The sequence below is a fragment of the Pipistrellus hanaki genome (assembly GCF_964339955.1).
Source record: "Pipistrellus hanaki genome assembly, chromosome: 2".
NCBI lineage: Eukaryota > Metazoa > Chordata > Mammalia > Chiroptera > Vespertilionidae > Pipistrellus > Pipistrellus hanaki.
Window position 1 is genome coordinate 72207205 of NC_140504.1, and position 121896 is coordinate 72329100.

Below are 121896 nucleotides of genomic sequence, written 5' to 3' on the forward strand. Positions count from 1 at the left end.
CTGATCATTATCCCATCTTCCTTTCCCCACCTACAAATCTACCTCTTCTTTAGCCCACAGTCTGTGACTCAACTCTGCAACAGACTCCAAAAACTTAGAATCTTCACACTGTTGTTTCAAAACATGACTTACCTATATGTGAACCCTGAGGTTTTTATCCTCTTCCAAGTTTGCCTTTGTATCTGCTGTATATTTTTATGCAATATGAAAAAGAAAGTATGAGGAGCTATAAGTTGGGTCTTCTCTTCCACTGGCTACTTTTCAGAGCACCTGATATGCCTCTCTTGATAGAAAGATCACCCTTTGGAGAATATTAATAGATGAGTGCTTAATGATATAGTTTATGGCATTTCATTAGCTTCTTCCAAAATGATAGGAAGTTCACCACAAAGATTTTATGATACTGATTTTGACTACCTTCTGCCAAACTTCTGTGAGTAATCATCAGATGCCATTCTGATAACTATCACTATCGTTTAAAAAGAAAACAGTAGGATATAATAACCTTTCAAAAGAAGACTTTTCTATAATAAAGGAATATGCATGGCTCTGGTTCCCTGCTAGAAACTAACCTACAGCCCCCATCTCAACATCAAAAAATACTGTTTTAGCACAAAATTGTGTATGGAGTAAAAAAAAAGTTATGTACAGTATAATTTAAATTATATGATATGTATATATGTATATATGCATGTTTGAGAAGCTATACTAAAATGTTAACCTGATTATATCAGAATCATGGAATTGAGAGTGCATGCTAATTTCTATTCACTTATTTGCATTTTCATAATTTTATTTAATGGGCATGTAATTTTTTCCACAAAAAATCCAAATAATACGTTTTTAAAAGCTGTTTTGTCAGGTGTTGTGTTCTTCTAGGTACTGAAGTAAGTTATAAGCATGAAAAGTATATAACAAGATCTGGCATATAGTCTGTTTTTAAAAAAAAATGTTTGCTAAATAGAAAATGCAGTTCATGTTTTTCATAAATTACAAATTTTAAATATTTATATTTAAAGGCATGAGTCTTAAAGAATATATGGCTCTTCAAAGGCAGCAAATAATTTATTAAGAATGCCTGCCTCCTTTTTAAAATAAATTTCTTTATCCTCATCTGAGGATATGTTTTATTGATGTTTTTAAAAAGATGGGGAAGGAAAGAGAGAGGGAGAGAGAGAGAGAGGAGAGACAGAAACATTGACCAATTGTCTCCTGTACCCACTCTGACCAGGGATGGAACCCTAAACCTTTCAGTGTATGAGGTGATGCTTCAACTAACTGAACCACACCAGCCAGGGAAAGCTACTGCAACTTAACATAATAAATTATTGTTATGATTTGACCTTAACTGAAGGATGGTTTTCAAGAGTTACTGAGTAATTATTTTCCTGTCTTTCCTCCACACCCTGTCCCTGACTCTCCTAAAACTACTTTAAAAAAAAATCCTTATTGTTGAGAGTATTACAGATGTTCCCCTTTTTTCCCCTCATTGCATCTCTCCACCCAGTTCCTGCCCTGCCCCAAGCTTTATCACCCTAGTGTGTGTGTGTGTGTGTGTGTGTGTGTGTGTGTGTTCATAGGTAATGCATATCCTATATAATAAAGAGGGAATATGCTAATTGACCATCACTCCATCACAAAGATGGCTTCAACTGTGGGTGCTGAAGTTCCCATAAGGAGCCTTAATGAGCAATCAGTGGGAACCTGAGGCTATGCCTCCCCCGCCACATAGGGCTTTAAAGGGGACCTCAGGCTGTGACCCACCCAGCAGGGCTTGAGAGAGGACCTCAGGCCACATCTCCACCCAGCAGGGCTTGACTGGGGTCCTCAGGCCACACCCTTCATCCTGGCATCAGGCTGGGGGACCTCAGGCCACGCCCTCACCCCCAGTGCCAGGCTAGGGGACCTGAGGCTATGTCCCCTGCCCGGAGGGGCTTGACAAGGTGGGACTGGCCAGGTCTGGATCTAGCCCAATAGGATGGGGGCCGGTTGGGACTGGGTCTCACGAGATTTTGATGTGCATGTGGGTGGGTGGGGACTTGATTCTGGATCCCATGGTGCGTCCCAGACTCTGACAGGAAGAAGGTTTTCATATACATTTTACTAATTTTCTTTCATCTCTGATACTTCTATTATAGATAAAGGGCAAATAGCAATATTAAATTATTTCCTCTAATTAATCCCCTTTTAATGTGCTTGAATTTAGTGCACCAAGTGACTAGTCCTATATAATAAAAGGCTAATACGCAAATAGACCAAAGGGCAGAACAACCAAAAAACTGGTTGCTATGATGTGTGCTGACCACCAGGGGGGTGCATGCAGACCATGGCAGGCATCAGCTGTGGCAGGATGGTGGAGTAGGTGAGTGGGGGTGCCAGACCAAGGTGGGGCACCGGTCACTGTCATCAGGGCAAGCCTCTGGTGGTTACTGAAAATTCTTTGCTCCTGCGTGCCATGGTCCTGCCCAGCACTCGCACCTGCCACCAATGCTGTTCCCATTCACACCTGCTGTCGGTGCCAGAACCGCTAATTGCACCTACTGCCAGTGTCCAGCACCCAGTGTCAGCCCAATCACCTCTCAGCACTTTTCCACCTCCCCCCTGCTCCTGAGGGGTGATTGGGGTCATTGGCTGCCTCTTGCACCCACTACAGGCAATGGCTCTGCTCACACCTGCTGCCAGCACCGTCCCTAATCACTCCGCAGTGAAATCAGCATGTGGGAGTGGTGGTAGTGGGAGTAGGGCTGCAGGCAGACAGGGGACTGCCCCTGAGTTCCTGCTCCAATGCACACAGTGCAGTTCCTCCTCATAGGTCCCTGGATTCCCCCAGAGCCACCACCTGGAGCTGGAGCTCAGCGGAAGTAAGACTGTATAAGTCCATGTGTGGAAGTTGTAAGAGGAACTCCTGGGTCTCCAGCAGCCTCCATGTCACCTGCCACATCCAGCCTGTATCATAGGACTAAGCCTGTCAATAAAGAAGAGGTGGTATGGGGTTTGTAGCCAACACACACCCTTCTGCATGTTGGTCTGTGCCTTCCAAATGTTTCTTTCTTGCAAAGGTTTTCTCTAACCTGCCTACATACTTAATATTTTACCATGAGCACTTGTTCCACAGTAATAGTCTTTGAAATTTTTATTCACAGTACTCCATGAAAAAAAATACCCCAAAACACATCATAATTTACTTAACTTTAATAAGCAGCATTCCTTTCATTTGTGGACTACCTGCTGAGAATTACACTATAACCAGATGCTTTGCACAGGTGTCTGTAAACCTTTAAACAATGCTGCAAGGTAGCTATTGTTATTCTGATTTTACACACGAGGTTAAAACTTACCCTATATTCCTGCTGGTAAATTGCAGAGCAGGATATTTGAGCCCAGGCCCACCTGATTCCCAAACCAGCAAACATAGTATTTACTCAAAATTGTTCTGGGTGGAGGGCAGGATTTAAACACAAATGAATGAGCCCATTTATGAATGTAAATGAGCCAAGTTTATTAATGAGCAAAATCAACCAACTAAAACAATGCAAAACCTCGAATTCATGCAGATAGCCACCAAATGACCGCAAAGCTAAAATGGACATTCAGCTTTATTTATGTGGAATAGAAGCGACAATTCATCATCTTTCTTTGTACTAAACTTTCGGCTGTTACTCAATTTGCCTCAGTAGTGACACTAAGCTTACTCTGACATCCTAGTTTTCATCATTCTTGATCATAATTCTTGGTGTAGGTGGTTCCATTACTCTGACACTTTGTTCTTCATAATCTTTTTTTTTCTTTAAACATATTTTATTGATTTTTTTACAGAGAGGAAGATAGAGGGATAGAGAGTGATAAACATCTATCAGTTGCCTCCTGCACACCCTCTACCGGGGATGTGCCAGCAACCAATGTACATGCCCTTGACCGGAATCGAACCTGGGATCTTTCAGTCAGCAGACCGATGCTCTGTCCACTGAGCCAAACTGGTTTCAGCTGTTCTTCATAATTCTTTATCAGTATTGCCTACAGTTGCCCTTGACCGTGGATCTAGTATATATCAATACAATGAGTCACAGTCTTCAACATGTAAGGTTAGAATAACTTCAGTTTCTCATAGCCCCAATAATTAAAAGCTCCTGATTTATATAGCAAAATAAAAATCCATAGCCAATAGAATCTTCTTTTCTACAATAGTCTGTTTCATATCCTCAAACAAATGACAATCAGTCTTTTTGCTCTGAAGATATTAGGAAGGTCATATGCTAGTTATGGGTGCCAGGAGTTAAATGTAATACACAAATAAAAGAAGAAAAATAAGAGGGAGAAGTGTAACCACAGAACCATCTCAAAATAGTCTTATTCTGTTTAAGGAGCTACTGAGCTGCTTTTTGGAGACAACAGACCAAAATCGCAAGTCATGCAGCTGAAGCGTGGTCAGAGGAGAGAACTTTGACCTCCAGCTGCAACCAGAACCAAAGTTTTGAGCTCACACAGATCAGAATCAAAGGACAGGGCATAACCAGAACTAAAACACTACAACCCTTTCAGAAGCAAAGAATCTATTCTCCAGGAAGATCCTGTGCGGACACCCCTGACCATAACTGACCAAGCTCCAAGGTCCTCCAATTAAAACTTAACCCACCAGCACTTCTGCATACCTGTACCCTTCACCTTGAAAACTTGCCCCAAACCTGGATCAGGGAGTTTGGGCTTGTGAGCAATAGTTTTGCATTCTCCTGGATGGTGTCATTCATAATAAAACACCCAGTCTTTCTCCACCACAAGATGGCCAGCAGGGGAGGACAGTTGGGAGGGACCAAGCCTGCAAGGAAGGGCAGTTGGGAGCTATGAAATCTGCAGGGGAGGGAAGTTAGGGGTGACCAGGCTGGCAGAGGAGGGAAGTTGAAGACAAACAGGCTGGCAGGGGAGTGATTAGGGGGTAATCAAGCTGGCAGGCAGAAGTGGTTAGGGGCAATCAGGTGAGCAGATGGGAGCCAGCAGTCCAGAATTGTGAGAGAGATTCCCAGATTGGAGAGGGTGCAGGCTGGGCTGAGGGACATTCCCTCCATGCACGAGTTTCATGCACTGGGCCCCTACTATGTATGTATGTGTATATACTGGTATATCAAGGAAAGAGAAACATGAACGGAGTTGTAATTGTCAATTCTGCTGTGAAGTATAAGTTCTAGAGCAAACAGGAAAGCAGTGCAGGGCAAATGTATCTGGCCAGCCAATAGGACTAGTAGAGACTGTGCCAAAGCCAAGTGCTGAAGCTGATTTTTATCACCATAGTTTACCTTCTCTGTGACATACCCTCCTTCTTCTCTCCTCCAGGGGGCTTGGGCTCTTGATTACAACAAACTGTCCTTCCAGTTTCACGCACTTTGGCCTAGTCTATCTTATATTCCTACCCCCCTTCAAGAGCTTTCCAAAATACCACCTTCTTTCCATGTCTAGTCCTCAGCTCTCTCTTCCCCTCCACCCATGCTATTCTTGCCTGTACTTTGGGTGGTTCCAGAGAAAGGTGACATAATCGGGTTTCCTCTGGACTCATATGGCAAAGCCAAAGAGGAAATGGTACGGCTAAACACTCATTGAAAAGTGCTGACAATCTGGCAGAATTGAAATGAGTCCCTTGGAGAGCAGGGGACACCCACACCACCTCCCAGTCATGCTGCTTTGCCCTCTGGCCTAGTTACCAGGGCGGCTCTATGGTCAGTGAACCAGAAAGTCTGCCTCAGTCTGTTGGGCCAGGCTAAGGTAATTTGACAGATTTGGCTTTGTGGTCCAACCTGATAAAGGCCTCTGGGAGGGAGAAAGGAATTCATAAATTCCCTTTTGTGACTAACCAAGAAGGGAGTTTTGATAAGTAAAACACATATTCTGGCAACTAGCTGAAATGCTAATCATGCATGTACAAAAAACAAACAATAAGTAAATTGCAGTTGACCTTGCTATTCCTACTACAAGCCCTTGTCAGACACGTTATAAATTATCAAGGATGCCGAAACCGGTTTGGCTCAGCGGTAGAGCGTCGGTCTGCGGACTGAAGGGTCCCAGGTTCGATTCCGGTCAAGGGCATGTACCTTGGTTGCGGGCACATCCCCGGTAGGGGGTGTGCAAGAGGCAGCTGGTCGATGTTTCTCTCTCATCAACATTTCTAGCTCTCTATCTCTCTCCCTTCCTCTCTGTAAAAAATCAATAAAATATATTTAAAAAAAAATTTATCAAGGAGGGAGATCCAAGATGGCTGCTCCCAGGTGAACACCTAGCCGCAGCCACACACAACAATTTCAATAAAATACAACTAAAATATAAAACGGACAATGCCCAGAACTACAGGAAGGTTGACTGACTGGAAATTCTACAGCGAGAAGCAAGGAGAAAACCAGAAGGAGGCGCGGAGGATCTGGAAAAGCCCAAGGTACGGAGACGCAGCGTGCACGGAGAGGACAGAGCCGGAGAGGAGGGAGGCCGAGTGCCTGGCGGGCGTTCCCTAGCGGAAAGGAGATAAAACTCCGACTGTGCTGGGCCCCCAACTGCTCTGAACCCCCGTTCTAGGCCAGACCCCGGGGACCCAGACTCATCCAGAGGGAGCTGGGCTGTAAGGCGGAACCCGGGGAAGTGGAGAAAGGAGGTCCCGGAGGCGCGCACACTGCCCCCAGAGAAGGGACGGTCGGCTGTGCCGCGGGATTGCCCTGGCGGGAAGGAGACTGGGGCTCCAGACTGCTGTGAACGCCACCTCCAACTCCACTTCCAACTGAACTGAACCCCAATACCGGGCTCATTGTGGGAGAGCATAGACTGTTTGGCAGCAGGCAAAAATCGAGGGCACCTTTCTCTCAGAGGCGCCGGCAGCGAGCACTGAAGGACCCGCATAGGGCGGGGCTGACGGAAGCCAAAGCTGTAGGCTCCACCCTGAAACCCCGTCCCATCTATAACTGCGAAATGCGACAACAAAATAGATCACAAACGAAAGAAATGGAGGACAAAAAGCGTCTGGATATAGAGTTCAAATCTACGCTTATAAGGTTTTTCAAGAATTTCCTAGAAAAGATGGATAAGGCCCATGAGGATATGAAAAGAGATCAACTAGAATTAATAAGGAGTCAACAAAAAATGATAAGGGATCAACAAGAAATAAAGAATACATTGTCTGAAATAAAAAATATTTTACAGAGTCCTAAAAACAGAAGGGAAGATCGCAAGAATCAAGTCAAAGATTTGGAACATAAAGAGCCAGAAGACACTCCTCCACAGAAGCTAGAAGGCAAGAGAATCCAGAAAATTGAAGATAATGTAAGAAACCTCTGGGACAACTTCAAGCGAACCAACATCAGAATTATGGGGGTCCCAGAAGATGAGAGAGAGCAAGATATCAAAAACATACTGAAAGAAATAGTGACAGAAAACTTCCCCCACCTGGTGAAAGAATTAGACTTACAAGTCCAGGAAGCGCACAGAACTCCAAACAAAAGGAATCCAAAGAGGACCACACCGAGACACATCATTATTAAAATTCCAAGAGCAAAAAACAAAGAGAGAATATTAAAAGAAGCAAGAGCAAAGAAGGTAGTAACTTATAAAGGAGCACCTATACGACTGTCAGCTGACTTCTCAACAGAAACCATGCAGGCCAGAAGGGAATGGCAAGAAATATTCAAGGTGATGAATAGCAAGAACCTACAGCCAAAAATAATCTACCCAGCAAAGCTATCACTCAGAATCGAAGGCCAGATAAAGAGCTTTACTAATAAAAAAAAGCTAAAGGAGTTCATCACCACCAAACCAGAATTATATGAATTGCTGAAGGGGGTTCTTTCAGAAGAGAAAGTAAACAAAGATAAATATTATGAACAACAAATACATAATTATCAACAAGTGAATCTAAAAACCAAGGAAATTTAAAAAATCTGATGAACAATATTAACTGTTGAATATAATAGAATCAGAGGTATGGAAGGGGAGTGAACTGACGATTCTTGGGGAAAAGGGGAGAGGGGGGCGTGGGAAGAGACTGAACATAAACTGTGCACCTATGGATGAGGACAATGGGGAGAGGGGAAAGGGCAGAGAGTGGGGTGGGAACCTGGTGGAGGAGAGCAATGGTGGGGGGGGGGGGGAAAGGAACATTTGTAATAATATGATAAATAAAAACTTATTAAAAAAATAATAAAAAATAAAAAATAAAAGTTTTAACAACAACAAAAAAAATTATCAAGGATATTATGGAGGCCTGGCTGGGTGGCTCAGTTGTTTGGAGCAACATTCTGTACACTAAAAGGTTTCAGTTTCAATCCCTGGGCACATTCCTAGATCAGGGCACATACCTAGGTTACAGGTTTGATTCCTGGTCGGGGTTCGGGAGGAAGGCAACTGATTGATGTTTCTCTGACATCAATGTTTCTCTCTCTCTCTCTCTCCCTACCCCATCTCCAAAAATCAATAAAAACATATCTTCGGGTAAGGATTAAAGAAAGAATATTATTAAATTATCAAATTATATGCATTATTATGCATGGTTAATATCCAAAATAAAGATTACTATTTTGTATATATTATTTTTATTTTACTGATAGTTTGCAATAGTGTCAACAAATTGTATGGTGCCTATAGGCATGTCCTATGCAATTAGACTTTACAGTTTCTATCAGAGAGAAGTAAAGTCTATTCTACCCCTTGAATCTGGGGTTGAACATGTGGAAAAGGGGTAGTAGAAATGATTGCATAAACAGAGACCTGAGAAGTGGTGGTCCATTGGAACTTGCCCCCTTGCTGCTCTTCGGGACTTGGCAGCACTGCCCTGTAAATGAGCTGAGTTAGCCTGCCGATGGTGCTGTGTGACCAGAACTCACCTGGAAGCCAAATAACTGCCCGATACATGAGTGGGGCCACCGGCTGCCTGCCGGCCAGGGAAGCATAAGACCACCTGAGACCAACAGAAGAGCTTTGCAGCTGAGTTCAGTCAGAATGCCAACCTTCAGCTTCAAGAGCTGTTCAATCAATGATTTTTGTTTTAAGCAACTAAGTTTTGGAGTGCTTGGTTACATGGCAAAAACTAACTGATGTAGAAATTTAGAACCTAGAAGTGCAGTGCTATAGTAACAGACCCCTAAAACATGTGATCTTGGATTTCTGAGTGGGGCAGGGACTGAGAAAGCATTAAGAACCCAGTAGCAAAAAAATAAACACACACACACACACACACACACACACAGAAAAAGGGTGAGCAAACTATTAGTGGTAGCTGGAAAAAAAGGTGAGAAAATTTCTAAAGCAATACAGAAAAGTGGAAACATGTATGATGTAGTAAAAACATTTGGCAAAATGGTTGCCCGAAGTAACTTGAAATATATATATTTCAAGGGAATCTAATAAAGAGGGAATATGCTAATTGGCCATCACATCCTCACAAAAATGGCAGCATCCACAGCCAATAAGGAGGGAATATGCTAATTGACTGCCACACCCTCAAAGATGGCAGCACCCATAGCCACAAGATGGCAGTGCCCAGTCCCCTCAGTCCCTCCAGGGTGGCAAGTGCTTGGCATGGCCAGGCATGCCCCCAGAGTCCCCTAGTCCCCTCAGGCCCCAGCTGCCCAGGGTCAGCCCGAGGCACAGGCAAGCCTCGATGTCAGCTGCCTAGCCGCCCAGGGGCAGCTGCCCAGATGCCTGGGGCCAGACCAGGGTGCAGGCAAGCCTTGGATGGCAGCTGCCCAGCTGCCCAGGGCTGCCCTAGGCTTGTGCTGTCAGCAGTGGCAGCAGCAGAGGTGTGATGGGGGTGTTGCCTTCCCCTGATCACTAGATCTCCTCCTGTCCCTGAAGGTTCCTGGACTGTGAGAGGGGGCAGGCTGGGCTGAGGGACACCCCCTCCAGTGCATGAATTTTCATGCACTGGGCCTCTAAATTTCTAATAAATTTATGGACCTTAAAAGGTTATTTCCTCACAAAATGTTGGAAGTGTTTTACTGCTGAGGAAGGAAAAAAAAAAAAAGAGCCAAAGAAAGAATTTAGAGGGAATATACAGACAGTAAAACCGCTTTGCACCCCTAATCCTGTAGCTGGTGAAAATCCTCCAACTGAAAGAGGCCAAAATCAAGGTGTAACTATTAAAATTTTATTGAGGCATTTGAAATAATTAAGATGATATCTAGTAGACCCTCTCAACTAATAAAAGGAGGATGCTAAGAATTTTAAGGATGCTATTTCACATAAGCTCATAAAATTCTCTCTTAAAATAATTGTGGCTGAAACCAGTTTGGCTCAGTGGATAGAGCACTGGCCTGCAGACTCAAGGGTCCCAGGTTCAATCCTAGTCAAGGGCATGTACCTTGGTTGCAGGCACATCCCCTGTAGAGGGTGTGCAGGAGGCAGCTGATTGATGTTTCTCCCTCCTTGATGTTTCTAACTCTCTACCTCTCTGCCTTCCTCTCTGTAAAAAAAATAAAAAATAAAAATAAAAAAAATAATAATCAATAAAATATATATTTTTTAAAATAATTGTGGCTGTAGCTTGTCTTCTCTTTTCTTTTTTATTTTTCTTTATTTTGGTTTTTCTTAAACAAAATAGAATCAAGTTAGACTCATAAGAAAACCATAAAGTTTTAAGAGAGTTCTGAAATCCCACTCACTTGAGTGAAGAAACTGAGATTGCTTAAATTAAAAAATAGCCCCTGGAACCCTCACTTTTTACTGGTAGGAAGAAATCAGAGAAAGCTCGTTAGCTCTAAATATAGGTCTTTCCTTGTGGAAAAGGAACAACTTCAGAAGATAAAGCTAAGAGCTCAGAAGGTAGATCCTTGGAACTAAGAGCCTTGGAACAGGGAGATTAGACTAGACCTAATCAAGAAACAGTTCCTGCCCCCTGATGGGGAGACATGGCAATAACTAGCCAAATGATGTCAGAATTGTTATAGGTGGGTGGCTGCTGTGTCTCACATTCTCCCACTTTATCGTGACAGTGTCCACTGGACTGATCCTGACTCTGCCTCATCATTGTATATGATGGGTATGTTGAGGAAAGATAATTAGTGTTTTTTTAGTTCATAGGTCTCTAGAACAAGAAGAGCCCATTTAAGGAGACTCAACTGATCTGATTTAGATCACAAGATTCCTCACTAGTCTGATATTATATTAGATGAGATTTTGGGATGTCATACATGTGGAAGGAATGGTAATTATTTTGTCCAAAGGATAGGTTGTAGTAGATTGCAAAAATGGCTATAATGCTTTATAGCTTCTTCCATAAAGAGACCTATATTTCTCCATCCCTGAATTTAGACTGGTCTTGGGACTTATTTCACCATTAGTATGCAACAGAAGAGATGTACCAATTCCAGGCCTAGACCACTTTTACTTTCTGTGAGCATGTTAATCATCATCATGTGAACATACATGGGCTAACTACTACATGATGAGAGGTTTGTGACCCAATCGGAATTGTCACTCGAACCAACAGCCAACCAACACAGAAGCAGATCAGCCTAACTGATTTTTTAGCTGCTCAAAGACACGTGAACGAGCTAAATAAGCCACTTGAGAAAGCACCCAGTTGATCCCAGCCCAAATTATTGACCTAAGAATTGTAAAATCAACAAATAGTTGTTATTTTAAGCACAAAATAGGAGCAAGGAAAGGTTGTCACCTAGCAGTAGCTAAGTTATACCCAATGTCTCAGAACAATTTATCGATATTTCATTCTTTCTCTTCTGCCATAAATCCATATACTGGTGGGTCTTCTTGGGACATAGTAGCCTGTTTCATCCAGTAGACATTTGTCTGTTTGCACCAGTTCAATACTTTGGTATTCAATGTAGCTTGGTAACTGATGGGACAAGTGTCCCTGGATACAACTTTTTTCTTCTTCAGGAGAGTCTTGGCTATTCTTGACCTTTTGTTCAACTCTGTACATTTTTGATGAGTTTATCAAGTACACTAGGGGGGGTGGGAAACTCTCTGTTGGCATTTTTATTGAATTTTTATTAAATCTATAGATACATTTGGAAGAACTGACATATTTTTTATACTGACTCTTCCTATCCATAAACATTTTCCATTATTTAAGTGTTTGTTCTTTTCTAATAACTATTTATAATTTCCTATATAAATATCTTGTATATATTTTTTAGATTTATTCATAAGTACTTTGTTTTTATTGTTAATATAAATTAAAAATTTTAATTTTCCCAACTGACTGTATCAAAGTATACTCTTAAGTATTTTATATTTTTATTAATATAATTAAAAAATTTTAATTTTCCCGCTGAAACCGGTTTGGCTCAGTGGTAGAGCATCAGTCTATGGACTGAAAGGTCCCAGGTTCGATTCCAGTCAAGGGCATGTACCTTGGTTGCGGGCACATCCCCGTTGGGGGGTGTGCAAGAGGCAGCTGGTCGATGTTTCTCTCTCATCGACGTTTCTAGCTCTCCATCTCTCTCCCTTCCTCTCTGTAAAATATCAATAAAATATATTTAAAAAAATAAAATAAATTAAAAATAAAAAATTTTAATTTTTCTGACAACCAACATTAATATATGAAAGTACAAGTGACTATATGAAAGTACAAATGGCAAAAAAAAAAGTCTGTTCATATTTGAATTTTCCTATTTGACAATAATGTAGAGAAAATAGCTCTCTCTCTCCCCCTTATGCTTGACAATGGATGATTCCAACGCAACTGCTAAAATACAAGAAGAAATAAAGAAAATAAAGAGAAAAAAGCTATTATAAGTTTACAAGTTGGAAGCAGACTGAAGGAATGAGGAAAGGAGTAGCTACTTGAATAAGAGTTTCTAGTTTCTATATCACACTTGCAGAAAATGGAGGTAAATTATTATTAGAACAAACCAAATTTTTATTTTCTAAGATCAACTGAAGGGCCTCTGGCATAACAGAACACTTGTTTTCTTAAATTTCACAATCAATAAAAACAATTTAAGCTTTATTTTAAAAAAAGATAAGATATAATTTCATGTTTCTTTGAGATGGCAATGAAACTAAGCTAATAATAAAAGTCAACATCAGGCAAAGTGGAAACCCAAGAGGTAACCAGGAGCCAAAGCCAGCATTTGTCTGAGGGTGTCTCCAGACCCACAGAGGCTTTTGTACCCGGCACCCAGGTTCTGCCATCTGCTGCCTCAAAATCCAAACTCGTGAGACAGATGTATGTAAAAAAAAGGAAAAAGATTTTATTCTTGTCACAAAGCCCATCTCAACATCTCAGTGCAGGCAGAGGATTTTATAAGGAGGAAGAGGCAAAGCAGAACAAAGAAGTCAAGGGGAGGGGCTGAAAGTTCTCTACATGCAGCCAGCACAATCCATTCCCATGAGGACCTTGAGTCTAGCCAAGTGATGGTCTAGTATGTAACATCCTGGTCTTTGACATCCTGGTTCTTTGTCATCTTGATTCTAGGTTGAAGGTTATCAAATCTCCAGGAACTAAAACTGGGATGAATGACAGTCAGAGTCTGTATCTTCTGAAGCTAGTTCCTAGGATTCTTATACAAACATATTGTTTATCTACAAGATAGCCAGAGTCAGCATTTACAGAAACAATGTCAGAATGGTGAAGTGGGTTACAATTTCCCAGAGTTACACTTTGAGTTTCTGTTTTCCTGACTATGAAGGGAGTGGTGCTACTAGACTCCCAACCCACCAGACCCCGAACTTTATCTCTGTCACCAAAATTAGGCAGTACTTCTCAAAGGGTTATTTCTAGATTATTTAAATATAGGATTGTAGAGGGAAATGGCTAAGGAGTTGATATAATAATTTTATAATAAATGTTACGCTAAAGCACAAACTAGTACTTAATCTACTCAGGAGTTCATGAACAAATACATTCTTACTTATTGAATTGGATTTAATCAAATGAGAAGCACCATCGGCCTCTGGGAAAGGCAGGGCAAGTTTCCTTAACAATGACATTTATGAAAAAGGAAGCGCTGAGTCACTATGAACGTGAACATGAAAATGACTTCGGGCATTCTGCAGTATTCAGAATCCCATAAATAGATATAAATGCCCTTGTTTGTAATCAGTTCCTTCCTTGTCTTTCAGATGCTTTGATCCTTTGCCCCATGTGAAAGAAGTGGTTTTAATGATTCTGAATTTATGCATTCAAAATATGAATCACGAGGGAACATTTTATGTGTAGGAAATGCAACAAACCACTTATGTTCACAGAGTAAGAGTCTAGAACTCCTTCTGTCTCTTTTTCTAAAGTGCATACGTGAGAAGTATTTTCATCTTCTTTTCATTTCAAGGGCATTTATTATTACACCAAGGACCTCATAGTTTAATATTTTCCTTTCAGAACTTATGCCTTATGTTTTAGGACACTTTTGCTAAGTAAAAAGATTTTGTGGTGGGTAGTGTAGTGACTTCAAAACATTTGAAGGAAAAGCAAGAGTTGGGCAAATGGTAACTAAGCTTTAAGGGACTCAATGATGGGAGAAATTAACTTAAGATAAGGGTGTAGCCAAGATAAAGTGCTGTGAAATAGCAAATGTATTCCCCTTTGATGACCTTACCCTTGACTTCTGCTTTTTGCCAAGAAATACTCAAGAACTAATACTGAGCACTGGCAGCCTCGTGTCCTCCTCACAGCTGCTCTGAGCAGAATCTTATGTGTTAAATCTTCTCTTCTCTCCATCTTTACATCCCATCAAAACTCAACTGCTATGATTTTTTTCTCGTTCCCATGCTTCCATTTTTAATTATTCTTATTAGGAAGGAGTTTATGCAAATAATCTGATATTACATGCTAATAGTCTGGGATTTTTCTTCCTGCACTGAAATGAATGGTGACCCAGACAGCTTAGTTTCTCTTCTGCAATACACATCCACCCACCCAGAAAGTGTCCTTTCTGTTACTGCCAAGTCAGTTCTCAGAGTTTATGTTGAAAGGTGGAAATAAAGATAGAATCTGAGAGGTGGGAGGAGAAAGGAAAGAGGTTATTTTCAAAATAAAGAGAAATGAGAATTTTGTAAAATCGGGGAAATAAAGAACTGAAGTAGTGTGGGTATAAGATAATTGGAGGAAATGGAAAAATATATAAAAAGGTTGTTAGGATGGTTAAAGAATCAACTTTAACACTTTAACTTTAATTTTTAAAGCACAAAAATTAGAATGTAATTCCATTTTTATTACTAAAAGATATTTGGTCTGTGCTTCTATGAATTAGACTTTATCCACAGACTGGACCATAAGGGTCAGAGGTTAAAAGTGTTACCCACTAAGTTGAGGTGACCAACTCACCCTGGTTTGACCAGGGTTTCCCCAATTTTAGCACTGAAATTTTCACATCCTGGGAACTTCTTTACTCTTTTTCAAAATGAGGTAGTTGGTTACTCTATTTACCATTGACTAAAGATAGTTTTGTTTGCTAAAATTGACATCTACTGGCATCCAGTGAGTAGAGGGCAATATGTCGTTAAACATCCTACAATGTGGGCAGTCCTCCACAACAAAGAATTATCCAGCCCAAAATGTCAATAGGGATGAGATGGAGAAGACCTGACCTGAAGGAATGCATTGTTAATAATGGACTGACATGAACAGAAGGCGAGTGGGGATGCAGCTTTCCCAATTGATCTTAAATCACATCAATATATAGAGTGACACTGGAAAACTAATTTCTCCCTGCTTTGGGAAAATTGGACAGTAAAATACAAAATAATGAAACTGGACCACTGTATAACAGCATACACAAAAATTAACTCCAAGTGAATTAAAGACTTGAATGTATGACATGAAACCAGAAACTCCTAGAAGAAAACAAAGGTGGAAAACTACTTGACATACAAATTAGCAATGATTTTTTTAAAAAAATCTTTGTTGTTGAAAGTATTACGTATGTCCACCTTTTCTCTCCATTGACCTCTTCTGACCTGCCCCCACCACCTTCACCTCAAGCATTTACCACCATATTGTCATTGTCCACAGGTTATGTATATATGAATACAAGTTCTTTAGTTGATCTCTTCCCACCTGCCCATCTTACCCCAATTTCCCTCTGAGATTCCAGTGTGTTCCATGCTTCTATGTCTCTGGATCTATTTTATTCATCAGTTTATTTTGTTCATTAGATTCAACATATGAGTAATACTTGTCCTTTTCTGACTGGCTTATTTCTTTTAGCTTATTCTCTCCAGGTCCCTCCATACTGTCTCAAAGATAAGAGACCCTTCTTTTTTACTGCTGCATAGTATGCCAGGGTATAAATGTACCACTTCTTTTTTGTCCGTTCAACTACTGATGGGCACTTGGGCTGTTTCCAGATCTTAGCTATTATAAATTGTGCTGCTATGAACATAGGGGTGCTTACACTCTTTTGGATTGGTATTTTTGGTCTTTTAGGATATATTCCTAGAAATGGGATCACTGGGTCAAATGGGAGTTTCATTTTTAATTTTTTGAGGAAACTCCATAGTGTTTTCCACAGTGGCTGCTCCAGTCTGCATTCCCACCAGCAAGCAGTTCATAAGGGTTCCTTTTTCTCCACATCCTTGCCAGCACTTGTCATTTGTTGATTTGTTGATGATAGCCATTCTGACAGGTGTGAGGCGATACCTCATTGTTTTAATTTGCATCTCTCTGATGATCAGTGACTTTGAGCACTTTTTTATGTCTCTTGGCCATCTGTATGTCTCCTGTGGATAAGTGTCTGTTTAGGTCCTTTGCCCATTTTTTAATTGGATTATTTGTCTTCCTTTTGTAAAGTTGTATGAGTTCCTGATAAATTTTAAACATTAACTTTATCTGATGAATCATTACCAAATGTGTTCTCCCATACAGTACCTTTTCATTTTGTTGATGGTTTCTTTTTCTGTGCAGAAGCTTTTTATTTTTATGTAGTTCTATTTTTTCATTTTCTCCTTAGTTTCCTTTGCCCTAGAAGATGTATCTGTAAACATATTGCTACAAGAGATGTTTGAAATTTTGCGGCCTATGGTTTTCTAAAATTTTTATAGTTTCATGTCTTACATTTAAGGCTTTTATCCAATTTGAGTTTAGCCTTGTGTATGGTGTAAGTTTGTGGTATAGTTTTATTTTTTTACATGTATCTGTCCAATTTTCCCAACACCACTTATTGAAGAGACTGTCTTGACTCCACTGTATGTTCTTGCCTCCCTCGTCAAATATTAATTGAGTGTAATGCCTTGGGTCAAGTTCTTGGTTCTTAGTTCTGTTCCATTGATCTATATGCCTATCCCTGTGCCAGTACCAGGCTGTTTTGATTACAATGTCTTTGTACTATAACTTGATATCTGGTATTGTGATCCCTCAAGCTTTGTTCTTCTTTCTCAATATTAGTGAAGCTATTTGGGGTCTTTTTTGGTTCCATACAAATTTTGAAGTATTGTATTTGTTCTAAGTCTACGAAATATGCCATTGGTATTTTAATAGGATTGCACTGAATCTGTAAATTGCTTTAGATAATATAGACATTTTAATTATGTTAACTCTACCAGTCCACAAATACAATATTTACTTCCATTTGTTTATATCTTCCTCTACCTCTTTTTCAATATTCTGTAGTTTTCCAAGTACATGTATTTTATGTCATTGGTTAAGTTTATTCCTAAGTATCTTAAAGTTTTTGTTGCAATGGTAAATGGGATTGTTTGTTTAGTTTCTCTTTCTGAGAATTCATTATTGGTGTATGAAAATACCATTAATCTCTAGAGGTTAATTTTGTATCCTGCTATATTGTCGAATTTCTTTATTAAATCTAAGTAGTTTTTTTTATGGGGTCTTTAGGTTTTTCTATGTACAATATCATGTCAATTGCGAATAATGAGAGTTTTACTTCCTAATTTCCAATTTGGATGCCTTTTATTTTTTCTTCTTGTCTGATTGCTAAGATTAGAACTTCCAGTACTAAGTTGAATAAGATTGGTGAAAGCTGATATCTGTTTTGTTCTTGTTCTTAGAGGAAATGGTTTTAGTTTTTGCCCATTGAGTATGATGTTCACTGTAGGTTTGTCATATATGACTTATGTTGAGATATATCATGTATGTGATATATACACCATGATATATATGTTATGTATAATATATGTATGTTATAAATATATCATGTTTGTGTGTTATATATCATGTATATTATACACTAGAGACCCCATGCACGAATATGTGCATGAGTGGGGTCCAGCCAACCCACCCCTATCCAGGCCAATCAGGACAGGGCAGTGCTGACCAGGGGGAGGTGCTGCAGGAAGTTGGCCAGCTGATCCTGTTTCTGGCCAAACTACCCTCCCTGAGGGGACAATTTTCATATTAGCCTTTTATTATTGTATATAGTATTACATTTATACAATAATTGGGTAATATGCAAATTAACCCTCGCACTCTCACAAAATGGCTGCCTATGACCAGGCTGGCAGGGGGGTTAGTGAGGGATGACCAAACAACTGAACAGCAGGCTGCATGGGATTACCAGGCTATCAGGGAGGCCATGAGGGGTAACGAGGCCAGCAGGGGGGGGCAGTTGAAGGTGACCAGGCCAGCAGAGGGGGCAGTTAGAGGTGATCAGGCCAGTATGCAGAGCTAGTGAGTAGCGACCAGGCTGGCAGGTGGGGGGCAGTTAGGGTGGTTCCCTAACTGGCAGCAGTCCAGGATTTTGAGAGGGATGTCTGACTGCCAGTATAGGCCTGAAGTTTAGGCCTGGATTGGAGAGTGTGCAGGCTTAGCTGAGTGAATCTCCCTTCATGCGCAAATTTCATGCATCACGTCACTACTACATACATACATACACACACAAACACACATATATATTCTATCTAATAAAAGAGTAATATGCGCCGAAACCGGTTTGGCTCAGTGGTAGAACGTCGGTCTGCGGACTGAAAGGTCCCAGGTTCGATTCAGGTCAAGGGCATGGACATTGGTTGCAAGCACATCCCCGGTAGGGGGTGTGCAGGAGGCAGCTGATCGATGTTTCTCTCTCATCGACATTTCTAGCTCTCTATCTCTCTCCCTTCCTCTCTGTAAAAAATCAATAAAATATATATATTTTTTAAAGTAATATGCAAATTGACCATACCTCTGGTGCATCCACAAGCCATGCCCACTAGCCAATCAGAAGTGAGTATGCAAATTAACCCAACCAAGATTGCTGTGGCACGGAGAGAGCAGGAGGCTTGGGTTTCCTCAGCAATGAAGGAAGCCAAGCTTTCTGCCTGCCCATAGCCCAAAGACTGTCTGTAACTATCCCCTGGTGAGCAAGGGTAAAAGCTGATTCATGAAACTATTTAAAAATATAGATCAGAGTGAGCCATTTCATTTACACAAACCCTTTAAAGGTACCACATTGTCAAAAACCTCCAAATTCTCTACTTGCTGTTATTCATGCTCTGAAATATTCTGGGAAATCAATAGTCTGCTTGCATCTCCCTTCACAGAGTCTTCCTCCATTCTCATGGGACACACCAGTGGGCTCACCATTTTCTTTAATGATACACCCGTGTTGTCCTTGTCCTCTCTTCTCTCACCCCACTCCCAACCAGTCTTGTCTACCTGGTGAATGATGCTCACCTTAGTGGGCCATGACCCCAGGAACCCATTCCCCTTTTCATGTCAATATTGAGAAACTAATCTGTTACTACCAGAACTATGGAAGGAAGGTAGAGCTTAAAAGAAATCACCTCCCAAAAGGAGTAGCCTATCACACACGTTGGCTGTGTGGTATGGCCTATTGCTCCTAGACTACAAACTTGGACAGCATGTTACTATACAAAATAACGTAAGATTAAGTCAAGCATAAGGGGAAATGATGAAAGGTGGAGACACGGGAGCACCAGATGTATGAGGCTGCCTGCTGTGTAACAGAATACAGTTTCACAGCAAAGCTTTTTTTCATAAGTAGGAAGAGTACACTCTAAAATAATAATAAAATGTAAAGTATAGTAAACACATAACACAGTAACATAGTCATTTATTACCATTATCAAATATTATATTCTATACATCATTGTATATGTTATACATTTTTAAATAAGACTGGCAGCGCGGTAGATTTGTTGATACCAACATCCGCATGAGGGTGCTGCCCTGTGACTTTATGAAAGTGGCTACCATGTCACTCAGTGATGGGAATTTTTAAGCTTCAGTATAATTTTATGGGACCATCCATCCTTGACATTATGTGATACAATACTGCAGTTAAGGGTAGAGAAAGGTGGAGGTGTTGATACCACTGTGTCCCTAGCTTCTCAAGGTTTGTGAAATCAGTTGGAAGGGGGTGAGCTTGCCAATTGCTGGCAGCAATTTCCAGGCGGCATGTGCTGTTGAATTGGCTTAAGTCAACTCATTATTTCCCAGCTCTGACCTCCCTCGGCCAAACTAACTTCTCTAAAAAATAAAAGGGCCTTTCAAAGTGTCAGGCAAACAAGCATTTATTTGAGATCAAAGAATAACTATTCAGAAATCAGTGATTTAGGCAGAAACCCAAATAATGTTCCAATTAGGAGGCAAAAGTGGGTATTTATGGGAATGGGAACAGTTACATCATGAGAAGGACGACATTCTATTGCTGCAGGTAACATAACATAGGGATGTTAGTGCTAAGCAATGTTTTAAATTTTCAGTCCAGTGGCCATCACTCTAGTGGTCATAGTAACTATTTTTCTGCTGGCTTTGCCAACCATTCTTGAGAAATAAGGTTGCTTAGGCCTAGACCACAGGCTATTTTTCTTTGTTGTGAACATTCCAGTTTCTCTGGCATAGCAGCTCCCAGTCCATTATAAAGTGGCTTTGTTATATCATTGTTTATACCTGGATTCTCCTTTTTTTAAAATTATTTTTAAAAAAATTTGTATTTTTTAATTACACTTGACATTCAGTATTACATGGGGTTTTCTTCTTTAAACAAGATGACTTTCTATTCAGCCAAGAATTAGCCTTGGGTCTCGGGGAGGGAATGACAATGGAACAATTCCCATGTGAAAGAAGGAAATGCAAAAGCAGAAAAGAAAAACAATGAAGAAGCAAGCCAGCTGTTTCCTACAAACTTCTGACAACTTCGCAGCTGTTCACTGTCCTTTCTCCTCAGTGGAAACTGGCCTCTGCCCAGCCTGACTGATGCTTTCCCAGTCCCCCGCTCTCGGCCCCACAGCTGTGACCTTGCCACTGTCATTCCCCCTGAGATATGTTAAGTGAGCTCTGGGACACCCAGTCAGTTCTTTACTCAGTTATGATAAAAGTTTTGCTCTTCTTACAGTAGCCATAATAGATGCGACTTTACAAATACTATCTCATTCAGTCCTCAGAGTTACTCACTGAGAACGACTGTACTATTACCCTCATTTGACAGAGAAGGAAAGTAAGACTTAAGCCATTTGTCTGGGGCACCTTTCCAATTCCAAGGACTCTTCTCTAAACCGGAGAATTCCAAAATTTCTTCCCATCAGCAGAGTGCATATTAAACGCATAGATTTCCAGGCAGCCCAGCCCAGCAATCTGAAGGCAGGACTAAAATCTTCACAAGTGCTACTCTGCATTTTATAGACCGTGCTTGACACAGCCCTTGCACAATTCTTCATTCTGATTAATCACCCCTCCCTCTGGGTTCTCAGGACACTGCTCTCAGGCCGGTGCAGCAGGAAACCATTGTGTTACAATTAGCTGGGTTTTGTCAGTCTCCCTGACTAGATGGGGAAACTACTTGATGTCCAGGATCCTGATTCTTTTTGACTTCCGCTTCCTGGTGTTGCTGAGCAAGGACCTGCTGCCCAATACTCAGAGAAGCTGAAACTATGACACTGGCTTTCAAGATAAAGAAAGAGTCTTTATTATATCTGTGGGTCTCCAGTGAGGAAACAGGAGATCCTGCTAAAACCTGTCTCCCCCACCCAAAGTTTGGGATGAATTTAAGGGGTTAGGGGAGTAGGCTGGTGTGTGAAAGTGCTGGCCAGGCAGGTTTCGATTGGAAGCTTTGGGATTTGTACATTTATAAGATATGGTGGGGCTTCAGCACCATCTTCTTGGACAATGGACCCTTCGCTTCGAAAGGGTTCCAGAGTTCATGTTCTGGTCATGTCCTGGTCCTTTGGTTCTACTGGGGGAAGGGGGGGGGGGGGGGCGCGAGTGGTGAGACTTTGGTTCCAGGTGCAGCCAGAGGTCAAGTTCTCTCCTCTGTTCATGTTTCAGCTGCATGTCTTGCACCTGTGGTCTGATTTGTCAGAGAAGTAACTCAGTATCTTGTTAGAAGCAGGATAGAGCCATTTTGAGCTAGTTCTGCAGTTACATAGGATTGCTCCTTTCACTCATCTTTGCATAGCTTGCTTCTTATTATTTGGGCCTTAATTTAAAAGGCCCCTTCTCAGAAAGTCCTTTTCTGGTAACCTAACTAAGAAGCTCCCCACTCATTCATTGCCATGTCACCCTATCGCATCATCCAGCACGAAGCACAGAGCTTTGCATAGTAGGTGCTCAGTTAAAACTGAATTATCCAAAGGCAGATGAAATACATCCTCAGGGCACCAGAAAAAGAGGCAACAAACATTTTCAAACTACGGAAACATCACTATGCAGGGACTGGCCGTTGTAAGTCTGCCTCGGGCCGGGAGGTAGTGTGTAGGTTCTTAACTTCGTGCAGGAAAGACTTGACATCATACAAAGAGTCCAGGAGACTTTGAGAGAATGCTTATTAAGTCTGGGGACAATGAGACAAAGGAAGGACTTAGGGTAGGAGATGCCACAGCAGAGAGCCGAGGTGGTGCCCTGCTTTGGCCCCCTGGAAACGTTATAGGAAAGAGGAGAGCTGGGGCAGGGCTGCGGTTACCTCACTAGGAAGTCAGAGAAAAGGGGCCTTGGAGACGGCTTCAGGGGGTTAGCCCCGGAGGAGCTGCCACTGCCAGTTGTTCCTGTGGTTGCTAGCCTCATGGGGACCCTTACAGTTTAGGAGGAAGTAACATGTTCATGCACGAGAAGAAGCATGGGCATGCTCCAGGACGAGCCAGCGCTGGTATCCTTTGCTTGAGGGTGTTTATCTCTCTTCTTCAGGGAGAAACTTGGGGAGGGTTTCAGTAGAACAATCATCAGCTTCCCAGGTGGGTTTTTAATATCTGGATGCATCAAAATGAGCATGTAGGGGAGTTTGGAATTATTCTTTGGTCAGCATTACTACTTCACTTCTATCTTGCTTTTATCTTACTTTTATCTTGGGTCTGTCTTACTCTAATTGATTTTTGTTATTTGTCCCCTTGATTCATCCATCCTTGGGTTTGGCTGCTCCAAGTCCCCATCATCTACCCAAATACAGCGACCTAACTGGCCTCGTCATTTCCCCCCCTTGTCACTCACATTCCTTTGTTCCTGCCAGACTGTTTTAAGGACAAAGCCACATCTCCAGGCATCCCATCTTCACAGGGTGGTGTTCCCCAGCTGGAAGAGGGAAAGGGAGAGCCCTCATTTACCTCTTGAAGAGATCAGGAAAACATGTCATTGGCAAGAACTGTGTGGCTGTCCACCTCCAACCTAATCAGTGACAAAGGCCGTGCTTACCATGTCGGCTCAAAGCAATCCTGAGTTATAACCCTGGGGCTATGGGAAGCGCAGCCTCCCTTAAAGTGTATGCCCACCGATTCCTGAAAATACTCAGGTTTCCCCTGACAACGGTAAAGGGGAACGTGGATGTGAGACAGACCACCCATGAAGAAGGTGGTGTGTTTTGACAGGCAGTGGTGCACAGAGATGAGCCATATCATCCTAAAAAAAAAAAAAAAAAAAAGGAAATCCTTATTACTCAAAAGTTCATTCAAATATTGAGAGGAATGTCATTTTGTCATTTCCACTTGGGCCTGGATATTTTCCAGGCAGCAGTAAAGTAAGTCTACTGTCCTTTGTTGTTGTCAAATGCCCAAGCACAGTATTCACACACAGCTGTTGTGTAGTTCCTAAGCCTTTTCACCCCCAGCTGAATTCCCCCAGCCTCCTCAGCCACCTGCACCAGGCCTTCTCCTTCACATCCCTCCTCTTTCCTCAACCAACCACAAAAAACTCTGTTTTCAAGACCTCGCTCTGGAAAGCATCATCCCGGGCCATGAGGTCCTGCATGCTCTGTGTGTAGGCCTCCTACTGTCCTCCTCAGCTCAACAGCTATGGTACTCTCCGTGCCAGTCAGCATGCCAAAGGCTTTACCAAGAGTCTCATTTAATCTTCACAAGAACCTAATAGATTCTGCCTTTAAAAATTTTAAATTAAAAAAAAAAAAAAGAGGCCGCCCTGGCTCCCACCTGCAGCTGCCACTGCCCGTGTGCCCACCATGGCCCTGCTGCACCCCAGCCTTGTCCTGTCCGGGCCCCCCGAAGCCTTCCACTCAGGCCTCACAGGGGTGGCTTCTGCCCCAGCCAGCTCCTGGTGGGCCTATGTGGGGAGATGGGTCCCCCAGATCCCATCCTGGGAGTCACCAAAGCCTTTCAAAGAGACACCAACAGTGAAAAGATGAATCTGGGAGTTGGCGCCTTCGGGGATGATAATGGAAAGCCTTACGTGCTCCCTAGTATCCGGAAGGCAGAGGCCAGATTGCTGCAAAAATCCTGGAACATCTGCCATCGGGGGATTGCCAGAGTTTTGCAAGGCGTCTGCAGAGCTGGCCCTGGTGAGAACAGTGAAGTGCTGAAAAGCGGCCGGTGGGTCACCCTGCAGACCATGTCTGGAACCGGGCCTTAAGGTTCAGAGCCAGTTTCCTGCAAAGATTTTCCAAGTTCAGCCAAGATGTCTTTCTGCCCAACCCGATCTGGGGGAGTCACATGCCCATCTCCAGGGACGCTGGCCTGCAGCTGCAGGGCGATGGCTGTTGGGACCCCCAGACGTGCGGCTCTGACTTCACGGGCGCCACGGAGGACATTTCCAAAATGCCACACAGCCCAGCGTTCTCCCCCTGCACGCCTCTGCCCACACCCCGCGGGGTGGACCCTCGCCCCGAGCAGTGGAAGGAGATAGCCTCTGCGGTGAAGAAAAGCAATCTCGTTACGTCCTTTGACGTGGCCTACCCAGGCTTTGCCGGCGGCGATGGAAACAAGGATGGCAGGGCTGTGCGCCACTTCATCTAAAGGGGCATCAATGTCTGCCTCGGCCAGTCCTGTGCCGAGAACAGGGGCCTATGCGGTGAGCGTGTGGGAGCCTTCACTGCGGTCTGCAAAGATGCCCTTGAGGCCAAACAGGTGGAGTCACAGTTGAAGATCTTGATTCGCCCCATATGTGTTCCAACCCTCCTGTCCACGGGCCGGATCGCCTCCACCTTCTGCAAAAGCCCCGATCTGGGTCTGCGAAAGCCGTGGTTGCAGGAAGTGAAGGGCGTGGCAGACCTCAACATTAGCTTGCGGGGCCCAGCTGGTCTCCAACCTCAGAAGGAGGGCTCCTCTCACATCGCCCACCAGATTGGCATGACGGAAGCCCGAGCAGGAGAGCAGGTGCAGCGGCTGACCAAGGAGTTCTCCGTCTACGTGACAAAGGACGGCCGCATCGCCGTGGCAGGGGGAGGTCACCTCCGGCAACGCGGGCTACCGTGCCCTTGCCATTCACCAGGTCACCGGGTAATTTCCCTGATGAGAGGAAGCAGAGGCCACCTCCCTGCCGGCCTCTGCTGCTGTGAGGTGCTCACGGAGGAAGAGGGAGGGGGCATGGTGGCGGGCAGATCATTTCTCTCCACCACAGCAGCTAACCTCAGCGTTTGGGATGGTTTCTCAGCAAAAGGACGTGCAGGGAAGTAGGCAAAGGCATCTGTGGCTGGTGTCGGGAACTTTGTGGCTTTAAACCAAAATCTTCCTCATCTGTGTATCTCCAGCCAAACACCTGTCAATCACACCATGGCAATGTTCCAGAAGCTTTAACCGAAGCATCTAATGGTGTCCATGCTACGCCTTCGAGCCTCTGTGAGAGACCTGGTTCCAGCAATGATGGCCAGCCTTACATTTGTGCTCCCGATTGAGCAGCCTAACCTCATTACAGAAATCGTTGCTTTGTAAAAGCCAGCACAGCTGCTGCCACTGCAACTAGGAACACACCAAGATCCTGTTTCAGGTCTTACTTACCAGTAAGAATAAAAGAAAGAAGGCTCTCCTGCTTGTACTTACTTGTGGGCATGTTAATGTACCCTTCTCTTCTATCAGCGCTGTGCTTTTCCATAGGCACAAAGGTCAATAACCAGCCTGGATTTCACCTTCTTCTACTGCTTGATTGACCGTCAACCCCACCCTGGAACACTTACTCATCTGAAGAAGGAAGAGCATAATTGATTGCTCACCGCACACCCTCACCTTTCTCAACAAAGAATAGCAGAGAATGGTTAACAGGTTATTGCAACATCCTCTTCAGGGATTGCTTGTCTCCCACCAAGATGTTGCCTCTGTCCAGCTGGACCTTGTACCTTAGGGCAGTGTTGTTGTGTAGCCACTCAACCGCTAGCAGGGTCGCCTAAGACCATCGGAAAACACAAATATTTGCATTACAATTCATAACAGTAACAAACTTACAGTTATTAAGTAGCAACAAAAATAATTTTATGGTTGGGGGTCACCACAACATGGGGAACTGTATTAAAGGGTCTCGGCATTAGAAAGTGTAGGAAGAGGTTATAGGGTTCAGCCTCAGACTGACCTGCTGGCAAAATCGCAAACAAGTCCCAGCTTGGAGGGCACAGTTCTCTAAGCATAATTAACCTTGATCTTGTGACTGCTCCCTAGATCTTGGCTGGGTAGCTAGTGGGCTGTGGGAGGGGCAGCAGGTGCTGTCAAAACAAATGAAAGTTATAAGAACATTGCAAACTACCTTGTTTGCCCCTGACTATTAAGTAAACCATCAGCTTGCAGTCTGGATCTGTTCTGTGGCCTCAGCCAGGCACAAAATATCCACCTAGACCCAACTTTTTCTCTTTGTCTATCATTTCTCCATCCTTCGTAGCCCCACTCAGGCTCACCGAACCCTTGACTGTGCTGGCACGGCACAAGAAAGGTTGAGAACCACTGGATTAGGCAATTTGGTAAGGTCACACAGGGACTAAATGATGAGGCCAGGATTCAAAACCAGGTGATTAGACTCCAGAGTCCTGGCTCATAAGCACAACACTCTATAGAGTTCTTATCTGCCCCCCATTCGGAGGTCTCCTTGCCTAGTGCCTGGCACACATGGTGAATGCTTCACAAATGTTTAAGTGAATGAATAATTGGTGCTCATTCTCTTCTCCTCTTCTTCTTTTTCTTCTTCTTCTTTTTCTTTTTCTTTTTCTTCTTCTTCTTCTTCTTCTTCTTCTTCTTCTTCTTCTTCTTCTTCTCCTTCTTCTTCTTCTTCTTCTTCTTCTTCTTCTTCTTCTTCTTCTTCTTCTTCTTTTTAAAGAACACTTTATTGATTTCTAGAGGAGAGGAAGGGAGAGGGAGAGAGAAACATTGATGTGAGAGCAGAACATTGATTGGCTGCCTCCTGCATGCCCCCTATTGGGGATCCAGCCCACAACCCTGGCATGTGTCCTGACTGGGAATAAAACCTGCAACCTTTTGGTATATGGGACAACACTCCAACTGAGTCATAAAATCAGAGTATAAATGAATTTTTAAGGGCAGTAAGAAAAGCATAATTTGTGCTAGAAAAAAAAAAGTCAATATAATAGAAAATTTGAAAATTAGTTTAAAAACTTTAAAAAAGAATTAAAGACATAAACGAATCATTTTATCAAAATTCATAAAATTTTGAATTAAGTGTTATCTGTTCTGTTCAGTTAAATCCCCCCCCCCCTTGTATGTCAGTGTCAACTGAGAGATTTTCTATCAAAAGCATTAGATCCCTCTCCCTGTGTCAAATGAATGTATGGTTAAGGGCTTTGGACCTGCCCAGACCCAAGTTTGAATGTGATTTTGTTATCTCTTTAAATTTCCATATTATCTTAATAATATTTAATTCTCAGGTTTGTTACTATTACAAGTGAGAATAATTACGAATCCCTTCCTTAGTGCTCAGCAAACTTTATTTTTTTTCTGCTACACCTGACCTCCCACGTCTGTCTAGGGCTTTTATTCATCTGGGGCTGCCACACTCTGCCTTGTGTTGTTAGATCCCTGTTAGTAAGCATTTGTCTTAAACCTCTTTATGTTTCCCCATTGGACCCCTGCTGTTAAGTATCAATCCCTCCTTCATCTCAAGATGGAACCCAAGGGGGCTTGCCTGGGGTGGGAGTGGCTGGGGGTGGGGGGAAAGTCAAGCAGGGGGAGGGGAGGAAGGAGACATATGTAAAACTTTAGACAATAAATAAATTAAAAATAAAAATTAAAAAAATATATATTTTTTTATTTTTAAATTTTATTTTATTTTATTTTTTAAAGAAGGAATCAAGCTTTGGTGTTCTGTTGGCTCTTGCCTTTTTCGTCACAGGGGAAAGCACACATAGACTAGATCCTTAGATGAGAACTTAATCTATGTCACTTTAGTTTTCAAAGCCTAGACTGATGAAGGCAGGGAAGGTGGAGTCCGCTACTGTCTTTGTGTTGAGGGGTAGAGTGCAGGGAAGCAGGGTGTTCTAGAGAGAAAGGGAAGGAAGCCTGAGTGGAGTTTGGGAGATTTGCCCAAGAATGTGAAGTGTAAGAGTGAGTCATGCGTCCTCAGCTATTATCACAGAGAGCAGTTCTAGGTCTGGGACGTCTGATGCGGTGGCTCAGGGAGCCTGGGCCTGGGATGGGCTGAGTGAATGCTATGTGGGAGGGAAGCACAGGTGAAATGTAGATGAAAGGCTCAACAGTTGAAGTTTGAGGACTCTTCTGGGACACTTAGTCATTAGAAGATAAGCTCCAGGAGAGCAAGAATTTTTGTCTGCTTTCTCACTGTTACACTTTTCCTAGCACCTACAACAGTGCCTGGCATATAGAAAGTACTTAATACACACATTGAGTGGCCAGATTATTATGATCTCTGAACGCAAACCAGAAATGCTTCTGATACTTAGGATTTAGAACTGGGTTAGGAAACATTTGTTACAGTTGCTAGAGGCTTTCACTATAATTCACTAGATGAGAGGTTTTTGCAGGACAATAGGTAGAAATTGGGTTAAGTTGTAAAATAGCAATTTTGTCATATGGACACTGTTTTTTAAAACCCTAGACTTATTCATCTACTCTTTCAGAAATTCCGACTTATGATGATTGCCAACCTATGGGACAAGTGAAACTCAACCTGAAGCTATTAAGATGGCTTTATCAACTCTTGAAATGTGCCAAGCCAGGTGGCAATTCTGTCTTTCTTCAGAATGGGACACGGTATCTGTCTCTTGCTTGCCTGTTGTACCCTTCACAAGACCTGAATTTAGGAGTTGTCAGAGTGGTTGCAATTCTTCTTTCAGGTAAGGACAGACTATAACAACACTCTTGAGTGATTCATAAACATACTAACAAATGGCATTAGCCCATTTTATTTCCTAGGCATTGTATCTGGATATGTCTCCCAGCTTTCCATGTACCATGAGACAGCTTTCTAAAATGTCTTTGTTCAACTCTGTGTGTCTGAAAAACTGTTCTCTGATGGTTACCTACAATGGCACCTTGTGTGAAAAGTAAACGAATTGCTATTGGAAAAAAAAAAAAAAAAAGACTGAGATTTCAAAAAGTAGTCAGAGCTAGAAATGTAAGATTCCCAAGTCCCTCTATGGAAGTGGTGAGTGGAGAGATCTCAGATATAGTATGTGTGGGGTTGAGGGGGGTCAGGGGGAGGTGAGGGGAGGGAGCTGAACTGTAAGGGGTTTGCACATTTTTTGAAGCAATGTACAAATGAATTTGTGGATCATCTTGGAATTAAGTAAACTTTAGGGACAACTTTCAAATATTTGGTATTGGAGTTTTACTGTTTTCCAGCCTGTTGATTAGAATGTTGTATGAGAAATTAGATTCTCCGTGGCAGGACTCAGTTCTCAGGGCCCAGGAAAATCTATGGTATTAAGCTTTTTAATCTATATTCAATAAACTCTTAAAAGTTACACAAAATTTTGTGAACCCCAAGTCTTGGTTAAATTGATTTGTCATGTGATAGCCACAGAGGCATACAGTTAAGTCCTACCTACCCCTTCCCGCTCTCCAAGCAAAAATAAAATTACACTTGCTTCTTTTTAGTCCTGTAGGCAGGGATTCAGAAGGATCTCAATTTTATGAAATTATACTAACCTGATGATGAAGACAAAGGTTATCAGTATTTACTTTATATAACCTTTGAAGCACTGCAGATAGCTGCTTGGATGGTTAGTATATTGTCATCTATGTGCAAGATTTGGAAAATCTGCTGCCAATATGGCATTCTGACCACAGAATATAAATTAATTAACTAAAAGGTTACAAAATGATATTGCCAAACAAAAACTGTAGTAAAACAGATTACTAGTTTAAACCACTGGGAAACATTAGTGAGCTTTAACTCTTCGTTTTATGTCTACTTCAGCTATTCTTAAGTGCTTCCTGCATCTATAGCACTTCACTGGCTCTCTTGCATTCATGGTGTCCTGTGGTGTAATAAGCTCTTCCTGATGAGAAAGATGAATGAAGACTTGAAGTGCTGAGTTTGCTCTGGGGAGGCTGCTGAAGATGTCTTCTCTGTGATGATCCTGATGCCATTTCACTGCTTCTGAGGCTATTATTTCCCTAAAAATGGCATCTATCCCCCAAGCGAGTCTAGGTGTAAAAGAGAGAGCTGAGACAGGGAGATGAAGTGATGACTGGGGTCCTGAAGAAATGTTTCAGGAACCCACATTCTATATATCCCTAGAGAAAACATTCTGGTTTGGGGGAAAAGAATGGGAACAAAGGGCCTGGAATTGACTGCAATTCCATCCCAGTCACTAGCTTGATAACCATGTACAAAAGGCTAAATTAAGTTTCCAAAGAATTCCCTTTTCATTTATCATGGTTGTGTTTGCCCAAAAAGTCACACCCTAGCAATAATACTCATTGATTTTCTCACATCCTTCATCTCTTGAATGAGATGAAGGCATCATGGCCTGGTGTGAAAACAGGGCTTTATTGTGTATTCTGGGTTCTAATCCCAGCATTGACATATAATAGTTCTAAGCCCTTGGACAAATTATGCAATTTCCCTGAGTCTTTAATTCCTCATCTGGAAAATGGGGATAATGATATTTAGCTCATAGGGGTGCTGTGTCTAATAAATATAACCTATATAAAATCAATTAGCATCTAGCAGGAGTATCCTATATAATAAAAACTTAATATGCAAATTGTCCCCTTGGGTGGTCCTTCAACCAAGAAACGGAATTCAACTGCTCACTATGACAGGAGAGATGGTGGAGCAGGTGAAGGGGCGGCACCAGGCCAAGGCAGGGTGCCAGGTGGCGCTGTGGGGCTGTGAGGCTGGTGGCGCCAGCTGGGGCTTCAAGGTTGGGGCTGTGAGCTGGGGCCCAATTTCTACAGGCCACTCCGAGGGAACCCATCCATGCACAAATTCGTGCACTGAGCCTCTAGTCTATAATAATAAAAGCACAATATGCCAATTAGACTGGATAGCCAATGTCATTCTGGATGTCCTTCTGGATGAAGCCACCACAGTGGGGACCAAGGCAGAGCAGTTAGGGGCAATCAGGCAGGCAGGAAAGAGGTTAGGGGCAATCAGGCAGGCAAGCAGTTAGGAGCCAGCAGTTCCAGAATGCAAGAGGGATGTCTGACTCCTGGTTTAGGCCCAATCCCATAGGGATCCTGTAGGGTGCAGGCTGAGGGACCCCCCACCTTCCCCCACCCTCCCCCTGAGCATGAATTTTGTGCACCAGGCCTCTACTCTTCTACACTAATAAAAGAGAAAGATGTATGCCAAAACCAGTTTGGCTCAGTGGTAGAGCATCAGTCTGCAGACTGAAAGGTCCCAGGTTCGATTCCGGTCAAGGGCATGTACATTGGTTGTGGGCACATCCCCAGTAGGGGGTGTGTAAGAGGCAGCTGGTCGATGTTTCTCTCTCATCGATGTTTCTAGCTCTCTATCTCTCTCCCTTCCTCTCTGTAAAATATCAATAAAATATATTTTTTTTAAAAAAGAGAGAGAGAGAGAAAGATGTAAATTGACCATACCTCCATGACACCCACCAGCCAATGAAGAATAAGTATGCAAATTAACCCAACAAAGATGGCAGGTTAATTTGCATATACAGGCACAAAGTGAAGATTGAAAGCTCTGCTCAAGCGAAGACTGAAGACTGAAGGTTCCACTGTGGCCAGAGCCCAGCCTGAAGGCTGAAGGCTTGGCTCTACTACAGTAGGAGCCAACCCTGAAAGCTGAAGGCTTGGCTCTGCTGTGGCCCGGGAACTGGATGCCATCCATTCCCAGCAGCCAGGGGAAGGAAGGCCTATTGCATGAATCTTCATGCAATGGGCCTCTAGTATAATAATAAGAGCATAATATGCAAATTTATCAAACAATAGAACAACCGTCCTGATGACCTTCCAGCCCACCACACTATGACACACACTGGTGCCAACCCAGCCAAGGCGGGTATGATGCGATTGGTCTGGGTGCCCCGCCATCGCCCCACAACCACCCCACAGAGAGAGGCTCAGGCCACCAACTGGCAGGGCAGTCAACTGAGAGGGAAAGAGAAGGGGTGATGGCGGACTCAGGCAGTGCCAGGCCAGGCTGGGGGAAGTCCAGGTCCCGGGTGCCAGCAGCTGGTGGAAGGAGGTCTACCCTTGCTTGAATTTCATGTATCAGGCCTCTAGTAATTAATATGAGCTCACATTTAAGTGTATCCAGTAGCCTCTACATTACCTTTCTTTCCCCCTTTTCTCTTGGTGCCCCTCTGTTTATCTTCAGGTATAATGGCAAAGGGAAGGGACAGGTTCCTAGGTATGCACCAGCAGTGGATCCTGGTGGACTCTCCAGAACCAAGTTTGTATCTCAATGTCTCTTGGCTCAACAAGTCAATCTCTCATAAATACCTATTGGTGATGTGAAGTTTGGCAGTGGGGAATTTCCTTTCATTCTGAGGTTGAGAACAGTAGAAACCAAAACCACTGTCACTGTATCAAGGCTCGGATGAAGATGGTGCACAACCAGCCCTTTACAACATAGCTTTTGCCACGCCTTCTCAGGAAACCCACGGACCTCCCACTCCCCAACAGGCTCAATTGGGTATATCTCTGAGCAATCCATGTGAAAATCCCTAACACCTAAAATGTTTTAAAAATCCTTTTTGACAGTTACAAATAAGTAGGTGCTTTTTGTGGAAATAAAACATTCAGAAATGTATAATTTTCACTCTCCCCCGAGTGCATCCTCTAGAGGTGGCTCAATTCAACAACTGTGTGTGTTCCTTCAGATACGGTCTGTTTGTGTGCTAACGTAAGCTTCATTATAACTATCATGATTGTTTCTATTATATTTACAGGTAACAGGATTACTAAGCAACCTGTTTTACCATAGCATTCTGTTTAATTTAATATGATAGTATGTTGGACATTATTCCAAGTCATTAGGAATAGAACTAAACAGAATTCTATGGTATATGTGTACTCTATAATCCCAACCCTTTACTGGATTACATTTAGATTTAGTTTACCTTTAGATTATAAGCAATATCTAAATGGTAGTTCTTATATACAATTTTGTATAATTGTGCAAGGAAATTGTTACAGAAGTTTCTTTTGGAGGCGTTTCTGTATCAAAGTATATAAATGTTTAAAGTTGTAATTGCTAAAATATCCTCCAAAAATGCTGCACCAATATATACTCCCATCAACAGCACAGGAAAGTATTTGGATCTCCACAATGAGATTAAAGTTTTCATTTTTTATTTTTAGAGAGATAGGAAGAGAGAGGAACTTTGATACGTTGTTCCATTTTTATGGATTCTTGTATGTTTCCTGACTGGGGATCTAACCCACAACCTTGACATATGGGGATGATGCTCTAACCAACTGAGCTACCCGGCCAGGGCCACAATTCATTTTAATAATCACAATTTTTACCAATAAGTGCAAGTTATAGATAATTTTAAATGTGATTAGTGAAGTAAACACTCTTCAAATACACTAGAATGAAAATTCCATGGAGGCAAGAATCATTATCTGTTTTCTTCCTTTACTGCTGCATATGTACTTAGAACAGTGCCTAAAACAGAGTAGGTATACATATATGTTCAATTAAATAACATTTATATTATTTTTCTCTTCAGAGAGCTGTTGTCCATGTAGTTGGCCTATTTTTCTATTTCCTGTTACATTCTATACTATTTTCCCCAAAGAGCTCTTGGTAATTTTCATAATAATATGAAAATTAAACATTTGCCATGTGTTGCAAATATTTTTTTTCCAGCTAGTCTTTTTATTTTTTGGTGTGTTTTGTCACTTAGAAACTCCAAATTTTTATGAAGTAAAATGTTTTACCTTTTTCTTCAAGCTTCTTTCACATCTAATTTTTTTCCCCCACTGCAAAATAAAAACAAGATTCATGTAGATTTTCTTGTTATTCTTTCAATGTTGCTGTAAGGGTTTGTTTGTTTTGTCTTCACCTGGTACTTCTATTTTGATCTTACTTGACTGGAAAAAAATGCATTATATAGGATGATGAGCATGCAGATAATCACCACGTTAGAGTTCAAAATGTTGCCAAAACACCAGTGCATTTTCATTTTTTTTAGATTCTATTTTCCCAAATACATCTTAAAAACAAAACAAAACAAACTTGCAAAAGTTATTCATGGACACTATAAAAAGCTCAAGTTATTGGAAATACTTAGAGTGAACAGCAAAGGTCTTTCATCACTTCCTCTCTATCCCTAAAATTCCACTTTCTAGAAGAAATATCTGTCAACATTTTGGTGTGTAACTTTCAGAAACTTTTCTTATATTTTCACAAATATATCCACACATATCACTGGTTCTTTATTTTTCTGCTTGATCTACATGAGTCACACAGTAAATACTTCCTAAATGTAGAACTTCTAAAACCAATATATAGTAGTTATCATCCCAATATATGTATATGTACATTTATAATAGCTTTGCAATAGCTGCATTCAATAGTAGGGTATACCATAATCAGTCACTGTATTCCTGTGCACTATTTTCCTGTTTTTTTGTTTTTGTTTTTGTTTTTTAGAATTACAAGTGTGGGGGTCCAGAATGAGTCACCCCAAGATGTGCCTTTGTGGTATGCAGAATGTATTGAGCTAAGGCAGTGTTTCCCAAACTTTTGACATATGTGTATCCTTTTTATAATTTTCGTATCGCTGAGCACCCCTCGTACTCATAAGAACGTAGAATTAGGCGCAGCTAAGCACGGTGTAGTGCATATCCCCACCAAACTCCGGTGCAACCTGTACCCCCACCAAACTCTTCCCGTACCCCTGAGGGTATGCATACCACACTTTGGGAAACACTGAGCTAAGGGCAACTTTTAGCAGAAGGCTCAAGAGAGAATTCAGTCCCCCTACCCCCTACTCCCTAGAAGAATTTGAACTAAAAGCCATAAGAGATTATCAGATATAACTTTTTTTAACCTAGCTATAGGGCAGGGCAAACTTCTATGTACTAAAGTTCTGCTCTTCTTATTTTTTTAAATGTGATTTTACTGGTTTTAGAAAGAGAGGAAAGGAGAAAGAGAGAAATATCAATCAGCTGCCTCCTTCACTGGGGATCTCCACAACCCAGGCATGTGCCCTGACCAGGAATGGAACCAGACACCTTGTGGTGCGTGGGACAACGCCCAACCAACTGAGCCACAGCAGCCAGGACAAGGCCTGCTTTCCAAATTCCCGAGGCACCTTACCCCACCCCTCGCTCAGGATGTCTTACATACCAATGTGCCCTTTGTATCTCTGAACCTTTCCTGCATGTGGGGTCTTTGACTCTCTCGTGTACATGGGCTTCCCATACAGATGTATGTATTAAATTTGTTTATTTTCTTTTGCTAGTCTTTCTCATATCTATTTGGTTATTAGGCCTGGAAGAACCTTGAAGGTAGAGGACAGTTTGTTCCTCCCCACATAAGCAATGCTGCTGTGACCATCCCTATGTCTATCTTTGTGTTTATATGTAATCATTTCTACAGGGTGGAGTCCTAGAAAAGCAAGCTGCTGGTGTGAAAGATACAAGCATTCGTAGCAGACTGGAGTTTGGAAGATATAGAGAAGCTTTTGTACCGCTCACAGCTCACCGTGGTGACTCCGCTTTGCACTCTGCTTCAGGAGCGCGGTGGAAAGAGTGTTCTTTAAAAGTGTGCATTTATGAACATGAAAAATAAATTAGGAAGTTGTTGGAGTGGAGATTCACATAGGCTTTACCCAGAAATTCACTTTTAGAGATCTATCCTCTAAAAACACTCACATGAAGTATACTCCCAACAGTATAGCTCTCTCTGCAAACCACCTAAGGAGACAAAGATGTCAGCTAATGTGGTACTTACAGAGATGGGCTGAATAAAGCTATCTGTAATGCTTTGATGGAATTGTCCATCACAGTCCTGGAGTAGAAATTAGGAGAGCATCTCCAAAAACAGAAGGGGAGAGTGGGACTTCTCTTTTCTCTCCTGGACCCATCAGCTGGGACTGGGGTCCAGGCTTCTAACACCGCTCATGACTGAATGAGAGAATGAGCAAGCTGCTCCAAGACAGGGCAGTTTTATAGACTGACCCCTCCCCAGCTCCCGAGGAACCCCCATCAGTGTGTGTGTGTGTGTGTGTGTGTGTGTGTGTGTGTGTGTGTGTTTTGCAGGGAATTGCTAAGAGATTTCCTGTTTTTCCCTTCCTTGTCCTCTTTCCTACCTTGCTTCTCGGCATGAGGTTAAACTGTCTTCAAAGGAAGCAAGTTAAGGAAACTTAATTGGGGTTCTGAAATTCAAACCCAAAAGTACCTTGTAAATTTGATAGCCATCACCAAGTTGTTCTCTAAAAAGGAAGTACCACTTTACACTTCCTTGAATAGTTTCCTTGACACCTTGGACAAAACTCATTAATCTCGTTAATCTTGTTAGGTTTTGTCAATCTGATTTCTCATTGTTGTTTACATTTTCCTAAATAGTGTTATAAAAAGACACTAAAATCTTTGTGCATATTTGTGGACTATTTGTATTTCTTTTGTGAATTGCCTGCTTTATAGACATCTTATTTTTAAATAGTCATTTTTAAAAAAACTGGTCTATAGGAATCCTTTATATATTCTGGATATTAACCCTCTTAAATAATATGCTGCAATTATTTTCTTTCATTTGTCTTAATTATGGCTTCCACCAAAGAGATATTTTACACAGTCATGGGCTGAGGACTTACTGATCCCTAGTCCCACCCTCCCACCACGCTTCCAGCCCCAGGAAGGAGAGAAAATGCAGCTCCTGAGACTAGGCTGCTAACACCCTTGAAGCCAGGACAGGAGGGATAGAATATGGAGATACTATCATTGACGAAGTTTCAAGTAAGCTTCCTGGGAAACCTGAACTCCTTTTTCATGCACTCATGATTCCTTTCTGGGGAAATCAACAGGATGGTTATTTACATATGCAAATACATAGCTGAGTCCCAGGCCTGGGAGCAGGGAAGGGCGCAGTGCCGCCCAAAAGCCAGGCGCCGCCAGCCCGTGCGCTGCCCTCCCCGCTGGGCTTAGAGACCAAGGGACCTGGCGGAGCCCCTCCGGAGCTGCCGGGAAGTTCCTCCTGCTCCGCTGAGGATACTGAGGAATCCAGGAGAAGCTAAAAGAGCAAAGTAGCCTCAAGAAACAGGCCCAGAAGGACAAATCGCCTGAATGTTTTTCACTGCCCTGATGTCTCCGGAGCCACCTCTAAGATGACAATATCTGTGTGTTACTTCAAAGGCAACTTCAAGAAAGGAAAAGGTCTAGGAGGAATTTTCTGAAAGCTCTGTTTTTTTTTTTGTTTTTTTTTTTGGGGGGGTGTTTATTTGTTTTGTTTTTAACTAAAACGAAGACAATACCAAGTGCTGCCTCCTGGGACCGTTGTTAAAACACAGACGGACTTGGTTTCAGCGCGTGACACGGTGCCCGCTTTGAATCACCCCCAAGCCTGAGCCTCTTCTCCCCAGTGTCATCCCATAGCATGTGATTATGATGCTCAGCGTCCAAAGGCTGGGGTTATTAATTGAATGCTGTTAGACAATGAATTATCTCACACACTGAAATTAAAAAAAAAAAGTATTCAGAGCGATCCAAGGATGAGGACATTATATGTTTTTCTCAAGGGAGAGCTACTTATGAAACTCTTCCCACCTTCGTCGTTCTTCTCCCTAAAATAACATCTCCGAAAGATAAAAAAAAAAAAAAAAAAAAAAAAAAAAAGAAGAAGAAAAAAAAAGCAAAGAAAAGCACTAAGGTTTGCCCTTGAAGAGCGGAGACCGTGAATTCTCAGCTCCCCAACACCCGTCCCTGTGGGCCAGGGGCCGGCCGCCCGGGGTCACAGCAGCCTCAGCGAGCGCCGGGCCCGTGTGTTTACTCCGCCGCTGCCGGCGCGGGAAGGTGGCGGGGGCCCTGCTGCCCCTCTCCGTCTCCCGGGCAGTTTTCCAAACAAACCACCGGGCGGCATGGGAGTGTCTTCTTGGCGGTGGAACTAGATCCTCTCCCCCTGTCCTGAAGCCACCCACCCGGCCTCCTCCCCGCGGTGATTTCGGTGCGGAACGCCCTGCGAGGGCGCGCGGCGGTGGCGCCCGGCCCGAAAGGTAGGGGCTCGGCTGCGCGCCTGCCTCGCCGCCCCGGGACCCGGAGCCCCGCGGCCTCTCCCACCGGGGCGCACCTTCCTCTGCCAACTTGGGGGCGGCCGAGGCCACCGCCCCTCCGGCGCCAACGCGGAGCGGGAGGAGCTTCCCCGCAGTCGCCGGGCAGCTGGACCCGGGCGCGGAGGGCAGCGCACCGGCCTGGGTGCCCGGCCTGCGGGCGGCACTGCGCCCTCCTGCTCCCCGGCCCGGTCCCGGGGGTCCAGTGGTGCCCACTCCGCCCCTCACCCACGCCGCCTTCCCCGGTGTCCGCGGCCCGATCCTGCGGGCGCCGCGGGAGAGGCACAGCCGGCGCGGAGCCAGCGGCGGCGGCCGAGTGAGCGCGGCGGGACCCGGGCCGCGGAGCCCCGCGCGGTGTTGCGGTCTTCGCGCCTGGGACTCGGCGGGTAACTATCCCGGGCTGCTCGCGGTGGGTGTGCATTGCGGGGTGAGGGAGGTTCGGGGTGCTGGTCGGGGTGCCCAGATCCCCAGGTTTTACCGCCTCTGAAGCGGAGGGTCGGGGGTGGGGGCCACGCTGAGCCGACTGCTTCTCTGCGTTGCCTCCAAACCCTAGAGGGTGGCAAGGGTTCTCTCTCCCCCGCCCCCGTCCCCCAATTCTGGGTTTAGGGGGAGGAGAACGGGGAGGGGGGGCACCGGCGGGGCGCTGGGAACCCCGAGCCCTCCCGGGAAGGCGGGAGAGGCGAGGAGCCCGCCGGCAAGCGGAGGTGCGCCCAGAGCAGAGAGGACTCTGCTTGGGACCCAATTTCTAATTTCAGGGGAGCTTGGGCACCTGAGGGGACGGGTTCCTCGCTCACTGTTGTTCTTTTGTGTAAGGTCTGTATAGGAGCAGGGGAGAGTGCAAGGTTCTGGTCTTTTGACCTTAAAAAACAACAACCCCCAAACAAACCCCTTCTTCCCGCCACAATAGAACTAGACCTAACAAAGCGAGCTCCGAGGCGGTGTGGGGGAGAGGGTGGCGGTAAGAAAGCTGCAGTGTTCAGGCAGGGAGCAGTAACTTGGCATTTTTTTTTTTTTTTTTTGAGGCAGAGATCTCAGCCCCCTTCCTTGTGTGCTGTTATTTTGCCTTTAACGATATGTTATATAAACGGATTTCCAGAAACTAAAAACCAAGCCACCCAATGCTCCTTCTTTTATGATCTTCAGTAGAAAGGGGAGAGAGAGTGGTTGGGAGCGGGAGGATGTTGTTTGCGGTTCAAAGGCAATATTTAAAGACGGTGTGGGAGTGCGCATGAGAATACTATCGTGAATGCGGGGGTGTCAGCAGCCACGCACTCTGCAGCTCCTAAAAAAGTCCCCGGTGCTGTGAGAGGAAGGTCCCTGCGCTGTGAGTTGGCAGCCAAGCCGGGTGAGGAGGCTGTGGGCCTGCCAGAAGCTCGGCGCTCTGGAGCTCCAAGGCCTCAGGTCCACGCTGACCTCCAGGTCCCTGATGGACGCAGGCCTGGATAGGTGACCTTCCGGTCACAGCCGCAGACTGCACCGTTGCCTTATAATGGTTCAGCAAAGGGAAACTGCTATCTTGACTGTTTCAGATTCAATTTGTTTCTTATACCCCAAATCAATAAAAACAAACAAACAAGAAACAACCTTTGAGGGTCAGAAAGGGACAGTATTGGCAGAATAATGCCATCGTGAGACATGCCATTAAAAGACATCAGTCTGTCGTTTGTGAATATTGTAATTCTCAAGGTTTCTCATTCCAGCACTTAGTGGCAGCTGTTTTCTTTTGTTGGAGATGTGTAATCCACAGCAGGTGGAACATTGTGGCAGAGAAACGAAATCATGCGGCTTTCCATATCTCTCTAATAAGCATCACTTGCTAACCATACATATTACCACGTGACTTCCACGGAAGTCGATCCCCCCCCAAGGCTGGGACCAGAGATCTGTTTAACGCGGGTTGTAGGCTGTGATTAACCAGGAGGCGAAGAACGCACCAAACCCCCCTGGCACCACTGTGACCCCCAGTGTGTTCACAGGAGCTATTTTATTCAATCTCCCCAACGACACTGTAAGACAGGCATGTTTAGTCCCATTTTATAGTTAAAAACCCAAGACTGCTCCAGGTTAAGCGACTTAGAATGGATCCCATGAAGGTCTGCTGCACCTGTGCCCTGTACCATTCCAGGAGCCTCCATGGGCCACGTGACTCGCAAGTTCTTTCGTTCTGTGTGCGACTCTTTCTCCTTCGCCTTACACATTCAATGTCTCTACCCCCTGGTCAGCATAAACTTCTTCATTACACCTTAGGCAGGGCTTCTTCAGTTGGTGGTCTGCATACTTTGCCTTCCCTTCTGACCGCTTTGGACTTTCATCAGTTAGGTGTCTTCTGTCTTCTCCACGGTTTTGACATGCCACTTAGGTGTCTGTGTCGGGACAAATTCAAGCGTATATGTCATCTCCAATGGGTTGTGTTCCAAAAGTTCTTTTCATTCTGAATATATATATATAGTGCCTATTATACTCTTCTTGCCTGGAAGAAATCTTCCTATGGCTATATCCTCACCCTCGCAGATATATAAGAACATCTGTTTATCCCCAACTACAGTGGATAACAGCACATCTCACAGTTTCCAAGTAAACTCTTATGGATTAAAAATAAAAATGTATTTGATTTAGAGCAAGCTTGATGTATGGAATGGAAAGGATGCATTAGACCATACAGGGTTTTGATAGAAACTGTCCTTTTGGTTTCATATCAGGGTTTCAGAAGCACCATTCTTCATCGTAGGAGTCAGCAGTGTCGTGGCTGCCATGCTACTAGGATAAGAAGGGATGAGATTCTGGAGTGAGGGGATGAGGATAAAAGGAGTAAGGAGAAGTAGGATCTGAGTAGGATCTTTCCCTTGTTCGTATATCTTTTTCTTGGAGAGCTTTTGGTTATCCAGGGGGGATCGCCAGCCTACTGTTTACTGCCACAACCTTCTGGACCTGGCCAGGGGCTGTTCCTCTTCCCGGACCACTGGGAAAGAAGGGAAGGAGAGCAGCCAACCTTTAGGTGATCTTCTTGTCATAAACACTGGAAACCTGAGTGAAAAGGTTCTCTTCTTACCTCATCTCTCTTTTTCCCCCTTACACCTCAGGCTTAGTGTGCAAATGGCATCATTTTATTCAGTAGCATGTAACGGTGGTCTTTGAAGGGTTCTTTAAGCAATGATTTCCCACAGTGGGAAGCTCTGTTGGAGATGAGAAGGATAAGGCCTCCCAATAAGGAGATGGCAAGGAAGCTGGAGAGTCTCCCAAGGGAAGCAGGGTCACTCGCATCTTCCAGGGGTTGCAGAAGCAGGTGCGGAGCTGGTATGGCTGCGGGTCACAGTCACTGTGCCGGGAGGTGGGCCTGCCAAGGGAGCAGAAAGTGGTTCTCCAGTGGATCCTGGGTGACTCTCTGTATGGTGACCCATAAGGTGGCACTTGAGATTCAACCAGTTTACTGAGTATCCACCATGTAACAGATGCTCTAGGTGCTGGTAGTGAGGTTAGGCTGTGCAGTGTTGAACAAAACAAAGCCCCTGATCTTTTTTTCTTTTTTTTTTAAGCCCCTGATCTTATAGAGCTTATGCTTATGTGGTAAACAGAGTCATTAAACAAGATGCAATAAATGAGAAAGTACCTTTCAGAGAGAGTGAGTGTTATGAAGACAATACAGCACAGGATGTACTGGAAAGGGAATGGGATAGGTACTTTAGGGCAATCTGAAAGCTTCTCTGAGGAGGCGATATTTGCTGAGATGTGAATGGTGAGAAGGAGCCAGTCCAGTGAAGAGCAGAAGGAAGAGCATTCTAGCAGAGGGACCAGCAACTGCAAAATGCCGGAGGCGTGAATGCGAGTGAATGAATTCTGAGTGTTTGAAGAACTAAATGAAGAAGAGTGTAATAATGGGAGGGATGCTGAGATGCAGTCAGTGAGGTAGGTAGGAGACAGCTTGTGTGAAGCCTTCAGGTCTTAGAAAGGAGTTTGAATTGTGCTTTAATTAGAAGGGGATGACCCTGGGGATTTTAAATTCGAGATTAACTCAGTCTTTACCTCATGGGCAATGTGTTTTCCTGTTTCTTTTTTTTTCCTCCCTCTCTCCTAGGGCGCTGGCATAGCCACAGAGAGAAGCAGGCAGGGCTCAGAGGACCCTCCACCGTGTTCCTCTTGTCCTCTGAAATAAATCCACATATTCAGGGTCATCTTCATGCACAAAACCCTCTATCACCAGCTTTGGTATCTCAACCGCTCTCCAGACTGATTATCTAGTTGTCTCTAAGAAGTCTCTGGGTTGGTTGGTGACATCTGAAGCTAGATATTTAATATTAAGTTAATTGTTTAGTGAACTATATTATAGTTGATATATTTTGCAAGACAATGATTGTTGCAAGAGGCGATAATACAAAATTCCCAAAGTCTTGCCTTTTCCTGAGCTCCCACCCCCTCTCCCAGGCTGCCCTCTGTGCAGTCGGTTATGGGAGGCTCGTGGCCTTTTTAGAGTGCAGTTTCAGCGGTCATGTGCAGGACTCAAAATATTTCACGTGGTAATGTGCTATGTCTGTGAGATTTCACTTCCATTGGTCTTTGTAGAGGCTCTTGGCAGACTTACAGTACCATATTTTCCGGCGTATAAGACGACTTTTGAAACGAAAAAAAGTCAACCGAAAATTGGGGGCAAAAGACCAAAATTGCACAAAAATTACCTGCAGATCTTGACGGCAAAGTAAGTCTTTTCTTTGAAGTGGGGGGTAGTCTTATACAGCGAATATAGGCCTAAACCTATGTTTTAACTGTAAAATTAGGGGGTCGTCTTATACTCTGGAAAATACGGGATAGCTCTTAAACCATGAAAGTTTATGTCCAAGTCAATAAATCCTAATAGTGCTGGTTTATCAGAAATGAAGAGCAGGCCCCAGCATTTTATCAATTAGCCTTTGATTCCAGGATAGTTCATCATCACTAGTATATTAATTTCTGGGAAGCTTGGTGCACTCTTTAGAGAGAAAATTGTTTTTGAGATTCTAGAGCCAGATGCTCTGTTCCTTTATTAACTTACATACTTACCATCACTACTATACAGGGTGGAGCAAAAGTAGGTTTACAGTTGTTCATATGGGAAATAACACAATACTTAATCAATAATAATACAAGAATAAACTCTTCATTTCGGGAACTCACAAATGCCAATCTATTTTGCCCCACCTGTATATAACAATAACTTTCCTTCAGCTTTTGTATCTGTTTCTTAGTGATTGATGTAGCGGCATAAACTCTGGAAAACATTTCTATTGGATGATAAGAGGAGAGAGTGATTCTGTCTCCTCTTATCATCCATGTGTCCCCTGTATCTGGTGCATTACCAGAACATTATAGATTGAGCAAATATTTGCCAAATGACTCATCCAATGTCCATGGGTTGACTCACAATCTTAATATATTATATATTATCTCAGTTATAAGATCTTTATAAATACTATGATCATCTTTATAACTGTTAAGATGATCAGGTTTTCATCTCGAAAGCTTTACCCACTGGAGAAAACAGGTGAAAGGTGAATTCACCCCTGTGGAATTGTATATATTAATTAAAATGCTTCTGCTTTTGAAAAGTCTTTTCTTTTTGAAAATATTACACTGTATTAATGCTGACGAGTAAGAAACTGGTCTGAAAATGCCATCAGCTGGGTACTCAAATTTGTTTTCATATACAGTAAACTTTCAATTCGTTTTCATAATTTGTAATTTATGATAATTTGAGTTGGGTTAGTCAGGTTTGTGGTTACGTTACTGAGGAAATAAGTTTGCCAAGAATGCGAATAACAACATCATCCCCTCTTTAATAGCACCCAACCATCTTTACACACACAATTTCATGCCCTTGAGTAGGCAGAGATTTGCTTTGCTCCAGTTCCAACACTTATTATTATTTTTGGTTCTAATGGGTATTATTTAACCTAGTTGGAGACACAAACATGCCCTCGGGTACAAAGCTCTCCTCAGCAAGATTAGGAGAGCTGGGCGGAGTGGGGGAGAAGCCCTGGCCCGCCGAGGGAACTGAGAGGGGTGGTGGCACAAGAGAGGGGCCCGCGCAGGCTCTTGCTGAGACTCCTGGTGACAATGTTCCTGAGGAAGAACAGTGTCTCCAGGAGGCATCCTCTTGGTTATCAGAGATATTCCTAAGTATTTAAAGGTTCTGCCTCTTAGATTTGTTTTTTCTTGCCCATCTCCTCTCCCCCAACTCTATCAGATTTTAGTCCTCAGAGAGGTTATCAGCCCACTGTTTCTGTTAGGCTGGTGGACTTTTCTTCTTAGGAAGTATTTTTTTTTTTTTTGAAATATGTAGGCCAGCACCATAGAAGGTGCTGCTTTTATTAAGATAATAAAATAACATAATCAAATAAAATATAAAATAAAATCATATAATATAAAATGTAATACCTTAGCAAGGGTCCTTGGTGCATTAAGGGGTAGGGGTGGCAGAGATAAGGGAATATGTACATTTTCTGTGCTCAGAACCAAATAATAAAAAGAGATTAAAGATTTCTTTTTAAATTTGTGACTCCTTTTCATGTTTAATATAAAATTCATATAAGATTTAGGTAATGTAATCTATAATAATTATAATATAATAGAAACGATATAATGTCACAAAACTGCATTTAAAAATTAGAGAATGGGTTATTCAGTTGCAGTGAGACAAGAGCAATGGAGTAATAACTCAGGGATTCAACTAGAGTTTGAGGGGATTTTTAACTGCTTTTCAGTCACAGCCATTAATTTAACATTTTTTGGTTAATCCTCACCCGTGGATATTTTTCCATTGATTTTTAGGGAGAGTGGAAGAGAGAGAGAGAGATTCGCTGCCTTCTGCGTGAGCCCAGAGTAGGGTCCCAACTGGGGAGGAGCCTGCAACCAAAGTATGTGTCCTTGACGGCAACCAAGGAACCAAACCCAGGAACTTTTGGTATGAAGGCCGACGCTCTATCCACTGAGCCAAACTGGCTAGGACTAATTTACTTTTATTTTGATAGATTCTAAAAGTCAAAGGAATGCTCTTGTAAATTATCTTTGTGAGATAAGGGACATTGCTCTCAAAATGTGGTGGATATTTGGAAATTATTATATTACTAGAGGCCCAGTGCCATAAAATGCGTGCACTTGAGGGGGGGGTCCCTCCGCTCAGCCTGTGCCCTCCAACAGTCCAGGAACCCTTGGGGGATGCCCAACTGACATCTTTAGTGCTGCTGCAGAAGCAGGAGAGGTTCCCGCCACTGCCGCTGCACTCGCTAGCCATGAACCTAGCTTCTGGCTGAGCAGTGCTCCCTCTGTGGGAGTGCACTGACCACCAGGGGGCAGCTCCTGTGTTGAGCGTTTGCCCCCCTGGTGGCCAGTGCTTGTCATAGTGACAGGTCATTTAGAAGTTCAGTCAATTTGCATATTAGCCTTTTATTATATAGGATCATTATTATATATTACATTATCTATATTTGAATGAACTTCATATTAACCATAAAAAGGAGTCAAGGAATTTGAAAATAAATTTCTAATCTCTTTTTATTCTTTGGCTCTACTGAGCATAGAAAATGTGCATATTCCCTTATCTCTGTCTCCTCCATCATTTAATGCACAAAGTACTCTTGCTAAGGGGATGTAAAGGTTTGAACAAAAGTAGTTAATTTAAATTCTTTATTGTTGAAAGTATTACCTATGTCTCCTTTTCCCCTCATTGACCTCTTCCCAGTGGCTTTCCCTCCCCCCTCCACCACTAGCACATGTCCCCATCCCCTATTGTCTGTGTCCTTTGGTTATGCTTACTAGTATATGCATACATACAAGTCCTTTGGTTTATCTCTTACCCCGCTTCCCTTTCCTCCCCCCCCACCCCCCCCACTTCCAACCCTCTCCTGCCTTCCCTCTGAGGTTTGACAGTTTGATGCTTCTATGTCTCTGGATTTATTTTAGTTCATCAATTTAATTTGTTCATTATATTCCACAAATGTGTGAGATCATGTGATACTTATCTTTCTCCAACTGGCTCATTTTACTTAACATAATGCTCTCCACGTCATCCATGCTGTTGCAAATGGTAGAAGTTCCTTCCTTTTTACAGCAGTGTAGTATTCCATTGTGTAGATGTGCCACAGTTTTCTGATCCACTCATCTGCTGATGGTCACTTTGGATATTTCCAAATCTTAGCTATTGTAAGTTGTACTGCTAAGCATATAGGGTTGCATATATTCTTTCTGATTGATGTTTCTGGTTTCTTAGGATATAGCCCTAGAAGTGGGATTACTGGGTCAAATGGAAATTCCATTTTTAAATTTTTTGAGGAAGCTCCATACTGTTTTCCACAATGGCTGCACCAGTCCGCATGCCCACCAGCAGTGCATGAGGGCTCATGTATTATATTATTTTTACTTTATTTGTGTTATTATTTTAATATAAGCAGCATGTTCTGGAAAATTCAAGATCTTGTTCCCTGGCATATCTTGTTAGTTTGATGCAAATAAACTATTAAAAAAATATATATATATTTAGGCCAGCACCTTCTATGATGCTGGCCTAAATATTTCCAATAGAATATTTTAGGCAAATGTCAAAACAAGTTAGCTTATCACTCCTGTTAGATCCCAGCTATGCTACAAATAAGTGAGAAATAATCGGGTTTTTCTTAAGTAGGATGTTAGGCGCTCTGTGTACTTTCTGACCATGAAGTACTTTACAATGTTTTCCAGGCACCGAGTTTCTTGGAGGACAAATCTGGCCCATCTATAGCAAAACACACACACACCTGTTTTTACAGATTTGGCTTCTGCTTTAATCATAAAATAATGTCACTATGTTCTTATAAAAATGTTCTACCTAAGCTCAATATTCCTGCCCATGCACCTCTTATAATAACATCTTTCAAAGTGTGGTTTTAATTAGGGAAATATTTTTTCTGCTAAAAAAATCCAGAGAATTCCCCCCTTCCCTGGTTTTGATTTTTTTTTTTTTTCCTGCCATTTCACGTTGCTGACTTCATTTTACTCTCCCACTTGAGCCTATTAGTCACTGCAAGCCTTTCAATGTTTTAGCTGTGGGTGTTTGTTTTTAATTAATTAATTTATTGATTGATCACTTGATGAGTGAGAGAGAGAGACAGAGAGAGAGATATTTGTTCCACTTATTTGTGCATTCATTGGTTGATTCTTGTATGTTTCCTGACCAGGGCCACAACCATGGGGTATTGGGATGGTGCTCTAAGCAACTGAGCTACCCAGCCAAGGCAGCTGGGGATGTTCTTTTGACACTTAGTACCTTTTCCTTCCACTCCACACTCCCTCATCCAAGCCAGATTATAACCGCTATTCATTTTCTAGTTTTATGGCTTATAATGGCCTGACTCTGAACAAGTTGCCTAACTTCTGGGCATTACTTATCTATATATAAATTTGAGATAGTGTCCTCATTACAGTTATTACAATAATTAAAAAGTAAACACATATTTCCCTGGCTGGTGTGGTTCAGTTGGTTGGGTGTCTCCTGTGCGTTGAAAGATGGCCAGTTTGATTCCGGGTCAGGGCTCATGCTCAGGTTTCGGGCCTGATCCCTGGTAGGGGCTGTGTAGGAGGCCCCCAATTGATGTTTCTCTTTCACATTGATTTTTTTTCCCCTCTGTCTCCCTCTCCCTTCCTCTTTCTCTAAAAACAATAAAATATTTTAAAATGTGGTTTTCCTCTCAGGGGAATTCTAATTTGAACTGTTCTCTTAAAAAAAAATAATAATAATAATCGGGTTTTTTTTAAAGATCCCGGCCAGTATGGCTCAGTGATTGAGCATTGACTCATGAACCAGGCACATGCCTGGGTTTTGGGCTCGATCCCCAGGGTGGATATGCTGGAGTCAGCCTATGGATGACCCTCCCTCATCATTGATGTTTCTCTCTCTCTCTCTCCCTCTCCCTTCCTCTCTCTGAAGTAAATAAAAAAAATAAAAATAGTAAATACATATAAATAGTTCAGCATAGATTTTGCCAAATATCAAACATTTAATCAATGTTACTTGCCATTATTATTATTATTATAACTCTATTATTATAACCATATTCTTCCTCAAAGTTAACTTTCTCCGGAATGCCTTTCTGTTTGACCTTATGTAGCTCTAATTTTTTTTTTTTTTTTTTCAAATCTGTTTCCCTTTAGCACCTAACTTCATTTTGGACTCTATTCATTTGTTCATGTTGTTGTATTTTTAAAAATTATTCTTCAGTGAATAGCAACAAATATGTGAGCACCTATCTTGTGCCAGGCACAAGAATCTATAAGTATGGATGTCTATGTTTATATAGGGATCCGTGGGCACACAGTGGAGGGATGCAGTGAAGAAGCAAAAACTACTCTACTCCGATGTCCATTAAAAACCTTGATGTATTTTAGTTTTTTTTTTTTTTTTTCAAATGTTTAAAAATTATAATTTAGGGTTATCCCTATTCTTGAAACAGCTTTAAGTGTGCTTTTTCCTTAGGTACTCATCTATCCTTATCCAAATGTAAAGTGGAGATAGAAAGTAGTCCTTCTTTAAGAGCTAAATCTCAACAGATGATCCTAATTTTTGGCAGGGAGGGGGAAGGTTGGGAGGCAAGAGGCGGGGAGGGACCCTTTCAGATAGCATGACCAAAGGCACTGAGGCATGAGGGTGTGATTGAGAACTACTAGACGTTTGGTGCTCTTAGAGCCTAACATTCTAAGTCAAGTCTTTTAGGAGGTGATGCAGGAGAGAATGTAGGAGTCTGCTCCGTCAGACTTAGACATCTCTGTTTACGTCTCCCTGAGGCCAAATATGTGCCTTACAGGATGTGGGTCTATACAGACAATTTATAACAAGCAAATTCTGCAAATTGCTTCTGAGGCTGGACTTGGATTTACATGTTGCATGGACACCCAAGTGTCTTCCATTTGCTGTTTTCCTAAGAAAATGATGGTAGTTATGGTAATGCATAATTGATGTTAGAGCTCTCATTTAAAAAAAAATATATATATATTTATTTTTTACTGAGAGGGAGAGGGAAAGAGAATTAGAAACATCAATGAGAGAGAAACATCGATCAGCTGCCTCCTGTACACGCCCCAATGGGGATGTGCTCGCAACCAAGGTACATGCCCTTGACCGGAATTGAACCTGGGTCCCCTCAGTTGGCATTCCGACGCTCTATCCACTGAGCCAAACTGGTCAGGGCAGAGCTCTCATTTTTAATAACCCAAGTGTCTACACCATAGAAATACTAAATATAATTAGAGACTCTGAAGTCTGGGTTTCTCTATGAGAGTTGAGAGTAGAGATGGGCGTCAGCAGGACAGAGACACCCAAGGAGAACAGGCACGGGGACCACTGTGAATTCCTGGCCTTTTCAGAGTCTCCCTAACACATTTTACAGAACGGAAGGCCAAGTGCTTCATTTTCTGTAATTGTGTCCTTGACAATTTATATGTCAACTTTGTATCAATATTTGATTTTTCTTTGTTTGCTCTGATATACAATTCTGACTTCCTTCCCCTCTGCTCTCTCATTTTTAAGGTGTCACTCAGTTTTTAATATGTCATATCAATAGAGTTTATGCAACAGCTCATGTTAAATATCTGAGTTACATTTAATTTTAGGAAATATTATGTGTTTTAACTTCAAAATATGTTTTCTACTATGTCTGAGTGGTGTCCAGTATATTTTAACTCCATTTTTTGAGTTGATTTCTCTTACTAAGAAAGTAAGCAGTGGTATCTAAAACATGCTAACCATGAGAGCTTAAAATTTCCAAAGAAGAATTAGATATGAAAGAAAAACACAAAATACTGAAGCTTACTTGAACTGTAATGAGCCTGAAAATGGAATGTGTGGGCGAGGTCTGCAAGGAGCCAGGAACACAGAGGGCAGAGCAAGAAGTGTCTTAGCGCAGTGGTCGGCAAACTCATTAGTCAAACAGAGCCACGTATCAACAGTACAACGATTGAAATTTTTTTTGAGAGCCAAATTTTTTAAACTTAAACTTCTTCTAACACCACTTCTTCAAAATAGACTCTCGCAGGCCGTGGTATTTTGTGGAAGAGCCACACTCAAGGGACCAAAGAGCCGCATGTGGCTCGAAAGCCGCACTTTGCCGACCAAGATCTTAGCATGTTTTTAGCACCGCTGAGGTGAGGAAGTGCCCTTAATGTGGGTCTGTGGTTATCAAACGGCTTTTTCGTGATCACCCATGAATTTGCCTATAGAGGTTGCCAGACTACCAGTTCAAAGGTATAGACAGACTCCTTGGCACTTACAGCTTTCTCATTGGAAATGAACCATTCTGGCATTTTGTGAACCAGCGGGGCTGAGCAGCTAACTCTTTCGTTGTGGTCCCTCCCAGGTCATGCCCTCTCTGAGAGTCTGCCTAGGCTGCCAAGACCCCTATTTCTTAGGCAGCTCATACTCTCTAGTGTTGTTTTTCTTTAAGTACAGTTTTTATAGGAGTATCAGACATACAGAGGCATCCACAAACCATATGTGTAGTTCGTACATTTCCTCCCAGTGGACATGCCCACATAAGCTGCCTCCAGATGAGGAATTAGAACATTAACTCCCTGCCCCCAGGGAGTCCACCCAGTCACAGCGTCCCTCCTCAGAGGTAGCCACTGTTCGGACCCTTTTCTCTGTGTCTCTTTAACTTGAACCAGAGCCAGGTGTTCTGAGTGGCTCCAGAGCATCAGAGACCTTCTGGCTGAGGGCGCGGACTGGGAGCCCAGGGGGGGTGTTCCAGGTGTTATTTACAACACGCCAAACCATTTGAAAGCAGGTATTTCATTTTTTAAAAAAGAAAATTAGATTGCTGTTCCTATTAACGATGATTCTGATCCAGAGGAAGTGGGGGAAACTACACGGAGGAGTGGCCCCAGCCTGGACGATGCAGCAGACACCCAAACAGGCAACAATGGGAACCCACAGGAAGCAGTTTCAAGGTCTATCCTGGGGCCGCCAGGAAAGGAAACTGGCTGCCTCTGAAAATGAAGGGCAGAGTTAAGAAGCCGTAGAATGGCATAGAAGCCTCTCCCGAGACGTGTTGAAGTCCTAACTCCAAGCACTTCAGAATGAGACCTCATTTGGAAAGAGGGTCATTGCTTGTGGGATGAGTTAAGATGGGTCCTGCTGGAGTAGGGTGGGCCCCTCGTACGATGTAACTGGTGCTCATCTAAGAAGCGTGCCTGGGAAGACAGACACGGGAAGAACACTATGTGAAGACGGAGGATCAGAGTGGGGGATCCATCCATAAGCCAAGGAACACCAGGGAGTGCCCGCGAACCCCCGGAAGCTTGAAGGAGCCAAAGAAGGGCTCTAGCACAGGTTTCAGAGGGAGCATGGCCCTGCCAGCGCCTGGGAGCTTTAAGCCCCAAAGACTGTGTTGCTTGGCAAGTATATTGTGAGACTTTTGTTGTAAGTCACCCCATTTGTGGCCCTTTGTTCTCATAGCCGAAGGGGAGGAACACAGAGGTCTTCCTGGGCCTGGTGCTTTGATCCCTCAGCTTTGCTTCCCCCAGAGCATGCCTGTGCCTTGTTCCTGACGTTTCCCTGGCTGTCCCTGTCCACGCTGTTCCTGTCTGCACTGGCTCACAGCATGCCCTCCGCTGCTCCTGGCCGCTCCACGTGCCCTATCGGAAGACAGAGGCATCATTGCCATGCTACAGCTTCTTCTTTGTTTCTTCACTCTGCCCTTCATTAGCATTTTCAGAGGCAGCCAGTTTGGTTTCTCCAAGGCCCCAGAGTAGACCTTGAAACTCTGCTTCCTGTGGGTTCCCATTGTTGCCTGTTTGGGTGTCTGCTGCATCCTTCTTGCCCTTCCTCCCAGACCCAGACAGGGGCCACTCCTCCATGTGGTTTCCCCCAGTTCCTCTGCATCAGAATCATTGTTAATAGGAAAACAAATCCAACTTTATTTTTTACATGAAATACCTGCTTTCAAATAGCCTTGGCGTGTTGTAGATGAAGGTTTCACTCTGCTGTACTTAGGCATCTCAAAGGCCAGTTCTCAACTGAGATAGTAAGAAAGCCCGGTCAAAAAAGCAGCACAGTTCGGCTTTAGTAATAAGGAGCTCTGGGAAGCGTGGTAGATGGCTGAGTCTTTTCTTTCCTCACCATCCCCCCACCCCCCCACGCCCCCATCTCCCACCGGGGGCTGAGTTGCTGGTGTTAGGATAACCACAAGGACCAGACTGTTGTGATGTCCCCATGGTTACTCCATTGACCCAGGCCACTTCCTATGTCCTTTTGTGTCCTTCCTTCGGGACCTAGGGACTCGCTGGTGGCTTTTGTCCTAAATGCTGTTGGCACAGTTTCTTCCCCTTGCCTCATATACCCAGTGCCGGGCTCAGTTGCAGAGTGAATGGACATGCACTCCTAAGTCATCCCTTCCTTTCACTTCAGAAGCCTTTGCTCAGTGCTAGCAACTAGGGGGAAGTCTTCAAACATTAAAAAACATATATCACCAACGTAGGACATTTCAAAATCTTGAATAATCCTAGTTTTTGTTGTGGGTCTATTTGTAGTTTGTTTTCTTGCTAACCCTCTTTCAACTCCTAGTTTCTGTGGTTTGTGCAATATATTAATATTTATATTTTGCCCTCTGTGGGGGAAATACAAAAAAAACCCCACAAAAACCCTGCATGTTTTCTGTTAATTATGTATTCTGTAAAACAGACTTATTATATGATTGAAAAAGAATAAAACAGTGCACCTTGAGGTTGCAGTTTAGAGGTTAGATTGAGGCAAAAGGTTGCGTTTGTCTGCTTATTTTTTTAACTTTTGTTCTTTAAAGTATTACAGATGACCCCTCTCCTCCCCTCTCTGTTTCCCCCCAGGCCTTTACCCCACTTAATTGTCTGTGCTTAAATATGTGGCTATATAGGTTTGCTTTTTGTACACCTTGCTCTCAGCTCAGACAGTCCTTGCACCCTGAGATCTTGTGCCATGGGAAGAATGAGTAATAAATACCTGTATTAAATAGATAGATGGATGGATGGACAGATGGATAAATGGATGATAGTGTGGCTTCACCTTCTTGGCCAGCAATTTCACTGAATTATTGGTTGGATAAATTTCAGTTGAATTCACGACTGCCTCTTGAAGCAAGATGGGGGGAAGGGAAGAGAAGGAGGTGGGGGGCGGGGGGAGGGAGAGAAGGGAGGGAAGGGAGGGGGGAGGGACCGGGGAGGCATTTCCTAAGCCTAGGAGGATTTTGTGGGCTGGAGGCCAGGGATCTAGAAGCAGTGATATCTCTTTGACTTGCCTATGGAATGTGCTAAAATATTTGGCTAGTGATTTTTTAAAATGGGCCAAACAGAATGCTCTCATTGTGACTCCCAGTATGCTGGAATTATTGCTTTCATTGGAAACCCAGATTAAAAAAAAAAAAAAATTACCCTAGGGGATGCTGTACCTTCTTTGGAAATCTACTAGAAGAGACTTCTCTCTCCCTCCAAAGAGAAATGGCCCTATTTGAATTTCCTTTGGTGTTTTCTAGAGTAGGTTATTTTAAGTATGAAGAGCACAGCTGTTAGTACAGTTGTTCATGTTTTAAAACATCTGCCTTTTGAAGTTTTCTCAGTTTTTTATTTTATTTTATTTTCTAGGAAATAATGTTAAAGAGGTATAAGGAATTCCATATGGGTGTTCACATATTTGTAGACTTGACTTTAGTTTGCACTAGATAATAAGCCTCGCTATGATTTCCTTGAGATAAAAACTTTCAGTAATGCAAAAGAACATTGTATCTAGTCAAATGGTTTAAAAGTGTGACCATTTCAAGATCAAAGGCTAGCATTATATTGCTTTGGTTAATTGTTTGCCTTAGCAAATATGACTCTGGCATATACTACTATAGTAGGCACCTCCCAACCCCTTGATTCTAAAAAAAAGGAATTAGTGATCTTCCTGTGGGGCTGTGGCCTGGGTTATTTTCTGGCCAGAACACAAAACAAAGCATTCCGGAGGAGCCTTTGGTTTATCTACTTGCTCAAACACTGAGTTCTTTGCCCAGTCAATATGGTTATCAGGAAGAGAAAGCGGTTGTAAGAAGACTATTTTCTGCATCGACTTTCTCTTCAGTATATTTTGTTTCAAAATGATTATTAGAGGTTTACTTTAACTAGAAATTTATTTTCCCATTTAAAATACTATTTATTTTCCCTTTTCAGAGATTTACAGTATCTCAAATAGCTAGGCATTTTTATATGACTTCCGTTATTAAAGGTGTTTGTTTTAGGAAAAATCCTCTCTATTTAAAATGAAATTTCTCTTTGAAACTATTTCTAGCAATTTATAAAGCAATTTATAAACTGCCTTTTGTAGATTAGAAAAAAAAGTAATTTGGCTCCAAAAGGACATTCAGATAAGCAGTTCTCTGAATACAAGCTGAATGTCTATCAGTAGGGAGTGGTTAGCTTTGAAATATATTTTGTTAATGGAATGCAGAACTCAAAAAGTATGAACTAGACCTTTACTCATCAATATGGATGGACCTGAACACCGAAAGTGTAGAGCGGGAAACACAAACTTCAGAATATTACATATTTTTTATGTAAATGATAAACATCACAGAAGACAATGTTGTATGCCATATAATGCTTATGAATGTGTGTTTGTACCTGTGTGTAAGTAGAAAGTAGACTGACTATCTACTGAATTCATGATAGTGGCTGCCTCTGAGAGAGGAGTATCAGGAATAGGGAGGGGAACTTAAATGTATATTTGGAAGGAAAAAAAAAATCCCTGAAAAGATACGTTCGTTTTGGTTGGGGGTTCATGGACATTTATTATATTGACATTTGGACTTCTATTAACATTTTCATGATAAAAATGTTCATGTACTATTTCCTCAGGAAATAAGTTCCAACTAGGAGCCATACATTTATCAAGGCTGGGAATGAGACTGAAACTATTCTAATGCATCTATAGTAAATGATGTTATTCTGTGAAAAATGAAAGGTGACACAGTGAATCCGAACACAAGGAAACCTCTCAGCTGAACTGGCTCTTGGGAAGCTGTAACAGCTTGTAGGTGAAGAATAGAGACCCCAGCAGCAGACCCGGGCTTGGCATATTCTAGCTCTGAGGTGTTGGCCAAGTCAACGTATCTAAGCCTCAGCTTCCTTATCCAAAGAATGAGACTAACAGTGCCTGTCTCAGTGCTTTTGTGAGGTTAGATGAGTCTGTGCATGCAGCAGCTATGCAACAAAAATTAGCTGTTACTTTCTGTGGGCAGCCTCAAATTTTTTAGTGTACTATTCAATATTTTCATTTTCACGTCTGAGTCTTTGCTAATGCTGCTCCTTCTGCCTGGATTATCCCTAGTTTCATCTGGCTAAATCTTTCTTGGAGGCATTTCCTGAGAATTCTCTCAAATTCTTCAGAGAAGCTCCCCGGTCTTCCCCTCCTGGGTCAGTTCCTACTCAAACCATAATTGTCCTGTAAAAGTTACTTGTGAACTACCAGCTCATTCATGCCTCTCTCCTGGTTTGTAAACTATTTTTCCTCTTCATTACTGTATCTTCAGTACCTAGAACACTCTTTGGCTTGGAGTAGGCATTGGGAAATTATTTTTTGACTAAATGAACAACATTACTGCAGAAGGTGAAAACTTTCAGAATTAATATTTTCAGGAAATGAATTTGTACTTAATGTACTTTGACTAATGCATTAACCTACTAGTGAGTTAGAAAATAAAATCTAGGATTATATATTTCATAAAAAATATATATCACATGTATTGGTTTATTTGCAATAATAAATTATAAGGTACCCCAAATGAAGAATACATCATCTGTGTAATGTGAGAGGTTTAGAGGCTCATCTAGTGGTTGATAGCAGGATAAGTTAATCATATATTTGCATATGCTGTGGAAAGCAGGAAAATGTCCAGCACTTTAATCTTAAGATTTGATTCGTTTATCCTGTTAACCGAGCGGGACGAATAAATACATCAAATGTAAACAATATCGGGTACGGGTAGGACGTATGAATACGTCCTTGAAATATATGTTTCACCCTGAAATGGGCGGGACGTATATTTCTGAACAACAAAGGTATTAGTCATCCATACATGTCTCCACATGAATTTAAGACACGGAGGGAATCAGTATAATTTCGCTAGTGAGAGTGGTGGAAGTGTTCAACAAGAATTGTTTTGGAGTTAACACATGACTTACATTCAAAAGGGTATAGGATTTACTTAGATAATTTCTATACGTCAATTCATTTGGCTGAACTCTTGTGTCAAAACAATACAGACATTGTTGGAGCAATGAGGATAAACAGAGTCGGAATCCCCAGTGAAATAAAAACAAAAAAATTACAGAAAAATGAAGATATAGTAAGATTCAAAGACAAACTTATGGTTTTAAAATGGAAGGATAAAAAAGACGTATTGATGCTCAGTTCTATTCATAATGACGAAAAGACAATGACTGAAAAGAGAGGAAGAAGGCAAGAAAAACCGAATGTTGTCCTGGATTATAACAAGAATATGGGCAGCGTAGATTTGGGAGACGGAGTTATGGTGGTCAACACGGCTGCCCAATAGGGTAAAAAAATTTTATAAAAAATTTTTTTCTACGATTAATTGCTATGTGCTGCTTCAATGCATATATTATATACAAAAAAGATAAAGGTCATTTGGATTGATTACACTTTTTGATAGAGTGTGTAGAGAAATTAGTAGATAACAACATAGTGAAAACCCACCCAAAGACATCAACAAGCAGCTCTACATCTAAACCATCACGCTTACTTGAAAGGCATTTTCCAGAACAAATGAAGAGCGATATAGGAAAAACTAAATCCAGGAAATGCCGAGTTTGCTACAAAAAAGGTGTTAGGAAAGAATCTACATACTGGTGTCCGGGTTGTAAGGTAGCACTATGTATCAACAATTGTTTTATTTTTATTATTATTTTTTTAAATATATTTTATTGATTTTTCACAGAGAGGAAGGGAGAAAGATAGAGAGTTAGAAATATCGATGAGAGAGATACATCTACCAGCTGCCTCCTGCACACTCCCCATCAGGGATGTGCCCGCAACCAATGTACATGCCCTTAACCGGAATCGAACCTGGGACCTTTTAGTCCGCAGACCGACGCTCTATCCACGGAGCCAAACCGGTTTTGGCTGTATCAACAATTGTTTTAAAATATATCACACGGAAGTTGAGTTTTGAATTTTTATATCTATATTTTAATTTTTTAAACTCAATATTTCTATTTTATTTGTGTGCTTTTGTTTATTGTTCTGTAACTGTTAACTTTTTTATATTTTTTATTGTGTATGGAAATAAAAAATATATATTTTTTGTAATCTTTATAATTGTAAAATTTATAATTTTTTAATTGGATGTTTCCATTTTTTTGTTGGTATTCTTTTCTATTTGTTTGTAATTTTGTATTTTCCTTTCTGCTTTATATATAAATAAATGAAAAAATATATATTTCATAGTCTTTTCATTTATTTTAAGTATAAATAAAAAAAATAATAATATGAAATTACATCCTCTGGGCATGACGTACTGACACGTCCTAGTGAAAGAGTACGCGCCCGTTATATGTTGCGCAATTAAAAAGGGAATTCCCCGGTTAACAGGTTATCTGATATTTTGCACCCCACTTAACTCACGCTTTTTTTTCTTTTTAAAATAGCAAGAGATGCCGAAACCGGTTTAGCTCAATGGATAGAGCGTCAGCTTGGGGACTGACGGGACCCGGGTTCGATTCTGGTCAAGGGCATGTACCTTGGTTGCGGGCATATCCCCAGTAGAGGGTGTGCAAGAGGCAACTGTTCGATGACTCTCTCTCATCGATGTTTCTAACTCTCTATCTCTCTCTCCGTTCCTCTCTGTACAAAATCAATAAAATATATTTAAAAAAAAATAAAAAAATAAAATAGCAAGAGAGGGACTAACAGAAGATGATACTTCCCAGGAATCAGAATAAGCTAGGCTCAATCAGAATGAAGTGAAGTAATCAGGACTTTAAAAAGGGGCTTTTGTAAGTCAAATAGAATGTTACAACTTTAAGAATACATAATTTATTAATTTTTAACTTTAGAGAGGGAGAGGAAGAGGACAATTTATCGCTCCACCCATCCATGCATTCTTTGGCTGATTCTTGTATGTGCCCTGACTGGGACCGACCTCACAACTTTGGCGTATCGGTACAACGCTCTTTACTTTCAAGCAAACGAAAACAGTAAACCCAGTGGAAGGGAGGCCTTCAGAGTTGGAGCAAAGGCAGGAAACTAGTTCCCTTTAGTTGTATGTTTATTTTCTCTGGGAGGGAAATCTTTGTGTTCAGATATTAGCATATTTATCCAGGAAAGAAATTACATGGGATTTTGAACTGATTGCAAGCAGGAATTTATTAACTGAGAGAGGAGAGCCAGCAAGAAATGGGGGTTTTCTGTTCATTGAAGGAATTTGTATGACTCAGAAGGGTGCTAGGGAGGTGAAATTCCAGGGTTAGAAAAGTAATGCAAGGCTCTACATTGATAAAGAACTCTATAAATTATAGCTTTGGGAGACTTTCCCTTCCTCCTCAGATCACTGGGAAAAATTACTTTGTAGCCACATTTTCTTACATCCTATTTCTCATTAACTGTAGTATACTGACATCATAAATAATTGCATTTTTGAATGCATATATTCGTTCATTCATTTATTCATCAGAACATGCTTATTTATATGCCAAGTTTGGAGTAAAAGCATCATTTTTTTAAAAAAAGGAGGCAAAATATCTCTTCCTTAGAATTGTGCAAAATTGGTTATTGCTCAGAAGTATGACCTAGTGCAGGGGTCCTCAAACTTTTTAAAGTGGGGGCCAGATCACGGTCCCTCAGAGAGCTGGAGGGCTGGACTATATGAACTACTAATTCCTACTGTAACACCTCGGCTGCGCTCACTGCCCAAAAAACCTGGTGGGCCAGATCAGACTCCTCTGCGGACCGCATGTGGCCCTTGGGCCGTAGTTTGAAGACCCCTGACCTAGTGTGTACTGCAAGATACCAAGATACCATCTCTTTTTTGGAGATTTGAATGTGTGGACTCATAAAACCCTGCTTATAACCACTTATTTATTAAACACCTGCCCAGACATCAGGGATAATCAGGAGGACTTTTGAAATCATGTGGCCAGAAGGCTTTGTATGCTTTGGGAAACACTGGTTTCAATAACGTTTTAATGCTTGTAATTAAGCTGCATTATTGACTGATCCACAGTCTTGACCCACAGCACTGGCATCGCCTGGGAGCTTGCTAGAAATGCAGGTTCCCAGGCACTTCCCAAACCTACTGAATCAGAATCGGAATTAATTAATTAATTAATTTAGATAGTTAGTTAATCCTCACCCAAGGTTATTTTTCCCCCCATTGATATTTACAGAGAGTGGAAGAGACACACAGAGAGAAACATTGATGTGAAAGAGAAACATCCTTTGGTTGCCTCCTGCATGCACCCAGACCGGGGCTGGGGGTCAAGCCTGAACTGAGGTAGTGCCCTCTACTGGAATCAAATGTGCCACTGTGGGCAGCTGCTTTAACCATTGAACCACCAGGTAGGGCCAGAATCAGAAGTTTAACAAGATGCTCAAGTGATGCCAATGAACATTAAAGTTTAGTAAGCACTGGTAAATCCCCAAGTGTTGTTTTTTTAATTCTTACTTGAGGATATGTTTTACTGATTTTAGAGAGGGGGAAGGAACAAAGAGAAACATTGATGCATGAGAGAAACATTGATTGGTTCCTCCTGTACATACCCCAACTGGGGATTGAATCTGCAACGTTGGTATGTACTCTGACAGGGAATCGAACCAGCAACCTTCCAGTGCACAGGATGACGCTCCAACCACCTGAGCCACACTAGCCAGAGCCCCAGTGGCTTTTAGAACAGCATATCTTTAGTAACAAGTGACTCCTTATCCAGCAATGCAGCATGCAGTATCTTTAGGCAACCTAAATATTAGTGTTGCAGAAGACTAGGGGGGAAAAACAAGCAACGCTTAGAGTTTGGAGTTACACTTTAATATACACCAGTGAACTTAGAGAAAAATGAATTCAAATTTTAGGCAGAGCAACAAGCAGAATTTTTCTTTTTATTAAAGTGCCAGCCCTATGTGTGCTTAGTGGTTATCTCGCTGGAAGCTTGTGGCCTCAAAAACAACACCGTTCTATCCAATTAAAAAATACATCTGGCATGGTTTTGAGAGTATGGGCACATCTAGTCTCTGGCCTAAAAGGTCAGACAACTAAGTTTATCTTCCTTATTATTCAAGCAGGCTAAAGCAGGCTAGAAAGCAAAGTTATTTTTTCCAGAATAGGAGACTTGTCTAAAAAATAGCAGAGTTGACTTGACAGAATAAGGGATATCTAAATAGCAGAGAATTTCAAACAGTAGTTTTACAAAATAGGGGTTAGCCTTCTCATTAGCAGGTTCTTCCGTACCAAACTCAAACCTGACTCTTTGAATGTTACATTCAAGGGACATGGCTTACCCACTGGTAATCTCAGAGCCTGGCCAATGCCTCTTCTTGAGGAACGTCATCTGAACACAAGAATGGGCCCTAACGGGTTTGGCTCCTGAGAGGTCCCAGGTTTGATTCCTGTCAAGGGCATGTACCTTGGTTGCGGGCACATCCCCAGTAGGAGGTGTGCAGGAGGCAGCTGATCGATGTTTCTCTCTCATCGATGTTTCTAACTATCCTTCTCCCTTCTTCTCTGTAAAAAATCAATAAAATATATTTTTTAAAATAGCTTTAAACACAAAAATGGGCTCTCTTATTTCTTCCCTTTATTTAAGCTTTTCCAGGTATAATTAAATTCCCATTTCCCCAGTTGTTCCTGTTATAACATCAAGGTTTCTTTACTCACTTATGTAGACTAGAAAATCTTAAAGGGCCCTTTCAACTTCAGTATTGTGATTGCACCTTTACATCAGCTAGTAATAAGTAGTAGTGGATACGAGATGATAGAAACTCAGGAGCTGTATGTCTATACATTCAGGGAGAATGCTGTTGAGGCACAAACTTATCATTATCCATAATTTCCTTAAATTCACAATTCTGTCTCATGGAGGAGACTTCTATTACAATAATAGCCACTAAAGAGTGCCACTGCCTGCCTTCTAATTTGTAAATGTGCCAATTACTTAGCACTTCAGAAATGAAAGGCATGCAGGAACATATGAAAATAAGCATTTTCTGTCTCTCTACATTTTAAGATTTAAGATTTTAGTCTTAAGAATTGCATTCTATATTAAGATTAAAGAAAACATTTTTAATAAAAAACTTTTAAGAAAAAAATTATCTCTAATCCACAACTCAGCACATCACCTGATTTCATTGTTCTCTAATGGCTTTCAGCAATGTGTTCGCACGCGCATCGAACACGCAGAAATAACCTTAGAGTACTCGGCTTTTAAAATCTTTCTTTCCTTGCTTGGTAGAATCTCATCATTTTTTTTCATATTACTATGTGAATTTCATAATAAAGCATTCCTATGTCTATCTGTAGGACATTAGAGTTCATGGGTGGCTTCTGAAATAAAGTATGTGGCATATTTTTGTAGGTTTGCACATTTTTTTTTTATCAATATATCTTTTAAAAAAAATAACATTTTCTACTAAACAGGAAGTACCGGGCTGCAGCTTTTTTTTGTATCGGGGTTATGTAAGAAAAGCTGAAACAATGTAAGAAAAGCTACAACAGGAGTATTTTAAGATTCTTTTTAAAAATATTTTTTTGAGAAAGTGGCCACAGCACATTCTTAAACTAGCTGCTGTTTTTACCAATTCCCTCTCACTTTCTTTCCCCTCATTTCTTCCTGCTGTTTTTACTCCTCTTACCTCCTCCTCATTCCCCGCTCTCCTTCCCAATCCCTCTTCAGAGGGTTTTCAGAGCCACAGCTCCTTCTCTCACCTTCGCATGGAACAATAAAGCTGTGTGTGTGTGCGGAGAGAAGCTGGAAAATGAGACAGATGGGCCTTTCATTCCCAGGCTGCTTTGGGTTAATTGAGCTGGACATGTTATTTTTTTTTTTTCAAGAAGACGGAGCTGGATCCTGTGGATAACCAGACATGAACGACAGAAATGCCATAGGTGCTGCCGGGTGTGCTGTTGGGTTTATTTACTTTTATTTTTTATTTTTGGCAATTTCATCATCCTGTCAAGTATTCTGGGGACAGGTCAGGAGTGAGCTTGCTAAAATAATCTTCATTAAAAAGTCCTTAATGGATTAAAGATGGTCTCAGGTAACGAGCCATTCTTACACACATGCCACCTTTGTGTTTCATTTCAGGACTCACACCTGAAGGAGCAGTGCAGCCTTTGTCTTGGAAAATTGCTGGTGGTACGGCGATTGGGCAGACAGCCGCCTGAAGCTCCAGCAGCCTTCCCGCATTCTCCACCGGAAGGACCAGAGGGCCTGTGGGAAACGGATTCCTTAAGAGTGCAGGTAAGCAAAGGCAACACTGCCGCTGGCTCGGACTTTTCAGATGGGAGTTTGAACAGTGGAAACGTTCTTGTGCAATGAGACAATGTTTCCATCTCTAGCAGGTGACTTTAAAATAGCCCCTGCTTTGTATAGGTAGGCTTGCCTATTAACTTACCTCTTATGAGTCTAAACGAGGCCAGTGTCTCATGTTAATATAACCAGTGTCTCTTCAGCATACCCCAAAGTTGAGCTAGGGAAGTTTTAAATACTACTTTTATTCTCAATAATGAAGGGGTCTTCCTTGGGGATGTTTTAAACCAATCTGGAAGTAAAAAAGTAAGAAAACTCTGAAGTTGAAACTATAACATTACATGCATCACAACTATTGTAGAAACTGCTGTTAACAAGCTGTGTGGCTTTGGGCCAGATGCTTAACCACTCTGTGCCTTGTTTTCTCAATAGGATGACCTTGAATTATCTCTCTATCTTTAAAGACTACAATTCATAATAAGTTTATTAAAGTCCCTTAATGTGATTTTTGGGCATATTTTCCTTAGTATTCCTGGAACCTCATCTTACAAACATTCTGAGAAGGCTCTGAAGCTCAAATGTCCACCAGGAATTAGCACAGTGTTTTATCCATGAATCCATAGAGTCTTTCTGGTTTGTTAAGATTCATCAGAGAACAGTTAATCTAGTGGCAGATTTGTTTCATTTGAAAATCCTTTTAGGAAGGGTACTTACTGACTGAGAACTTGATGCGTCAGTGGTACTGGCGAATGTGGACATTTATAATGATTTTGGGATTTAGTTCTGGAGATTCTCTTCATCTCTCCGTTTTTCAAACCAAAATTATTCATGAGTGGTTTCTCCTAAGACTGAACCAGGATGGAGGGAGGGCTGGGTCTTCAGCTTTCTCACTGCCAGAAGCATTTTACTGTAGTGAACTGGGGCTGAAATCATCTTGGTGATTTGTGAAACTGCCTTTCCTGCCAGCCATTCCATCTCCTGGCATCAAGAACATGGAAATATTTTTAATCTTTCTAGCATAACTAGTGGCCCGGTGCATGAAATTTGTGCACATTAAAAGGGGATTAATTAGAGGAAGTATTTTAATATTGCTATTTGCCCTTTCTCTATAATAGAAGTGTCAGAGATGAAAGAAAATTAGTAAAAATGTATATGAAAACCTCCTGTCAGAGTCTGGGGTGTACTGCGGGACCCAGAGTCAAGTCCCTGCCCACCCACAGCACCTCAAAACCACGTGAGACACAGACTCAGCTGGCCCTACCCCATTGGTGAGATCAAGACCCAGCCGGCCCCACCCTTGTCAAGCCCTGCTGAGCAGGGGATACAGCCTCAGGTCCTCCATCAAGCCCTGCTGGATGGGGGCATAACCTCAGGGTCCCGGTCAGGCCTTGTAGGGTGGGGAGCACAGCCTCAGGTCTCCGGGCAGGGTGCATGGCCTGAGGTCCCCTGGCCCAGGTTGGGACAGGGGACACACATTGAGATGCCTCTCAAGCCCCACTGGGCAGGGGGTGCACCTTGATGCACTCCGTCAAGCCCCATGGGTAGGGGAGTGGCCTGAGGTTCCCCAGGAAGCCCTGCATGGCAGGGGGCTCAGCCTTCAGTCCCCTGGCTTGGCAATGGGGCAAGGGGCACGGCCTCAAGTCCTCCAGCCTGGTGCTGGGGTTGGGGGCATGGCCTGAGGTCCCTGTCAAGCCCCACCAGGCGGGAGGCACAGCCTCAGGTCCCTGCTGATTGCTCATTAAAGCTCATTATCAGAACTTGGCCTCTGCTGTGGACTCAGCCATCTTGACTGTTATACTGTGATGGTCAATTTGCATATTCTCTTTATTAGATAAGACTAGGGGCCTGGTGCACAAAAATTGTGCACTCAGTCCCTCACCCCGGCCTGTATCTACCTGTGCCCTCTTGCAGTCCAAGAGATGTCTGATGGATGGCTTAGGCCTGCTCAGTTGGACATCCTTAGCACTGCCATGGAGGTGAGAGAGGCTGCCACCACTGCCACTGCGCTTGTTAGTCATGAGCTTCCGGCTTCTGGCTGAGCTGAGCTCCCCTTGTGGGAGCACACTGACCACCAGGGGCAGCTATTGAGCATCTGCACCCTGGTGGTCAGTGCATATCATAGCAACCAGTTGTTCCACTGTTGGGTCTATTTGCATATTAGCCTTTTATTATATAGGATGGTGACAAGCATGGGTTCTGGTGTGTGCTGGATCAAATCCCAGCCGCTTACTTCTTGGGTGTTCTTAGGTTCGTTATAACTTCTCTGGGCTTTAGTGTCTTCATCCGTATGGTAGGGATGACAACTAGTGCCTTTCTTAAAGGGTGGTTTTGAGGATTAAAATAATTACACATTTAAAGCATCTCAAATAGTTCTGTCACATGGTGTTCAGAAAATTTACACTCTTTTCCTTGTCTTGCATGGCAGTAGTTATTCTCCTGCCCCCATTCTCTAGTCCAGGGCCAGTGAACACCCAGCTCTCCTTACCTTGTTAGACATTGGCTCACTCACCCTGGGATTTGCTTCTGAGCCCAGAACATAGTATTTGAATCCTTCTCAACATAATGGATCCAAATAAGAGTGAAAGATAAAACCTCTTCTTCAAGTCAGATTATTTGTAGAGTTCTGGATTTTATTTCTTGCTTCAATTTGATATGCTGATTACAAACCTGGGTTATTTGTTTGTTTGTATGAAGATCCAGAACACTTTTATTATGAAAAGCATAAAAGGGTGTGGCTTCTAGAGCCAGAAATAGTCTAATTCTGAGACGAGTTTTGCGAGTGAATTATTACTAACTTGAGTGCCTTTCATTTTATATTCAGAAGAAAATGAGTAACATTTCCACGTATCCCCTCACAGATACTTTGAAATGTTGAAATGCATGTGCAGAATGAAAGCCCGCACTGTAGTGGCAGCTCAGTGCTTGGAAGCTGTTATTCACACCATGCCATGCATTCTGTAGGGTCTTTCCCACATGTGATGAAGGATGTTTTTTAGTGAGGCTTGGTGTATGGGCAGCTAATACTTCCTTAGTTTTACTTTATTTTATTTTTTTATTTTATGTTTTACTTCCTTTGTTTTAATAGAAGAATTAAAACAAGATCATGAGAGCCCTTACCATGTACCAAACATGGACCTGAGTGCTTTACACGTACTACTTACAACAGCCCTATTAGGTAGCACCATTATTCCTCTTTCACAGGAGAGGCAACTGAGGCATAAAGAGGGGAAGCAACCTCCCAGGGTTGTACCGCGGTAGAGCTGAGACTCAAACCTAGGAGGGCTGATAGCCGGTGGGCAACCTTAACACCTCATCATGCTGCTTCTTACAAAGGAGAAACTGAGCAAAGAAGAGGATGAGCCGAAACCGGTTTGGCTCAGTGGTAGAGCGTCAGTCTGCGGAATCAGTCGTGGGTTCGATTCCAGTCAAGGGCATGTATGTTGGCTGCGGGCACATCCCGGGGATGTGCAAGAGGCGGCTGGTCAATGTTTCTCTCTCATCGACGTTTCTGGCTCTCTATCTCTCTCCCTTCCTCTCTGTAAAAAAAAATAAAATATATTTAAAAAAAAAAAAGAGGATGAGAAGATGAAAGCACTAACTCACAGACGTCTGCAGTGCCAGGCTCAGGGGTTTTAGTTGATGTGGCAGAAAGTGAAAGCCACCGGAGATGACACAGCGAGAGCTGGGCTTTCCGAGCTCCTGCCAGTTGCAGCGTGCGGGCTGGCTTAAAAGGAAGTGAGATTAGAGACGATTGCTGGTAGCTGAGAAGCAGTGAGAACGAGGGTTGAGGAAACAGGGATAAGATGAGAGTTTGAGGACACCTGTGTTTAGGCTGTGCTGAGGGGGAAGAGGAGACCTAGAAGCTCAGGCGGAGAAGCTGGAGGGGTGGGGCCCAGGCCGTGCGGGGCCACGCAAGGGAGGGGCATCCGGAAGGGAAAGCCACTGGGCTCACAGAGGCCCGGAATGAAACACAAATGAGCAGGCTGTTACCGCGCAGCCATGAGGAGGCAGGCGTCGCTCTGGAGGAGGATCCGCGGGAAAATGCTCTCCTGTGCCGCTGACACCGCTGTTCGAAGTGAGGTAACCTTTGGCAAGGTTAAATTCTTCTGAAGCTTGGCTGCCTGTTCTGGACTGTGGTGACTTAAGGAAGACCTTGCTCGGTTTAAATGGCCTGAGCACTTGCAGTCTTTCCAGCTCTGGGGTCTGTTAATTCTGGGGTCCACATAGTGAACAGCAGTCGTTGGAAATGTTGGTGTCAGGGTGTGGCTGGTGACGGGCTGGCACTGCTAGGCAAGTCCGAAGGCGATGCAGAGAGGGAAGGTGTCCTGCAGACACACTCTGAGAGGCGTCCTCTACAGGGGTGGGCCAAAGTAGGTCTACGGTTGAAACACAGAGTTTATTCTTATTTTTAAAATATATATTTTATTGATTTTTTTTACAGAGAGAAAGGCAAAAAGGATAGAGAGTTAGAAACATCGATGAGAGAGAAACATCTATCAGCTGCCTCCTGCACACCCCTACTGGGTATGTGCCCGCAACTAAGGTACATGCCCTCGGCCGGAATTGAACCTTGGACCTTTGAGTCTGCAGGCTGATGCTCTATCCCCTGAGCCAAACCGGTTAGGGCTCGTGTATTCTTACTAATTAGTATTGTTTCCATATGAGCACCTAGAAGCCTAATGTTGCTCACTTCTGTGTTTCCTCTCAAAAATACCAGTATAGTGTCACAGTGATACTGGTCGTAAATGGGAGGATAAGACTGAAAACAAGACAGAAATGAAAATGACTAAGGAATCTACAAAGAAAACTCAGCCCTTAGATGGCGAAAGTGGCTTTTCTGAGAGTCTCACTAGTGTCTTCCAAGAAAATTCTGTTGATTGGAAATCTTAAAAGGTCAAGCCCAAAGGACTTTTAAAAAAGATAGCATGGGATTTAGAACAATCTCCAGTTCTTCTAAAAAACTATTTGTGGTGAAGCCCTGATCCGCTCAGTGGCACATCATTCCTTTCCCCTGGGACCTCCAGCGGAGGTCCTCGGACACACCCATCACCTGGGGATCTCCTTAAAATGCAGGTTTGACTCAGCAGATAAAGGGGTGGAGTGGAGATTCGCACGTCTGTCAAGCTCCCAGGTGATGCCAATGTTACTGTCAATGGACCACACCTGGAGTAGCACGGTTTGCAATATTTAGCTTTTCTTCTCACAAGATAATCATACTCGGTCTGAAACTGTAACTTGGCTCCCTCGCCAGACTGGACTCTGTTCCCCATATCCTGAAGCAGATGAGTACATGTGCATAATGAGGGCTAGATAGCAATAGATATCAACAGATGGATCATTTCTTACCTCTGCCAGGGGTATGTGGTTTTTGATTATGTCAGTAATTTGAATCGTTATAGGTAGGGCTTTTTCCTTTTAACTGAGAGATTGAAGCAAATCTGTTGTTTAGAAATAGGCATCCGAATGCAATATAAAAATTTCATATAAACTTAAATATACATTTACCAAATGACCCATGAAGATATATGCCCACCCAAAGACTGGCCAATGTAGCTTTATTTACAGTAACCAAAAACTGAAAAAACTAACAAATGTCTATTAGCTGGTGAATTGATAAGTTATGGTAAAGCCACACAGTGGACTATTACTTAGCAATAAAAAGGAATGAATTTCTTGTTGAAGCAACAATGGGGACATTTTTTTTCCAATTATACTAATTGAAATAAGCCAGAAAAACATTTATATGAACTTTTAGAAAAAGCAAAAACCACAGTGATAAACAGATCAAGAGACAGGAACTGGGGGGAAAGGAGATGATTACAAAGAGGAACTTTTGGGGTGAGGGAAATGTTAAGTATGATTCTGATCGTTGTTACATGATCGTATGCAATTGTCAAAACTCATCAGGTTGTACACTTAAAAGTGGCTAATTTTATTATAGAAAATTTTTATCTCAGTAAAGTTAATTGAAAAACTGGCCATAATCATTAACCTGTTAAGGATATCTGATACTCCTTAGAGGCTATCTTATTAGTGGGTAATTGAGGAAATATTGCCTCTAGGAGAAAATATGAAGAAACAATAAGAACAGAAGTTCCCTTAAAAACTTCTTTGTGTATTTTCAATGTATTTGAATCTAAAGGGAGATATCTCGAAAACAGGAACTTCACTTTATTTTTAGCATCCAGAATAGTATGCTATTAGTTGAATGATTTGAGTGTGTCCCACTGTGCTACTTAAAGAAAAAATTCTGTTGAAACATTTTTTTTTTTTTTTTTTTTTTTTGTATTCTTTGCTGTGAGCACATCCAGTTTTCAGGGGGAAGATTCAGTCATCTGCTTTGACAGTGACAGCTTAGCTTCAATCAGATGAACATATCTGTCTATGAAAGTCTAGTAAAAGCACTGGCTTTCTTCAAACACTGAAAGAGAAGGTGTATGTGTATGTGTACAGACACTAGCTGCCTATCATTGTATTAGCAGAACTGGGGGAAGAGAAGAGAAAGTAAATTAATTATATATGTTTTTCTGCCTTGCAGAAAGAAAAATAATAATGTATTTAGAAACCAGTCAATGTGTACAGTTGGTCCAATTAGTTGATATTATACAAATAGTTTTTTTGGGTGAGGGAGGGGCACATAAATCAACTTATAATTTTCTATTTACTCAGCAATGTCAGAATCTCCCCCCCCTTAATTTTTATCAAATAGCAGTAGCTCAACACCTCATATTTAAATTTAGCTTTTCCAGTAATATCACATATTAATTTTATATGTGCTATTTTATTCTTTATATATGCCCTATTGAGCATTTTCAGGTTCTTCTAGCAAAATCCCTTTAACTAGAGTACCCATTCACTAAGATTTCTCTCTTTTATTGTGAAATGAACAGTTTTTCATATTATAATATGTCTAAGTAAGTGTATTTTAATAAATGCATCCATTTAACACATATTCTCTTGCTTTACTTCAAAAAGTTATTAAGTGCTGAAACCGGTTTGGCTCAGTGGATAGAACTTCAGCCTGTGGACTGAAAGGTCACAGATTTGATTCCGGTCAAGGACACGTACATTGGTTGTGGGCACATCCCCAGTGGGAGGTGTGCAGGAGTCAGCTGATCGATATTTCTCTCTCATCAGTGTTTCTAGCTTTCTATCACTCTCCCTTCCTCTCTATAAAAAAAATCAATAAAATATATTTTAAAAAGTTATTAAGTGAATATATTAAATTCATTATGTCATAGTTTAAAAATACAGTAATTATCATTTCCTACAGCGTACAATTAAAAAACCCCCACAAAAACCCAGACAGGTCTGAGCTAGAGTTCTGGTCCCTGCTCTGGGAATGGAGCATCTTCAGCCTGAGGCTGTAGTATCCCTGCTGTCATCACTGTGTGCTCAAAGGGCTTATTGTGGTGCTAGGCATTTAGGAAGCACTAAATGGCCCATGCCACTATTCACAGGACCATCAGCACCAGAGGGTGGAGGTCCTAGGAATGGAAAAGAGGTCATGGGCACATTGGATCATCCAATTAGTAATAAGGCCTACACCTAAAGGAGGGGTGGTAAATGAGTGAAGGAGGACCGAGGCCTTTATGTCTGTCATGCTGGGCCCTTTGTGTCTCCCTTAAGGCTTGTCTGTATGAAGATGGCTAGGTCTGGGGGGCTTAGGGCACCCACAGGGCTGGACCAGAATCTAGACATTCATGCACAGCTAGAGCTGGAGAGAATGCTCCCGTGGGCGTGTGATTGCAGAGACCAGTCATAAACCGAGTCATAAATACAAAGAGGAAGGAGGGCAGGATGTAGGCTCTGTTGGCCAAATTCTGACAGTCTTGGGGAGAGGTCATTGTGAGCTGATGGAGACCTGAATGGAGAAGGCCCCCTCCCAGGGCCGGATGGACATAGGCTGTCAGCAGGCCATCTGGTAAGGTGGTGGAGAGGGCAACCTGGCTAAGGGGAAAGCTGTGGCTGAAATCCTGCCCATGCCAAGATGATGTGGCCAAGGGGCCATGTGAAAACGGAGGGCACATCCTTTTCTAGTGTGCACAACTTTTCAAGTTACTGGGTATTGCTGCTGAGCAGCAGTGCATTTGGGTGTGAGAGGAGACAGCATCAGGAGAGCAGGACATCTGTCACTGAGGAAGCAGAGAGCCTATGGGCACAGAGTGGATGAGGACATGGTTTTGGATCTTACTAACAGATTTGAAGTTCGGCTGCAGAGCTGCTGGGAAGCTGAAGGAGAGGAATGCAGACTGAAGAAGGATGCTCTAGGTTAGGGACCTGGACAGCCCGGGTCCAGCAGGTATGTCCACAGTCAGTGTGGAGTCAGCAGGAACCTGACCAACCTGTTGAGTAGCTACTTGAGGGCTCTCAGGCTCCCTTTCTTGGGCCAGGATCAGTCCCAGAGCTGGAAGTGGGGCCGAGATTGCATGTGGGCATCAGGAAGCGCCCGTAACCAGGTCTAGGGGAAACTGGCACAGAGAGGCCAGGTCTGCTGGGTCTGTGTGTACATACATGCTCAGCTTCGTGGAGCGTGAAACTGAGGGGCTTTTCTTCCTTGGTGTTGCATGATATTGAGATGCCCGCAGGGTTTCTATATTTGAATAGAACAATGCTTTCTGATGTATTGCGGAATATACCCTTTTCCTAGTACAGTGGTCAGCAAACTCATTAGTTAACACAGCCAAATATCAACAGTACAATGATTGAAATTTCCTTTGAGGGCCAAATTTTTTAAACTTAAACTACTTCTAACGCCACTTCTTTAAAATAGACTTGCCCAGGCTGTGGTATTTTGTGGAAGAGCCACAGTCAAGGGGCCAAAGAGCTGCAGTTGCCAACCACTGTCCTAGTAGTTGTTGAAAGAAGCATTAGGAGGGCCTAAACATAAGGCCATTTTCAAGTGACATTTTATAGGCTATTTTTTTTTTTGTTTGCTTTTATAAGGAATGCTCTCATGGTTGCCATGGGACTCAGGCGTATGCATGGATTGAACCAGGCACCCTCTAATTTATTCTTATGCATACTATAGTTTGAGAACCACTGGTCTAGGACATTCAACAGAACCGTGGAGAAAACCAATTAATGGATTTGCTAAATTCCAGAGGAATGGGATTGGGAAAAACGTGGGGAGGAGTAATTGGGTTTTATTTTAGCACAGTTTATGACTATAAGCTTTCCATTTCACCAACCCCGAGAATTGATTCTGCTCAGGGAGCTGATGGGATAGATGAATTAGAGAAACATTCTGTGATGTTCGTCTGGTATCAGAAGGCTGTGCATTTGTACAAAAACTCACATCGGGAGAGCGGCCTGGCTCTGTTCTAGGAAATGAGGGTTTGATCCTGGTTCTGTTGCTTATCAGCTCAGGAAAGTGACTGCTGCTCTCAGAGCTTCAGTCTCCTCACCCCAAAACGAGAGCTGTAAGTGGACCACACCCTTCACAATTGTGGGGTTACATGAGATAATACGCCTCAAGCATTTATCACATGCTAAGCACTCATATATCTTAAGATTCTCATCTGCCACTATTCATGGGGCATTTTTGGTAAAATATTAACCCAAAGCATCTAGTTATAGTATTTGCAACTATCTTCAGCAACTGCCTACTTATCTTCTATGTGGCAGGCATTGTTAGAAGTGCTGGAAGCAAAATGATAGACAAGACAGACAGTCCTGCTCTCGGAGCTTTCTGCCCATTGGGGTAACCACTCTAATACCTGCTGTGGTCTCGTATTTGAGTAAATCCTTTTTCCCTCCCCGGCTCTAATGTCCCAGAGCAGCGTTTCTCACACTTCAGCAGGCATAAGGACCAGATCGGAAGGTGCTTGTTTCAAAGCACTTACTTGAGGGGATTCAGAACAAGGAGGGAATGTTGACTAGCCCGGCTGGTGCTGACCCAGGCACCTGCCATGTCAGTTTGGAGAATGCTGCCCTGGGCCCCTCCCCTTCCACCAGTATCTGAATTTACCCTTTTGGAACCCTAGCCGCCAGCGGAGCACTGTTAGGAAGTTATACATTAGAATTCTCTTTTGAGTTCCCCTCCTGCCTTTTATTTTGAGAGACAGGATGGCACCAGGAATAGAGCTGTGAAGCACAAGTGGTCAGGCTGTCAGTCTATTTCTGTCTCCCAGACTGTGTGACCTGGATCAGCTCACTTCAGAAACTTTCAGTTCCCTCACACATTAAAGTCATGCCCACACACCCACTTACCAAGCTTGTTTTGACCCTCAAGTGAAGTGGATAAAACATACAAGTGTTTTAAAGCTCTGCACAAAATAGAATATACTTTTATTTTTAAAGAGAAGGAAAAACTGTTGCCAGGATTGAGCTCACTTTTGCAGATATAGGTTATTCATATGTTGGATTAAATATAATTTAAGAAATAAACATTTGATCTCTGCCAATAAGTCCTACTCTCCCTTGAGAGCCTCTAGTCACACTTTAGAGGAACAATGGCTTCTATGATATAAACTGTAAAGGGTGTCTTAGAGAACCTGGTCTCAGGAGCTGCTGCAGCCAAGAAGCTGGCATCTGTCATGTTTAGTGTCAAGAACTGGAAAACTTGTTTGTTTTGGTAAATGAAGCTATATTGAAGGACCTTATAATAACAAAAGAAAAAGACTTGTAATTGATTTTGAGGAAGAGAGAGAAACATCGATGTAAGAGCAAAACATCGATAGGCTGCCTCCTGCATGCCCCCTACTGGGGATCAAACCTGCAACCCAGGCATTTGCCCTGCTGACTCCTGGCCCTGACTGGGAATCAAACCTGGAACCTTTTAAGTGCATGGGATAATGCCTAACCAAGTGAGCAACACTGACCAGGGCTATTAATTAAAAAAACAGAAACAAACAAACAAAAAACACAACACAACACAAAAACAGGTATTCTAACTAGTTTTCCTTTGAATACTTTTGCTCAAAGCAAAATCACCCTTCCATTTATAAAATACTAGAGGCCCAGTGCACGAAATTTGTGCATGGGGGTATGTGGGCGGGGGGGTGGGGGGGGGTTGTTCCTAAGCCCAGCCTGTACCCTCTCCAATCTGGGACCCTTCGAGGGATGTCTGACTGCCCGGTGGGATCAGGCCTAACACCTCACAATCCAGGACTGATGGCTCCCAACTGCTCGCCTGCTCGCCTTCCTGATTGACCCTAACCACTTTTGCCTGCCAGCCTGATCACCCCCTAACCACTCCTCTGCCAACCTGATTAATGCCTAACCACTCCCATGTCAGCCTGAATGATGTCTAACTGCTCCCTGCCAGCCTGTTTGCCCCCAACTTCTCTCCTCTGCCAGCCTGGTCACCCCTAACTGCCCTCCCCTGCAAGGTTGATCGCCTTTAACTGCCCTCCCTTGTAGGCCTAGTTCCTCTCAACTGCCCTCCCTTGCAGGCCTGGTGCCTCCCAACTGCCTTTCCCTGCTTGCCTGATCATCCACAACTGCCCTCCCTTGCAGGCCTGGTCCCTTCCTACTGCCCTCCCGGCTGGCCATCTTGTGTTCACATCGGGGCAGGATCTTTGACCACATGGGGGCAGCCATCTTGTGTGTTAGAGTGATGGTCAATATGCATATTACTTTTTTATTAGATAGGATAGAGGCCTGGTGCATGGGTGGGGGCCAGCTGGTTTGCTCTGAAGGGTGTCCTGGATCAGGGTGGGGGTTCCCTTGGGTTGTGGGGCAGCCTGAGTGAGGGGCCTGTGGTGGTTTGCAGGCTGGCCATGCCCCCCACTGACCCAAGTGGAGGCCTAGGTATCTGGGATATATTTACCTTATACAATTGAAACTTTGTAGCCTGGAGCAGAGCCAAACTTCCTGCTTGTTCAGTGGTGGCAGCCATTTCTGTTTGGATTTATTTACCTTCTGTAAGTGAAACTTGGTAGCCTTGAGTGGAGGCTTAGGCTGGCAAAGGCAGGCAGAAAGCTTGGCTTCCTCCGTTGCCAGGAAAATGCCTCCCTCCTGCTCTCTGTGACTGTAGCCATCTTGGTTGGGTTTATTTGGATACTCTCTCTGATTGGCTGGTGGGCGTGGCTTTGTGGAGTGGAGTGATGGTTATTTGCATATTACTCTTTTATTAGGTAGGATAATTAGAGAATTTGTTTATATCTGGGAGATTTTTCCTGTGAGCAAACAGGAACTATAGTTTATCTCTGGGGTATCCTGGTTGGTCCAGTCTGTTTTGCAACTTGAATCTGGATGCTTTGAATTGTCTGTGAAATACAACAGAGTGCCTAAGCTTCCTAAATTTTTTAGGTGGTGTACGCAGCAGCTCCTCAAAGAGTAGGCTCATTTTACTTTCTGAAGAAAAAAAGAACATTCTCTCATTCTTCTTTGTTTATAACTAAACCACATTTGTGAATGAAAACGTTGGTTACCCATACTTCTGAGCCCTGTGGAATAATATATAAATTTCCCCAAAGTACAGATAAACAAATTGAAATGCAAATATTGAACTTTTTCTCTATGTCATATGCTATCTTATTTAGATGTAAATATGTCTTTAAAAAATTGCTGATACTGGTGTCATCCTTGTTGGATGTTTGCATAAATGATGTTATTTGGGGTGGAGCCTTAAATATTTAATTTGAGTATTTAAGTAGTTGTTTGGTGACTGTTTTGGCCCATGGTAAAATGCCTTTCAAGACAGCCTTAAACATATCCTATATTCATATTTGGGTGATACCTCCATGGGCAGAAAAATAAAATTTGCCTTCAGTCTTTGGCATGAGATAAGCCAAGTCCACATCAGCTCCCTGTCCACACTGACGGTCCTATCTTGTCATTATGAAGCGTGGCTCATGGCCTCTGGCCAAAGTGTTTGCTAGTTTCACCTCTCTCACGTACACAGTGAGTTGCCTTTTAGAACCAGGCTGGAGGTCAGTTCCTTGACGGTTTTCTGCTCATCCAGCACAAGAGGGGGAAGGAAAGCTAACATTTGTTGCACGTATTAAGAGGGCCAGTCTCTGGGCTGGCTATCTAGCCTGTCTGAGCCATCGGTTAGCCACTTCAGTGATGTGTCCAATATCCCAAGCACCTCACTGGCTTGAACTTTGACTCGGATAATCCCAAACCTTAATTCTCTCCATCACTTAGATTTTACTAATGATTTCTCAATAAACAGAACCATGCTTCCTTTCCTCCAGTCAATATTATGCATAATAAATTAAAAAAATATTTTTTGCTTAATACTAAAATAAATTTAAGTTCATTTAAAAAAATATCCTATATTACATCAAGATAGCATGCATTACAGTGGGTGAGGAAGACGGAACAAAGTGCAAAGGGAGGCACAGGCTTTGTTCCCTTTGCCATCAGCGGATGCTGGGCTTTCTGCCAAAGCAACACCCAACTGCATCTTCCTGTCAGGCCAAGAATGCAGCACAGGCAGCATCCAGCATGAGCCAAGTTTGGCTTCCTCAGAACCCATGCCTTTAACTGTGTACCACGAGAACAGCTGACTTTGTGTTAGTGCACACAGACCCCGGGGAAAATCCTGAGAATGAAAACTTCCCCCTTACGTGGAGGGCAGGGAAAGACCAAAGATACAGAGTGGCCACTCCAGGCTGGTAACTAATAGAGTTTATTCAGGGAAACTTACCATGTTTTAGGCTGTTGGAAGACAAACTGGATGCCACCAGAACAGCAGAAGTCTAAGAGAAGAAAGAAAAATACTTAGTAGGGACTTGAATTTGGGAGATCTTCTTCCTCTGTGAGAATGACACTTATGGCCCGGTGTTTAGATGTTAATATGGTCGCAGTCTTTGGAAGCTGACCAGGCTGTGTACACCTGTGGGTGAGGGGAGGTGGTGCTTCCTGGCCTGAGGAGGTGAATATAGGGAGGAACATGTCAGACCAGAACTCCTACCTTCTCCCCTCTTTCAATAATGCTTCCTTGGCTCCTCATTGTGTTAGGATAACAGGATCCCTCCAGACACTGAGCAGTTCCTCCCCACACAGGCAGGGCTGGGGAGAATCTGACTCACCCAGGGAAGTAACAGGAACATCCCGTTGCAGACACTGTACCAGGTCCATGGGCCACAGGGCCTGGTGCTCTGTTTCATAGTTTGTTGGATCATCCGGTGTGTATGAATCAAAATTATACTTATTTTTTTTTTTTTTTGTCAGATTGGCAAAAAAAAAAAAAAAAAAAAAAATTTTTTTGTTGCACCACAGAATTGTAATAATTAGTTTATGTGTGCCATGAGATGAAAAAGGTTGAAAATCACTGATATAGGAGATGGAACCTCCATTCAATAACTCTATTGACCAGGTCACTATTTTTTTTTATTTTTATTTTTTTAAAATATATATTTTATTGATTTTTTACAGAGAGGAAGAGAGAGGGATAGAGAGTTAGAAACATCGATGAGAGAGAATCATCGATTAGCTGCCTTTTGCACACCCCCCACTGAGGATGTGCCTGCAACCAAGGTATGTGCCCTTGACCAGAATTGAACCCGGGACCTTTCAGTCCGCAAGCCAACGCTCTATCCATTGAGCCAAACCAGTTTCGGCAACCGGGTCACTATTTTTAAGGGCAACCCTGCTTCTTTGCTATGCCCACTCTTCCGGTATACCCAACGGATGGCTCACTTGCTAAAGTGTATCAAGGCATCTGATTCCTGGTTACCAAGGTGTGGATGCCTTCTAGGCAGGGACATGGGAGACAAGGTCTGCTTCATCCTCTTGTGAGTCCAGATCTCTTGTCCGCATAAAGGTTTGCTCATTATCCACCTTCTTCTTTATTGTCATTGTCTAAGCTTTTCAGGCACTCCTTTAAATGACCCACCTGTCAGTATACAGGATCAGCCGTCACGGTTCATGCATGATTACCAACTAGACAGCACCTAATCCAGCCATTGTTCCTGTTTCCACGCAGGTAGTGTTGGTGGATGGGTGAATGGTTGGATGGTAACTGCCTTCCTGGTAGAAGGGTTATCCTGCCTAGAGCCCTACCAAGCTCCAGCTGGAACTTCCTATATTGCAGATGGCCAGGGCTGACTCAGGAATGGGAATGGGAGCATTTGGAGAGTCTGTCTATTGAACAGGGCCTACTAATTGCTGCATCTCTGAAGGCAGAGGACTATTTGACGGTGCTACTCTGTTGTCAGTAAACATGCCATTCAGTGGATGTGGGAGTCTGAGCCATGAAAGAGCCCGTTCCAAGAATGATGTTGTCTGTCTGCCCGCCCTTAATGGCAAGGGAAGTTCTTATGCTGACCGGCTGCTCTTTGGTAAGAGCACTGTATTCACTGTCAATAGTTGCTGTTCTATTGGGGTACATCTGATATCTGTTCCTTCTATAATTGGGACCCAAATCCAAGGGACACTCTTTCCTTTTGCTGTTTTTGCCAGAATGCCCAGCCCATGCTTCTAGGGTTACTGAACATCTAACTCAGATTCCAATCCTGCCTGGGACGTTCCAGGGACTTGGGCTAGTACTTTTATCTTCTCAAAGTCAGCCTGTTGTTCGGCTCCCTATTCCCACATATGTCCCTACTTAACTAGACAATATAATGGTTGAAGGCATTCTGCTACATGGGGCATAAATGTTTACCAGTCCCCCAGAATTCCACAAAAATTCTCTTTTACTTTTTTTTTTTTTTTTTTTTTTTTGGCAGATAGATTAGGCTAGTACCAGGGTTGGCAAACTGTAGCTCGTGAGCTCCATGTGGCTCTTTGGCCCCTTGAGTGTGGCTCTTCCACAAAATACAGCCTGAGCGAGTCTGTTTTGAAGATGTGGCATTAGAAGAAGTTTAAGTTTAAAAAATTTGACTCTCAGAAGAAATTTTAATCGTCGTACTGTTGATATTTGGCTCTGTTGACTAATGAGTTTGCTGACCACTGGGCTAGTACTTTGTGACAATGCAGGTCTCATATGACACTAAAGGACTTTACTGCAGCGCCTGGGCCTGGAATTTTCTGCATATTCCCTGCCCATCCTCCTTGCTGTAGGTGGTTCAGGAAGGCCTGCAAAGTTTTCTGTGCAAAGCAGATCTTCACAGGTTAGCATTAGCTCATCAATATGAGCACCCTTCACAGAGGTCGGGAAGGAAGACGGTGCAGGTCCAGAGCCACCATCCCAGGGCACACGGTGGGGCGAGGGAGCAGCTGGAAGGCAGACCCAGTGGGAACACGTTTTCTCCCAGTTCTTTGTCACTGTGAGGGCATCAGCCTTGCAGCAAGGAAAGGCTACAACCCATCCAGAAGATATACATCCAACAAGGATGTAATGGAAAACAGTACCAACTGCATCTGCTGGATGGTTGGATGGTAATTGCCATCCAGGTAGATGGAGTTGCAGGTGAATTACTAAGCCCTGCTTAAAGGCACTAGGGTGAACAAAGGAACACTAACACTGAGACATGGGTTTCCCAGGGAGTCTGGGAGAACCAAGTGGCCAGCCGGCGGGTTTCCGTAGTCCTGACTATTCGTTTGATGGACAACCCTTGTCTGCCCATCTTAACTTCCCTGACTCAGGAGCAGATTGCTGCCATATTACAAGGACATCAGGACAGCAAAATCTGGCAATGAGGGGGCATCTTTACAGAAGCAGGGTGGACTTCGTATGTGCCATAATCTTTACAGATTTTGCTGCTGCTGCCTTTTGCTGAAAGTCATCCAGGGCATTTCAAATGCAAAAGGTTAACTTTTACTATTGAGAAGATTCCATTTTCTTTAGTAATCAAAGACCTGATTAAAACAACTTAAAACAAATAAAATTATATTTTTATTTATTTTTAAAATGTTGGTATTGATTTAAGAGAGGAAGGAAGAGGGAGAGAGAGAGATAGAAACATCAATGACGGGAGAGTATCATTGATTGGCGGCCTCCTGAATGCCCCACATTGGGAATCAAGCCTGCAACCAGGACGTATGCCCAGACTGGGAATTGAACCATGACCTCTTGGTTCATAGGTTGATGCTCAACCACTTAGCATGCTGGGCCAGAAAATTATTTTACAAAAATATAGATTCCTTGTTTTCTAAGCAGAAAACTTTTTATAATATCAGGAGCAAACCCCAAATCCAACAAAACAAAACAAAACAAAAACACCCAAAAAACAAACAAACAAGCAAAAACTTTATCTTTTTAACTGAGAAAAAGAGAACCAAACTCTGTTACTTAATTAAATCCATTTTAATCTTGGCAAGCTTGACCACACATTAAATATAATTTTCTTCGAAGGCTTCTTTTTGTAAACCTTCTACAGTTATTGCTAAAGCAATCACTTAAAGGCCTTTTATTCTACTTAAATCTATTTTATTATTTCTTAACAATTATGTTTAGATTACCCACAAAACTTGATGAGACTTTAGATAAAATCAGCCTTTATTATAAGTTATTTTTTGTTGATATATTTATAAGCCTAGGTAAAACAAAAGGTAAAGATATATTTGTTTTAATTAAACTAGCAAACTTAAGGTAGTTTTAATATCAGATATTTTCCCAAGTTTCTTGATCATGAAAAGCATTTAGGTTGGTTTCTATATTTCTGACAATTTTAGAATACTCAATTCTTAATTTAGTGCTTAAATCCTTTAAACCAATTAAAGTTCTTTTACCAGTCAGCAATACCACTTGAAGATAGAAACTACCACACAAATATAACATGTGTATAGACATACATGAACATACAAACAGATGGCACACAAAGACCACGTGGCTTTCATAGAAGAGTGTGCTCTGCTCAGAGGGTCTTTCTTCCCTCACCTCTGTCAGCCATCCTGAGCTAACAGTGTAGACATTCCAGTGTCTTTTTCTAGTTTCAGTTCTCCTTCTACTTTGCTAACTCTGGCTTCTTGCTGGGTAACAGTGGCCAGTCAAACCACCCATAATAGGCACCAGCCTATGGCCATAACTTTTCCTGCCTTGACACAGATGTTTGAGACCATCTGGCATTTTGGGGGCATCACTGTACTCACACATGTATCGAGTATAGGGGCCACCCGACATGAATGTACTAGTATATGTCCAACCTGGGATTTCCCCTACAGATGCCCTTTTTCCAAAGCCCGTTTTTTGTTGTTGTTTGTTTTGTTTTTGTTTTGTCTTTTTGTCTGCTGCCTGGCTTGCCAATTGTTAGTTATACTCAAACCCTGGAAAAGCCCAGAGAAAGAAAATCTACCTCTAAAGTGGAGGACAGAGAAAAAGGCAAAGAAATAGACTGGCCACTCCAGTTTGGCAATTAATAGAGTTTATTAAGGGAAATTTAATCTAGGAGACATGACCAGGGTGGCTGCAAGGCAAAATCAATTCCTGCAGCCACTTGGCAGGTGCCAAAGGAAGAGGGGCGGGGGCAAGGGTAGCCACAGTACAGTATGCGGATGCCAGCAAGTGTGGGCAATCACATGCGTGTCCATGTCAGGACAGCAGCCTGTTCCAGGAACCAGCATGAAGTGGAGGCAGGGGCAGGGATGCTGATTTATGTCAGAATAAACATCAGTTCCCATCAGTCTCTAAGTGGTTGCAGTAAGCAGCCTCCCTCTTCCGGCCCCGGGTCCAGCTTGTGCGTCTGGCAGCAGTCTCATTATGGGACAATCTCTCTGCCACACTGTATGGTTAGAAAACAAACAACAGTAAAATACCCAAACATGCTCAGCACATGTTTTTGTGTCCTGTGTTGTGCCATTTGTGACAGATGCCTGTCATTTTGGTGGTGTGCTCTCAAGCATAAACACATGAGTTAAGGGGATTGTTTGATAAAATGTAGATACTACATGTGGTTTCCTCTGTTTAAAAATATGTGGGGAATGATGATAAATGCATATTTGGCCCCCAGGTTGGAAGAGGTGGACAGAGTTACTTAAAGTCCTCACAGCTGGGAATTATGTGGAGTTGGGCCATGAATCCTATCTTCTGATTTCCAACCGATGTTGATGCTGCTCAGGGATTATGTATACTAAATTAAAAGTTTGTGTAAACCATGATTGCTCGTTTAGTTATTTGCTCTCCCCAGACATAGCATTCATTTTTAACTAATTTATCACAGTGGAATGTGGGGTGGTGGCTGTATTAATAGCAGTGGGAAGCACCAGCTGCCACCTGGGAGGCAAGATTGTCAGCCTTGACTGGATAGTCCGTACAGGTTAGCACACAGCCCACGTGCTCAGTAATTCCAGAGGTCTTGACTCGAATAGAGCACAGCACAATTATGACATTTGTTAAGAAGACATTCATTATCAAGGAAAGTTTAAATTATGTTCAGTGTATTCTACTTAGGAAGACGAAGGGATGATTTATTTTAAGAGCTCCATTTACACTTATTTTTATCATGAAAAGGGAGGCAACATTACATTATTTGGAAATGCATGCAACCACATTTGCACATTCTACGCTGCATTATCCTGATTTAGGGTAGGAGTGAGAGGAGCGGTACATGCAGTTGTCCAGATGAACAAGAAATGTATTAAGAAATGAAAGGGAGATAGTATACCTGTTTAAAGTCACAATCATTGAAATAAAAGATCATCCTATATAATAAAAGGCTAGTATCAAAATTGTTCCCTCAACCAGGAGCTCGACCGGGGGCAGGGCCAACCACCCTCGGGCCCTTCCCCTGGCTGTCCTGGCCCAATTGACTCAGATTGGGGTGGGCCGGCCTGACCCAACCTATGCACAAATTTGTGCACCAGGCCTCTAGTATATAAGTTTTTCTTTTGCATTTAATTGCATGTGGAAATGAGGACTTATTTATTTCTGTCTTTGAAATAAAAGTGGGAACTACATAAACATGTTTTGGGTTTTAAAAATATGTATATTCTCTAAAGTCTTTTTTTTTTTTTAATTTAAGGATTATATCAAGGTTTTTCTGTCTACAAATGTGTGGTGAACTACTATACTACATTTAATACAAAGCACGTAATTAGCTGAATTTACCTGTGCTAAGATATTGAAAAATCACATAGGTGCATCTAAAGGTGTAACAAAATTGAGGATATGGGAAATACTTTTAATAGCACTTTTATCCATATTTTATAAAATTAGAAAAAGGACTTGTAAAAATTGTAATGCATAACACTTAAAAGTCATTTCAAGGACTAAAAATATTTACATCTTAAGGTATACATTCACTTTCTATTGAGAGAGAGAAAAATAGATACTCATTAATGCTTCTGAAAAAAGCTTTCAAATTTCAGTATAAAATTTTGTTCTGAGTGAATGTTTTTCTTTCTTATCCAACATGAGAAAGTAGTAAGGAGCCACTAGCTTTGAAACAATTTAGCTGTTTATTGGGTTACGCATACATTATGTTGTGTTGATAAAAGAGACTGAGGAAGGACAGAGCAAAATTCTCTTTCTGCACATTTAGTGGGCATTTTGAAAAGAATCAGCCTACACCATTTTCTTGTAATTTTCCCTTTTTATATGTTTATTCACAAGTACTTACATTTGAGCCATTGGAAAAGCACTGTCTAACAGTCTTGCCTTTGGGCTTGTGTTTCAGGAGAGCCAGCCATGAGAGGCTACCTCGTGGCTATATTCCTGAGTGCTGTCTTCCTCTACTACGTGCTGCATTGTATATTATGGGGAACAAATGTCTATTGGTAAGTTTAATTTTTGCTATTTAAAATAACTTCCAAACTGGTCTTTCACACAGACACACAAATGATATTAGAGGGACCTATTAAAATCGCCTGTAACATTTTGAAACTTTTAAAGCTTTCCATTATAAACTGGAGTTTTATCATTCTAGTACCCTGTATGTTTTATCTCTAATAGTTTTAAAAAATGATAAGCAAACACCGGCTTATCTTCACTTTCTAGTGAAGCCATGGTGTTGACCATCTTTGGGATATAACTGTCTTCATCTAATATTTCATCTTTTTAAATTGATGGAGTGATTCTTGTACTCAGAGATACTCGACCTTTCTGCCTAAAATGCTTGGATGAGATTGTTTGACAAAATGTAGATACTTCATATGTTTTCCTTTGTTGAAAATATTTGATGAATGATAATATCTGTATACTTTTTAACAACTTTGAGTTAAAGTGTCACATATAAAACTTTGAAAAGGTAGTTTTATTGCCAAGAAAACTCCTCTAATAGGATTTTTACTCTTTTCCCCATTCTCAGTCCTTTGAGAAAAAAGTATTGATGACCTTTAAATCCAGAATGGGTAGTAGTATATGATTTTATCAAAATAAACCACACAACAACTTCCTGTCTTAGACAAAGTTTAGCTCTTTTTGCAAGTGTTTCTATAGTAAATCCTAGATCATGTTTCTAGCCTGTGTTTACTATATACAAACATAAACTGATACCTCTGGATTTAATCATCACTGGTTGATTGAAAAAACAATTGCAATACTCTTCATGAAAGGACGTTAAACAAATAAATGGTCACCAGAAAAGCCCCAATGCTAGGTGGATGGCTTTAGCCATACTTTTTAGGCTTTGGACTAAAATATTTAGCTAGAGAACTTAGTCTGATTATATACTACATGAAAATTATGCCACAGGAATCTCCTTCCATCTCCACCACATACTGTCTCTGTCCCACACTTATTAAACAAAGACAAAAACAAAAGAGAAGAAAGCTTACTAGATCGATGTTTACTTACAAATACATTGCTGGTTCTAGGAGAAATGGTGAAGACAATGAACTGTCTGAATTCATCTGTCATTGTTTTAATTATAGCTGATTTCTGATTTTATGCCATTGTGATCAGAGAAGATGCTTAAGATTTCCACCTTCTTGAATTTGAAGAGACTTTGCCTGTGTCCTAATATGTGGTCTATCTTGAAAATGTCCCATGTACACTTGAGAAAAATGAACATTCGGTAGCTCTGGTGTGAAGTGTTCTGATGATGTCAATTTCATCTGATCTAGTGAGGCATTTAGGATTGCTGTTTCTTTGATGATTTTTTTGTTTAGAGGATTTATCCAGTAGGGTATTAAAGTCCCCTATTATGATTATATAAATCTATTGCTGTAGATTTATCCCTTGATATATTACAGAAGTGTGTGTGTGTGTATATTATATATACACACACACACACACACACACACATACACACACACACACACACACACATTTGGGTGCTCCTGTATTGGGTGCATATATGTTTACCAGAGTTATATCCTCTTATTGTATCAATCCCTTTATTATTATGAAGTAGCCTTCCTTATCTCTTGATATGGCCTTCACTTTGAGGTCTATTTTGTCAGATATAAGTATTGCTACCCCTGCTTTTTATTAATTTCCATTTGCCTGAAAATTTTTTTCCCATCTCTTCACTTTCAGTCTATGTGAGACCTTTGTTCTGAGGTGGATCTCTTGTAGATAGCAAATATATGGGTCATGTTGTCTAATGCATTCAGCTACCCTATGTCTTTTGATTGGAGCATTAAATCCATTTACGCTTAAGGTTATTATTGATAAGTACTTGTTTGTCACCATTTTCATTCTTTATGCTGTGTTTCTTCTTCCCTAAATTTCTTCTTTTTACAGCAGTCCCTTTAACATTTCTTGCATTGCTTTCTTGGTGGTAATAAACTTCCTTAGCCTTTTTTTGGATACTAATTCTTGGATTCAGTCCCTTGCTTTGCATCACTTTGTATTTTTCATTCCATTCCCTTTGGCTTGATGTGTTTCTGTTGAGAAATCAGTTGATATTCTAATGGAGATCCCTTGTCAGTAACTTTCTGTCTCTATCTGGCAGCCTTTAAGATTCTCACTTTGTCATTGATGTTTAATTATGTTCTGTCTTGGTGTCAGTCTTTGGGGGTACATCTTGTTTGGTTCCTTTTGTGCTTCTTCGACTTGTGTGGCTTTTTTCTTTTCAATATTAGGGAAGTTTTCTGTCATTATTTCTTCAAACAGGTTTTCTATTCTTTGCTTCCTCTCCTTTGGGAACCCTTATTATATGGATGTGGTATTGTTTTGCATTGTCCCAAAGCTCACTTAGGCCCTTCTTCTGCTTTTTAAGTTTTCTTTCCAGTTCCTGCTGTGCTTGGGTGGTGTTTTATACCTTCTCTTCTAACTCGCTGATGCAGTTCTCAGCTTCTTCTAGTCACTGTTGAAACTTTCCATTGCGTTCCTCATTGCAACTATGCCATTCTTCATTTCCTCTTGATTCTTCTTAATTTCCTCTTGATTCTTATACATGTTGTTGAATTAATCTTCCATCCTTTTTAGTGTCCTTATAACCATTGCTCTGAATTCTTTCTCAGACAAATTGCTTCCCTCCATTTTGTTTATTTCCTTTCCTGTGATTACTCCTTTTCTTTCATATGGGGGTTTTTCTTTGTCTCCCCATTTTTGCTGTTCCTTTGTGATTGTTACTATGTATTACCATGTTTCCCCGAAAATAAGACCTAGGGCATGGAAAGATAAGACATCCCCTGAAAAATAAGACCTAGCACAACTTTGGGAGAAAAAATTAATATAAGACACTGTCTTATTTTCGGGGAAACAGGGTAGATCAAACTGCTATGCCACCCAGATTTTTTGAGTTTGTCTTATATAGTAGATGTTTTGTGGGACTCAGTGGTACAATCTTTCTGGTCTTCTGGGCTGGATAATCTAGTGATTTGGGGTTCTCTTGGTGTAGTTGGGTCTTGATTGTTATTGTACTGTTGTGGATGGAGTCTTCTCTCAGAGTGTCTGATTATGTGGCTCACTCTATCACATTGACCAAACAGCACAAAATACAACTCGACAAAAATGACACAAAGGGAACAAAACACAAATGTACTCACAACTAATAAACTTAATATAAATGACCACCAGAGAAAAGGAATTAAGAGAGTGGGAAGAAAGCAGAAATAATATGAAAAAAAGGAAAAAGGTAAGATAGCAAAGAGAAAGAAGGAAAAGGTAGAAAAATATATATAGGGAGAAAAAAATCCCACACAGAACAAACAGATAAACCAAAAAAATACAAACAACAAATATCCAGAAAAAAAAAAAGAAAAAAAAAAGGAGGGGGGCAGAATCTATAGAGGAGAACTTATATACAGAAAGTAAAGTTAAGGAATTGAATGAATAGATGGAGGACCTCAGTTCAGTATAGAGGCATTAGAAAGAGAATGAATGGATAAGAAAAAAAGAAAGGGGGAAAATGTAAAGATAAATAAAATAAGAAAAATTAAGATAAAATAGCAATAAAAATAGTATAAAGAAAAAATAAGAAAACAGTAAAAAAGAATAAACAAGAAAATAAAGAAGAAAAAAATTAATAAAAGATAAAGAAAAAATAAAATGAAAAAGTGAAGTGTCATTTGTTTCAGCCAAGTTTTAATGCCCCATGGGGGCTGGTTTAAGATCCCACTCTTCTGTTCTGCCTGCCATTTCTCAGTTTCCTGTTAGGTAGTCACCACTGTGCTGAAGTTCCAAGTGATCCACATTGCTCCTCTGTTTGTTTCTATCTCCACAGCCTTGACTGCAACCTGGTGGGACCAGGCTTCCCACTTAGCCTGTTTCCATGCTGTCAATCTTAATCTCTCAAGTGACTATTTCTGACAGGGCTATATTAGGGACACTGTTGTATCACTTTCTGGGACCGAAAGACCTCTATTCAATCCAGTCCCTGAGGACTCTTCAGGGCTATTCAGATTTTTTGTGTCCTTTGTTCCACTCAGGGTTTAGTCTCGGTGTGGCTGTATTATCTCCCTTGAGGCTGTTGGGAGGGGCTGGCTTTTCGGAGAAAAATGGCTGCTTTGGTTTGGAGGGTCAGGAATGTCCCAGTCCTGGATTTCTGGTCAACTCTCCCTGACTCACTTTCCTCCACAGCCTTTCCCCAGACTCCACAAGTCCGCACCTCCACCTGAACCACAGCCACTGGTGAGTGTTTGCATTTGAAAGGTCCAATGAACTGGGTTTAGCGAATAAAAGCCAAGACCAAATAGAGGCAAACAACCATGCAACTGCTAGTTTCTTTCCCTGCACCCCCACCCCACCCCCACCCCCTGGCACTGTTCTGCTCTGGCCCTGAGTCAGGCCTCCCTCTGGGCTCAGCCTCTTGCAGTTATGGACTTAGATCTAGAACCCCCTGCCACCATCAGCCCTGTGGACTTCTTTCCACAGTCAGGTTTCATGCCTCTCCTCAAGGGACACGGACTAGGTGCAGTGCAAGTTCCTTCTAACCCTCTCGTCCTGGTGCTCACGAGACTTTCTCCAGCCCAGATCCTGATCCTACCATTCTGCAGGCGTCCTCTGCCTTCCTGGCTGTGCATTGTCACCAGCTGTTATATTGCTTTTACAAAACCTTCTGTGAATATCAACTTTTTCAGCTTCTAGAGTCCTCCAGTGATTCTCAGTGAGATTTCCTTAAATAGCACTTCCTCAGAAGATCTCAGAGAGCAGAATTGTGTGGCATGATTTTGCAGGGTCCATTGGTTGATTTTTGTATGTGCCCTGACTAGTGATCAAACCTGTAACCTTGGCATATCTGGATGATGCTCTAACTAACTGAGCTCCCAGCTAGGGCCAGCACAGTCTTTTATAACCAGGATTTGAGGAATGTTCATGTCACTCCTGAGTTAATGCTTTACTCCGGTCGCAGAAAGCACAGTAGGAAGTTACCTCAAACAGATGTTGCTGTGAACTTGCTTCCTTAAAAACTACAGTGGAACCTTGGTTCTCGAACTTAATTCATCCTGGAAATCTGTTCAAGAAGCAATTTGTTTGAAACTGAATCATTTTTTTTCTCAGTAGAAAGAATGCAAACTGAATTAATTGGGTGCAGACCCCCACATGATTCCCTGTTTTAATCTTCCTTATATAGGAAACATTTCTTTTCTTAAATTTATCAAGCCACCCCCTCATAGCCTAAAATGAGTCACTTCCAGCTCTCCTCCCCAGGGTGTCTTTCAGGAGGTCAGTATAGGGCAGTGTTCAGCAAACTCATTAGTCAACAGAGCCAAATATCAACAGTACAATGATTGGAATTTCTTTTGAGAGCCGAATTTTTTAAACTTCTTCTACTGCCACTTCTTCAAAATAGACTCGCCAAGGTCGTGTATTTGTGGAACAGCAACACTCAAGGGGCCAAAGAACCGCATGTGGCTCACAAGCCGCGGTTTGCCAACCACTGACCTAACCTATAAATGGCCATGTGCCAAAATCATGGTTTTGTTATTGCTAAGGCATGATATGCCAGGTTATTTGAACAGAATTACTTTTTAAGTAATTGTGACCACAAAACACTGTTTTTACATGAGGAGCTGTACATCATTTGAAATTATTCAAATAATGACTTGATCTGAGTTACAAATCCCAGGTTTTTTAATAATAGGGTGCATTGTGCTATTTGGGCGGTAAGGAAGAAGAAAAGAACAATTGGGGGGGAAGCATTGATCTGAACTAACCACCACATGAATTACTTTGCGGCTTTTATTTATGGTAAATCCTCATTTTGGGAGGCAGAGAGCAGCTGCATTCGGAAAAGTGATCCAGTAAATGTATTTTGTTTTATATTTTGTAGCAGTTAATTATAAACCAGTTAAAAAAAGATCTTTTATACTTGCAGTTGTTGCTTATAGAGTATTTTTGTTCTAAGTTGATTAGCTCTTGCCTTTATTTTACAATGATTAATGTAATAAACTTTTAGTTAGGTTTTCTATAAAAGAAACCAGGTGAAAATGTACATAAACCACAGAAATAGTATACAAAACTATTTAAAAATTAAGTATTTTTCTGCCTAAAATTTGTTTAGCTTAAGACTTCTTCTTAGGGCATTTCTAAAAGCAAGTGAAATTCAATAAGATTTTTGATTATTTTTTTGTGCCCAGAGATAGTTTTTATAATTGAAATAACATTCCAGCTAAACAAAACATTGCTAAATGCTGATATTTAATAAAACATTGCCTCGTATAATTTCTGAAAATTATACTTGTTCTGAAAAAGGTGTAATGAATGCCCTGATGATAAAAAGATTTCACACTCGCGCACACAACTATTAAGACAGATTATTGTCTTTTTAAAAAAGTCATCCAAAATTTTTCTTCATGATTTAAAACAGTTCGGTCTGTATCTCTTAGTAACCTTAGAAATTAAGCAGTATACTTCATTTTGTCCTCCGAATAAATTTTTTATGACCTGATGTGCTAGTCTACCATATTTATGTATCTTCCTTACATATAAGTCAAGGGATTCCTGCCACTTATGGTATTCACAGAAGTGCCCCTCTGCATAAGGATATTACTGGCCTCAGAGTTCAGGAACCTCACAGTGCTAGCTAGGAGGATTTGGTATTGCCTCAAAATTGAAAACTGAGTCTATCCATGAGGAGTGTAGGCTGTTGTTTTAGTCTCAGTCCTGTGAATTATAGAAGAAGATGGATTAGTTTTCTTGTTAGATTAATTCATCACATAATGGATGGCCATGAATGTTTTTATAGTAAGCTGTTTTCTGCTTTCCTGACGAAGCACCTGCCACCCTATCCCCTTCGCTTGTTTTTGTTTTCTCTGCCTTTCACAATGCCCTTTCAAATTGTGGAGACAAGTGATCCATTCAGGAGACACACAGGCCTCACCTGTGCCAGGCACGGAGGAGAGTTAGACGTGACTCTGAGCAGTGTGACATGCGGAGTCACCGGATCATGAGGCAGGGTGAGTGCCACCTGCTCAGGCCCGTGTTCCTGTCACAGTGGTAGGGAGGACCCAGATAGCCGTGTGCGCTGAGGGTCCACTAGGTTTCTCAGGCATTGGGGGATGTCTGAAAAGAGCCAGTTGTGGCTTCCACAGCACAGTAACCTAGGCCCTTCCAGAGTGCCTTCAATTCACCCTGGGCCACTCAGTACCTTTCCCATCTCCCTGGCCGTGCATCCAGAAATCTTCACATGTGCGCAGGACTTGGAGGAGATGCTGTCACAGCTCGGGGCTGCAGTGAGGACCTTTGTTTCCTGCCTGAGAGGCGGCTCAGTGGTGGACCGAGCTCCCAGGGCGTTTGCTTCCCTGTAGTCCTGCTGCCCGGCTCTGCTTTCTGACCAGTGCTTTCTGTCTTGCAGGGTGCCACCTGTGGAAATGAAACGAAGAAATAAGATCCAGCAGTGTTCATCAAAGCCAGCATTTGCCTCTCTCCTGAGGTAAACCCATGCAAAGTGGCATGCCAAGTGTTTGGCATGTGTTTGCAATCATTTCCAGTTAACCTGGCTTCCTTCCCACACAAAGCTTAGCGCTGTAACGCGGACACCCTACATTTAAGGAAGAGCTTGGATCTCCCATTTCCTTTTGTGCGTTAGTCAGAGCCCTGCATACATGTTAAGAAAAGTCACTGAAGGACGCAATCAGACCAGTGTTGCTTTTGCACAGGTGAGATTAGAGAGGTCTATTTGGTTTGATCATAGAAAAGGGAACCGTGTTTTAGGGTTTTATTCCCCTCACCTTCTGTCCCCATTTTATCTTCCTTCCATATTTGTGGCTTCTTCCCCCTCCCCTGTAGGTTAAGTTTTTCAATTAAAACTTGCATGGACTATCAATGAACTACACATTCATCTATATAGAATGTAAACGATGACTGTCCATCATGGTTGTCAGGACTTGTAGGGAATTTACTTTTCCATCCACAAATAACTTTTTGCCTCTACCACCTCAATTTTAATAGGCTAGTCAAGATGATCCAAGATAAGGAACAATAAATAATTATCTAGTCTGGGCATGATTAATTGTATAAAATAGGCATGAGGTTGTTTTTTTAAAAAAACTTATCTATTAGGACAAAAATCACATTTTCTGTTTTTATTTTGTTTTATTATATTATTGCACCTTTCCGATACTAGTTCTTTACCTTTTGGAAGCTGCAGGTCTCATTAAAATCTCTGGAAACCTGCAGATATATAAACTAGTTCTGCATACGGTTATAGGTGAGCCACCACTGCTTGCAGTCTGTCCATGGGAGATCTCTGGTTAGGGCCACTGAAAGACTTGAAGAAGATCTTATACTTTTTTTTTTTTTACCATGACCCGTATGAAGAAGTACATTTTACTTTTATAATTTAGTATACATGCATATTTACAATGAGAAGAATTTTTACTTTTCTTACTCAAGATGCCCTATATTCTGCTCTATTTACTTAAAAAATAGTAAAGAGACTATTTAAGTGTTTGACCTATGAGTCAGGAGGTCATGGTTCGATTTAGGCATATGCTGGGGTTTCGGGATCCATCCCCAGGAGGGAACGTGGAGGAGGCAGACAATCAATGATTCTCTCTCATCACTGATGTTTCTATCTCTTTCTCTCTCTCCCTTTCTCTGAGAAATCAGTAAAAAAAAAAAAAAAAAAAAAAAAAATCATGAGTCACAAAATTGATTTCATGAACCACCTGTGGTTTGCAGACTGAAGCTTTAAAATGCTACTCTAGAATCAAGGTATTCTTCAACTTTATATCCTTTCTGAGAAAACCCTAAAGGGTTAAAGCATTTATGTAGCTTTGCTCAGCAGATTCAGAAGTCCACAGTGTAATGGGCAAGTAGACTTGGCACTTGTCCTGTGAGTTGTACTTGCTGGGGGCAGTGTGATCTCCTCTGCAAGGAGGAATCAGGAGCAGCTCTGCTGAGAAACCTGGAGGTGTTGCCTGCAGTGCTGTAAGCAGTTAATTAGTTACTTCACTTCTCATAGCTTCAGTTTCTAAATGGATTCATAGACTTTACCTATTCTTCCAAGTGTTTGTAGGTGTAACAATAGCAGAAATATAATGTAATAATGATACATTATAATATAACTAGAAGCCTGGTGCACAAAATTCATGCATGGGGGGTCATCCCCTCAGCCCAGCCTGCACCCTCTTCAATCCCAGACCTCTTGGGGCATGTCCGACTGCCGGTTTAGGCCCAATATGGGATCAGGTCTAAATCATCAGTTGGACATCCCTCTCTCAATCCTGGACCACTGGCTCCTAATCGCTCACCTGTCTGCCTGGTTGCCCCTTACTGCCCCTCCCTCCCCTCCTCCTGCGCCCCCCCCCCCCCCCCCCCCCCGCCAGCCTGTCTATTTTAAATGATAGTCTTAATGGATATAGTAATCTTGGTCTCAAGTCCTTGCTTTCCATTACCTTGGGTACTTCATGCTATTCCCTTTTGGCTTGTAGGGTTTCTTATGAGAAATCAGGTGTCAGCCTTATGGGAACTCCTTTGTAGGTAACAGTTTTTTCTTCTTTTGCTGCCTTTAAGATTCTCTCTTTGTCTTTAATTTTTGACATTTTAATTAAGATTTATCTGGGCATGGGCCTGTTTGGGTTCTTCTTGTTTGGGGTTCTCTGTGCCTCCTGGACTTGTGTGACTTTTTCCTTTACCAGGTTAGGGAAGTTTTCTGCCATTATTTCTTCAACCACCTTCTTTATGCCTTTTTTTTTTTTTTTTTTTTTTTTTTTTTTTTTTTTTTTTTTTTTACTTTTCTGCCTCTTCTGGTACACCTGCTATTCTAATATTGTTATATTTAACATTGTCCCACAGCTCCCTTAAGCTGTCCTCCTGTGTTGGTGTTTTGTTTTGTTTTATTTTTGTCTGATTGATATTTTCAACTCTGTCTTCTAATTCACTGATTTGATCCTCAGCTTCTCCTAATCTGCTGTGTATTCCTCCCAGTGTGTTCTTAATTTGTGTTATGTCATTCTTTATCTCAGACTGTTCTTTTTTCATAGTTACTATATATTTTTTTCATGCTGTTGAGCATCTTTACCATCAGTACTCTGAACTCTGATTCATTTAAATTTCTTATCTCTACTTCAGGTATCTATTCTCCTGGAGAATTCTCTAGTTCTTTCACTTGGGGGTTGTTTTTTTAACTCCTCATTTTGCCTTTTTGTTTGGGTTTGTGACTATGTATCACCTTCTCTACACCTTTCAATCTCTAGTGCAGGACAGTGTTAAAGGCTGTTTCTGACTGATTAGATCAGGAAAAGATGCAGCCTCTAGAACAGTGTTTCCCAACCTTCTCTCATGATGAGAATCACCTGGTGGAGTTGTTAAAACACAGATTCCTGAATCCCAACTAGGAAGTGCTAAACTAGAATTTTTGAGAACATATAGGTAAAATTGCATACCTAACTTAGTGCTCTGTATATAACATCTGTGTTAGAGCACTAGTTAAGTATACAATTTTACCTATATGTTCCCAAAAATTCTAGTTTAGCACTTCCTAGTTGGGATTCAGGAATCTGTGTTTTAACAACTCCACCAGGTGATTCTCATCATGAGAGAAGGTTGGGAAACACTGCTCTAGAGACTACCTCTGCCTACAAGACTGATAGGATTCTGATTTCAATTGCCCCGTAGGCAATCATCCTCATATGTGGCGAGAGTTGTTTTCAATAGGTTGGGACAGTTGCTTCTGCCCAGAGGCTAATTAATTTTAATCTCTTAAGTGGCCTCAGGGCAAGGTGTTTTCCAGTAGGGTGGAGGACTGTCTTCTCCTCAGGCAAGGTAGATGTCTATGTGGGAAAGATGTCCTCTGCTGTGTGAGGGAATAACCCAGTCCAGAAAACTTGAGGTGTCTGCCTTCTGAGCTCTATCCTCCAAGACCCTAGTCATGGCTTCTGCTCTCACAGCTCCAGTCCACTTCATGCTCCTCCTGCTGGAGCACAAGGAGGGTAGCTTCACCGGGAATTTTGTGTGTTGGCCCTTTAAGAGGTTGCCTGGATTTTCAGCTGTTCCTCTCTGGCAGGCAGCACCCCCCCCCACCCCCCCCACCCCCCCTCCGCTGCTTTTCACAGCCAGATGTCATGTGGGTACTCTCCTCAGTTTTGGTGCTCTGATGGGGGGCGGGGGGTGGGGGGGAAGGAGGGGGCAGAGGGGAGGAGGAGGAGGGACAGCTTGTGGCAACCCCCCACAGCTGAGATATCTCTCTGGGACTTCAGTTGCTGTCCCTGGGTGCCTGGCCAGCCATGTTGCACTTCAGCCCCTCCTACCAGTCTCTATATGTGGTTTCCACTTTTGGTCCCTGGGTATTAGGGTTCTCTCCTGCGTGTTTTCTGTTGATTATTCAGCAATTTTTTTCTTTCTTTTCTGTATTTTAGTTATAATACCAGTTTGATCCTGGGAGCTTGTCTATGCAGCATCCACTTACTCTGCCCCCATTTTTGTTTATTTATTTAAAATATATTTTATTGATTTTTTTACAGAGAGAAAGGGAGAGGTATAGAGATTAGAAACATCAATGGATGAGAGAGAACCATTGATCAGCTGCCTCCTGCACACCCCGAACTAGGGATGTACCTGCAACCAAGGTACATGCCCTTGCCCGGAATTGAACCTGGGACCTTTCAGTCCGCAGGCCAGCGCTTTGTTCACTGAGCCAAATCGGTTAGGGCTGCCCCCATTTTTAATCTTCTATGAAAATGTTTCTTACATACCATTATATTCGCAGGGCCGCAAAAATTTGTTGTGGGCCTTGAATTTAACATGCTTGATTTACTATATAATATATAATTATTACAGATAAGGCTGATCATGAGCATATATAGTGCTTATGACATAGTGCCAAACTATTACTTCATTTAGAAATAAAATGTAAGCCATCTAGCACAAGGTTTGACTGGCAATAGACATTAGTCATTGGTCATCATATCATTGCCCCTACTGACTCCAAAGAACAGAGTCCTTTATTGCCTTGCTCTCTGGATGCAAAGTCATCTGTGGTTCACTTTCCCAGGTTAGGGAGATCTTGTGTCTCCTCTCAATCTTACGTCAGGTAACTTGACACTTCATCTTCTCAGAGCAGATCCTGAACTTGGGCATCCATCCTGGTATCCGTAGGACCTTTCAAGATTGGCTGGACCTGCAAGGCTGCTATCGCTATGACAACTAAATCTGGGAAACACATCATGTGTAAAGCAGGAAGGGCTGGTCTCCCACCTGTTTCCTTAGCCTGAGTACATGTGAGGTTTTAGCTCAGCTCTGAAAAATGTTAGTGGCACATGAGTGGCAAAGCCAGGATAAGCTGAAGCCAGTTCACCCCTACTTCATTCTGTCTGTAGCCTCTGAAATATACTGTAAGGGGCACTCTGATCTCCACCTGTAGTTTTTAGACTAGGAGAAAGCAAAGGTGATGAGTCTGGACAGAGGGGGCTCTGTGTGGGTATTGGGGGAGAGGATTAGCTTGGTTTGCTCTGTAGCATTCAGTCCTTCTAGTAGATAAAAAATAGCATGTTAACTACTCCTTTTCTTTAATTAAAACTTATAAAAATTTTATTAAATAATGGTTGTATAAAGAATTATTTTAAAGTTTGAATTCATTCAGTCACTTTTTAAATGTATGTTGTGTGCCTACTCTGTGCCAGCCACTAAAAGTGAGAAAAAGCAGAGGCACCCCCTACCCTCATCAAACATTCTTTTGTTTGAGAGAGCACCTGGACAGACAGGCAATAAGTAGAAAAATGCCTGGGGTTCTTGTTCTTCAGTTAAACTTAATTTAATGACATCAGGAATTTACTTCTAGCTATATCTAATGTTAATGTATACTTTATTTTCATGGTTGACACATTCATACGTACAGTGCCTTTACTTTTGGGAATAGGTTGGCGTCCATATTTTTATTTTCCCTTATTAGTTCCTTTGTTTCTTTCTGTGTATGGCAGCTAACATTTTATCACTTGGTGTTGGTTTGTTTTAAAATTTTGTTCCCCCAAGCCCCGCCCCCTTTGCTGTTACGTAGTTTTGGTTCCACTACCTGGAAAGTGTTTCTAGGCTGGTCATGTAGTTCCATTGCATATCCTGTTCTATGTAATATTTAAATACTATTTAAGGTGATTTTAGATAATTTAAAAAATAATTATACATTTATATAGTCAATGTAACAACATGAGTAATATGCTACAGTTATTTTCAGTTGTGACTTCAAAAGCCTACCAATGTCATGTGCAAAATCATTTCTTATCCTTTTCTTCCAGGTTTCAACAGTTTCACCCTTTTCTTTGTGCAGCCGATTTTAAAAAGCTTGCTTCCTTGTATGGTAGCGATAAGTTCGATTTGCCCTATGGGATGAGGACATCAGGTCAGTAATGTTATTCTTACCTTGCCCTATTGAAAATGAGTGGTGTTTGATGTGAACGGCATGTTTATATAAAAATAGGCCGTTTGATCTTTCTGTTTCATAATGATTTCTAAAGAATATTATTTTGGGATGGGAAGAGGGAATCCATTTTAGTATAGAACTCCGTGTGAGGCAGGATAGAATAAGAGGATTAAAAAGGTAGATTTTTATTGTTGTTCTTAAGACACTAATTTATACTTTGTTCTGCCACCGCACTGTTAATGAGTCCCAATGCCTTATCTTATTCCAATTAGAATTAGCAGGACAACTCTGTGTTAACTTCCTCCCCATCTCCCACTTCACCTCTTTACTTGTGGGTTTTCTTTTATTTCATCAGCAAGTTCTAGCTCCTTGACCGAAGAGCTAGATTAAATTTTAAAAATTTAATCAGTGGGTGTTTTATTTTTGCTAAATTTAGAGAGAAATATTTCATCCACTAATAATGAGACACTTTCCCCTCTGCCTGATACCTGATTGGCTTACACAACTTTATGTTCTCCATTTTGGGGAGACTCTAAAAGCCCAGAAGGTGACAAGCCTACAGTTTTCTGACTTAAATTTTGCTTATTGATTGATTGATTGATTGTGTGTGTGTATGTGTGTGTGTGTGTGTGTGTTTTAAAAGGGTATTGCAGAAAATTTGGTAGGTAATTCAATAAGGATAAATTTGCTGCATTTGATTTCTACACTGATTTTAGTTTCAGAATTATCTGATTCTACTGATTTGGGGATTACTTTTTATGATTGTTTTCCCACAAAACCCCTTATTTTTCATGTCCTCAGAGCATTGACCATTGTGATGTGCCTGTTAAGTAGTGCTGGCTAAATGCAGTTGTATCATGAATCTTCATCCCAGGAGAAATGAAATGTAGCTACACCAGTTGTAATGGCTTTGGGGAACAAGTAGGGGTAAAGGTAGCTTCCTGTGTACCCAAGAAGCCACGATTCCTTTCACTCACAGAACTTCATTTGTTTTCTAGCGGAATATTTTCGACTTGCTCTTTCAAAACTGCAGAGCTGTGACCTCTTTGATGAGTTTGACAAGTGAGTTCATTTCCTTGCCTCTGTTTGACTTTTAGTTTTAGCTGAAGTGGTTCAAAGCATGCACCCCGAGGTAAAATGTCATCACTTGGGAAAATTCCACAGCATTGGTACATAACTAAGACATCTAGAAGTGGTTTCTTGAATAAACAAACAACACTTGAAATAAACAAACTACAAAAATAATTTAGAAGCTTTGTAATGTAATTGGCTGGCTCAAACCTTTGCAGAAGTCATACGATGGGCGATACTACTGCAAAGTCAGGGTGTTTTTAACCCACATTCATCTTTGCTAACTTGTTCCTGAAGAATTAACTCTCACCCCCGTTAATCAGCTCACAGCCTCACTCCCGGGCTGTTTCCCACACCCCTTCCCGTACACATTCTGACCTGTTCCTCAGGGTCCTTTCTGTTTCATTTGAATATTGGGTTTCAGAAGCAGCTCTCTTCTTTTATTCAGAATTATATTTGAGCAAAGCAAACAGCTTGCTTAGATACACATTTTCTGACTACACATGGTAATTTAGCTTTTAGAAAATTTTGATGTCAAGTTCACCCCCTAGAAATTGAATTGTCAGTGTAATCTATAGTGTGTGTTTTTTTTTTCCCCACAAAGTTTTAAGCTACAGAGGAATGATATGGATAGTCTATAATGGTCTGACCTCCATTCAAAAGTAGAATGCAGAATTTCTCTTCTTGCACAAGAGAACAGAGGTGCTATTGGGAGCAGTGTGTATGTGGGGGGGAGGGGGAGAGGGGCGGTGCAGAAATAGGTTAGTGGACAGTGGTATGAAAATAGAGTTTACATAATAGAGAGGGAGGAACAATGCTAGATTTTGACTGAGTTCATCTCACCTGCCTCTGTTGGGGACCCGGATTATTGATGTGCGGATTATGTTCTATATGCTGGTTCATTTCAGTTTGTACCAATTACGATGCCATCAAACTATCTCAGTTTTGGTGTTTGATTGTCTACAACAACCACCAATATATTCTCCTTTCACCTAATGTTTAGATAGCTCTTCCTTGTAGAATATTTTTTTGTGTAGACCTTGGCCATGCGACTGTGCTTTATGTCAATTCTCTCTAATTTTTACCACCACCCTGAAAAGTACCCTTGATGATCTCCATTTTAACTGGAGAAACTGAGGCTAGGCAGACAACCGTATGTGTTTGTTACACCTGCTAAATGCCCGAGCCAGGATGTGACCTAGATTGATTTATCCAGTGCCTAGAGTTCTGATTTACAAGTGATAATGATCATTCCTCAGATATTTGCAGCAAGTATCTGCAGATATTTGAAAAGATTCTTGGCCCTGTACATGTGAACTACTGACAGGAGACCGGAGGGTATGTGAATGAAAGTTTCCTTTCTGCTTTGTTTTTATCTTAGAACTAGACTGTGCTTTGTTGAGTTGCTTTCAGAACCTCTCAGGCACAGGTGTTTATCACGTATGCACTGGCAGGCTGCTTCCTCTCTGCTGACTTGTGCTTGTCACTCTGCCCCACCTCCCTCTCCCCACCTCACCTCCCCGTCAGTCACTGCGAGTGTCTACCCCCCCCCTTCCCCCGCATCTCCAACCTCCAACTCAGGTTCATAGCATCTCCAGAGTTGGGAGGGAGGTGGGTATGGTTGGTAAGGAGAGACTGGAAGTCATGCAGTCATGCAGATTGCACAAGAATCCTTCAGTCTGAAGTCGAATAAATGCAGTCAGAGACTCTTCAGGTGGAGAGCGAATGGAAAACTCCATTTTGGATCCCCACAGAGTGGCATAACTATGCACTCAGATACTCAGCATTGCTGAGCTGCTTGCTTAACATGTGCACACCTGTTCCCTGGAGACGATGTTTGGAAATTTGATATTGTTGACTGAGTCAGGAAATGCCCAAACCTGCAGAGAATTTTTATGAGTTTATTTTTGCCAAGCTGACAACAGATGCTGGAGAGCAAGATCTCAGCTGGTCTGGAGAACGGCACTCTTGCAGTTTATTTTATACATTACAATCAAAGGAGATTTGTCCTGGCTGGGCAGTTCAGTTAGAGTGTTGTCCCAATATACCGAGGTTGCAGGTTCAATCCCTGGTCAGGACACATGTAAGGATCAACCAATGAATGCATAGATGATCAGAACAATGGGTTGATGTTTTTCTCTCTCTTTCTCTCCCTCTCTTTTTTCTCTTTCTCTCTCTTTCTCCTCTTCTTTTCCTTCTCCTTTTCCTCCTTCTCTTCTTCCTTTACCTCTTCCTCCTTTCCACCATGCCTCCCTCCCTTCCTCTCTCTCTGTCTCTAAAAAAAATTAATAATAAAAAAAGAATAAAGGAGATCTAAGAAAGGTGCATGAAATCCATTAGTAGTAGATTAAGGGGACAGGAGAAACACATACTTTTGCATTCGTGGTGCAGGATAGTTAATAATCAACATTTATGGCACATACAGATGGTATGCAGGGAATAATATGACAATGAGGGTTCTGTGGTCTGGTGCTCTGGTGCCGGTGCCTGTGTCTTTGAAGGGTAAGAAAAGAAAATTACTCCAAAGGTATGTTATCCCAGATGCATAAGAACAGTGGACAGAGCTCCACAAAGTGAGGATTGACCTTTGCTAAGGAAGCTGTAGGCCTGGGACGGGACTACCTGCTGTGACCTACCCAGTTAGGGATTTGGGATCAGACCATCCTGTGTGGTTACTTTTGGTCACTGGGCTTGTCAGGCCTGCCATGTGGCCCCCTGAGTATGTCAGGTTTATTGTAGAGCCCCCTTTTTTGCCCACAGTAAGAATATACCTGTGACATTATCTTCTCTTTGCCTATTAACTTTTGAGAACAGGTAATAAATTTTACCTATATTTTAAATAAGTCATTCAATGTTTGTCTGGATCCCACTGTACAATACAAAGACAGTAACAGGCCAGCCTGGGCCTGAGCAATACATTTCAAATGTATTCCAGAAAGGCAGGTATGCTACCCTGCCTTCTGCTGCCCAAGTCCATTCAGACTGTCCCCTGAGTGACCTGCATGTACCATTTCTCCTCCAGACCTTGCAAAACTGCTCTGGAAGAAGGAGATCTGAGAACAGGCCCTCTTTCTCAGGCAGAGGATTCGACTGCCCCTGGTGGGGGAGTCGTCCCCTCTGGCTGCCTGTATGTGGAGGCTGGCCCCCGGGTGTGAGGAGGCAGCCTTGTTGGCCCGGGATCGCTCACTCTTTGTGCTGGGTCTGCAGGCCGGAGAGGAGGGACTGGGGTGCGGAGAGGCGAGAGCCATCTTTGCTCATCCCCTTTCCTTTGGCTGCTCTCTTCACCCATATGTGATTCTCCCTCCAGCCTCTTAGTCCCCTCCAGAAAGGTTCAGACAATTCTTTTTGTTGTTATTTCAAATCTGGATCCTTTGTGATCCCACCAGATACGACCCTAGCTTTGTTTAGTTACCTTATTTAGCGCGCATGATGCCCTCAGCTGTGGTAGGTTCCACTGGGAAATGGGAACACTCCGAATACCAGTCGCATTTACAAGATAGGAGTTTTGTTCTTTCTCACAGCTGTTGTGTAAATGTTAAGTTGGCAAAAGAACATTCCAGGACCAGCCCAGCAGCTGAGCATCAGGGACCGAGGCTTCTCCATTGTGACTCTGGATTTCTCTATACACAGTTTCCTCCTTAGGGTTTTCTCCTTGGGGTCTGCATTCTGGCCAGCAGGGAGGAGGGAGGGGAAGGGCACGCCCCACCCAGTAAGGCTCAGTGGATAGAGCGTCGGTCTGCAGACTGAAAGGTCCCGGGTTCAATTCCAGTCAAGGGCATGTACATTGGTTGCGGGCACATCCCCAGTAGGAGTGTGCAGGAGGCAGCTGGTCGATGTTTCTCTCTCATCGACGTTTCTAGTTCTCTATCCCTCTCCCTTCCTCTCTGGAAAATCAATAAAAATATAAAAAAATAAAAATAAAAAATAAATCACATATACTACTTCATTGCATTCCTGTGAGAGCTGCAGGTCTTCCCAATGCCGCATTCCGTGACATCAGGGTGGAAGCTTGAAATGACCCTTGGTGGGATGACTTATGCCATGGTGATTGGCAAACACTACAGACGCAAACACCCCAAACCCTGGCCTCTCTCATCACCCTTCTCCCTCCCAAAGAGAACTGGTCGTTAAACATGTAGTAGCAGCCACTGATTATGTCCGGTTGGCTAGGAATATAATGACAAAACCACATCTAGCTGTAAATATGACTGGAAATTGTAGCCTTTATTCCACCTGGCTGTATGCCCACCTTAAAAAACACACCGAAGAGTCCTGTTTTACTGAACAAAAGAAACATGATTATTGAAGGACAATTAGCAGCATTCATCAGCATTCTCCACATTGTCCTCGTCCCCACCTGTTTGTGCCTGGGAACCGTCAGGATTCTGAGTCAGTTACCTGGTAACTGGAGAGCAGCCTAGCCTGGTGCTGGAAGCAGCCGACGGTGGTTTCTCCCTTGGAGAATGGATACTCTGTGCAGACTGTGGAAACGTACTGGGGTTGTAAACCATTTTGAGGTGGCATCTCTCATGAAGGTCTTACTTATGTCGTCTTTGTAAAGTAGTAAAGTAAAGAGAGAGCCTTTTTCTAAAGTTAAGACCATGAAGAACTTTGGGCCAGAAATAAAGAGCGAAGGGAACAGGAGTGTGTGTGTTTGGCCAAAAACGGTGTGAAAGAGCCTTGGAGCTGAAACAATTCCATGCTTGTTCTTTGCTCTCACCTCCTCCCTTCCACAGCCACTCCCCACTTCCCTCCCAAATAACCTCAACAAAAGCCACGTGTGTGTGTGTGTGTTTTCCCCCCCCAAAGCTTTTTGTCACCTAGTAATGATTATAATAATTTGCTTCCTTTTAGTAATCACCTCTGTTGGAAAACATTCACATTTTAGAAAATTGCCTTTCTCCCTAATTTTTATTTGTTCTATGTGAAAAGATATACGATAGGACATGTGCATTACCCATTTTATTTAATTTAATGAATCTCTTTGGTATATGTTTGTACCAAAATAGAATAAAATAAAATAGGTAATGGACATGTCCTATTGCATGATAGGAGGATGCAATCTTGGGCCTTTTCCTTTATATTCTTTCTGAGTTTCTCTCCGAAGCAATAGCCCGGCAGGTTGGATAAGGTCAATATTAGGGCTGCTGACCTGTTTCCTAACAAATCGCAATTACCTGAGCTGACCTGCCCCTGATGTGTTCTGTGAACAAGTCAGACCCAAAGGCAAAGTTGTGAACTCATAAAGATGGTCCGAGGCAGGACAGATGGGGATGATCCAGTTCAGCCTCCACATGTTAACGATGAGAGCTGAGGTCAGGAAAGGTGACATGGAAGTCTGAGACGAGAGGCATCCAGCCTCCCACGGAGCCCCAGCGCCCCCTCACATTCTAATAAGCAGAGAAAAGACCCCACGATTGACTGTCTTAACCCGAGCACCGTCCTGAGAGGGAAGGGGAAGAGAATTCGGAAATTGTTCATCCTTTTGGTCCTATTCTTTAGGACTTCCAGGGCATCCCATTGCCGCATTCATTACTGAATGTAGCTTATGCTTTCCTCCTTAGCCTCAAACCATGTTTACCCAGATGGGTCACAGGGTTAAACTAAAACATCCCCAGAGTACCCGTGTCAGTTCATTGAAAACACAAATATGTTAAAGAGGTTCTCTTTATCCCCTTGAAGATGCCTGATCTGGATAGACTCTTCTCTGAACAGATACCACAGAACCTGTTTTTTCCCCTCAGCTCTCACCCTGCAGATAAGATCGCGCGGGCAGAGTCAGTGTGCGAACTGGCCTTCTCCCCAGGGCTGCCTCTGTGCCAGCCGGTCCTGCCCAGTTTGGGAAAGAAAACAAGTCTCCCAGAAACGTTGGCAAACAATATTTTTAATTGGGGTATAATTCACATAACATAAATCATTTAAAGTGAACAATTCAGTGGCATTTAGTATATTCACAATGTTGTTCTACCACCACCTAAATTATTTAAAAACAATTATAGTGGGGTATTTTTCATGTTCCTTCTTTTATGGATATACTAGAGGCCCGATGCACGAAATTCTTGCAAGGGGCTCGGCCCTCAGCCCTGGCTTCATCCGGAAGATCGTCAAGAAGGATGTCCAGGAAGGTCTTCTGGCTGTCTGGTCTAATTAGCATATTATATTTTTATTATTAAAGATCAGCTGTCAGACCAGAACTTTGGCAGCAGGGGACTGAAAATCTGCTAGAAAAGGATAGCTTGAAAAACAGGCTATTGTTTGTATGGCAGAGGGTGAGGGTGAGGAGGTGGGGGCATGGAGTCTTCTAAATAGGAGGGGTTGGTACTTGGTGAGGGGAGCACTCACTGCTCTATGACCTTGGGCACATTTTTTGAGTTTCTGAATCTCGGTTTCATGCAAAAGAGGGAGGGCAGAACCACGCATGTGCATTATGGCAATGCCAATTTCAATAGGAAACAGCTCAGTCAGTGTCACCAGGGAAAGTGGGTGAAGGGTGTGCAGGGCTCCTCAGGACTATTTTGCAACTTTCTGTGAGTCTGGAATAATTTCAAAATAGAAAGCTTCAATTGAAGACACATGGAAACATAAGACTTACACATCAATGTTCAAAGCAGCAGCATTCATAATAGCCCCAGATGCCCGACCACTGCAGAGCAGGTCAATAAACGGATGCCCGTTTAAATTAAACAAATGTAATGGCTGTCATTCAGTCGTGGGAAGGAATGAGGTGCTGACTCATGCTGCGACCTGGATAAACCTGGAAAACATGAGCCATGACAGAAGCCAGTCACAAAGGACCACATGTTATACAATTCCCTCCGTGCAGAGGAGCCAGAACAGACACGGCTGTGGAGACAAAGAGTAGAGGAGTGGCTGCCAGAGGCACGCACCTGCCGCTGGCCCGGGGCCTCTGGGGGCGGTGGACGCTCCGTGTTTGATAGTGGTGGTGGTTACACCGCCTTGTGAATATGCCAGCACCCACTGGATCTCATTGTTTCTCATGGTGAGTTTTATGCCATGCGAATTATATCTCAATGACAAAAAGCTTTTGAAAAAGAGGGTGGTGGTGGTGACCTAGTTTCCTTTCTAACCTCGACAGCACCTTGTTCAGAGGGCACCGTGCGGCCGTGCCTGGGACAAACCGTTTGGAGTGACGCAGCTCTAGTTCCCTTGACATTTTACCTGTATCCTGCTCTGCCGGTGTGACTCGGTTGGTTGGGCATCATCCAGTGTCAGTTTGATTCCCAGTCAGGGCACATGCCTGGCCTTGGTGAGTCTATTTTGAAGAAGTGGCATTAGAAGAAGTTTAAATTTTAAAAATTTGGCTCTCAAAAGAAATTTCAATCGTTGAACTGTTGATATTTGGCTCTGTTGACTAATGAGTTTGCCGACCATGGCATTAAGGGACCCTCACCACAGAAAAGCAATTCTTAAAATGTGCCCATGTTGCAAAGCCCTGGCACTCCCCGGCTGTCTATGTACAGCTTCTAAGCACCGGCTTGCACGCTGGTCCCCGGGACTGCTGCTCTCCTCGGTGGGAGTACATTCTCCCACAACCAGAGCAGCAGCAACCCCAAATCACACAGTCTCAGCTCCCACTTAAAAGGCAGGCACTCGCTCCCCACTCCCACCCACCAGCATCCCATCCTGGAAGCATGCTGGGTCCCGGAAGACTGAGTCCTGCCTAGGGGGTCAGAGTAACCAGATACAAACATCTCAGCTAACAGAAGCACCTGTGCTAAATGAGCGGGGTTTCGTGAATGCTTCCAGGTTGCTAGCCAGGCAGAATCCATGAGGTCAGTGTCAGCAGAGCCTGGTTAGATTGGTAGCCAGCCGGGGCGAGCATGTGGCTTTGTGGACAACTTCAAAAGAAGAAACGATCTATTGGGTATTTAATACATATTAAAAAGAGCCGGCCTCTGTTAGAGGCATCCACACCTGCATCCAACTCCGGACACCCTGCTGGTGTGCAGGGTTTCTTGTCATGGCGGCACTTGCAGCCGGGAGGGGGCGTGAGAGGAGGGAAGGCTGTGATTCTCTAGCAGCAGGGCGAGTGTGTGCGGTGAAGGGCGCAGCAGTGACGCAGCCAGCTGTTGTAGAACTGTAGACATCCCGCACACGTGCTAGAGAAAATGGTCCCGTGCAAGGGAATAACAACATTGAAGGCCTCAGGGGGGGGTGACTCACAAAAGGGCAGCCTGGGGTGAAAGGTGAGGAGGTCACGGGGCCACGGCCCCGGGAATGCTGTGAGGGGGAGCACAACTACCCTGTTTCCCCGAAAATAAGACACTGTCTTATATTAATCTTTTCTCCCAAAGTTGCGCTAGGTCTTATTTTCAGGGGATGTCTTATCTTTCCATGCGCTAGGTCTTATTTTCGGAGGATGTCTTATTTTCGGGGAAACACGGTAGCAGTCAGGGCTCCACCCGCAGGGCACTGCACAGTGTTTTGGGATCTTTGGGCTGCAAGTGACTATCGTCCTGAGTAAATGTGATGAAAACAAAGCAGACCTTTAACTCCCACATCCCTTAGGTATGTGGTTCCTGGATCTGCAGGCTTGGGGTTCTCTGGCCTGAGGCGAGGCGAGGCGAGGTGAGGTGGGGCGGGTGGTAAGGAGGGGAAGGGAGTGGCTGCTTACGGCTGCACAGACTGGACTGCAGGCTCCTGGGACACCAGTTCACACGTGCAGCGCCTGAATGGTGCGTTGTACAGCTGGACTGCGGACAGCCTGCGCCTCTGTGGAGCAGCTGTGGGTGTGGGCACTCCTTTAGTCAGATATGGGTAACTGTTGGGAGGTGGCAGGATCTCTGGCCCTCCCTGCCTTTTCCTGTTCGTTGCAAGAAACAGCAGCTGCTCTAACTTGATGTCATTACACAGTGTTATCTGAGCAGAAAGGAAAGGGTGGATAAAAGGAAGGGGTTCTGCTCAGTCATTCTCTTGCTGGGAGTAAAATCTTTTCCAGAGCATCCAGTAGATTTCCTTATGTCTTACCGCCCAGGGACGGGTCCCAGGGCCACCTCTAGACCAACCATTGGCAGGCTCATGAAAGCAGGGCTCGGTAGCAAGGCACGAGGCAGTGGGAACTGCCACAGGTTGTTGAAGGTGGAGTGATGTATGCGAATCATCATATGATGCTGCTGAAGGGGAAAATGAATACCAGGAAGCAGTCAACAAATAAAGGCTGCAGATATGTGAAATGGGCAATTCAAGTTCGCTTTCTCTACATGAGGGCACTGCTGTCTCCCTCTGCATGAGGTGGTGCCTCTCCTGGATCGGCCTCTCCGTGAGGGAGTGTAACCTCTGACACTGCACTATCAGCAGCTTCCCGGGTTTTCCATTAGCAGGGCCAGGCCCCCTGGAGTGAGTTTGCTTTCCAGATGAGCGGTTTGGGGCCTGTGCTTCTCCCTCCCTGCTTCCAGGATGCGGAAAGGAGGAACCGCTATCTGTTTCTCCAGTCTCAAAAGTCGGACAGTGACTGCCACACTGAATGTAACAACCAAACCGGTTTCTAACCGCACAGCCTGTGAGTCGGATGCCTTAGGTCGGAGAATACAGAAACAGAAGTGACACTATTCTGGCCCCTAGAGACTCACGTTCACTGCGGCTATTTGTGCATGAAGGCCGTGCTAATTAAATGTGGTGAAGTTACAGTCACTCCAGGGACCCTGCACGCTATGGCTTCACACCCCAGGAATTAGGAAGAACGGGAGCCTGGACCACCTGGATGAAGCCGAGGAGAGGACGAACCACTCCTTTAGTCGTATGTGGGCATCTGCCGGGGAGAGGGAAGCCGTGAGCTGCAAGGTGTGTGGTTCAGACCGTGCATGGGCATCTCACACGTTTCCGAGTCTTGGCGGCACTGTGAACACCAGCTGCAGAGAAGCCGTTAATGCCAGCCCTGGTTGGTGGCTTGGTTGGCTGGAGCACCATCCTGTTTCACAAAAGGTCCTCGAGTTTGTTTCCAGGTCAGGGCACATACCTACATTGGGGGTTCGATCCCTGGTCAGGCACATACAGGAGGCAACTTCTCTCTTTCTCTCTCTCTCCCCCTATTTCCCTTTCCTCTCTCTCTAAAATCAATTTTTAAAAAGAGACTGCCAAAGGGTAGCCCCGGGCCACCTGGCCTTAGGTGGCCTTTGACAGGGAAGTGGCCTTTGACAGGGAAGTGGCCTCCAGCCTTCATTCAAAGGACAGAACTAGTCTAGTGACCATCATTGTAGAGAAGCCTCCTCCACCCCACTGGATGTTATCTATCAGGAACAGAGCTGTCATTTCCATCCTGTCCATTCCCAGCCACTTCCTCCCCATCGGCCTGTCTGCTCAGCATTCCACTGGGGTGGTGGAGCCAGCTTTAAAATTCAGCCTCCAGCCCTGACTGGTTTGGCTCAGTGGATAGAGCGTCGGTCTGCGGACTCAAGGGTCCCAGGTTTGATTCCGGTCAAGGGCATGTGCCTTGGTTGCTGGCACATACCCAGTAGGGAGTGTAAAGGAGGCAGCTGATCAATGTTTCTTTCTTTCTTTTCTTTTTTAAAATATGTTTTATTGATTTTTTTACAAAGAGGAAGGGAGAGGGATAGAGAGGTAGAAACATCGATGAGAGAAGAATCATCAATCAGCTGCCTCTTGCACACCCCCTACTGGGGATGTGCCCGCAACCAAGGTACATGCCCTTGACCTGAATCGAACCTGGGAACTTTCAGTCCTCAGGCCAACTCTCTATCCACTGAGCCAAACCAGTTTCCACTGATGGATGTTTCTAACTCTCTCTCCCTCTCCCTTCCTCTCTGTAAAATAATCAAAATATATTTTTAAAAAATAAAATAAAATGCAGCCTCCAATTTGCATTAAGCTGACCCGGAAGTTATGGAAGGAAAGGCCAGTTAGCCTGTGTATGGGAACTGCCCCTTGCAGAGCATTCATGGGGAGGACCTGGGGAGGACGACAGCCATTCGCCTGGAGAGGGAGGCGCTCCCTTTACTGGGGCTCCCAGCTCCTCCACCTGCTGCACATGAGGTTGCCTTCCTGGAATTAGGATGAATGTCAAGCGTGCATAGAAAAGCACCTGGAGGCGTTACTTTCATAGTTAAAGGCAGACATTTTTAGAAGAAACATCCCTAGAATGCATTGTGACATGCCCAGGTGGAGGTGTGGGGCAGGTCCTCAAGCCTGTTGGACACGCCCATCAGACCTTCCCACCTGTGAAACTCTGCAATACTTGTTTTTGTGACAAAGTAGACACTGATTTGGACATGACTCTAACTTTGGGAGCTAAGAGTTTCAAATTAAAACATGTAAAAATAGTCTTAAAATATGGAGCGTTAAAAACATAAACTAGATGAGCTAAATAAATTCTCAGTCAAAAAGGTAATCTCATGCATATAGGAATGTGTATTGTTTCTTCTTAACCTGACAAGGCCAATGCTTGGCTCTTTGCAGTGGTTCCTGTACTTCTGCATTCTCTGCAGTTAACTACTCTAAGCATTTGTGCAATTTTGCTCTCATGAATTTCCTAAGGGCCTGGCAGATACCAGTTCATCTGGTCTGCTGATTTCCTAGTTCTTAGAGGAAATTTTTTCTCTATACTTCCATGTCATGAAGGCAGTCTCACCAGTCTTCCCCTCCATCGTTTTGTCCCCTAGAAAAGAAGGGCTCGATCTGTTTTGTCATTTCTCCAGGTCTGTCTGGGCAGGGGGCAGCGTGGAGGAGAAAGATGGGACAGGCTGTTTGTGGAAAGCTGACAGTACACAATACGTGGTCCTCGGCCGATCCCAGCCAGCAATAGAAGTCCCACTTCATGTCCTGCTTTTCAGCCCTTCACCAAGAACAGAGAGTGAATTTTTAGTTTGTATTGGTTAAGCTCCAACGACCAGTACATGTTTGGAATTTAAGTGAGCCTGGGCAGGTACAAGGAAGTTGCACTGTCCTCATCTGATTCCATCTGTCTGTCTCCACATTTACAAGATATAGCAGTAATCAGAGCTATGATAGAATCTCAGGTAAAACATAGTGACCATCTGCAGATGAGTGGATTAAAAACCTGTGGTACATCTACACAATGGAATACTATGCTGCTGTAAAAATGAAGGAATTCCTACCATTTGCAACAGCAAGGATAGACCTGGAGAGCATTATGCTAAGCGAAATAAGCCAGTCAGAGAAAGATAAATATTACATGATCTCACTCTTTGTGGAATATAATGAACAACATAAACTGATGAACAAAAACAGATCCAGAGACAGAGAAGCATTGATCAGACTGTCAAACCTCAGAGGGAAGGCAGGAGAGGATGGGGGGAAGGGAGAGAGATTAACCAAAGGACTTGTATGCATACATATAAGCCTAACCAATGGACACAGACACTAGGGGGTGAGGACATGAGTGGGGAGATGGGGGGCAATGGGAGGATAATGACACATACATAATACCTTAATAAAGAAAAACCCCAGGGACACAGAAAAAAATAAAGGACAAAAAATGTATATATAGGTAACAAATACACTCACATCAGTATTAACATGCAAAATCTGTGTCTAAGGAGGTTTCTATAGTTCAAAGACCTGTATCCAAATTCCATCCAAAGTTCTCTCTTTGGAGTATGACTTTGAAATGTTAGTTTTCTGAACTTCTTTATTTGTTAAATGGAACTATCAGCTTACTTATCTCTGTGGGTGGTTATGAGATTCAAATGAGGGAACTTATTTGTGTATGGGCTGATAAGGGTTAATAGCTGCTGATGACAATACACTTCTTAGGCAATGTTCTTCTCGAGTCTTGTACCTTTGTGTTACATCCTTAGACCTATATATGTCATAATTGGCTCTTTTTCTATTTGTGCAACAAATACAGTGTGGCTTTGGGTTTCTGAAAGTATGAATGGGTGTGGGAATCACTAATTCTGTCACAGATGGCTCAATCTCCCCCTTGTCTACCCAACAGTGTGCCGTGCAAAAGGTGCGTGGTGGTTGGTAATGGAGGAGTTTTGAAGAACAAGACGTTAGGAGAAAGAATTGACTCCTATGATGTAATAATAAGGTAAATATATTTCTCACTTGCTAAACTGGAATTGTTTCAAAACGTGGCTTCCTGCTTTAGAACAGCTGTGTTTTAAAAGGCGGAGGAGCTGCTTTGATATTTCTAAGTACATTACACAACCTTGTCTCTCGGTTGTTGGCTCAAGACTTCAGGTCATTCACTTAGCACATGCTCATTAAATCCCCTTCATATGCCAGGTAGTTCTGGCCCCAGGGGACACAGCAGTAAATACACAAGGCTCTCTTTCTCTGTGGAGCATATAATCTAATGAGAGGAAGAAAAACGTAATTGAATAAGGAAATATAATAATAAATACCGTACAGACAATTAAAAATAGATGATAGAGAATGATTGGGTGGCTACTTTAAGATGGATTAGCACCCTGAGGAGGAGACCTCTAAGCTGGACTGAGTGCACAGTCCACGCCAGCCCCATGAAGCTCAGGGAAAGGCAATGCAGGCAGAGAGAATGTTTACCACAGGCCCTTGGGAGGCTGTGATCTGGGTTTGAGAGAAGTAGCAAGAAAACCACTGAGGTGGAAGGGCTGCAGGCTGGGAAAGAGGGGTGCCATTGGAAGCTCAAGAGGTGGGCAAGGAGCAGGCTATGTAAGCTGGGCTTAGACTTTGTAAACTAGGATGAGGGCTTAGATTTTACTTTAAGTACAGCAGGAAACGTTTGAAGATTTTTAAGCATGAAAGCAGTTGACTTGGTTATCTTTAAGAGCCTGGCAAAGGCCTGAACAGTGGAGTATGAGGGACAAGGGTGGAAATGAAGAGGCCAGGCAGGCTGCTGTGTTCAGGTAAACGATGGGGACTTGGATCAGGGTGGTCTGGGCAGAGGAGGTAAAAGGTTGGATAGATGGAACGTGTTTTAGAGGTAGTGTTATCAAGATTTGTTAGTGTATTAGATATGAGCAGAGATGGGGATAAAGGAACCAGGGATACCTCCTCCTGAGTTTTAACCCTACTATTGTGGTTCTTATGTTCCCATTTTTATTTGCCTTAGTTTCCCTGGAGGTAAGACTGAATTACCAGTAATGCCAAACAAATTTTAAAATACAAATGCAAGTTTCTGCTTTGATCAAGCAGCTGATCTATGAAAGGGAATTATTTCCTTGGCCCTTATGTGTGGAAGACTGATTGATTGCCCTGTGCCATAAGAGCAATGGCCACATGGCAAATGTTTGTCGGACAGACACCTCTGGGAACTGGTGGAAATGGTTCAGACTGCACTTGGTCTACATATCTTGTGTGTTTTTCTGTCCACAGGATGAATAATGGTCCCGTTTTAGGACACGAAGAGGAAGTTGGGAGAAGAACAACCTTCCGACTTTTTTATCCAGAATCTGTTTTTTCAGATCCCAAACACAATGATCCTAACACCACAGCGATTCTCATTGCTTTTAAGCCGCACGATTTAAAGTGGCTGTGGGAATTGTTGACAGGTGGCAACATAGTAAGTTGGCAAAACTGATCTCCCTTCTGATTACCTTAATTATTTTTTTTTTCTGTAACAAAAGACAACCACAGTGTTTTATTTTCTGTATTCTTGCTTTATTTCAGAACACTAATGGTTTTTGGAAAAAACCAGCCTTAAACCTGATCTATAAACCATATCAAATCAGAATCTTAGATCCTTTCATTATCAGAACAGCAGCTTATGAACTGCTTAATTTCCCAAAAGTGTTTCCCAAAAATCAGGTATGTATTTTCCTTGGTACGTTCAAACTAAGGATCCTGCTGGAGTAGAATAGGGGAACCTTAGGGGTCTCGCCTGGGTCAGTGAGATTAGGAACCTGTGGATATTACCTTCATGTTTTTCAGTTAGCAAGATCAAGAATCTTTAGTGAAGCTTTCTTCCTGCCCTTGCAGGGGCCTTTCTGGGGTCTCCATCTGCATGCCCAGGTGGTTCATCTCTTGCAACTCTCCCGTGTTCTGCAGGGGGTGGGGGGAGGAGGGGTGTCAAGTGGGAGGGAAGAGGACTGAGGATCAGGCTGTTCTGAGCAGTAGGACTAGTTTCAGGACAACGCATGGCTTTCAGCTAAAAGGAGTGGTCTCAAGCAATCTGCTATAGAAACCCCACAGGGAAACCAGAGGAAAGGCAAGGACAGTAAGGCAGCCCAGAAATACTTCTGCAGTCACAGGAGACATGGGCACCGAATTCTCAGCAAATGGTAGTTACAGCAATATTGACAGTTCTTAAAACTCCCAATTCTTTAGTTAAGAGAAATCTCCCTGACTGTGACTTTTGCAGGCCTGTTTGTGTATAACACCTAGAAAACAATAATGACTAGATCAGTCCAGTGGCAGAGATGCTTTCCATTTGAAGCCTGGGTAACTTGTGTAATCAAGTTACTTTTTGTAATCAGGGAAAGGCCCAAGAAACACACCTCATGTATCTTTTCTTTAGGCACGATAAAAACAATTCTAAAGAATTACAGGCTAAAAATGAAATTACTAAGAAATATTTTTAAAAGGACATATTTCTCCTTCCTCAATAACTCACATTATCTCACAAGAATTTTTGCTTTATATCCTTCTAGACTTTACTATGCATTTAAAAACATAACATTTTGTCCGTCCAATAGATAATATTCTATTTTCCCCTCCACCTAATTAATAATTCTCCTGTTTAGAACATTTAGGTTTGTATCCAGCTTTTTCTTTCATAAGTGACATGAAAATACATGTGCTTTTTTAGGGATTTTCTGCACACTTACATGATTTCTGTAGGATAGTTGCTTGAAAGTGAATCCCCAAGTCAAAAAACCATAAATATCTTATGTTTAAACCCTATTTCTTGGTATTGAGAAAAAAGCAGATTCTTAGTAATTCTGAGGTGAAAAGGCAGATAATTTTTCCTAAGAGAGGTATGATCAGGTTTAACCCTTTTCTTTAAAATTTTTTTCTTCTTAAATTATTGATTTTTAGAGAGAAAGGGAGAGGGAGAAACATTGATATGAGAGCAAAACTTTGATTGGATGCCTCCTGCACGCCCCCTACTGGGGGTTAAACCTGTAACCCATGTGTGTGCCCTGACTGGGATTCGAACCAGCATCCTTTTGATGCACAGGACACCACCAACTGAGCCATACCAGCCAAGGCATTATCTCTTTTATTTTAGGTGGCCTCCTAACTCCAAAAGCAGAGGAAGACCTTGGTTTTACTTAGAGATGGTACTGGACTAGTTGTAATATGTTAAATTTCTGGTAGGACATGGTGTCAGATGCCGTTCAGAGGCTGAGCACAAACAATAAACCCTGGTTCTGGAAACATGGAGGTCATATGAGTGAAGAATAAGAAAGGAAGAAAACCTGTTTGAAATGGATTAAATAAAACATGTACATAGCAGCAGAGGCAAATCTGTAACAGGGTTTTGTTAGAAAAGGAAGCAGAGAAATGATTGGAATGTAAGATCAAGGATAATTTTTGTTTGTTTTTTAAGATGTTTTTATGGTGAAGGAAATGATTCAGTAAAAGAAAATATTGATGCTGAGGGCAGACAATGGGTAACTGTAGAAGCAAACTATTGATAGTTGAAAGATGTGGTATAGTGCCCTCATGAGAAGTTGGCTGTAGGGAGAAACGGGCCATCCGGTCCCTGTAAGAGAAGTGAATCCTGAAAAGCTGGGTAAAGATGAAGGTAGATTTGGAGTTGGGAAGATGTAGGTTTTGTGCGATTGCTCGTTTTCTTAGAAAAATGAGGGTTCGATTGTTGAAGTAGGAAGGAGGCTAGGGCTGTTTGAGCATAGAGAGGTATACAATTGTCATCTTGGAGAGTAGGTATGGATATTTATTCGGGGAAACTTTGGTCATAAATGTAACATGCAACCAGGCAAGTATGTTTTGCAATCGGGCAAGTAAGATGTTTTCTCTCGCCCTTTCTGCTGCTTGGGTGTGGCTTTATCCAGGATTAGGATTGTCAGGCGACAATATAGGTTCTGTGGGTGACAGCTGCAGGAGAATTGTCTGTCTCCGTAAGGAAATGATTATAACCATGAAGTACTCTAAGGAGTGGTAAGAGGAAGTATATGGCATTAAGAGGTACAAGAGCCCCAAACAGTAATGGATCAGTGAGCTGGGTGACTCCTAGGTTTTAATCCAACCATTAACTTCCTATTCCAGCATCTGTTCACAATAGTGCTGGGGGCAAGAAAACTTACACCAAAGTTTGTCAGGCTTTCTTTGCCTTCTGCTGTTTACTTGATTTTTACTGTTTTTCTTTTCCTCAAAACCATAATCAAATATAATGTCCCTGGGATCTGAAAATATTTGACCGAAAGGAAATCTTGAATTGTTGATAAAACGTTGACATATTTTGTTTATTCCTTTGAAGGCCATCCTACTGAGCATAGCAACTTTGAATGCCAAGATCCTCCTGTCAAATAGCTGAGACAGCACTTCCCTTAGTAGTTGCACATGTGAAGGGGATGTAGAATTTCTGTTTGTAAATGAATAGGGATCCAGTTGAGGCTGATGACGACACTCTGTGTATATCTGGAATCCTTGTTGTCCAGTCAGGTACTTGCTACCATGTTTCCCTGAAAATAAGACATCCTCCGAAAATAAGACCTACTTACAGGTTTCCTTCTGAGTGAAATATAAGGCCCCCCTAGGCTAAACATGAGAGATTTGGTCCACTGATTCTGAAAGAAATGGAGTCACAAGAAATTCACCAGGAAATTCAGGAATTGGATTGTTATGATGATGTTCCAGATGATGATGACATGATTGTCATTGAATAAATGAGTAAATTCTTGATACTGTAGGATTCACAGTTTGTCTGGTTTGTGTTGACAACTACCGTACCGTATACAGGTTATAAATTTCCTTTATTTTCATTTAACAATAAATGTGTACTGTATTCTTCTTCATGGAAAAGTAAGACATCCCCTGAAAATAAGACCTAGCACATCTTTGGGAGCAAAAATTAATATAAGACACTGTCTTATTTTCGGGGAAACAGGGTAGTACAGTTTATCACTGCAGTTACTTGGTTAAAGTCAGCCTTTTCCTAGAACTAGTTGAATGACAAGATTCATAAGGTTAGGCCTCCCATATATGCCTTGGGAACAAATAGCTCATTTGGATTTTCAGAGAAAAAATTTCGTTTTCCCCAGAAACCCAAACACCCGACGACAGGAATTATTGCCATCACCTTGGCCTTCCACATATGTCACGAAGTCCATCTCGCTGGCTTTAGATACAACTTTTCTGACCTCAAGAGTCCTTTGCACTACTATGGGAACGCCACCATGTCCTTGATGAGCAAGGTAATACAGATACTTTGTTACAATCGTTGGTTTTTCTCTCTTCTCACCCTATCATTTTACCTGGCAAAGAACTTTTGAGAGATTGAGGGCTTGATAGGGGTTACAGAGCTACCAAATGCCAAAACCAAGTCCAGCGTTCTCAACTACAGCAATTCCCAATTTGTAGGCCTCGACCCTTGGGAGAATCTCAGTTATTGTCAAGTACTGACAACCCATACAGGGATCAAGCCTTATCTTAGGTACTGTGTCCTATTTGCACAACTTAAATATATACATAGCCTATTATTGGAAATATTGCATTTTCACCTAAAAGCATTGCCATGTCATAATAATTTTCATGTATTTTTTTTTTCCAGTTAAGTAGACAAGGTCTATAACATTTTAACCCCATGAAATAAACTTTATGGTCAGAAAGGTTGTCATCTTTGACACTAGCTCATGCCTCTCTTGAATTAAGGATCAGTGGCAGCAGACAGGATCTTTCAGATTTTTAATTTAATTGACTGGGGAGGAACTTCCTATTTTCCGAATTCTATCTTAGATTAGTGGCACAGCACAAGTGGTAGGATTAAAACATTATCTGTACATTTTTAATATTGAAACGTGATTTTCCATAATGTATATGGCTGTATCCCATGAAATCCCAGTCCCCCCCGTCATCGCCCAGTGCTATGTCAGGGTAGATGATGATACTGACTTGTGTCTTCCCCACAACGTGTGGCAGAGACTTGAGTAGTTGCAGAGTTAGCTGCTGGGGACAGACTTCAGGCTCGCTTCCCCTCAGCCCTAATCTCTCCTGCAGCACATTTGGCATTATTAGTCATCTTCAGAACAACACGCTAAAACACCTTCCTAAAATTAGGATGCCCGTCAACAGAATAGAACCATTTTTTTAGAACTTGAGTTCCAGGTGATGCATTTGTAACAACAACCAACCCGTTTGGATTTACAATTTTGGTTTCTTCCACCATGATTCAGCAGACCAGATGATGATGTGACGGAGCCTCTTACCTACGTGCTGGGTTGAGTGGAAAGAGTGGGCTTTAGGGAAAGCTCTGGCACAAAAATGAGCAAAGACAAATAAATTAGAAAGGTTAATGCAAGCCCGTGACACTTGTTATACTTCAAGTTTTCATTCAGAAGTTTTAGATTCTATTGCTGTTGTCGCGATTGGGATAAATGGTGATTTTAGTTTATTTTTGTCTTTTAGAATGCATATCACAACGTGACTGCAGAGCAGCTCTTTTTGAAGGACATTATAGAAAAGAACTTTGTAATCAATTTGACTCAAGATTGACCCTACGGACAGAGAAGATAATGCTGACAGTATTAGTTTTATTTTTATACTGGCAATTTATAGTTTATTTTAAAAAAACGTTGGATGTACTTGTCAAGAAATTATGTATATTAAGTCTGTTGCTGCCTGGTGATTTCATAATCACCAGCTTAATTTCTGTAAATATATTTAATTTATGAAAACCAAGATACTGAGTTAACATGTCAGGGTAAAGTTGTAATTGCATTGTGTTTTTAAAAATATTTTCCGTTTTTTCATTTTAGACTTTGAAAGGATGTGACTTCCTAATAAGGGGATTTAAGTTGACTGCAACAAATTTGAATATAAGATGACATATTTGGCTACTATAAAATGGTGGGGAATTGGCACGTGGTTGTGACTTGATTTGGCAAATTGGAAGCACGCCAGGTCTATAATCGGCTGACTTGTTTAGTGTCTTTAAGGAATCTGATTGGAAGTTTAAACCAGCTCTGAATACCGCAGTGTGGACAGTTATAGAAATCTAAGGTCATACTGGCATAATTAGGCTCTCCCTTTGCAATTAACTAAACCACAATTATGATGAGTAATTAGGTAGAATGAAGATAGTATTTTTTAGTTTTAAGTTTTTATCTAGATGAGTAAATAACCAAAGAGTATAATTACTAAAATCTGATGACTGCATTATGTTGAAGAAATTTTTAAAAAGTTTATACAAAGAAAGCTAAGTAAGAAATGCTCAAGGAGAAAATTCTTAAAGTTTATGTTTTGTCTGGTTTAATTCATTAACTTTTAAAACTACTATTTGAAGTAAATTAAGAAAGATGAAAAATTTATTACACAAGTAAATAAATCCTTACGAGTGTCAAGGTGTTCTTGGATTTAGATGGTATGTTCATCTCTCCTCTTCCATGGAAAGCTCACCTCACAATCTAGGGTACGCCAGTGAAGAATCCTATGGATGCAAACAAACCCGTTCCTACAACTGTGGTGAGCAGGTCTCCCTTTCCAGTTTAACGAATGTAACTATCTTCTATGGGCTGTGGTGGGATAGAGTACATGGTGAAGGATAAAGAAAGAGAATAGAAGGTGTAAGAACGATGGAATAAAAAGTATCAGAAGAGATAAGAGTTGAAGAATTAATTTTTAAAAAAATATATTTTTATTTATTTCAGAGAGGAAGGGAGAGGGAGATAGAAACATCAATGAGGAGAACCATTGATTGGTGGCCTCCTATTGGGACCTCAGCCTGCAACCTGGGCATGTGTCCTGACAGGGAATCAAACCTTCGACCTCCTGGATCCATAGGTCCGTGCTCAACCACTGAGCTACGCTGGCCGGGCAAGAATTACCATCTTTTGAATAATTATCACTGGGAGACATGGATGTCACTGACAACCAACCTGCCTCTCCAAAGAAAGTGTAGAAAGGGTGGAAGAGTAGACCAGAAACAGGAATAAACAAGGTACTTGGAAAGCAGGCTCGGGGGAGAAAACCAGTAGTCGATTTCATCCAGATTAGACATTACATATGGATTGTTAATGGAAAAAAAAACCATTGAAACCTGTAAAGAATTTTTTTTTTTTTTTAAATCAATCTTTATTGTTCATATTATTACAAAGGTTCCTCATTTCTTCCCCCCTCCACCAGGTTCCCACCCCACCCTCTGCCCCCTCCCCATCCCCCATTGTCCTCATCCATAGGTGCACAGTTTATGTTCAGTCTCTTCCTCCCTCCCTTTCCCCGATAGTAAATCCCTTTTCAGATAGTAAATCTGTTACTTAGCATTTTCTCATATCAATAATACCTCCACATGCCCAAGGATACACTTCACACAAAAGACATTTTCAAATAGGTCAACCAGCCTCATCCAGGCCCCACCCAAGGCACTCACAGATCAACACCCCAGCGCTATACTAACTCAACACATCCAGATCTAAGCCTTCATCACTTGATTCAGCAGACCCTCAAGTTCCCGCAAAAGTTTCCAGCCATGTCTGAGAGGCAGCCGTGGGCAGGGACAGGCGAGGAGCGAGCTGTTTCGGGCCTGGCTGCTCCGGGCCTGGCCTCTGTTGCTCTGGTTCGTTCCACAACCAGCTGCTCCGGGTCTGGTCACTGCCGCTCCCGACCTAGTTGCTCTGGACTTGGCTGTTGCTGCTACAGGCCTGGCCGCACCCGACCCGGCTGCTCTGGGCCCGGTTGCTCCGGTCCCGGCCGCTCCGGGCCTGGCCGCTCCCAGCCTGTCAGCCGCTGCTCCGGGCCTGGCAGCTCCCAGCCTGGCAGCCACTGCTCCTGGCCTGGCCGCACCAGACCCGGCTGCTCCGGGCCTGGCCGCTCCCAGCCTGGCAGCTGCTGCTCCGGGCCTGGCCGCTCCCAGCCTGGCAGCCGCTGCTCCTGGCCTGGCCGCACCAGACCCGGCTGCTCCGGGCCTGGCCGCTCCCAGCCTGGCAGCTGCTGCTCCGGGCCTGGCCGCACCAGACCCGGCTGCTCCGGGCCTGGCCGCTCCCAGCCTGGCAGCTGCTGCTCCGGGCCTGGCCGCTCCCAGCCTGGCAGCCGCTGCTCCTGGCCTGGCCGCACCAGACCCGGCTGCTCCGGGCCTGGCCGCTCCCAGCCTGGCAGCTGCTGCTCCGGGCCTGGCCGCACCAGACCCGGCTGCTCCGGGCCTGGCCGCTCCCAGCCTGGCAGCCGCTGCTCCGGGCCTGGCCGCACCAGGCCCAGCTGCTCCGGGCCTGGCCGCTCCCAGCCTGGCAGCCGCTGCTCCGGGCCTGGCCGCACCAGTCCCGGCTGCTCCGGGCCTGGCCGCTCCCAGCCTGGCAGCCACTTCTCCAGGCCTGGCCACTCCCAGCCTGGCAGCCACTGCTCCGGGCCTGGCCGCACCAGACCCGGCTGCTCCAGGCCTGGCCGCTCCCAGCCTGGCAGCTGCTGCTCCAGGCCTGGCCGCTCCCAGCCTGGCAGCCGCTGCTCCTGGCCTGGCCGCACCAGACCCGGCTGCTCCGGGCCTGGCCGCTCCCAGCCTGGCAGTCGCTGCTCCGGGCCTGGCCGCTCCCAGCCTGGCAGCTGTTGCTCTGGGCCTGGCCGCTCCCAGCCTGGCAGCCGCTGCTCCGGGCCTGGCCGCACCAGACCCGGCTGCTCCGGGCCTGGCTGCTCCCACCCTGGCAGCTGCTGCTCCTGGCCTGGCCGCACCAGACCCGGCTGCTCCGGGCCTGGCCGCTCCCAGCCTGGCAGTCGCTGCTCCGGGCCTGGCCGCACCAGACCCGGCTGCTCCGGGCCTGGCCGCTCCCAGCCTGGCAGCTGCTGCTCCGGGCCTGGCCGCACAAGACCCGGCTGCTCCGGGCCTGGCCGCTCCCAGCCTGGCAGTCGCTGCTCCGGGCCTGGCCGCACCAGACCCGGCTGCTCCGGGCCTGGCCGCTCCCAGCCTGGCAGCTGTTGCTCTGGGCCTGGCCGCTCCCAGCCTGGCAGCCGCTGCTCCGGGCCTGGCCGCACCAGACCCGGCTGCTCCGGGCCTGGCTGCTCCCACCCTGGCAGCTGCTGCTCCGGGCCTGGCCGCTCCCAGCCTGGCAGCCGCTGCTCCTGGCCTGGCCGCACCAGACCCGGCTGCTCCGGGCCTGGCCGCTCCCAGCCTGGCAGCTGCTGCTCCGGGCCTGGCCGCACCAGACCCGGCTGCTCCGGGCCTGGCCGCTCCCAGCCTGGCAGCCGCTGCTCCGGGCCTGGCCGCACCAGGCCCAGCTGCTCCGGGCCTGGCCGCTCCCAGCCTGGCAGCCGCTGCTCCGGGCCTGGCCGCACCAGTCCCGGCTGCTCCGGGCCTGGCCGCTCCCAGCCTGGCAGCCACTTCTCCAGGCCTGGCCACTCCCAGCCTGGCAGCCACTGCTCCGGGCCTGGCCGCACCAGACCCGGCTGCTCCAGGCCTGGCCGCTCCCAGCCTGGCAGCTGCTGCTCCAGGCCTGGCCGCTCCCAGCCTGGCAGCCGCTGCTCCTGGCCTGGCCGCACCAGACCCGGCTGCTCCGGGCCTGGCCGCTCCCAGCCTGGCAGTCGCTGCTCCGGGCCTGGCCGCTCCCAGCCTGGCAGCTGTTGCTCTGGGCCTGGCCGCTCCCAGCCTGGCAGCCGCTGCTCCGGGCCTGGCCGCACCAGAC

The 121896-nt window shown here is 43.0% G+C and overlaps 1 protein-coding gene, 1 long non-coding RNA gene and 1 pseudogene across 13 annotated transcripts; 2 read left to right on the forward strand and 1 right to left on the reverse strand.

Annotated features, from left to right (window-relative positions):
- The first annotated feature begins 24260 nt into the window (after positions 1–24260).
- On the forward strand, positions 24261–25537 carry LOC311615230 (aspartate aminotransferase, mitochondrial-like; annotated as a pseudogene). Its single transcript has one exon. The product of its transcript is annotated as an aspartate aminotransferase, mitochondrial-like (transcript).
- Positions 25538–38370: 12833 nt separating this feature from the next.
- ST3GAL6 (ST3 beta-galactoside alpha-2,3-sialyltransferase 6) lies at positions 38371–118619 on the forward strand. Of its 11 annotated transcripts, none has more exons than XM_084875495.1 (13): positions 38371–38627; positions 45480–45612; positions 62991–63146; positions 83606–83705; positions 87898–87948; positions 91115–91192; positions 96993–97096; positions 98116–98179; positions 111123–111218; positions 112487–112673; positions 112781–112918; positions 116338–116490; positions 117701–118619. In XM_084875495.1, the coding sequence occupies exons 4-13, from the start codon at positions 83617–83619 to the stop codon at positions 117785–117787; spliced, it is 1047 nt and encodes a 348-aa protein (XP_084731621.1). In that variant the 5' UTR covers positions 38371–38627; positions 45480–45612; positions 62991–63146; positions 83606–83616; the 3' UTR covers positions 117788–118619. The 11 variants fall into 11 exon arrangements, with proteins under 11 accessions (XP_084731621.1, XP_084731616.1, XP_084731619.1 ...); XM_084875494.1 differs by lacking the exon at positions 38371–38627 and adding an exon at positions 38634–39067; XM_084875490.1 differs by lacking the exon at positions 45480–45612 and having other exon boundaries at positions 38371–39067.
- LOC311618196 lies at positions 84389–115789 on the reverse strand. Its single transcript, XR_014794269.1, has 3 exons — positions 115772–115789; positions 85177–86480; positions 84389–85106 (listed from the first exon to the last, which is right to left on the reverse strand). It is a non-coding gene; the product is annotated as an uncharacterized lncRNA (long non-coding RNA).
- Positions 118620–121896: the final 3277 nt, after the last annotated feature.

Excerpts from the sequence above, each read along its gene's own strand:
- ST3GAL6 (XM_084875490.1), top strand. The coding sequence starts at position 83,617 with ATGAGAGGCTACCTCGTGGCTATATTCCTGAGTGCTGTCTTCCTCTAC. Across the intron at positions 83,706-87,897 it reads TGGGGAACAAATGTCTATTG|CCTTTCCCCAGACTCCACAA; the intron begins GTAAGTTTAATT and ends TTTCCTCCACAG. Across the intron at positions 87,949-91,114 it reads CACCTGAACCACAGCCACTG|GGTGCCACCTGTGGAAATGA; the intron begins GTGAGTGTTTGC and ends TCTGTCTTGCAG.